The sequence below is a fragment of the Podarcis raffonei genome, chromosome 9 (genome assembly GCF_027172205.1).
Source record: "Podarcis raffonei isolate rPodRaf1 chromosome 9, rPodRaf1.pri, whole genome shotgun sequence".
NCBI classification, from domain to species: domain Eukaryota; kingdom Metazoa; phylum Chordata; class Lepidosauria; order Squamata; family Lacertidae; genus Podarcis; species Podarcis raffonei.
The window spans coordinates 19,343,512-19,487,690 of record NC_070610.1 but is presented as its reverse complement, the minus strand read 5'-3'; the positions used below and the strand labels follow the sequence as shown (position 1 = coordinate 19,487,690).

General features: G+C 43.5%; 3 protein-coding genes across 3 annotated transcripts; 2 read left to right on the top strand and 1 right to left on the bottom strand.

Moving 5' to 3' along the window:
* The first annotated feature begins 15,586 nt into the window (after nt 1-15,586).
* Nucleotides 15,587-37,148, top strand: SLC34A2 (solute carrier family 34 member 2). Its single transcript, XM_053404187.1, has 12 exons — nt 15,587-15,678; nt 16,181-16,315; nt 19,089-19,217; nt 20,866-21,009; nt 22,536-22,647; nt 26,262-26,457; nt 27,328-27,423; nt 28,307-28,427; nt 30,525-30,692; nt 31,954-32,070; nt 33,880-34,004; nt 35,388-37,148. Exons 1-12 carry the CDS (start codon nt 15,588-15,590, stop codon nt 35,943-35,945), a joined length of 1,992 nt encoding a protein of 663 aa, XP_053260162.1. The 5' UTR covers nt 15,587; the 3' UTR covers nt 35,946-37,148.
* Nucleotides 37,149-57,654: 20,506 nt separating this feature from the next.
* Nucleotides 57,655-105,645, bottom strand: SEL1L3 (SEL1L family member 3). The gene is made up of 24 exons (XM_053403282.1): nt 105,450-105,645; nt 103,373-103,940; nt 100,228-100,354; nt 97,248-97,369; nt 94,858-94,973; nt 93,992-94,047; nt 93,199-93,331; nt 90,855-90,978; nt 89,113-89,259; nt 87,642-87,853; nt 84,760-84,939; nt 82,279-82,398; nt 80,053-80,193; nt 77,464-77,526; nt 73,095-73,271; nt 72,702-72,829; nt 71,228-71,311; nt 67,626-67,716; nt 67,434-67,518; nt 66,334-66,443; nt 65,812-65,939; nt 63,252-63,354; nt 63,097-63,169; nt 57,655-57,900 (listed from the first exon to the last, which is right to left on the bottom strand). The coding sequence occupies exons 1-24, from the start codon at nt 105,522-105,524 to the stop codon at nt 57,734-57,736; spliced, it is 3,330 nt and encodes a 1,109-aa protein (XP_053259257.1). The 5' UTR covers nt 105,525-105,645; the 3' UTR covers nt 57,655-57,733.
* Nucleotides 105,646-114,666: 9,021 nt separating this feature from the next.
* SMIM20 (small integral membrane protein 20) lies at nt 114,667-120,960 on the top strand. The gene is made up of 3 exons (XM_053402872.1): nt 114,667-114,839; nt 119,613-119,669; nt 120,663-120,960. Exons 1-3 carry the CDS (start codon nt 114,731-114,733, stop codon nt 120,698-120,700), a joined length of 204 nt encoding a protein of 67 aa, XP_053258847.1. The 5' UTR covers nt 114,667-114,730; the 3' UTR covers nt 120,701-120,960.
* The last annotated feature ends 23,219 nt before the right edge of the window (nt 120,961-144,179 follow it).

The window sequence follows — 144,179 nt, the reverse complement described above, 5'->3', positions numbered from 1 at the left end:
AAAAGTGGCAACTAAGCCTATTTTGGGAGGTAGCTCTGCAGTCTGGGTGCCAATATCAAGAAGGCCTGCACTCCCTTTCCCATCAATAATACCTTCAAAGTTGAAAATAATACTGTGAAATAACACAACAACATCTCATAACAAATCATTCATTTGTTGGCCGTTACTAATAGCAGCAGCTAATCCATTTGTCTAAATGGGTATTTCCTCCAGAGACCCACGCAAAAAGATGCATCTTGGTCCTGGTCCTGAATGGGGCAACTGTGCCCCTGAAGGACCAGGTGCGCAGCCTGGGAGTCATTTTGGACTCACAGCTGTCCATGGAGACGAAGGTCAATTCTATATCCAGGGCAGCTGTCTACCAGCTCCATTTGGTACCCAGGCTGAGACCCTACCTGCCTGCAGACTGTCTCGCCAGAGTGGTGCATGCTCTGGTTATCTCCCGCTTGGACTACTGCAATGCGCTCTAAGTGGGGATACCTTAGAAGGTGACCTGGAAACTACAACTAATCCAGAATGAGGCAGCTAGACTGGTGACTGGGGACGGCCACCGAGACCATATAACACCGGTCCTGAAAGACCTACATTGGCTCCCAGTACGTTTCCGAGCACAATTCAAAGTGTTGGTGTTGACCTTTAAAGCCCTAAATGGCCTTGGTCCAGTATACCTGAAGGAGCGTCTCCACCCCCATCGTTCTGCCCAGACGCTGAGGTCCAGCTCTGAGGGCCTTCTGGTGGTTCCCTTGCTGCGAGAAGCAAAGCTACAGGGAACCAGGCAGAGGGCCTTCTCGGTAGTGGCGCCCCCCCTGTGGAATGCCCTCCCAACAGATGTCAAAGGAATAAACAACTACCTGACATTTAGAAGACATCTGAAGGCAGCCCTGTTTAGGGAAGTTTTTAATGTGTGACATTTTAATGTGTTTCTAATCTTTGTTGGAAGCCTCCCAGAGTGGCTGGGGAAATCCAGCCAAATGGGCGGGGTACAAATTAATAATAATAATAATAATAATAATAAATAATAATAATAATAATATGTTGTTGTTGTTGTTGTTGTTGTTATCATCCTGTTCAGAAGGCAGGGAGTTACACGTGCAAGGAGCCATTCCCAAAAAGGCTCTTCCCCGGACCCCTACACTACATGCTTATCCTGTGTTGTGGTCACTAGGTAAAGGTAAAGGGACCCCTGACTATTAGGTCCAGTCGTGACTGACTCTGGGACTGTGGCGCTCATCTCGCTTTATTGGCTGAGGGAGCCAGTGTATAGCTTCCGGGTCATGTGGCCAGCATGACTAAGCTGCTTCTGGCGAACCAGAGCAGCGCACGAAAACGCTGTTTACCTTCCCGCCGGAGTGGTACCTATTTATCTACTTGCACTTTGATGTGCTTTCGAACTGCTAGGTGGGCAGGAGCAGGGACCGAGCAACGGGAGCTCACCCCGTCGCGGGGATTTGAACCGCCGACCTTCTGATCGGCAAGTCCTAGGCTCTGTGGTTTAACCCACAGTGCCACCCACATCCCCGTTGTGGTCACTAGGAGGTCCTTAATTGCTAATCTTACAGCATAGGCAGATTGATATTGAAGAAGGCATTATTGTAGATATTCAGATCACATGCTAGTTAGGGCTTTAAAAATCAAGGTAAGTGCCTTGAATTGGAATGCAGAAAACATCAGTGTAGCTGCTTTAAGACAGAGACCATATGCCTGCAGCCTGCTCTCCCATCAGCAATTTGAACTAGTCGCACGGCTAGCATCCCTGACAGATGGCTGTCCAACCTGAACACCTCAAGTGAAGGAGAACACAGAACCTTTTGAGAGTTATTTCATTGTCAAATAGCTCCTACTGTCAGGAAACTTATGCTAATGTTCAGCCAAAACCTCCTCTGCTGCAATTTACAATCTACCTTTGGGAACGACAGAGAAAAGTCTGCTCCATCTTCTGCGTCGAGGTCCTTCAGATATTTGAAGACCACTATTATGTCCTCTCTTAATCTTGGATTTTGAATCCCTTGTCTCCCTGGTTCTTCTTCTGTGTACCTGATGCAACTGGTGATTATCCTTCTTAAAATGTGGTACCCAGAAGTAGAAATAGTGCTTCAGATAAAGGACGGGGGGACAATTCAGCTCAGTTTAAAGATTTAAAGATGAACGTATTCACACTTTCCAAAACAATACACGAAGCAAAATAGAGCGGTCCTTTGAAATCCAATCTTCTCAGAATTTTGAAATGCAGTTCTCCTGCCAAGTGATGGGCTCCAAAATGCATATACTAAGGTAAAGTGTGCATGGCAATGCATACATTAGTGAAAACAACATTCAAAAATGCATAATATTGGGGAGGATTGCTTGCAAAAACATGTATATTATGCAAAATTGCAATATATAAGGATATATTTGCACAAAAATACTTAGAAAATTTAATGTGGACTTTTTTTTAATCACTAAGTGACGTGGAAAAATGAGATGAAGAGAGTAATGAAAATTGACAGATTTGTCCAATTCTACTCTAGATGCAGTCTCTGACCAGTGTAGAATGGAGAGGAACTATTACTTCCTGACCCCATGCTCCAAGAGCATGCAACTCAAATCTTTTTAATTTGATATGAATGGTCAAATTATTATAATCCTGTAAATATCTACGAAGCAGTGTTCAGTCTCACACTTCTTAATTTCTGACGTTGACTAAATTGTACCCGTCTTATTGGTATACTTTTGGTGAAGTTCAGCTTCAAACATTCTTCAATTTCAGAGTTTCTAAGTTTACAACATTCCTCTTCTAACAGTGACAAGAAGTGGAATATTTAACTTAAGATTGCATTGTGGACAGGTTGAATTGTGTAGAAATGTTCAGGTAAATAAAAGTATTAGTATTTTTTTCTAGTTAGCTGCCTTTATTTGAAATAGCAGTATGTATCTTCTCTGCAGAAAATACAGTGGTACCTCGGGTTAAGTACTTAGCTAAAGTGGTGCTTCAGGTTAAGAACAGTTTCAGGTTAAGAACAGACCTCCGGAACAAATTAAGTACGGTACTTAACCTGAGGTACTACTGTATTTGCACATAACGGGGGGTCACCGTTGCAGAATTGAAGGTGAGACACCTCTTCACCCCCAGGTCATAAGACAGACTAAAGGATTCTGACCAAGGCCTAAATTGCCAAAGTTGCAGTGCAGAAAAAATTCCTTCCCACCTCTGAATATGGCAACTGCTGAGAAACCATAGCAAAGTCCGCAAATCTGAAAAGGAAAGGTTAAAAGAAAATAATGAGAGCAACAGTGATTCCTAGAGGGAGGGCTAGGTGGTTGATGCTCCTCGCCGACTGAGCGGCTGAGAGCAGCGTCAGCCATCTTTTATGCCCGGGGAGCGGACCTAAATGAAAACTGCAAACCTCAGGTCCGCTCCCTAAGTCCCAGGCTGCCGCAGAATGGCCAAATTTCAACTGAGGGCCTGGCGATGCCCACGATGCTCAACGGTGGCCGGGGGGAAGCGAAAACAGCCTCTACAACATGGCAAGGCTCTGGAGGCAACAGCCACACACACAGAATTGGACAAGTGACCATTCTCATCAGGAAAAACTCTCTGACATTAAGAGCTGTTTGACAGTGGAATGGACTCTTGTGAGAAGTAGTGAACTTTCTTGGAGGTTTTCAAGCAGAGGTTGGATGGACATTTGCCATGGATGTTTCAGACCCTTAGCATCCCTTCCAACTCTACAATTCTATGATTCTATGACAGCATCTTAAAAAGCAGAGACATCACCTTGCCAACAAAGGTCCGTATAGTAAAAGTTATGGTTTTCCCAGTAGTGATGTATGGAAGTGAGAGCTGGACCATGAAGAAGGCTGATCGCCGAAGAATTGATGCTTTTGAATTATGGTGCTGGAGGAAACTCTTGAGAGTCCCATGGACTGCAAGAAGATCAAACCCATCCACTCTGAAGGAAATCAGCCCTGAGTGCTCACTGGAAGGACAGATTGTGAAGCTGAGGTTCCAATACTTTGGCCACCTCATGAGAAGAGAAGAGTCCCTAGAAAAGACCCTGAAGTTGGGAAAGATGGAGGGCACAAGGAGAAGGGGACGACAGAGGACGAGGTGGTTGGACAGTGTTCTCGAAGCTACGAACATGAGTTTGACCAAACTGCAGGAGGCAGTGGAAGACAGGAGTGCCTGGCGTGCTCTGGTCCATGGGGTCACAAAGAGTCAGACACGACTAAACGATTAAACAACAACAATGACCATATTCACCCTCTGTCCCCAGGACACACCCTTCACCAACCCAGCTTTTGCACCTTCCTGGAGAGGTTTTGCCTGGCTGGCACGTTTCCTTGAACTCAGTGCCTCTGGGCACATCCATTGCTCTGCCAACTATTTTCTCTGGTTCTTCCCTCTCCAGCTTGTGGTCCCGGAAGGTTGCAAAGAAGAGAATGATTCGACAAAGTTTTCCTTCAGATTTTCACATACTTGGCACTTTATGAATAAAGCATTGTTTTGAGATTAACTTCTCAAAACAAGCAGATGAAGCACTTTAGGGCACTTTTGTTTGTTTGTTCACTATCCGTCTGTATTACTTAACTTTTGCGCTGTAACATTGGGGAGGTCACCTCAATATTAAAAGACAAATCCCAAAGGATTATTTTTCACAGTTATGAGTCAGAAGGGTTTGCCCCTAGAATTCTCTGGTCTTTTATGGATCTTTTACCTTGTTCCTCCTTTCTTCACATCTGACTAAAATTCTGGCATAAAATCAAGGTTGCCTTAGCAACAGATAGTGTCATCTCAACCTCCTAAACTCTAATGGGAATGGGGATTGGTTTGGGTGGTGACCAAATATAGTAAATTCCAGAATTCCCATGCAGAAGGAGGAGATTTAGCAAGTGTGTTTTGATAAAAGGGTTGCACTTGCCAGAATTTCATTTTTTTCCTATGCAGGCATCTGGTTTTTCTCGAATTTGCATCTAATTCTGTTTATTTCTATAATGTGTAAATTATCTTTCCATTCTTTCCAACACTCCAAAATCTGAATGAGGTATTTTGAATCACAAAAACCTGTTTTGCCTGTCTAGAGAACAGGATCTGACCATTTTTCACTACATTGAACTTTCAAAATTCTGATGACTTCAGTATTTGGAGAACAATTTTGCATGACAATGGAACTATATCAATTTATTTACCCCTGTGCTTGGAAGTGTACTTTCTTGGGGGAAGAGAAATGGATATTTTGAATAATTATTTTATGTCATTAGATCTATTATTTTTAGAACATTTATAAACTTTTTTCCAAAGTAGCAAATAAATTAAGAAGAAGGTGCAAAATAAAGCAAATAGAACCAGGAACCTGCCAAACATAAATAATAACCAAGTTTACCACATTTAGAAGGGTTGTGAGAATAAATGAAGTTTAAGTAAAAATCAATAGTTGCATATATCATATTTTTCGCCCCATAGGACACACTTTTTCCTCTCCAAAAATGAAGGGGAAATCTGTGTGCGTCCTATGGGGCGAATGCAGGCTTTCGCTGAAGCGTGAAGAGCGAGAGGGGTCGGTGCGCACCGACCCCTCTCGCTCTCCAGGCTTCAGGCAGATATCCGCAAGCCTGGGGAGCCTGCGGGAGTTCCCGCAGGGCTCCCTAGGCTGCGGATAGCAGCCTGCTGCCTGGAGCACAGGGCGCCCTCCGAAGGGCACCCCGTGCTTCGTGCAGGTGTCCGCAAGCCTTGCGAGCCCGGCGGCAACCCCACGGCTGGGGGGGGGGGAATATTTTTTTTTATTCATTTCCCCCCCCCCCAAAGGGAGGTGCGTCCTATGGGCCAGTGCGTCCTATAGGGCGAAAAATACGGTAGTTTGTTCACTATCACACTATCAACACAGTTTAACCTTGCAAGATGTTTTCACACAGTGGCTAAAAGTATGATCCACAACTAAAAAGTTTCAGGTTCAAATATTTTTTTCACCCAAGAACCTACTCGCTTTGGTAAGCTACTGTCTCTCAACCTTGACCTTCCTACATCAGCAAAATGATGATGTTAGCATAGTTTTCCTTTCAATATTGTAAAGGTAAAGGGACCCCTGACCGTTAGGTCCAGTCGCGGACGACTCTGGGGTTGCGGCGCTCATCTTGCTTTATTGGCCGAGGGAGCTGGTATACAGCTTCCGGGTCATGTGGCCAGCCTGACTAAGCTGCATCTGGCAAACCAGGGAAACGCTGTTTACCTTCCCGCCGGAGTGGTACCTATTTATCTACTTGTACTCTGACGTGCTTTCAAACTGCTAGGTTGGCAGGATTTCAATATTGTAGCAGGTATTAATGGGCAACTGTGCCATAGGTAATTTTAGACTCTGGACTGAACTGTCTTAGAGGGATCTATCGATGGCAATGCGTATTATTTCTGTTGAAGATGTGGTACCCAGCCACGCAGTGCACTAACCTCTCTGCATCTCTTGTTTGTTCTGCTGAGTGGGATGTTGGACTTCTGCCCCCAAGTCCCACTTTGCTGTGATAGTGACTCTGGAATCTTTTGACACCTAAAATATGCTATTGCTGCATGCTACCTCAGTCTCCAATCGGTGATACTGTACATGTAATGATGTGTGGGACTCAGCCAGATAAAGGCTGCAAAACAAGTCATAGGCCTTAATTATTTCTGCGACACCCATGGCTGCAGCATGATGGCGTCACCATTACATGTGAACCAGTCCTGGGTAAATTCTGCCAAATACTGTAGCGTAACCAGTCCACATGCATGATATCAGGAGGACAATAACTAATCTGTTGTGTGTTCCGACACACAGAAGGAAGATGAGTGTGTTTGCCAAAGGAAACTGCAGTAGATGTTGCTAAAATTTACAGGGAATTTGAAGCTTCCTTTGGTCTGTCAGTTTAAGCTTTGTGTGACTCCTATTTACAAATTAAGGTATTTACTAGCAGTACAATCGCAACATGGCACATTTAGGAATGTGTACTTACTTTGAGTAAAGGGGGGGGTAAAGGGCCCCCTGACCATTAGGTCTAGTCGCGGACGACTCTGGGGTTGCTGCGCTCATCTCGCTTTATTGGCTGAGGGAGCCAGTGTACAGCTTCTGGGTCATGTGGCCAGCATGACTAAGCTGCTTCTGGCAAAGCAGAGCAGCACATGGAAACGCCATTTACCTTTCCGCCAGAGTGCTACCTACTGATCTACTTGCACTTCGTGCTTCCGAACTGCTAGGTTGGCAGGAGCAGGACCGAGCAACAGGAGCTCACCCCATCACAGGGATTTGAACCGCCGACCTTCTGATCGGCAAGCCCTAGGCTCTGTGGTTTAACCCACAGCACCACCCATGTTCCCACTTACTTTGAGTAATACCATGCAAACACTGTTCTACTCGGACACTTATATCACCGTTAGTGCTTCCAGGTTGTGCTCCAAATCACAATAACTCAACTAGCTGCAGAATTACTTTGTCCTCATCACTTTGATATTTCATTGCCAGATATTGGGATTGGATTTGGAAGGTTTGGATATAAATGCTTGCACAGCCCTGAAGTTCAACGTAACGACCATGTCACCACCTCTCAGACTATTTGAAGCCTTGTTCAGAACTGAGCATTATTTAGCTGTTAATCCACTGTTTCCCCTTCAAATTAATCCACACTTGCACAAATCTGCATTTGCATATGAGGAACAATTTAGGTCTTTCCCCTCATATCAATAGGCATTTCCTTATGTGCTTGTCTCTGCCTTCTAATTTGTTTATCCTGTCATGCTGCTTAAGGACCTTGTTTTTTTAAAAAAACATTTCCCCACCTGGGAAGTGTTCAAATGCCTACAGTTAGGCAATTGTAAATTCTCAGCACACAGTTTTTAATGCGGTTTGCTTGCGCAGTTTTCTCAGTTTTGTGCAAGGCTGAGGGACCAAAACGCAAGGCTCTGCCGGAAATAATTACTAGCACAGCTGGAAAAGAAATGAAAACATGAGTAGTGGCCCTGGAAAGAGGAGTAGCAGGAAGTTACAGTTGATCCACCGCCAAAATAAATTTCCTGTAACCCTGAGGAGAGCAGTTCAGAGCCCAATTCTCCCCAATTTATCTGACTATCTATGTATTGGGTGAACCTAAATTTACAGGGAGAAGGCATCAATATTGGTGTTTGAGCGTAACATCATGTGGACCATGCAAATTAAGTGGGAACGAAAACAAAGTGGACGAGCTCTTATGTACTGTTGTGATGGCAAAATGAGGCAAAGGCATATTCTAGTTTGCCTGGAAGCCTTCAGCTAGGGTGGAGGAGAACGTTAATTATATTGTTGACCATGCAAATTGAACACCCTTAATCCAGAGATCCCCAGCACTCATTGGCTAGCTGAGGTGCAGCAGCAACAAAAAAAACTGTCTGTGATGCATGCAAAGGTAGACAGTTCTGTTTCCACCTACTCTAGGTGTGATCCACTCAGCAAGCTAATAGAGATAAAGGTGGGAGGTGCACTTGCTTATTTGGAGAGGCACTGGAGTTTTTGAAACACTGAAGATGGTTTTGGATGTAGGAATTTTACTGAGCAGAGATGTGTCTCAGCGGTGACTGACTAGGTACGTACACCAACTGAAATTCAGAACAATAAAATAGAGCAGTCCCAGTACTTTGCAAGTGACTTGCTTGTGAAAGACTGGTTCTTTCCCCAATATGAATCAGCATTGTGAACTTTCTAATTTGCTTACTTACCTTGCGATTCTTTGATGTCATTTGATTTCTGGCTTTGCTGGGGTACGGTTACCCGGAGCGCATATAAATTTTTAAAATCTTTTCTAAAGAAAGGCACTAGGACAGCAGCAGCGGCAGCCGAAACAAAAGCTGAAGTTTTTCTACCTCAGGAGAGCGAATTATGACATCATTTCGTTTGGAAAGGGGTTCTGAACGAGTTTGGATAGAATTAGGCTTGCTTTTTATCTGATCTTTTTTAAAAAAGAAAAAAAGATCTGCAGCGAGATAAAACTATACCACTAACAGTGCTTTACCAGCCAGGGCAAGTTTTTATCTTAAATGAAAAAGAATAACAAAGGATGCAGTGGCTGGCAATTTAGAAGGATGGATGTAATCACCTTTAAACTTTGAAGCAGGACTATTAAAGTTCCTCCTTTATTGCTGATGGGATATTTTCTGAACTGAAAGTGTAAAGGAACTTTGTGCTGCCTGAAAAACTTCAGCAGGTAGGCTTGGCAGTCCAGAGGGTGCAATTGGAATTTAACCTGGTGATGAAAGCAGTCTCTGCCGAATACCTGCTCTCTCTATATATTGTAGCTCCCCACAGAGATACCTTTGTAAATCCTTCATTGTCTGTGAAGGAAGGAGCAGGTGAGTAAAAGGAAATCTGAGCTCAAACTTTCCATTGCCTTTATGCTTTCATTGATGTTTGCCTCCCAGATGCTCCTCTTAACTACCTACCAGATATAGCAGCCTGTTGTTCCAGTGCAGGAAATCTGAAAATTATATGGAATTCTGTTTTGAAGTCTTTTCTTAATTGTACGTCAACTGAGATATTGTAACCCATAGAGGCAACCATAAAATAGCTGTTGGGTTAAGAACGTTTGACTTCTAAAGATCAAACATATATATTCAAAGTACGGGAAGTTCATATCAAATGTTGGGTTTATTTTTTATTGTTTGTACAGAAACACCCCCCCCTCATTTTTTTGAAACCATTTTAAAAACATATTTCAAAACTTAAGTTTTACTCAGAGTAGATTCTCTAAAATGAATGAACATGTAATGGCCATTGTTTTCAATAGGTCTACCGTGAGCAAAACTTTGATGAATACCTACCACAATATATGTCTCGTTGCATTTTCAGGGTATTCGCAAAAAGATGCTTTTTCTGTGGCTAATTTGCTTTGATGCACTGAGATAAAGAGGTTACACTGTGCTAACACTGTCAGGTGAATATAACATTAGGCAGACATCCACTGAGATCAGGGTAATGGTTTTTCTATTAGATCTGGGTGCTTTCTTGAAGTGGTCATTATGTTTTCTTCCTTGGGATTCTTTACTTGGGTTTGAATGTACTGTATGTTTTATTCAGAGTGCTCTTATGGCCCCAGAGGATAAAAGAGGAAAGCAGCTAACATGATACTTTTAACCGGATCTTTATCTACCGTGAGAGCAGGCAGGTTTTTGAACTTCACAGACATCTTCCTTAGTGATGCAATCAGAGACCTCAAGATCTGTATTTAAATTTTGGGCATTGCACTTCCCCTTGCCTGTACCGAGAGGAACAAATTTAAATGCCGATCGGTCACTGGAGCAAGAAGAACTTGTCCCAGCCAATTTAAACTGGTGTGCACACATGCTTATTAAAATTATGACTTGTTGTATCATGTGCAGCGCGTTCTCTCTCTCCAGTGACATCACTAGGAGCGCTGAGCTGGGTAGGAAAAATAAGTCAACACCTTTTAAGTAATGAAGAAACAAAACACTTTTTAAAAAGCTGAATCTTTTAGTCTAATATTACAAAATTGAGACAGCTGAGCTAGATTCTCGTTTGGTATAAAGTTGCCTCTTCCTGGAGCCATTTGTTGATACAGGCTGACTTGCACAAACTTTTTTTTTTTAATGCGAGTTTGGCAACACCGCATCATTTGAGCAGCATTTTTGTCTGTTGCGTCTTGGAAACATTAATGTGCTTATTGTTATTCTTATTGAATTTTTTTTTATTGCTCTCTCTCTCTCTCTCTCTCTCTCTGTGTGTGTGTGTGTGTGTGTGTGTGTGTGTGTAGGTACACCAACGTTTTATTTTCCAAGCAATGCTATTTCTGTTTTGAGTTCCTAGGGTGGAGTGGATAGCAAGTTGTCTTTCGATGATGGAGACCCAAGCTAAAATCTCTGCCCAGCCGTGAAGTTCAGTGGAGGACCATGACACAGTCCTTATCTCTCAGTCTAACCTACTTTAGGAGGTTATTGTGAGGATTAAAGGGAAATGGAGACACACAGTATATGCTATTTTAAGCATTGCGGAAGAAGGGCTGGGAGAATAACTTGTTAATCCTCCTCACAAAAACCTTGCGGCTAAAGAGAGTAATTTGTCCAAGCCCACAAAATGAGCTTCTGGAAACTGTAGGACTTTAATATAGGTCTTTAAAGCCTGAGTAGGATGAGGTTCCTGGTGGATGTCAGTAGTTCTTATTAGCTGTTTTGTGTGGCAGGAGAATTCCTGTGTGACACGACAAAAAGCACAACCTCATAGACACAGATTCGAATAAGAGGCAGAATAGTGAAGGGAACAGAGTTTTGGGATCGGTTTCAGGAAAGCTATAATCAAATGCTTGCTCAGCCATTAAACTTGCTGAGTAACCTTGGGCAAGTCACGGTCTTTCATCTTTATGTACCTCACTGGGTGAAATTGGGAGAACCCCATGTACGCCTCCCGGAACTGGTGGAGGAAACTTTGCATGAGGATAATTGACAAAAGACAGGATAATTGGCATGAGTAATGAAAACTGCAGGTGCAAATAGATTTCTGCAGCCAAGTACGTTTTCACAAGCGTCCATACCGTGCGAGCTTTTACCATGGAATGTATGCCTGGCAAACATCGCTTTTGAAATGCAAAAAAACAATAACAAAGATTTAAATATTGCTTGTGTAGGTGTAGCAGCAGGTGTAGATGACTGGGAGTTCACTGGGGCAGGGACATATCTACATATCTATCTATATTTGCTTGAATCCATAAACAAATCGTAAGCAATGACAATGAAGAAGGACCAAAGTGGCCAATTCCAGGCGAGAGTCCAGTAGGCATTTTGGAACAATTAGTTGTTTTTCAAGCGCAACTCAATTACATCAGTCCAGTCTGGCGGTTACGGAAACATTAATGTTGTTCATTAACTGGAAGGCCCTGTCTGCATAGACAGTTGGCTTGGAGGGAACACGCATTGAAAATGTTAAACGCTTCTGTTTCTTCAACCTTGAACGTGGAAAGTTAGCAACTGTTAATATGTCTCTCCAAAGGATGCTTCAGGCCAAACATACAAGGTTTTGTTTTCCTCTACTTTCGTGTATCCTTCAATATCTGAAGAGAGTATTCACATATGAAACTCTAACTGCTTGCTGAGTTAATAAGTGGTTATGATTGATACTACTTTCCCTCAGAAATCGCCACTCCTAGTTTTGCTTCAGTTTCTCTTCGTCTGCTCCCCTGTAATTTTGAGTTTCCTAAATTGGGTTTCTTTACTGTATTCACTTGAAGTACAACTTGTCCTTTCATTGGGTTGTCATGGATGGCAAGTTGCAAACAATGCTTTGTAGTCACATACAAGTCACTGGTTTTATACCTCTTTGTGTTATACCCAGGGGAGTACAAACAACCTCTTCTATGGGAGGGAAAAAAACACCGTGAGGAATCTAGCCAAAGAACGCTGACAGTGATACTCCTTGAGAGCCAATAAGTCATATTAAGGCTATTAAAGCTTGGGTATGATCCTGTCAGGTAGTTGAGTTCAACAGGACAGAGTTTCACCCCATAGTTTATTCTCCTGCTAGAAGCACTTTCATATGCTTGACATTGTTCAGTAGGAAATATTCGCTGTTATACATAAAACAGAGTGAACTTCCATGTAAAATGAAGAGCAAGGTGGCTGAACGAGGGTTTGCCAATGATGTTGTTAGTGTTACAGACCCTCTAAGTGTCCTTATTTTCCAGGGACTTTCCTGATTTAGAAAAGCAGTCCCTGTTTCTGATTTGATCCTGGAATGTCCCACTTTTCCTTAGGATGTCCCTACAGTGGTACCTCGGGTTACATACGCTTCAGGTTACATACGCTTCAGGTTACAGATTCCGCTAACACAGAAATAGTACCTCAGGTTAAGAAATCGTGCTCCAGCGGCGCGGCATCAGCAGCAGGCCCCATTAGCTAAAGTTGTTCTTCAGGTTAAGAACAGTTTCAGGTTAAGTACGGACCTCTGGAACGAATTAAGTACTTAACCCGAGGTACCACTGTATTTTCATTGGAGAAATGTTGGAGGGTATGGAGTTATCTGACCCCTGAACTGTCTGAAGGCATCCTGTATAGGGAAGTGGTTTGTTTTTTGTTTTTTTAAAATGTTTAATGTTTTATTATGTTTTTATGCATGTTGGAAGCTGCCCAGAGCCCTGGGGCAATGCAATAACATGCGTGGGTTATAAATAGTAAAATTATCATTATGGAATGGGACGTCACTCTTTCCATCAGAGAAATGTTGGAGGGCATGGTGTTATGCGGAGTAAGAATAATAATTTTTAAGTGTAGACGGTTCAAAGCGTTTGGGCTGCTTTGTGTGAGTTGGTTGGGGGGCTATCAGTCACCACTATTTTTTTAATCTGAAACTTTCCAATTCTAAAAATAACCTCTTGTTCTTTAAGTTGCATACACACCATACATTTAAAGCATACCTCTCTAAAAATGAAAAAAATCCTGGGAACTGTAGTTTGTTATGGGTGCTGGGAATTGTAGCTCTGTGTGGATAAACTACAGGTCTCGGGATTTTTATTTTTCTTCTGACGGGTGTGTGCTTTAAATGTATGGTGTACTTTAAATGGCCTTCAATCAGTCCTGTAACAAATTAAAATTAAATACAACAAATTAAAAACCCTGGGTTTTGATAATTTTTAGGTGGGGCACTTATGCTTTAGTTTTTGAAAGTACACTCTCTAGTCCATGGGTAGGCAAACTAAGGCCCGGGGGCCGGATCCGGCCCAATTGCCTTCTAAATCCGGCCCGCGGACGGTCCAGGAATCAGCTTGTTTTTATATTAGTAGAATGTGTCTTTTATTTAAAATGCATCTCTGGGTTATCTGTGGGTCCTGCCTCGTGTTTTTACATGAGTAGAATGTGTGCTTTTATTTAAAATGCATCTCTGGGTAATTTGTGGGGCATAGGAATTCATTCATTCCCGCCCCCCCCCAAATCTAGTCCAGCCCCCCAAAAGGTCTGAGGGACAGTGGACTAGCCCCCTGCTAAAAATGTTTGCTGACCCCTGTTCTAGTTGCACCCTGGCTCAGGGGTGGAACGAGAAAGGTTGGTGGAAAAGTTGTGGAGAAGGACTAGAATTCAAAATCTGCAACAAATCTGCCTGTGAAACTCTAGTCCCAGTTACATATTGTCCTCATTCGGACATAACACTAAACTACAGTTTAGAATTACAAGGCTGGGCAAACCTCAGGCTCACGTATCTGCCTTCTCTTCCTCCGACAAGGAAGAGATGTGCTTTTCTGCAGCGCATGACTAGAGAAGAATCACTGTGCTGAAAGCGATGGTGGTAAGAAGGGCTGAGATCTCACTTTGGTACTTGTGAGCTAAGTCGAAAGCACAGTAGCTTGTTAACTGAACACCTTTAGAATAAATGTACACCTTTCATTCTATTATAACACGATTACTATTACGTTAACTGTGTTTATTTGTGCTGGTTTGTGACCACTGTGGTCAGCAGCGTAGCAAGTCGGGGGACATGAAGACTGTTTTTTGGACAGGTCACGTACTAAAGAAGAGGCTTTGTACCTCTTCAAATTAATGCAGCCTCAGGGTTACAACATAAAAGGAAAAGAGATTGGGAGGGAGAAAGAAAAAAACAAACCCAGACACTAGTTCTTGATTAAAGGGTTCTTGTTACTGCCAGATGGAATTGAAAAATTTAAAGGAAAGGAGGAATAATAATAAAAAAAGGCTAACAACAATTTAATGTTCACAAAAATGAGTTAGTATCACTCCAGGAAGTCAATGGAATACTTAGGAACCAAAAGAGGAAGAAGAAGAAAAAAAAAGGGGGGGGGGAACAGCCATTAGCACTGTCATTTTCTACCAAAGATGAAATAAATGAATTAACATTGAGAGCATAATCCTGCACATATTTCCTCTGTTCAGTGCTGCCTTTGTTCAGTAAAGATGCACAGTTCAGCCTAAAACTGTCCCCGTTTAAAGGTAAAGGGACCCCTGACCATTAGGTCCAGTCGTGGCTTTATTGGCCGAGGGAGCCGGCGTACAGCTTCCAGGTCATGTGGCCAGCATGACTAAGCCGCTTCTGGCGAACCAGAGTAGTGCACGGAAATGCCGTTTACCTTTCCGCCGGAGCGGTACCTATTTATCTACTTGCACTTTGATGTGCTTTTGAACTGCTAGGTTGGCAGGAGCAGGGACTGAGCAACAGGAGCTCACCCCATTGCAGGGATTCGAACTGCCGACCTTCTGATTGGCAAGTCCTAGGCTCTGTGGTTTAACCCACAGCGCCACCCGCGTCCCCGTTTAGGTGACATTTAAAATGCTTAGAACTATGTATTTTCCTCTTTAGAGTAGTAAGAGATGAAAGAGTCGAAAGTGAGAGACAATTGTTCGTTTATGTTTGCGTATTTGCTAGATGGATAAACGGGTAGCTCTTTGGGTTTGTTCAGATATTTATTTGTAATGTGGAATGTGAGCTACCTTAGTTAAAATAAAGGGGTTAGGAAATATGCTGTTGATGGCATTCCCTTGAGGAAATGGCATTGGTTCATACAAGTTAGTATTCAGAGTTGATTGCCTCAGATTCATATAACTAACCCTTTTGCATGGAAATGCTTTGGCTCTGACGTTTCGTTGGTGGATCATCTCTTTGCAGGCGATGGCTCCAAGGCCTGAACTAGCAGGAACAGACGCAAGCAAAGCCCAAGAAAATCAAGTCATGTCTGACAGAGCGATGAACAATTCAAAAGGTACATGACCAAGGGAAAGAGACGGTGGAGGAAGACTGGAAGAAATTTAAACTTTATCTTAAAAACTCTTGTAAGATTGTGGAGTGTTAAAATGTCATGGTTTAAGTAAAGCAGATTTGCAGCGATAAATGATTGGACAAGAAGAAAGAAAAAGGGTTAAAGAAAGGAGTTAATAGGTAATTCAGACCAGGGGTTGCTGAAAAAATTTGAAATAGAGATGCAGAAAAGGGAGGCATGGGGAAGTCGCTGAAATTGGGTACATGGAAAAAACTTATGAAATTATACATGTTTATATGTTTGTTTGTTAGTGTTTGTTTTTTGTATTGTTTTATATTATATGTTGAAAAACCAATAAAAAATTTATATATATATAAAAAAAACATAAATAGTTACCATCCCTATTCCTATATATCCTATATTAACATTCTGTTTAGAAGCTTGTGAGTTCTATACTCAAGGATAGGTAGGAAACAGTTATTGACTTGCTTGCTGTTTCTCTCAGGTGAAGCGGTTCCTGTAGGAAATCAGCTGGAACTTTTGCCCGCTTACTCCACCATTGCCTTGGCAGCAGAACCAGCGCCAGAATTTGACCCATGGAGTTTGCCAGAGCTCCAGAACACAGGAGTAAAGTGGTCAGGTAAGAACCTGTCGTGGATATTTATACTTTTCCACCTTTAATTTGTGTTTCCTGCATTGCAGGGGATTATACTGGAATGGGGTAGCCAACTCCCAAGAGACTGCAATCTACTCACAGAGTTAAAGACTGACAGTGATCTACTCCCTTTTTTGGAGTTTTTGAGTCAAAGTTTTTAATTTGGGTCAAAGTTTCTGAGCTTTTTTTTAGGAAGGAAAGCCCTGTTTTCTGGGGTTCAGGCCAAAGATGCTGAGCTTTTTTTAGGGGAGACAAACTTGTTGAGCTTCTTTGGGGGGAGCCAGTGATCTGCCAGTGATCTACCCCAGATGTCCAGTGATCTACTGGTAGATCACAATCTACCTGTTGGACGTGCCTGGGATCCTCCGGTACCCTTCTAACGCTATGATTTTCAAACATTAGCTTTCTAGAAAAGGGGGCAGCAAAGCCCAGGTGGAAGTTGTTTTAATCATTGGCTCTGAATCTTTGTGCCTTTATTTACCTATCAGTACACGGGTGGCGCTGTGGGTTAAACCACAGAGCCTAGGACTTGCCGATCAGAAGGTCGGCGGTTCGAATCCCCGTGACGGGGTGAGCTCCCGTTGCTCAGTCCCTGTTCCTGCCAACCTAGCAGTTCGAAAGCACGCAGTGCAAGTAGATAAATAGGTACCGCTCCGGCGGGAAGGTAAACAGCGTTTCCATGTGCTGCTCTGGTTCTCCAGAAGCAGCTTAGTCATGCTGGCCACATGACCCAGAAGCTGTATGCCGGCTCTCTCGGCCAATAAAGCGAGATGAGTGCCGCAACCCCAGAGTCGGCCACGACTGGACCTAATGGTCAGGGGTTCTTTTACCTTTAATACCAAACTATCTGTATTCTCTGATTTGACATGCTTTGTTTTAAAAGTGGACAGCTGAGTAGGCAAAACAGCAAATCAGTGCATCTGCTAATGAAAGTTCTCCCATTGAACATGTTGCGTTTCCCATGTTATGGAAGCAGGGGAAATCTCTCAAGTTGCAACCTTCTTTTCCATTTATGTATTTAGGGTGTTCAAATGCTGTTGGGTTCTGCAACCAGGTTGTAAACAAAATTGGTATTGCTGTTGGCAAACAGATCACCTTGGACTCTAAGCTGTGTCCATTGTTGATGGTGTCAATGCTGACCTTACTTCTCAACAATTAATTCCATATCTGTTGGTTTCTGCTGGTCTAGTAATCTCTCAAAGGTGGAAGGATGCATCTTGTTATTCTAGAGAACCATGGTTTTAAAAAGGCATGTTCATTGCTTTTTCCGAAAAGCTGCCACCGCTCTCCAACTTTGCTTCTGCTTGGGTGGTCATTTGTGATTTACATGACCAAACTATCTTATGGCTGACACATTCCCACTAAATATGTGTTAATTTGGCAACATTCATGATCATTTGATATGCTTGGTACAACTGTGAACCTTGTCTTCCACTACGGAATATATTGTACACCACTCATTCTTTTTAAAAGCTTCTATGACTGTTATTTTATTATTTTGTAATTATATTCTTCCTGCTACAGGGACGCGGGTGGCGCTGTGGGTTAAACCACAGAGCCTAGGACTTGCCGATCAGAAGGTTGGCGGTTCAAATCCCCGCGACGGGGTGAGCTCCCGTTGCTCGGTCCCTGCTCCTGCCAACCTAGCAGTTCGAAAGCACGCCAGTGCAAGTAGATAAATAGGTACCACTCCAGCGGGAAGGTAAATGGCATTTCCGTGCGCTGCTCTGGTTCGCCAGAAGCGGCTTAGTCATGCTGGCCACATGACCCGGAAGCTGTACGTCGGCTCCCTCGGCCAATAAAGCGAGATGAGCGCCGCAACCCCAGAGTCGGTCACGACTGGAACTAATGGTCAGGGGTCCCTTTATCTTTATTCTTCCTGCTGAACTCAGAGGCAAGACGTAATGCCATGTTGTCCAAAGAGCTCAGAATGGCTTCCACGTGGATTACCAGGCAGACTCCATTCAGGAATCTTAACAAGCTCAGAAATCCTTTTCACAGTGGCTCGTGCCTCCAAACCTTTATTTGGCCCCAAAGTCTGTTTCATTTTCCGGATCCCTTTAGTCCTTTAGTGAGGTCAAAGGTGGTTCTGCACTTCCTGTGGTAGGAAGGTCCCCATAGGAGCTGCTTATGCTTTGGTGACAAGTGGAAGTTTAGAGTTGTGGACTGGTTCTGTAGAACCCTCTCTACCCATGGAAACACTTTACCTTCTGTATTGCCAGGGGTAGAAACAAGATGGAGAGCCAACCAGGCAATTCCAACAGGCAAAGACACCACCTATTAGGGACATACAGTGAATTATTTAAATACGTATCGACCTGTGCTGATGTGTACCACAACAGGCAAATTCAGCGCTGTCTTCCAATGCTTAAAAGTGCATGCGAACTCTGTTGTAATAATCTTCTGCCCCTTTTTGTTTCAAATTAATGATGCTATTTTCCTAATAATATTATGAAATTTGAGTAAAAACATAAAAAAATAAAATTTATCATTCTCACATTTTGCTTTAAGTAGGGCAAAAAGGGGTAATTGGTTTTGGTTTTTTAAAAAAAAAATTATTGGGTTTTTATAGCTTCATAAGAATCTTTTAGCTATAGTTAAATTTTAATAATGAGAACATTCCTTCTGGTTTATCATCCACCAAACTCACAGCATCAGCCTTGACTCCACAGACTTGCAGGAAACCGATTGACTGTTGAAAATCAAGTATTAGATTCTTTGCTGTTTTGTATATGCAAACTTGTTTTGTATTTTGCAGAGCTGGATGCGAAAGGCAAAATATTCCGTGTGACAAAAGGATTTGGAAAGTTTGTCCTCTTGCTTCTCCTGCTCTACTTTTTTGTCTGTGCCTTGGATGTGCTCAGCTCAGGCTTCCAGTTAGTAGGAGGTAGGAAAACACTTTCATCATGGTTACCTAAGTCTCTGTTTCTGTAAAAAGGATCTTGTTGAGTTAAGCCTCACCCCTCCAGAAGAGCCCACTTCAAACAGATGAACAGAAAAAGAAAGTGTCAGTAAATGAATGCTGACGCCCCTTTATTTGCAAAGGCACCTTTTGTTTTCAGCATTCCAAGGGGGTGTTGACATTGCTTTATTTTAGCTTCAGGTATTAGTCTCGGATGGTATAGATGGTGTCAGTCGTTGGGATGAATTACAAGTCAAGCTAGACTGTTCTATGGAACCTTAAACTTTTTACAACGGTATTATGTAGTGTGAGATTTTGTGGGTAAAAGAGGGGCTGGGAAAACCCAGCCAGATGGGTGGGGTATAAAAAATAAATTATTATTATTATTACTGCTACTACTACTACTGCTACTACCACCACTTTACAGATTCATGACAAAGGCAGTGAAAACACACACACACACACACACACACACACACACACACACACACTCTATGGTTCTATATAGTGATACCTTTCCCAAAACCCTGCAGCTGCTGTGAGAAAGGGGAAGAAGAATAATGTCTACTGTTCGTTGCTGTCAGTAGTATCTGGACAAGGGATCTCCCACACATCTGTTTGTCCCATGCCTAGAAAGTATGGCTCCAAGCAGTTTCCCCCTTGCCTCTCTCCTTTCTAAGGGAAAACCTGCTCTTTAGCAATAGATAGGAACAAACAGCAATCCGGGGGAAACCCAAATGGCTGTTTGCTTCGATTGAGCACCAAAGAGTGGTTTTAATTGGGGGGAAGGAATGGGACAAGAGGAAGTGTCGATATAAGCCCGAAGTCAGGAGTCCTCAAACTTGGCCCTCCAGATGTTTTTGGCCTACAACTCCCATGATCCCTAGCTAGCAGGACCAGTAGTCAGGGATGATGGGAATTGTAGTCTCAAAACATCTGGAGGGCCGAGGTTGAGGAAGCCTGCCCTAAGTCTTGGGGTGGTTTTGCCTTTGCATCAGAGCAAGCAGTTATTTACTCTTCCATACATGAATGAATGGCAGCCAAAATATTTTATACAGGAGGCATAAGAGTTGGGTTCTCTGGGGGGTGGGGGTAATCTTTATTTAATGGCAGATGAAATACCTTTGGTGAGTCAATAATCACCCCTGCCGCAAAATGCAGAGCTGCCCCCTGACTTCTTCATCCTGCTCACAAAAAGCACGACAGAAAATTGGAAACTGGGTTTTCTGCATATAGGTCTTCTTCTTTGGCGATCACTCGTAGCCAAGTAAGATTGTCTTCCATAAACACGGTTTTAACAGTGAGTCCGTAAGTGACTGTGGAGGCCAATTCTGGATCCACACATCCTTCCACAGTGGGGACATGTGTTTCTGAGTGGTGAGGGTTTGCCAAGTGTGCCTTCCTCTTAGCACGTTTCTCCCTTTTGCCCTGAGTTCGAGCGTCTTCAAAGGCCATGTCACCTTTGGTCAAGGCTGTTCTCCAATTGGAGCGACTGCAGGCCAGTGTTTCCCAGTTGTCGGTGTTTATACTACATTTTTTTAGATGTTGGAACCATTTAGAAGTTGGAAACTGGGTTGTCTGCATATAGGTAGCAATTATGTTATTCAAAGACACAATCTATATTTTTTTGTAGGCAAAGCAGCAGGGGACGTCTTCAAAGAAGGCTCCGTGTTAGCAAATCCTCTTGCAGGCGTAGTGATTGGCCTTCTGGTGACAGTCATGGTGCAGAGCTCAAGCACGTCCTCATCCATCATCGTCAGCATGGTGTCCTCTTCAAGTAGGTTAATGGTACAAAGGATTGGTAGTTAATGGATGTTTTAGTTGAAATTCTTGCATTGCAGGGGGTCATCCCTTGGGGTCTCTTCCAACTCTACAATTCTATGATTATAACAGCCATACAAGAAATATTTAAAATAACTAAGCAAGTATTAGACATCACCCCAGAATTGGCCCTACTAAACATCTTCCAAGACAACAATGTCCATTTACACCACAAAGAACTCATAATCCACCTACTCTCAGCAGCCAGAAACACCATAACCAGACACTGGAGAGACCTGTCAGGAGTAAGCATGGACCAATGGTACCAAATAGTATGGGAAACAGCCCTACTAGAAAAATTAACCAATAAACTGAAACTGACACGGGGACAAACAGAAGAAGACGCATTTACCCCGGTATGGCTTCCCTTTATCACATACACAGCCCAACGAGACAATGGCAATAATCCACCAACAGCATACAAATCAATATGGCTAACCTGATCCACAACACCCACCCACCCCACTCACACACGAAAACAGGGATCACCACAGCCAACCACAAGTGAACAGCCACACCCTAGGCCAACCCCAACCTCTCTCACCACCAAAGGAACACAAACGAACAGCAGAAAACCTACATGAGCAATGCTGACACCAAACTCTACATACATTAAGCATAATAGAAACATCGCCACCCCACCCCCATCCATCTTCCCCCCCTTTTCTCTCCCCCTAATGTCTCTACAAATGAAATGGATTTGTAAAAATGTTACATGGAAAAAATACGAGAGACATTACACATACTTCGGTAAACCAAGAAAATCTTTAATAAAAAAAATAAAATAAAAAATTCTATGATTATAGATTTGTACAGGTCATCCTGAAAGTTGTGCACGAACAAATATAGAGAGCAAAGGGGATATTGGAAAAACATTTTCATAAAAAACTACTATGGGAATATCATATTGGAAACAGGAACAGACAATGTGTTTGGTGTGCCTTTTCTGTTGTAAAGATAGGAGGAGGTACACCTGACAGAACGCTGCCTTTCTGAGTAACTCTTTTAAGTTGTGTGAGACTTGGTCTGGATTTTGTAACCCTGAGTAGGAAAGGACTCTTAGGAGCAATGTTGTGGGAAGAGCCAAGGTCAGTCTGTGGTTGCAGAGCATTTATTTCAATCATTTGATCCAGGGGGAGGGGGGAAATGACAGGGGAAAGGCAACCCTGCAAGTTTAAAATATAAGACGGAGTCTAAAATATAAGACGTAGAAAAATATTTTCCTGTTGGAAATTGGGTTGTAATGCTTTGGCAGATGACTTAGATCCGAACCCCACTGTGATCTCATTTAGCCATGTTCTAAACTCAACAGTTGGTGCTTTCTCCATATTCTGATTAGTGCAAAACAAGCTTTCTGATCCTCAAGTTAGTTCCTTTTGTGTCTCAAGAACAAAGGAAGGTCCTAAGTTGGTTCAATGTACTGTAGAGGCCAACACTGCCCATCGCTTCCATTTTTCATCTGTTGCTTCCAATATCTTGCAGTACTCAGTGTTCGGCATGCAATTCCGATCATGATGGGAGCCAATATTGGTACTTCCGTCACAAACACCGTTGTGGCGCTCATGCAAGCTGGAGACAGGAACCAGTTTAGAAGGTACCAGTGTTTTAAACATAAACTACAATCGATTATAGGAGCAGGTTGTGATATTTAACTGTAGAAATTCCCAAAATGTATGCAATGACATTTTTATTTATGCTGCATTACAGTATTGCATGATATTCTGTGAACCTCCCTGAGATCTTTTGATGAAGCATGGTATATAAATTTGATTAAACAGTTTCTTTTACTGGGCAGTTGAGAAAAACACTGATTGCTTCCTATATTATCTATAAAATTAAAATAGTAAAAAATAAAGTACGTCACTCTGTTTTCCACCTTTCTCACCCTACCCTCAGTGGCTACATGCTTAAGACAACGCCTCTTAGCACACAATAATGCATTATTCATCTGCAAAATGTGCAATAATCGGGCTAGATGAATATTGGTTGAAGCCTTGCAGCAGTACTAATATGCAGGGGTGAGGTAAAGGTAAAGGGACCCCTGACCATTAGGTCCAGTTGTGGCTAATTCTGGGGTTGCGGCGCTTATCTTGCTTTATTGGCCAAGGGATCCGGTGTACAGCTTCCTGGTTATGTGGCCAGCATGACTAAGCCACTTCTGGCGAACCAGAGCAGCACACAGAAACGCCGTTTACCTTCCTGCCGGAGCAGTACCTATTTATTTACTTGCACTTTGATGTGCTTTCGAACTGCTAGGTGGGCAGGAGCAGGGACTGAGCAACGGGAGCTCACCCTGTCGCGGGGATTCGAACCGCGACCTTCTGATCGGCAAGTCCTAGGCTCTGTGGTTTAACCTACAGCGCCACCTGCGTCCCATGCAGGGGTGAAGTATCCCCCAAAATATGGGCCTTTATAGTTTGGGGGCCCTTGAGCACAGGATAGCAGTGAGTCCCTCACCCATTCCATTTCTCCTCATACCATGTCCCCCTCCTCAACCCATTGAAACTAAAATGGTTGTTGCCCAGTAGGGCAGTTCTCTGTGGTCAAAGAAAAACACAAGCATTACTACTTCACTAGTTGCCTTTAAAAAAAAAAAGTTAATAGTATAACATCCTACAATACTTACAAGCAACTAACATGACTAGTGAATGCACCTTCTTGTATCAGGTGCATCTGAAATGAGCGGTAAAGGTAAAGGGACCCCTGACCGTTAGCTCCAGTCACGGACGACTCTGGGGTTGCGGCGCTCATCTCGCTTTATTGGCCGAGGGAGCCGGCGTACAGCTTCCAGGTCATGTGGCCAGCATGACTAAGCTGCTTCTGGCGATCCAGAGCAACGCACGGAAACGCCATTTACCTTTCTGCCGGAGTGGTACCTATTTATCTACTTGCACTTTGATGTGCTTTCAAACTGCTAGGTTGGCAGGAGCAGGGACCGAGCAACGGGAGCTCACCCTGTTGCTGGGATTTGAACCGCCGACATTCTGATCGGCAAGCCCTAGGCTCTGCGGTTTAACCCACAGCGCCACTGAGTGGTAGCACAGTAAATTGTGCGGGATAAGAGTTTGTGGTCTTATTTAGAGGAATGAACTCTGGGTTGCTCCTTTGTCCTTATGACTGCTACACCTTGTGTTGTGGAGCATGTGCTCCTTTCATTATCTGCACACCAGTGCTGCTTGTTTGTGTATTGTGCCCTGGGATTGTGAGATTGACGTCAGAAATAAATCTCCTTAAGCCAAATCATATCTACCCTACATTTGTACAGTCACCTTTTCATACAGTCCTTGTCGTAAAAGAGCGTTGTGAGATTGGTCGTTATTAATCCTTTATTACTGAATCCAAGAATTAATAATTTGCCTGATGATTGTATTATCAGTTGGTGGTTGCTTGGGAGTCCTCAGAGTTTACCTGATGGGGTTTTATCTAATGCTGCACAGCTTCTTTAACTGACTTTGAGCATTGGTGCCATTTCCTGTTGAAGTTGTCTCGGGCTATCTGCACCACATAGCAAACATCGTTGTGCTTTTCTTCCTGCATATTTGCAAACGAAGCAGATGTTTTGAGACAGGGCTGCCGACCTTGTAAGGACGAGATGCCTTTGGCCCCCACAATATCCGATGGGAGGGAGGCTGGGGCCCCTCAGTGATGAGGCCGCTGGCCACCCCCAAAATGTGACATCACACACACACCACATGCCAGCCACGTGATGCCGCAAGAGCGCATTGTGTGACAGGCCCCCTCAATCTTGGGCGCAACTTGGTGCCTCTGTTTTGAAAGCAGCATAGGTTTCCAGGGCTCTCTCCTCAGTTGTGAACCAGGACTAAGTAGCACCACTCCTGAGAAGCGAGTGCTGGCCACATGACCCGGAAGTTGTACGCCAGCTCCCTCAGCTAGTAAAGCGAGATGAGCGCCACAACCCCAGAGTCGGCCATGACTGGACCTAATGATCAGGGGTCGCTTTACCTTTGAGGGACATGGGTGGTGCTGTGGGTTAAACCACAGAGCCTAGGGCTTGCCGATCAGAAGGTCAGTGGTTCGAATCCCTGTGACGGATGAGCTCCCGTTGCTCGGTCCCAGCTCCTGTCAACCTAGCAGTTCGAAAGCATGCAGTGCAAGTAGATAAATAGGTACCGTTCCGGTGGGAAGGTAAACGCTGTTTCCATGCACTGCTCTGGTTCACCAGAAGCGGCTTAGTCATGCTGGCCACATTACCCGGAAGTTGTACACCTGCTCCCTCGGCCAATAAAGGGAGATGAGCGCCGCAATTCCAGAGTTGTCTGCGACTGGACCTAATGATCAGGGGTCCCTTTACCTTTACCTCCTCAGTTGTGAACCAGGACCAAGTATCACCACCCCTGAGACTTCCTGCCATCTGTGGAAGCCAGGAATGCTCAGCAATAGGAAGCTTGAGCACTGAGGTGGCAAATTTCCTCTCTTGTTCTTAATCCAGACCCTCCAAGTGTCCCTATGTTCCGGGGACAGTCCTAGATTTACAGAAGTCTTCCTGGTTTCTGATTTGATCGCGTAATGCCCCACTTTTCCTTAGGACTTCCCTAGATTCATCAGAGAGGTGTTGCAGGGTATGTTACCGTATTTTTTGTCCCATAGGGCGCACCGGCCCATAGGACGCACCTAGTTTTTTTGGGGGGAAATAAGGAAATTTTTTCTCCCCCCCAGGCACGGGGCTGGGGTGGGGGAAGACCAAGCTTCCCCCGACCCCAGCCCCCAGAACAGGCTGCTATCCGCAAGCCGTGGGAGAGCTGCGCGACTTTGCGCAGCCCTCCCACGGCTTGCCGAGAGCTGCACGAAGCCTGAAGCCTGGGGGGCGTTGAGCTCAGTGCCCGCCAGGCTTCTGGGTGCAGGCAGCTCTCTGCAAGCGGTGGGAGAGCTGCGTGACTTCACGCAGCTCTCCCACTGCTTGCGGAGAGCTTCTTGAAGCCTGGAGAGCGAGAGGGGTTGGTGCGCACCGACCCCTCTTGCTCTCCAGGCTTCAGCGAAAGCCTGCATTCGCCCCATAAGACGCACACACATTTCCCCTTCATTTTTGGAGGGGAAAAAGTGCGTCCTATAGGGCGAAAAATACGGTAATCTGCCGTGATAAAGAGTAGATTACTTGCTTTTTTCTCTTAAAAGAATGTTAATTTACCTTTCTTTGGTGTCTTCCAGCATGTGGGTTTACCCTTTTCTCTTCCTTTGCTTTTTCTGCAGGGCCTTCGCCGGAGCAACAATCCACGATTTCTTTAACTGGCTGTCAGTGGCTGTCCTATTGCCTATTGAAGTGGCCACACACTATCTTTATCACCTCACCAATGTCATTATGAACTCATTTCAGCTTGAAAGTGGGGAAGATGCCCCTCAGCTGCTGAAAGTGATCACTGATCCACTTACAAAACTTATAATCCAGGTAGGCTCTTTCCTCGGTTAGTTAATATTTGCCGAAGCATCTTTAGGTACTCAGATATGACTTGTCCCTCCCTAATAGTATTGTCGTTCTTATGGAGGGAAGGCTTCTGAGCAGACGTTATTGTTATTCCCATGAGTTAGAATCTTGTTTTTGAAAAATATGCTTCTTAGAATGTGCACTTTGCCTTCATAGCTTGACTTCAAAGTATAAGAGGGAAAACAGGATCAGTAGCTGAGAACTGATTATAAACCCTCTCTCTCTTTCTCTCTCTCTCTCGTATTTTTTTCGTGTATAAGACGCCCCTATTTTTAGGGACTCCAATTTAAGAAAATAGGGACTCCAACTTAATAAAATAGGGTTGAGATTGCCCCATGTATAAGACAACCCACAGTTTTACACATAATTCTAAAGAAAAAACCCCCGAGTCTTATACACACAAAAATAAAAAGTACAGTGTTTCAGTTTCCTGACATAATAAACATGAAAGCCTCACAACATTACAATAAAAATAGATTAGAATTGGTTGGAAGGAGTCGTGGAGGTGAGCTAAAGCAAGCTCTGTGAAACACAGAAAATTCAGTGCTTGAGCATCCCAAACTAATGGATGAATATTTTCAGCAAAGGGAGTCTACCCCACCAGCCCTGGTCATAGGTTCCAATGTCGAACAGCTGTTAGGGAATTTCTTGCAAGTAGTGCAGATAAGCACTTGCCCCTGGCCAGGTTTTAAATGAGACCATTCCTATCTGCCTAGCTTGCCCTGGATAGTGTTATTTGGTTCTAGTAGAGTGTGACAAAGAGATGGAACTTAGGAGGAATGTATTATTAAATGATGAAATAAACCAAACCTTATTTTCCATTTGCTTTAACAGCTTGATAAATCGGTGATAAGTGCAATTGCTACAGGTGATGAGGAAGCAAAGAACAAAAGCCTAGTGCTAACTTGGTGCGAAACCAAGACCGAAGTGGTAAGTATTATGTTCCTGTGTTCCATAATGTACATTAGATATTGTATCATCATTAAATAAGCAGTCCATCTGACTATGAACCTTCAGAAGGGGAGGCTTCATCCAGCCCAATATATATACATATATGCTGAAATTGGCTTTACAATTCTTCTTTCGAAGATTATAAATATTGCGTTGGGGTATCATATCACTGCCTTACAGCTACCGAAATCTAGATCTTTGAAACACAATTTTATTCTAATTTGATTAATACCAAACTTTTCATTAAATTTGATTATGATGAAACAATTTAAAAAATAAAAAATAGGGAAGGGAAGACCTCCCAGGGTAAGAGACGAGGATTAAGAGCTAAGAGAGGGAGAGGAAGGAAGGAAGGAAAAGGAAGGAAGGAAGGAAGGAAGGAAGGAAGGAAGGGAGATTTAGCTTTGAGATTCATTGTTTGGACTGGAACAATCATACTACTTAGCAATTGTATAATGCTTTATAGTGTTCAAATACATTACTAACTTGGCAAGGTAGATTAATAATATTATTATTAGCCTCATTAATAGAATATTTTTCATTATGATGAGTGTGGGAGAGAGGCCAATAGAGGACTCATCCATTAGAGGTATCCTACTTTCACCACTGTAATGAGTTCTTTGTTGTAGTGCTTTTGAGATGTGCAATAGATCATTACAAAAAAAAAACCCCTGAGATCTTTCCCAGTCTGCATCTGTACTGGAATTGTTTTAAATACGTTATTATTATTAATAATTATTATTTCATCACATGTTTGGCAACGCTGGGCTCCTTTGCAGGGAAAGGGTGAGATTATAAGTTTAATAAATAAATAAATGTGGAGCGTTTATTTCATTGGTCTGCTTTATTTGTTGATGTCTAGGATCCAATGAATGTTACTATCCCACCGTGGGAAAATTGCACCTCCCCAGACCTCTGTTGGAGAGATGGAAACTTGACCTGGACGATACGAAATATTTCCACCACAGAATATATTAAAAAATGTAAGTGAAATGCCGCTTTCTGTATCTCGTAACACAGAGCTTTTTTGGGCTTTCGAGTCCAGCAGCCCATCTCTGCCCCTTGCATTGTAAAACCTCTTCGCAGAGACAGCACAATATAAAATATTATGGCAATGGCTCTCTTTGTGATTCAAACGTTGCAGTAGTGCCATTCTGAGCAAAGGTATGCCTGTACAAAAATGAAGTGTTCAGTGTGAGAGAGAGTGTTGGGGGGGGGGAGGCGATATACCGTATTTCGCTCTATAGGATGCACCACAGCGGGTGATGCTGTGGGTAAAAGCCTCAGCGCCTAGGACTTGCCGATTGAAAGGTCGGCGGTTCGAATCCCAGATGGGTGGGGTATAAATAAATTATTATTATTATTATTATTATTATTATTATTATTATTATTTATTTATTTACAAAGAATGTCAAGTACAGAATGCAAAAGTAACGCAGCAAAGTTAACAAAAATAGTAACTTTAACATTTCAAAAGAAAACATTACTAAAGGACATCAGATATAAAACGCAAATTAGAAGCATAATGAGCAAGAGAATAAAGTATTATCTTTTCTAATATTAATATTTTATTGAAAGAATGTAAATTATGAAGAAATAAAGTGATATAGAGAAAAAAGGGGGAAGGTGAGGGGGAAGGATGTGTATAAGAAAAAATATATATACAAAAATGCAGTGTAATAAAGTATTACCTTAAACATAGAACATGGGTAGGCAAACTAAGGCCCGGAGGCCGGATCCGGCCCAATCGCCTTCTAAATCCGGCCCGCGGACGGTCCGGGAATCAGCGTGTTTTTACATGAGTAGAATGTGCCCTTATATTTAAAATGCATCTCTGGGTTATTTGTGGGGCCTGCCTGGTGTTTTTACATGAGTAGAATGCGTGCTTTTATTTAAAATGCATCTCTGGGATATTTGTGGGCCATTTCCCCCCAAAAATATAGTCCACCCCCCCCCCAAGGTCTGAGGGAAAGTGGACCGGCCCGCTGCTGAAAAAGTTTGCTGATCCCTGGCATAGAACGTATCTGCTGCTATTGCTGCCAGTCTGCCCATGGCAGTTCAGTGTGGGCAGCGGCTGTGGAAGTTCAGACTTGATGACCTGGGTTTGCACTCAGAGACAGCCAAGACTAGTAGTTCTTCAATGCCAGGAATGTCCAATGCGTCAATTGCGATCAATCAGTTGATCGTGGGATGAATGTTCGTAGATCGTGTGCCTGCTCCCTCAGGGGAAGCAGCCAGTACCCGCCTGCCCCCCCTGCACCCATCCCTGGGTGGTAGATCACTGCCAGTTTTTATATTGGATCGTAGATCACAGCCTACTTCAAGTTGGACATGCCTGTTCTATGCCATCGATGTTGTCAAAACTGCAAAAATTCAAATGCAACGTAAAACATGCAGTGTATCTCCTCTATCTGCCCCAATGCATGCCAGAATAGGTAGACCCCTTGGGAAATACAGTGGTACCTCGGGTTAAGTACTTAATTCATTCCGGAGGTCCGTTCGTAACCTGAAACTGTTCTTAACCTGAAGAACCACTTTAGCTAATGGGGCCTCCCGCTGCTGCTGCACCGCTGGAGCACGATTTGTGGTCTAATCCTGAAGCAAAGTTCTTAACCTGAGGTACTATTTTTTCTGGGTTAGTGGAGTCATACCTCAGGTTACATCTGCTTCAGGTTGCATTTTTTTTGGGTTGCAGACCACCGAAACCCAGAAGTACCGGAGCGGGTTACTTCCAGGTTTTGGCGGTCGCGCATGCGCAGAAGTGCTAAATCGCGCTTTGCAAATGCGCAGAAGTGCGGAATTGTAACCCGCGCATGCGCAGACGCGGGTTGCAAACGTACATCCCGCACGGATCATGTTCACAACCCGAGCGGCCACTGTATAGCATTGGTATATTTTGGATGGATAGATATAGGAAAAGGTTTTTTTTGTTATCATTGTTTCTACGTGCAGCATCGACATGGAGGTGAGGGGAGTTGCACTTGCATGGGGAATAACATGCAAACTTGACAGCTCCCAGTGCAGACTAATTGTGTGTGTGTGTAACTAAAAATTCTGTATCTCTTCCCCCCCCCCCATAGGTAATCACATTTTTGTAGACTCCGGTCTCTCAGAAACTGCAGTCGGCCTCATCCTCCTTGCCTTCTCGCTGCTCTGTTTGTGCGTTTGCCTGATACTCATCGTTAAATTACTGAATTCCGTACTGCAAGGACAAGTAGCAAATATTATCAAGAAGACATTCAACACGGGTAACAAGCTCTCTCTTTCTTTTTATTACATAGCATAACAAGTAGAAATACGTTAAGCACAATGTATAATGGCTTTTCTTGTCCATAATGCAGTGGAATCAATAAATGCTAGTGCAACATGCACCCAAGTGGGACATATATTTTTGTCTCTGGAGGGACAGAACGGTTTTTATCCAGCTCTCGTCCCTGGTCATAAGTGGCCAGGCAAGCCCATTCTGTCAAATGTCATATTTGGACTTTTTAAGGCAAAATCCAAAAACAAAAAAACACACCTGCATAATTTAAAAATGTTTTTTTAAACCTATAAAGCACTTCGAAAGCTGCTGAGGGCTTCCATGTCTCTTTCTCTTTCCCTCTTAAAAATCATTTGCTGCTGCTTGCCATGCTTGTTTTGAGCAATAAGTCCCTGGAAGCAACAGTATGCTATGAGGTACCATCTTTCTGTTGGTAACTGTATGGAGAAAAAAACCCAGTTGCTTCTATGTACCTGTGGGGATGAGTTTACAGGGACACTGTATGGAAAAAAGAAAGATGGCTGCCTGATCCATTGGATACAGACCAGGAAGGTTCATTCCAAATTGTGGAGCAAACTGAAATATTTCCCCATTCCTGCTTTTGCCTGTACCTATATATCACCAAATGAAAAGGACTGGGCTGCATAGAGGGGGAAAATGTTAGAATTTTTTGTCACCCATCATACATTCATGAAGTTGCATGGAAGCTGCTTCCTGTGGTCCTTTTCCATTTGGATATGTGAGTTTTCCCAACCAGTTGGCAATTTTTATTCTGCTGAGTGGCTGATTGGGTGGAAGAGACCCATCTGTTTGGCCTTTACAGCATTTGTACACTTACTGAAGCAGCAGATCAGAAGTATAGGACAGGATGTTTGTGAAAGAGCAGTAAATTTATGAGGCAGGGGACATTTCAGGCTGACCCAGTAAAGTATCCCTCAACCTGATTCAAATAATATATAATGGTTGCACTCCAAGCTCTGTGATTCAGAAGGTAGGGTGCCAAGCAGGAAAAGGCAACAAATTTACTTTAAACTTTCCAAACACAGAAAGTGTACTATGAGGCAAACATACCTATAGAGGACAAGTCACCACCTTTTAGCTTCTTATTTCAGGTAAAGATCAAATGACTTTCAAGTTGTCTGGCAAGTGGTTTAAGTAGGGCACCTTGGTGTTTAGCTAAACAGTTCCACACATAATTTTGAGCAGAATATTCTGACTCTGATGCCTCCTGTACTTCTGTTTTCCAGATTTTCCTTATCCATTTGCTTGGCTGACAGGATACATGGCCATGTTAGTTGGTGCTTTCATGACTTTTGTTGTTCAGAGCAGTTCCGTGTTCACATCTGCTATTACTCCACTTGTTGGTAAGTGTTGTGTGGAAGCATTTTAGGTAACGGTTTTTGGGGTGGGGGTGTTGAATTAGCCTAACTTTCAGCTGCTAAAGTTAGGAGCAAATGAGGTAATTCCAGCTTTTTATATAGTACCATGGATATTTTTTGTCAGATCTTTTAAAGAAACAAAAACAAATCTACACGATAGACCTGCCTAGATCTCTAGTGGTAGACTATAGCATAGAAATGGAAACATCCCCCCCCTGCTGCTCCCCATTTCTTATGACTTGTGGCTTTAGACTGACAGCCCATTGCCATGCTTCCAAAATGGGGGCTTGAAAGAAACGGAGTTTTACTGTAGACACAATAATACAAATATTCTATTCTATGCATGGGACTGCCTTTAATGACGATTCAGAAAATTCTGCTGGTGCAGAATTCAGCTTCAAGATGTTTTCAGCATAGAGCACTGATCCTGGCCCAACTGCACTGGCTGCAAATTAATTTTTGGGCTCAATTCAAACGGCTGGTTTTGACCTATAAAGTATTAAATGGCTGAGGACCATATGAACCAACGCGGACCCTGCAATCACAATCCGAGGTCCTTCTTTGTGTGCCTCCTCTGGAGGGCGATAACAGGAGAAGGAGCTTTTCCTGCAATTGCTCCCTGCTTGTGGGATGAGAAGCTAGCCTGGTGCTTTTCTTAAATAGCTTTAGGTGTCAGGTGAAAATGTTCCTCTATAATAAGGTTACCAGATTTTTTTCAATGACTCCGGGGACACTTTAAGTAAATAAATAAATACTACACTTCCGGGACGTTGATGCTGCAGCGGTGGCTGTGGCAGAGGGGTGGCGGCCGCCTTGACCCCAACCGCCATGTTTCCCCTTCCTCCTAGGCTTCTATTGCCTTTCTCCATGAGCCTGAGCAGCCCCATAGTTGTTGGTTCTTCGGTGGTGGTAGGGAAGCGGTGCGCAGTGGGTCAGGCATGGATGGTGGAGAAGGAGGACCGAGAACAGCGACAGTGGCAGGGCTTGGGCAGCACAATGCCTCCCTTCCCACCGGAGCAGCCCCAATCCCATTCCTACTTGCGTGCAAGCAGGAGGGGGCGGGGATCCCTCACCTGGGAACGGAGGCTTCCTGTTGCTTAACTGAGAGGTCCCTGCCCCCTCCTGCTTGCACGCAAGCTCTGATAGGCGGCGTGAAGCGTCCCTTCACAGCTTAGTTGCTGGGGTCAGGGAAGGTGGAGGCAGCCCAGAAGCTGCATCTTAGACCCCCTGCACCACCATCATATGGGGACTTCTGAGCAGCTCCTGAAGCAGGCCAGAGCCAACAGCTCCGGGCTGCTGAGACTGCCACTGTTGTGTTTCCCAGGGACATTAGATGAAATCCGGGGACATTCCGGGGATGGAATTTGTCCGGGGACTTATTCACAAATCCAGGGACTGTTCCCGGGAAATGGGGACATCTGGTAACCCTACTCTATAACCAGGCCTTTGGCTGATTAAACCATCCATGGCCTTTTAAATGTCTTTGTGGGAGAAGAGGTATTGGGTGGGTTTTTGTATTTGTTTTTTGCCTTGTGTTTCCATTCTGTCTTTTTATGTTGTAGTCTTCGGATGAGGGGTGGTACATAAATTTAAGAAATAAAAAATTGTATATAAAAATTCAGGAATGTTTTGATACAGCTGTGACTTTAAGTGGTGGTAGGTAAATTGCTATCCCTTAACCTTATAGTTTTAGGGCCATCGTAATGGACGCCGTAAGCATGAAACACTTTGGAGTCTTTAAAGTGCCATATGAATAATGATAAAATTCACGTTGTTCTTTTGCCCCTCAACTAGGAATTGGTGTTATAAGCATCGACCGAGCTTATCCCCTAACTTTGGGGTCCAACATTGGTACAACTACAACAGCGATTCTTGCTGCTATGGCCAGTCCGGGGAACAAATTAAAGGCTTCCTTACAGGTTAGTTGTGATTTTTGATTTATATTATTTCCAAAAAGAGAGTAAATGGGAGAATTTGAACAAGACTTTTACTCTAGTCAGGACTGTTTTATCTCTTCTTTAAAGAACTGTGAGTGCAATTCTAGCACTTGGGGTTTTTTGATCCAGAGAAGTCCTTTGAGCATGAACTTAACAATAAGCTTGTAGTTGTTTTCCTGGGGCTCCAAGAGAGTCTTTAACATGCTGCACTAAGGTGTAAGGGAGAAGGGACATGGTGAATGTGGCTGCGTGTATATTTTCTGCTACGTTTCATTTTAAAGTCTCCATGTCTGCAAGGGTCAGTAAGGAAATGCTAAAGGAGGTGCTTGCTACTTTGTTGTTTTTGTGCAGGAAATTATTTTCTCCTGGAAACCATGTTACACAATAACGTTTCCGAATTGGATAAAAATAAATGTCTTATGCTATTTGAACACACTGCACTCATTAGAGGGCACAAAATAGGAACAGAAGATTGCCCATATTTACTTTTTGGATGAACCTGATGATATTCAGAATGACACCTCTTAGATTCTTGAACCTGTGATGGTTTGGCATTTATATAAGCCCTGGACTTGCTTGTTTCCTTGGTTTCCCTTTCCTTTTTTCCCTTCCCTTGCACACTCCGATTCACTTCCTGTCTCAAATGGCAAATTATGGTTTGTGCTTCCCCTCCAAACCAGAGTTGGATTTCATGGTTTGAATGTCGTTCCCAGTTTTGTTTCGGAGGACAGACATAAACCATGGTTTGCGCTTTCAGATGTAATGTGTGCTACACAGGAAGTAAGTATGTAAGTGTGTAATAGGATGAAGGATGGGACGATGGGAACATGCACACCCAAGGCTCATTCATGAAATGCCAAACCCTGGTCTGATGTGACTAACCTCATGTGTTGAATATTTCCTCCCATGGTTCTTTAACTCAGTCTATTTGACAGATGACCACGATTCGTTTTATAAAATTATGAATACAGGCTTTAATATGTTGGTTTGCTTTTTAAAATGCACATACCTGGTATATCAGGTATAGCTGTATGTTTGCCATGGGACAGATAACAGTTCGGGGAGATCTCCAGTCAGGAAAATTAGTACAGGGCACCAATCCAACTTATCTTCCCCATGGTAAGAATTGTTTTATTTCCCCTTGAAACTCCAATGCCTTATCTAGTTTGGCCCTTATTTTGATTGTGTTTAAATAATTATTTATTTTTTTAAAAAAAGTTTTGAAGGTCATAATAGATGGAATAGCAGGACAGGATCCAATGAAGGGAGGAAAATAGTGCTTTCAAGGGTATTTGTACAAAAGTCACACTTGTTTTAACATTCTTCTGACTAGTTCTCTTTTTGCTTCATTTTGTGTCTTTTCAGATTGCTCTCTGCCACTTCTTTTTCAATGTTTCTGGGATTCTCTTGTGGTACCCAATCCCTTATACGCGCATCCCAATCCACCTGTCCAAGGTTTTGGGGAACATAACAGCCAAGTACAGGTGGTTTGCTATTTTTTACCTTTTCATCGCCTTCCTTGTGATTCCCGTTGGTGTCTTTGGTCTGTCGGTGGCCGGCTGGGAGTACCTCGTGGGTGTCGGTGTCCCTATCCTGGTTCTCTTTTTCGCTGTGATCATCATCAACTATCTTCAAAAGAAGCGGCCCGAGAAGCTGCCGGAGAAGCTGCAAAATTGGGACTACCTTCCCTTGTGGATGCGGTCCTTGGACCCGTGGGATGATGTTATGGTGTCTACAGGCGCCACCTGCGAAAAATACTGTTGCAAATGTTGCAAACGCCGGGGAGGCGAACAAATGGCAAGCGTGGCGCCGGGGAAAGCGATGGAAGTTCACGAAAACCCAGTTTCACTGGCCGATGAGAAAAACGCCTTTTCAAAGACACCGCAGGCGACTGAAATGAACTTGTCCACCACCCCCTTGTAGCAGAAGACAGGACTTCAAGAGCCGAGGACTCAGGGACAAAAAAAAGTGGGGGGCAAAATGTAAAGGGAGAGGAAAGAAGCAAAGGAGGGAAACATATGCCATCTTCTTGCACCCGGCGAAAAGTGTGTATTGCTTGGTTGGTAGCTGACCATTTGGGCAAGCAGGCGAGAAGTCAAGTCCAAAATATCAGACACACACACTTAAGGACACATGCAGCCCCGGGGTCTTGTGCACGAACTTGCCTCTAGTCTGCTGAGCCAGGATGCGGGCAGCAGTACAGTGCTGGAGTGAAGGTCTGACTCTGTGCCATAGCCAGGCCTTTGGGCCTTCCTGCTCCTGTCCAGTACTGCTACAGACCCAAACTGCGTCTGCCAGCTGTGGTTGCTCAGCTTCTCATCAGTGGACCCAAAATCAGGTACACAGGGCTTAAGGCAACATTGGTACAGAAGGGATCTAGTAGTCTGTGATTAGTAGCGCTGCGTCAAGAACTTTGAGATAGTACCACTTCCCTTCTGGCGGTTTTGAAAGTTAAGGCACAGGGCATCATAAGAAAATCTTAAAGGTACCAAACTTTTTTTTTAAAAAAAGAAACATTACTGAAAGAAGCTGGGCGTGTAAGAATAGGAATTTATAATTTTTAGCTTGATGCTTCCAGTAGTTTGTGTCTTCTAGCTAGAAATCAGGATAACATTCCATACCCTCAGCATTTCTCCAATGAAAATAGGGATGTCCTATTCTATAATAATAATAGTCATAAACATAATCATAATTTTATTATTTATACCCCATCCATTTGACTGAGTTGCCCCAGCCATTCTGGGCGGCTTCCAACATATATAAAAACATAATAAAACATTTATAAAACTTTCCTATACAGGGCTGCCTTCAGATGTCTTCTAAAAGTTGTACAGTTGCTTATCTCCTTGGTTCAGAGATCACAGACTCCAAACCCTCCAACATTTCTCTGATGAAAATAGGGACGTCCTCAGGAAAAGTGGGACATTCTGGGATCAAATCAGAAACTGGGACGGCTTCTGTAAATCCAGGAATGTCCCTGGAAAATAGGGACATTTGCCCTGACTTTCTAGGGCACTTGTCTTTCCTGTGCCTGAATTTTTTGAGGATCAAATTCAGAAAGAGAGAACAGCTGAAGGATCTAACAATTACAGACCTGGCTTCCTTCAGATGGAGCACTTTTTCAGAAGAGAGAGCAAAGGGACTTTTATGGTGGAGAGATTTCCATTGAGGCCCACATGTCTGCTCTTGGCAAAATTAAATTGCATAAAAATGGAATGTGATTTAAAACTATTTGCTATGATAACTTTTCTTTTATACCTCATCATAGACAGGGACATAGGAGCTCCCAAGGAATAACCTCCTGTGACCCCGAACTTAGAGCATGGATGAAACCGGCCTTTCTAAATAGCACCCCAATAACAGAGTGTACCTGGTCCTATGATTTCTGGCTGCAACAGCCAGCATTTAAGCAATACATTTTTGCAAGTACAGTCAAACCTTGGTTGTCGAATGTAATCCATTCTGGAAGACCGTTCGACTTCTGAACTGTTCGATATCCGAGACGTGGCTTCTGATTGGCTGCAAGCCTTCCGAAAAACGTTCGCAAACTTCTGGGTTTTAGGCATCCTGGAGCCGAAACGTACAATAATGGAGCTGTTCAAGAACCGAGGTTTGACTGTAGTATCATGCAATATTGCGTTCAGGTCAAGAATAAGACCCCCCATGGATGAAATTTGCAGCGTATGCAAAAAAGCTCTTTTGACACTACTGCACGTTTTTAGGTCTTGTAATTTTGTAATGAATTCCAGGCCAAAGTGTTTGACAACCTGACGTTTTCCCAAGGGGATTTTGGAGGGGCTTATGAGAATCAAACCCTGGAAAATATTATGGGGCTGGGAATAACAAGTCCTAACCATACTGCTGCGTGGATGGAAAACCAAACCATCAGTTGATTTATGTAACATATTTGCATCTGATGTGCATCATTTATTTATTTGATAAAAAATAATTTGAGGTGAATTTTAATTGTTAGCTAAGACTGAGCAGGAAATTTTAACATATACGTCTGGCATTGTCTAAGCTTTGATCTCAGGGGATGCACAAGTATGAAGGGGACATTTATATCTGCAAGATTAAGTAAAACTGAATGATTCTTCTCCATTTGTTCTCATGGGAAATATTTTACCTTTTCCTGCTGAGATCATTAGGGACTTAGAAGTGCCCACCTGCGGCCAGACCTTTAAAAAGGTTCAAAAGAAAGTCACTACCGCTTGTTAACACACCAGAGACGATAAAATGATGTTGAAATACGCTAGCTAAAACTCAAAGTCAGAACCAGCCAGATTTATACACCTTTAAACTCCATTGTTTATGCTGGAACGCCTCCCATTGAAATCAGCGCTATTTAAAAGTGCTTAAATTTGTCTACGTATTTTTCTTCATTATAATTTACAAAGTGAGAAATCCATCATGCAGCTCAATTCTATGCACATTTGCTTAGACAGTAACTCCTACCACGTTCAGGAAAGCTTAATCATAAGCAAATTTTCACTGAAGAACAGTATTACATTTTTTTTTAAAAAAAGAGGGTATTGTCCTGTGCACAGACTTTCTGACACCCTCACTAGCATTTTTGCTTGCAGTTGTTCTTAAATAAGTGGGTTTCTATCTTATAGTTCCACTGATATTTGAGGTTGTATATGGCTTTTATATAACTTAAAGCAGTCACCTGTTTTATATAAGGAAAATATTCAGATTTTATACAATGACTTGCACCTGGCACAAAGGGAGAGTCCATCCAACATGAAGCACTTTCAGTCTCATTGCAATTCTAGGCTGCTTTCATATTACCATTTACCTGGAAGTCAGCTTCACTGAGCTCAGCGGAGCTTACTTCTGAGTAGAAATATGCAGAATTGCACTGTTAAGCGTATGCCTTACCCCCCTACTGAATTTGATAGGGCATAATCCCATTGTACCTATATTCTTTTTATGTAATGTTGTTAATTGCTTGTTTTTTCATGGTAAATGTTGTCTTTATGCTTAATCATTACTGGTTTATTTAACGCATCTGTCAGAGAATGTTGACAAACTTATTTTTAAGTGAAACCGTGTTACTCTGCAATAACTCTGGGATAGAGGCAAGCAGCTTACAGTTGTACCTCGCAAGACGAATGCCTTGCAAGACGAAAAACGCGCAAGACGAAAAGGTTTTTCGTTTTTTTAGTTGCTTCGCAAGACGATTTTCCCTATGGGCTTGCTTCACAAGACGAAAACGTCTTGCGAGTTTGTTTCCTTTTTTCTTAAAGCCGCTTGAAGAGGTGCAGTTGCGACGGACCGTGCTTCGCAAGGCGAAAAACATCGCAAGACGAAAAGACTCGCGGAACGAATTAATTTCGTCTTGTGAGGCACCACTGTATCTGGTTTCTGGACAACTCAGTCACAGACCATATTATTTGAACCTCATCTACCTCCTTCTCTCTAGCATCTTCTACCTTTAGAGGAGGTGTCCATAAAAGCTTATAAAATACACATTCTCTATTCCAATATTGAGTTTTTAGGAGGGGAAATCTGATGCTCTGAGGCTAGGGTACACAGATTTGGATGAGGGTCTCAACTTAAAAATACTGAGAGGAGGCTGGCAGAGTTACACTTACAAAAAGGAGAAGAACATTACTAGCATTGCGTTTTTCTTTATGTTCCAACACAGAGCTCCTTTCTTTGAGAGTTAAATGGGAGTCCTGATTAGTCAATTTCATTCTGGGCAGTTTGTTGAACTTTAAGGCCAGTTTGTACAACTGGCAGAATAAAGTGGTGAAACTTTTCCTGAACTGTAACATTTCATTTTGGATGGATGGTACACATGGTTCATCGTGAAAGAAAACCCTCTTTGCACATTGGAAAACAGAATAAGGGGAAGAAAGGTAGTGTAAAGACCAAGCTAGATGTGGCAGCAGAATGTCTCCTATCAAGATCTCTGTAGAAACCCAGTTATTTTGAAATGACATAGAGCGGGGCGATATAGTGATAAATTGTCCGATTATGGCGTTCAGATCGCAATACTGGTTTCAGACAATTTGAGATCCATTCCAGAGCCAGACATCATGATATATCAGCATATTGCAGTATTTAGCTGCTGATATATCACAATGTTGCAAACCAGATATCGGCCAGCCCTCGACATAGACAGTGGTGTAGATGGGTCTAAGGCTAGGAGCAAAAAGAACATGCAGAGGTCATATCCCTGGAAACCAGTTTTCTTCCCACTTGGTTCACATCCAGTATTGCTGAGGGGAAGTCATGGAGGAAGGAGGGAGGCTGCCAGAAGCTAAAACCTTGGATGTACTCCTAATCAGTACATTCTCCATTTTCTCCTAAATCTACATGATTTCTACAAGTCCAGGTTTAAGCAAACAGATCTGCTACTGCTACAACTTCTTGGGTCCCAAACGGGTACTTTTTTCTATTGCAAACCTTCAACCCTCCACCTCAGTGGAATCCACACATGTATAAAAAAAAATGCTATGAACATGGGGTTTTTTTAAAAAACAATTACACAAACACGTTCTGACAAACACATTGAATTTTGCATAGCTCACTTTCGCCATCTAGTGTCACATTTGTATACTGCACTTTACAATACATCTAAAATGTTTTATTTGAAGCTGCGTAGCTGAGTAGTCCCTGCTCTCCGAAGTAATACAGTTCTGGAAAGGCTTTTGCACTCGGTTCTACTGTTTTGCACATGAGTTGCATGCTTTAGAGAAAAAAAACTTCCTCTTCCCTAGGCAGTAATAGGAAAGGCCTGTTGAGTGTTTTGCTGCTGACTCTCACCCCAACCCAGCAAAAGGTGTTCCATGTGGAAGTAGGTTGAAGTGTAGGTGGGTTCCCAAAAGGCAAGACACAGTGATAACAGCAAGAACCTTTATTGAATTAACAGAACTGGACAACAGGGGCAAAACCAACTGCTTATATACATTTCTGAAGGCCTGGGCCACTCCCACTCCCAACGTGATTGGCTGCCTAAACTTACAAGCTGCGAATCACGACTCAAAGTTTAAGGGCCAATGGCAGAGGCCCAAATCTTGAAATGTTCTTCGATTGGATATCATGTATCGAATCTGAACACAGGGGCTCAGAATCCTTAGTCCAGACTCAAGCTCAGGCAAGCCCAGACCACTGAATACATAACATAGCTTTCCATATGTATCGTACGAGCTGGATTGGGACCTGTGTGTGTTACAAATAGATGCAGCTTTTGAGTCCATTTGAAAGGTCACATTTCTGCGGAAAAGCTTCTCAGGAAAGGGAGAGTAAGGAGGCTGAAACCAGCTTTCCCCATTCCCCCATTCTGGCCAAACCAAAATATTTTAGCTCCGTGGGTGCACAGTCTAGATCTTCTGATCTTGGTGCATTTTGAGCCACCCACCCCACATGAAATTAGAAACAGCAGCTGTATTTTATCCCCTCTGTGACATCTCATGAACCCCACACTGCCATCATCAACACATTGGAGGGGGACATGTGAAGAGGGGTCCCTTTTTCTCCTAGATTTAGAACACTGGCCATGCAAGAAATTTAATTATCTTGAGTGCTGTGTACATTAAGCTGCCCCTGTCTTGCAGTGTGAGTGAAGTAGCCTCTCCTTTGTGTGGAAATCTCAGAGTCCTCTTATGGAAACGTCGACTCCTGTCATACCTTTTAGCTTTTTAGACTCTTATTTATAATTGTTTTTAGTGTATAGTTGTGGGTTTTTTTCATAAGTTGTGTAAGAAGCACCTCAACTTGAGATGTGACTTTTATATTGAACATTCCAATTTGGCGCACTGTGGTAAGAAATACTTTTAAAGAGGAGAAATGGCTTTCGAAATGGTGTTTTTTTGTGTCTGCACATTTGGTTCACATGCACATGTCATGATAAGCCACGGTTTTCTTCCTGCTTTGCTCCTCTGCAGCCGTGAGTGGGAGAAGCAAAGCAGAAAGATGTAATAAGGGATGGGGAGAAATTTGATCCAGTTTTTATAGGCAAACCATTCTCCGAAACAATACCTGGACTGAAACACAGCCAACCTTGCAATTTGCGCTACAGTTCTCCAGCCAAGAAATGTGTTACAAAAATGCATATACTAGGGTAAACTGTGTATTGCCCTGGTATATATTTGTGGAAATAGCTTATAAAATGCATTATATTGGATAAAATTGCATACTAAGCTGCGTATATTAGAAATTTTCAGTAAAATGCAGAATGTTCACAAGGATTTGCTTTTTAAAAATTCACCAGCTGATGAGGAAATGTGGAGAGCTGAACTCAGGAGGAAAATTTAGAAACTGAGGGGAAAAGCAAAAACGACAGATTCACCCACCCTTAAACACAATTATGTTTGCTTTCCCGCTCTCAACCCAGGATTGTGATTTGTTGCTCTGTCACAAGTGAGAAGATGCATTAACCAAGAACAAACCAGAATTAAGGCTGGCTACTTATCCTGGCTTCTCAGGGAGAAACAAAACATGATTCTGGATTCTGTTGCAACAGAAAGCCAAGCTTAATTGCCACTTCCTGGTTTGTTTGCTGTGGCGCAATGGGTCCATATGTCTGGCTGTTAATCACAAAGTTGGTGGTTCGAGACCACCCAGGGATGGCTGTGGGCAGGATTCCTGCACTGCGGGAGGTTGGACTAGATGACCCTCGGGTCCCTTCCAACTCTTCAATTTTATGATTCAGTTATCCTCCTGCTTGCGCAAGGGGAGTAATGAAACATGCACTATAAACCACATTGTCATAAACTCTGGCTTGGCTTATGATGTGTCTGAATGTGGCCAAAAGTGTGGGTGGCAATGTTATTTTAAGTTGTAACGAGATTTGCTGATAAAGCAAAATTAAAACCCTTAAAAGATGAAACTATATCTGCAATGTATTAAAATATTTGACTATTTTTATGGACTGTTCCCTTTTTTTTGCTGTGAATGAAACTTCTCTTTTTGTATCAAGATTTCTTCATAAATTAGGAGGATAGTATGTATGACCAGCAATGGGGAAAGATGTGATTTTGTAGTCTGATTTTGTTCTTTAAAGGAAGTACAGGCCATTCAATGAGAAATTAAAGATTTTTAAAACAGTTCCACAATCTACATTTTTATGCTGTCAACATTTTTGCAGAAAGCTTTGGCTCATATTGTTTCTGTGCGCTTTTGTGTGTGTGTGTGTTGTGTTGGCTGTTAATGCTGCTCATGGAGTGAGGAAGAAGGGAATACTTATTTTCTGTACAAACATTCAAATGTCTACCAGCTCCACCTGGTACACAGGCTAAGACCCTACCTGCCTGCGGACTGTCTTGCCAGAATGGTGCATGCTTTAGTTATCTCCCGCTTGGACTATTGCAATGCGCTCTATGTGGGGCTAGCTTTGAAGGTGACCCAGAAACTGCAATTAATCCAGAGTGCAGCAGCTAGACTGGTGACTGGGAGTGGCCACCGGGACCACATAACACCGGTCCTGAGACATCTGCATTGGCTCCCAGTACGTTTCCGAGCACAATTCAAAGTGTTGGTGCTGACCTTTAAATCCCTAAACGGTCCTGAAGGAGAGTCTCCACCCCCATCGTTCAGCCCAGACGCTGAGATCCAGTGCCAAGGGCCTTCTGGCGGTTCCCTCATTGTCTGGTTCCCTGTAACCTCACTTCTCACAGAGGGCCATCTCGGTAGTGGCGCCCACCCTGTGGAACACCCTCCCTTCAGATGTGAAGGAAATAAGCAGCTATCCTATCTTTAAAAGACATCTGAAGGCAGCCCTGTTCAGGGAAGTTTTTAATATTTAATGCTGTACTGTTTTTAACACTTGATTGGGAGCCGCCCAGAGTGGCTGGGGAAACTCAGCCAGATGGGAGGGGTATAAATAATAAATTATTATTATTATAAACGGAGCATAGTGGAGTTAGCTAGGCTCTCACAGCACCACAAATTAGGGATGTGAGAATGCATCAATTTCTATTCTGACCCATGTTTGTCACATACAGAGCTGTTTCCGTTCTACTGCAGTTCGGCTTCCAACAAAAACTACATTCTTCATCTCTCTGTCCTCAGAAAATTCTGTGGCAGAATTTTGCACGATTAATTATGTAATTGATTGTATTCTTACATACAATTCATTTCAATGCAAAGAAAACACAATGCAAATGAATGGGGGGGGTCATCAGTTAAAATATAGTTTACATATTTTGAGATTCTGACAAGGTCTAGAACTCCCAGACACCTTTTTATATAATTTGGCATTCCTTTATGGCGTATACAGTGGAACCATCATTTTCAAGACTGGCCAAATCTAGAACTATACTTGATGATCAAATAACGTTGGTAGTCTTTGCGTGGACAGGCAGAGTCCCCCAAACCCTGGGCGGCCCCCGTGTGGAATAACGACTCAAGACAACGTGCTATGGGATTAAAATTGGCCACAACTTTATTATGTTTCAGATGTGGGTAGACCTTGGCTCAGGCATTGGGCGTTTATCCCTCCCAGTCCCCCCTCCGGGGATCTGGGGAACATCAGGTTATCCAATGTGTGTGGGGGGAGGGCTGGCTCTGGAGAACATATGTTCAAGCAGAGAGAGTCCATCCCTGTTACACCGCCACCTCATGGGAGAGCAACGACGACCTCTAGGCGTATGGCCAATGCCTCCCCTCAAACAACCCCTTTAATGGGGAACCCTAGTATCGGTGTTGCGAAGAGGAGGGGGCGTGGGTCACCTCTGCATCCCCCCCCCCATTAGGGAAGATAGACTAAAGGATTCCGCCCAAGGCCCGATACCGCCAAAGTTGTGACGTTTTGCTACGGGAAAGGCAAACCTGCCAATGCAGGAGAATTCCTTTCCAGCACTTCAACAGCGTCCTTGACGTAGCAGCGCCCGTGTACCTGTGGAGAAAAGGTTAACCTGCAAAAGAAGTCTTAACTGAGGGTGGGTAGGGTGGGAGAAGCTCTGGAGCCAACTCACGATTCCCAGGTAAGATCCTCCCCCTATTGTGTGGGCAGGTAGTCCTTTCCCCTACCTGGCCTGATCACCTTGGCAACGCCTCCTCAGGCGGGATTGGGCAACTGGCTGAGGTAGGCGGAGACCTCCAGGTATCCAATCTGGGGAAGGCGAAGCCAAGCCTGTGCTAATGGTGCCGCATAGGATCCGGGGGCTGCGCATGACCACGTTAAGGGTGCCCCCCATTTAATGTGGGGAGCGGTCATTACTTGGACTTTGTTATTTAAACTCATGTTGCAACAACTTATTCTGTGTGCCTATTTTAGTTTTGTTTTGCATCTTTTAATTTTCATCTGTTCTTAGAATTGTTCTCTCTGTGTTATATACATTATAAAATGAAATAATAATAATAATAATAATAATAATAATAATAATAATAATAATAAACTTTACCAAAAAAATCAAAATAATGCAGCCAATCATCCATAAAACAACATCCATTGGCACTGACAGAATCATATGAAAACTAAAACCCCAAATGCAAGCTAAATGTATTCACCATCAGACTAAAGAGAAACTAAAATTAGAGAAATTAAAATAATATTGAGATGTTTGCACAAATGTGACAGTTCGATGAAAAATTCTAAGCCAGTAGCTGTCTCAACACAAGGGACTATGATTTCCTTTTAAATAAACTGAGACATATGTCAGGGAAGGAAAGTTGAAACTTCTTTGGCAGAGGCCATTCTTGCAATTAAACGGTTGTAAAAGAACCTGAATTGCACGATAAATTATCTGGAATCTGAAGTGCACTATAAATTATCTTATTTGCCAACAGCAAGTAAACAAAAGAAGAAGTACTTTGAATGCCACTGGGCACTTTACTTGTGAGAGCTGGGCTTCCCTCATTTAGCATCAAGAATAGAAAGAAACAGTTCCATCCTCACCGGGTTAATTTGCTCCGGGTGAACAGCCAGGTAGCTCAAGCAGCAGAGAGGACAAGAGGCAAGCTCTGGTGTATATACTTAACACATTTTACATTGTGCCAATAATAATAATAATAATAATAATAATAATAATAATAATAATAATAATTTATACCCCGCCCACCTGGCTGGGTTTCCCCAGCCACTCTGGGCGGCTTCCAACAAAACACTAAAATACAATAACCTATTAAACATTAAAGGCTTCCCTAAACAGGACTGCCTTCAGATGTCTTCTAAAAGTTTGGTAGTTATTTTTCTCTTTGACATTTGGTGGGAGGGCGTTCCACAGGGTGGGTGCCACTACCGAGAAGGCCCTCTGCCTGCTTCCCTGTAACTTGGGGCTTCTCGCAGCGAGGGAACCTCAGCGCTGGACCTCAGTGTCCAGGCAGAACGATGGAGGTGGAGACGCTCCTTCAGATATACTGGACTGAGGCCACTTAGGGCTTTAAAGGTCAGCACCAACACTTTGAATTGTGCTCAGAAACGTACTGGGAGCCAGTGTAGGTCTTTCAAGACCGGTGTTATATGGTCTCGACGGCCGCTCCCAGTCACCAGTCTAGCTGCCGCATTCTGGATTAGTTGTTGTTTCCAGGTCACCTTCAATGGTAGCCCCACGTAGAGCGCATTGCAGTAGTCCAAGCGAGAGATAACCAGAGCATGCATCACTCTGGCAAGACAGTCTGCGGGGAGATAGGGTCTCAGCCTGCATACCAGATGGAGCTGGTAAACAGCTGCCCTGGACACAGAATTGACCTGCGCCTCCATGGACAGCTGTGAGTCCAGAATGACTCCCAGGCTGTGCACCTGGTCCTTCAGGGGCACAGTCACCCCATTCTGGACCAGGAGTCCTCCACACCCGCCCGCCTCCTGTCCCCGAAAAACAGCACTTCTGTCTTGTCAGGATTCAACCTCAATCTGTTAGCCGCCATCCATCCTCCAACCGCCTCCAGATACTCACACAGTGGGTACAGATTTTTACCCAGGGCTTACTCCCAAAGCCTTTCTTACAAATGAGAGGATGAGGTTTAGGGTCAGAGTTGTCCTTCTGCTAGATGGGCTACCTTCCCAGTTTGACAAGCCCCCTCTGCCCCTCACTTCCCTCTGCAGCATGTGCAGAAACCACCTTCTTGATCATGGGATCCACTATTGGTCTCATCCACTCAATCCACCAGAGCCTGTCTTCGCATGCAGGGAAAGCCCTTCACTCACTGAGGGTTTGAGACCCGCCAGCTACCCTCACCTGGTTTAGCCAGCCAATCGAAGCCATTTTGACAGGGGTGTGGCGGCTGCTGCATGCTGACAGCTTCTTGGAGCCATAGGTGAGAGCCTAGTGCAGGGTGGGGACCAAAGGTGGACAGAAGGAGCACGACATGTCCCCCACCATACACCCAAGCAGGAAAAACAATGTGGCAGATCAAAGAAGGTATGAAAAAAAGCTGAAAAAGCGTGTTCCCATTAAAAGAGAGCATGTGTTGCGGTGGGGGCCAGACAAGACACCCCGCTGTTGCTAGGCATGTTTGGGATGGTTGGCCCTGGAAGTGATTGGTATCCTGAGTTTCTGGGGTAATTTTGATGTTGCCAATTTGGAAGTGGGAACAGAGGTTTTTTAAGCAGTGCACACAGCAATCTGCTTTCTCTTTCACTGTGGGCACCGGATCATCCGCCCACCCTTCCTTAATTTGGGTCTTGTGCATTGACCTTGCTATGCCTGTCATGGGGTCGTCTGCCATTGGGGCAGGGGCCTGGTAGGAATTTAGTCCATTTGGCTGATTAGTGTGTGCCACTTGGTTTTTGACTGCTGCTTAGCAAATCGTCACAACTTGCAAGGTTGCGGTTAGGCATTGGCTAAAAATTGGTTGGCGGAGGGGTAAGGATTGGCTGGGCCTGCCCCTCCAATGCTGCTGCTGCAAGGGAATTCCGTTAAAGGAATTCAGGGGCTTGCCATGCTTTCGTCCAAACCCCTGGAATCGGGTTTGGGCCGTGTACGCCCCTGGGAGCATGCGGGGAGAAGGTGAGGGCCTGTGTCGCAGCTCCAGTTTCTCCTCAGTATTGTTTCCCCTCACTGACTTTCGCTGGAATCCGGAAGTCAGTTCTGTCCCCAAGGCGGGGGGACAGATAGTCCTAACCAATGCCTAAGCAACCACTCACATTATGTATGTTAATAAAGTTGTGGCCAAAATTATGCCAAAAACCTTAAACAAAAATTCTGTGTGATGTGTGTGTTATTGGGGTAGGGGTGTTTTGAGGGACCTCAACACTCAACTGGCAGAGCATTCAACATGGTGTAGGCAAGGCAGAGGAGAATCTTCTGGACCACCTGACTGCAATGTACACTTTAGCCTGGGTATGTTTAGAATGCAGAAGACAGGGAAGACATGAAGAAGGTTGCCAAATATACAGAATTGTTCTCTCTTGCTTCAGAGGGCAGGACTGAATCAGTGGGTGGACAGTGTGCTTTCCCAATCATAGCTTCAATGCTGGAAAGCAAATATTTACTGGAAATAGAACTTTTTCTACATTTATAACACCCAAGAAGCATATTTACACATTTACTCAGACGTTTGTTCCATTGTGTCAGTGATTGCAGTTAGGCAATTTTAGTTACCGTATTTTTCGCTCTATAGGACACACCCGACCATAGGACGCACCTTGTTTTAGAGGGGGAGAACAAGGGAAAAAATTCTCCCCCTCTCTGCTCAGCGCCCCTTCAGCGAAGTGGCAAGAGAAACGGAGCCCCTTCCATTTCTCCTCCCGCTTTGCTGAAGGGGTGCTGTGCAGCTCTCCCTCTCTGCTGAAGCCAGGAGAGTCTTGCTCTCCCGGCTTCAGCAAAAGGAACCCAAAGCCTCCGGAGCACAGTGGGACGTCCCGCTGCACTCTGGAGGCTTCGCGTTGCTTTCGCTGAAGCCTCCAGAGCAAGAGGGGTCGGTGTGCATCAACCTCTCTTGCTCTCCAGGCTTCAGCGAAAGCAACGCAAAGCCTCCAGAGCGTGGAGGGAGCGCTCCCTCTGCACTTTGGAGGCTTCGCATTGCTATCGCTGAAGCCATGGAGCCTGCATTCGCTCCATAGGACGCACACATATTTCCCCTTAATTTTTGGAGGGGGAAAACTGCGTCCTATAGAGCGAAAAATACGGTATGTCATTTAATGCTCTTGCTCCCCCTCCGCTTTTACGATGGTAAACTGCACTACTTCACTTACTTCCAAATGTGCTAAGCCAGCCCTGGAGACCCTCCTTCTCATTCTGCTGAGTGTGACCCTGGACTTCTGCCCTCAAGCCCTGCCCTTAGTGGCACCAGTAAATTGTGTTCAACAGGATTCCCCTGCAGCCTCGCAGCGTGACCCACTGTATTCAGTGGGGTTTGCTTATTATGGACTGAAAGCACATGCACCCATTGAACTTCCCCTCACTGTGGGGATTATTCTTGAACTTCTGACTTGGACTTCAACACAGACCACTGTTTGCCCAACAGCCTTGATGTTTCTAGCTTAGCAAATAGAGCTGGGAGCAATAGTGTTGCCAGAATACACACCCTGTCTTAATCTTCCTTCCCAGAATGTCTCAAGTGAACTGAAAACTAAGCTTTGGGTCGGACGATGTATTTTTACATAACTGGATGCTGTTGACTTTAGGAGAAGCAATTGAAGAATAATCACTTTGATCGGTCTGCACTTTATTTTTTTTTTTATAATATTTTTATTGAACAATTTTTTATATAACAGAAACAAAACATACATAAACAAACATTCAACAATAATAAAACATAAAACAAGTACCATTTCATAACCCAGTTTCTAAACCTTACTTCCTCGACCTCCTCTTACTTCCCGTTTCTGTATTCCAAATTCTTACAGTTATTCAGCGAAATCTTGCCTTATTTTATTATAAATTTATGCTAATCACCCTTATTCTCTTTGTCATAACCATTACTGATAGTAACCATTTGTTTTAATCCAACATCATTCTAACTGTCTCCAATTTTATAATATTTCTTTAAGTAGTCCTTGAACTTTTTCCATTCTTCTTCCGCCGCTTCTCTTCCCTGGTCTCGGATTCTGCTCGTCATCTCTGCCAAGTTCATATAGTCCATCACCTTCATCTGCCATTCTTCCAGTGTGGGTAGATCCTGTGTCTTCCAGTACTTTGCAATAAGTATTCTAGCTGCTGTTGTAGCATACATGAAAAAAGTTGTATCTGTCTTTAACACCCCCTGGTCGACAATACCCAAGAGAAAGGCCTCTGGTTTCTTGGGGAAAGTATATTTAAATACCTTTTTCAGTTCGTTATAAATCATTTCCCAGAATGCCTTAATCTTCGGGCACGTCCACCAGAGGTGAAAGAATGTACCTTCCTTTTCTTTACATTTCCAACATTTATTATCAGGCAAATGATAGATCTTTGCAAGCTTGACTGGGGTTATGTACCACCTATAAATCATTTTCATTATATTTTCTCTTAAGGCGTTACACGCCGTAAACTTCAACCCGGTGGTCCACAACTTTTCCCAATCAGCAAACATGATGTTATGACCAATGTCCTGAGCCCATTTAATCATACTTGATTTTACCATTTCATCTTGTGTATTCCATTTCAGCAGCAGATCATACATTTTTGACAAATTCTTAGTACTGGATTCTAACAGTTCAGTCTCTAATTTTGATTTTTCCACCTGGAAGCCTATTTTTCTGTCTAGTTTAAACACTTCATTTATTTGGTAATAATGTAACCAATCTCTCACCTTCCCTTTTAATTTTTCAAAACTCTGCAATCTCAGTTTGTCCCCTTCCTTTTCCAAGATTTCCCAATATCTTGGCCATTTCGACTCCATATTTAGCTTTTTAACTGCCTTAGCTTCCATTGGTGATAACCATCTTGGAGTGATCGGTCTGCACTTTAAAATGACCTTATGCAAAGTCAAATAGAACACGTAGGACACCAAGTGCTAATCTACTAGGATTTATGTTCACCACACTGCTACGAAGACCAGAAATTCGTTGGAAATGGGGTCCCCCTTTAAAAAAAATTATTACCCACAACAGGTCTGTAAAAGGAAGAACATCAATAAGATACTTGAGAAAATGAGATTGAGCCTAATCAACATGAAACCACCTCTGGATGGCTCATTCTCAGCTTGAAATAGTACTGAATTCATGTAACAATGTGGGTAAGTGTTATTCCAGGTAATTCCTTTATTAGCAAGTTTTTGTTGAATTTACATTTTTGACACACCTTATTGGAAGCTTGAACCTTTTGACGGGAGATGGGCTGGGCAAGGCCACCTATGAGAACACGTGAGCATCAGGTGGCAGACCCAGCCTTCTCTGCATGTGACTGGGTTCAGAGAAGACAGTACTGGCAGCATACATGTGGATTAGGGGCAGGCAGAGGCTACAAACTCCAAGACCAAGGCCTAACCTCACAAAGTTGTGACGATTGCTAGGAGGTAGGCAAAAACAAAATGGCGGGTGCCCATTTGAAGAAGAAGAGTTTGGATTTGATATCCCGCTTTATCACTACCCTAAGGAGTCTCAAAGCGGCTAACGTTCTCCTTTCCCTTCCTCCCCCACAACAAACACTCTGTGAGGTGAGTGAGGCTGAGAGACTTCAGAGAAGTCTGACTAGCCTAAGGTCACCCAGCAGCTGCATGTGGAGGAGAAGGGAATCGAACCCAGTTCACCAGATTACGAGTCCACCACTCTTAACCACTACACCACACTGGCAAAAAAATCCTGCCTTGCCTCAAATATGGCAGCCGATGTGATCCATAGCAAGGTTGTAGTATGAACCGCAGCAAAATTAAAGAGAGGGACAGTGGGGAATCTGGCAAGGAAAGGGGGCAGAGGAGGGACTGCCAAGCCAGGCTGCAATTTATCTCCCAAGGAGTGGGCCCAGGTGGCGCTGGTTGACCAGCCAGGCCCACCTCCACCCACCCCCCGGGAAAGCCTGCCTGCTCAGGCCAATTGCTGGTAGGCAACCAAACCCTGGCACCCTCGCCGGATCACTGCAGGGCCCATGGCGCAGCCACAACACTACCCATCAGATATGGTGATAATGTGGCTGACCATTTGTGTATTACAGTCATACCTTGGAAGTCGAATGGAATCCGTTCGAGAAGTTCATTCGACATCCAAAACGTTTGTAAACCAAATCACGGCTTCTGATTGGCTGCAGGAAGCTCCTGCAGCCAATCAGAAGCCGTGGAAGCCCTGTCGGATGTTCGGGTTCCAAAAGAACATTTGCAAACTGGAACAATCTCTTCCGGGTTTGCGGCGTTCGGGAGCCAAAACGTCCGAGTTCCAGGGCATTCGACAACCAAGGTACGACTGTACTCAGTTTCTCATCAATGGACCCCAAACCGCAGGAGCTTAAGGTATCTACTCTATGATTAGTAGGGTTGTAAACAAGTATTTTGCAATATTACCACCTCTCTTCCAATGTCACTTTCAGTACATATTTATAGCAATCTATATTTAATAATCAAGTACAATCCACAAAGCAGAACAAGCACGACCGCTGGCACCTCATGGGACAAGAATCGTAGCTGTCCAGTCATAGGAGTCTGAATGTTGGAAAGCAAAGATTTCTTGGAAATGAGACATTTTCTGCATTTACAACACCTGGGAAATATGGCTGCGTGCTGTGATCCTAAACATGTTTACTCAGACATTTGTTCCGTTGTGTCAGTGATGAAGTTAGGTCATTTTAGACTCTGGACTCTGTCCTTAATGCTCTTGCTTCTCTGAAGGATGTATTACTTCAAAATGTGGAAAGCGAGTGCTGATATGCTAGGAGTCCCTCCTGCTCATTCTGCAGTTTCTGCGACAAACTCCAGCCATCATTGGCACGACTGCATTGCGTTCAACAGGAATTTCTCCTGTAAGTGTGCTTAAGGACTGCTCCTAGGTGTGACCTGCTTATTCAGTGGCTCTTGCCATGTACTCATTGAACTCACGGTGGGGATTATTCTTGAATTTCTGGCTCAAATTTCAACACAGACCACTGTTTACCCAACAATCTTGGTGCTTCTAGCTTAGCAAACAGAGCTAGGGCAATATTGTGGCCAGAACATACAGCAATGTCATATAATCTTCCTTCCCAGAAGGTCTCGTTGAACTGAAAACTAAGCTTGTTCTTTCACATAAAAGTGATTAAATTTCTCTTATCTTCCCCCCTCCCTCCGCTCGAAGGGACATATTGATCCCTACCCTGACCCCAGCATAAATTTAAAGGAACATCCTACTCATCTTGCTGGGACCAGGTACGTTGGCTGTTATCTTCCCAAGCTCAGACAAAAATGCAAGATTGTGATAGTATTGCTAAATTAATGCCTGCATGCAAAACACCAGTTGGATGTCAGTTTAACGACTCTGTAGAAAGGAAGCCCTCTTCTTTCTGCCCCTTATCAAATGGGGTATTCACTTCAAAAACACAGTATGGCTGACTTAGAACTTAAATCTAGACCTTAATCTCTTCTGAAATTAGCATTTGGAGGTGGTCACATGTATGCTTCAGAAATTGCAGACCCAGAACTTTGTGGAGCAGCTAACACAACTGCTTTGGCAGAACAGATTAGATATAACAAGGCAACCCAAATAAATAGTCTTTACAGAAACATTTCCCTCTGGTTGGAAACAAAATATGCCAGCTCTGGGGTAGTGTACATTTCTGCTGGATTTGAGGGCACATCAGTGATCTGGGAAGGCATTCAGGCATATGAACCCAAACTTTTCTGTGGTTGTCCCTGATACACCCCCAAACTACCCCCTTATTGGTCCCACAGTTATCAAGGGTACAAAGGTTTCTGAGGTGGTGGCAGAGAGGGACTACCTGACATCTTCAAGGCTGGAGATCTATTTCTCAGAGGAGGAGGTTCAATGTCTCCTATGGCCCCGGGGCACCTTCCAAGGAATATAGGAAGGTGGGAAACTGGTTTAAGTTCCCTTTCTCCAGTGAACATAGAAAGGTGTTCTTGGAAAAGGTGGAGGTAGGGATCTCAAAAAGACACTTCTCAAGAACCTCTGTAGACTTCAATCCTTGGGATTCCTAGGTAAAGCAGGTCAATTGGTATAAACTAGATATATATGTTGTTGTTGTTGTGACCCCATGGACCAGAGCACGCCAGGCACTTATGTCTTCCACTGCCTCCTGCAGTTTCGTCAAACTCATGTTAGTACCTTCAAGAACACCGTCCAACCATCTCATCTTCTGTCGTCCCCTTCTCCTTGTGCCTTCCATCTTTCCCAGTATCAGGGTCTTTTCCAGGGAGTCTTCTCTTCTCATGAGGTGGCCAAAGTATTAGAGCCTCAGCTTCAGGATCTGTCCTTCCAGTGAACACTCAGGGCTGATTTCCTTCAGAATGGATAGGTTTGATCTTCTTGCAGTCCATGGGACTCTCAAGAGTCTCCTCCAGCACCATAATTCAAAAGCATCAATTCTTCGGCGATCAGCCTTCTTTATGGTCCAGCTCTCACTTCCATACATCACTACTGGGAAAACCATAGCTCTGACTATACGGACCTATGTCGGGAAGGTGATGTCTCTGCTTTTTAAGATGCTGTCTAGGTTTGTCATCACTTTCCTCCCAAGAAACAGGCGTCTTTTAAATTCATGACTTCTGTCACCATCCGCAGTGATCATGGAGCCCAAGAAAGTAAATATAGTTTATACCAATTGACCTGCTTTACCTAGAAATCCATAGTAGATGGATAATAGATATGGAGGTATATCTATTAAAATTTTAAGAATATATAATCATTTCGACGTGGTAAAAGTTTGAGAGAACCAGTATGGAGTTCAAATTGTGAGAATTTCATTTGCTGCCATTAGATTCATTCAGAAATAAGTTGAGCTATTTCCCCCAAAACAGATAAAAGCATCTTATTTCCAAGTCGATTCAATTTGAAATTAAACCTGCTCCAATGAGCCCCGGTCCTCTCCCCATCCTTCTCACTTATTGAACAGGTACATCAGGAGTGGCAAGCTATGGCAAGTGGAGCAAGGAAGACTGGTATCTCTCTCCTGCCCTTTCTGGCAGAATTGAGCAGGCCATTGGGTGTGGGAGATGGGGGGGGCACACCTCAGTAGCCAGTAAAACGTTGGGGAAGATGCCCAAAGATGTTGGTGAAGGAAAGGTGGCGACGGGAATATCAGTGCATGCCTGAACCAAACTGTGAGAAGAAATAAATAATGTACTGTGTTTTTCGCTCTACAAGACGCACCAGACCATAAGACGCACCTAGTTTTTGGAGGAGGAAAACAAGAAAAAAAATATTCTGAATCTAAGAAGCCAGAACAACAAGAGGGATCGCTGCACAGTGAAAGCAGCGGTCCCTCTTGCTGTTCTGGCTTCTGGGATAGCTGCGCAGCCTGCATTCGCTCCATAAGACCCACACACATTTCCCCTTACTTTTTAGGAAGGAAAAAGTGAGTCTTATAGAGCAAAAAATACGGTACTTAATTTGTGCATTGCAGAACACCTTTCATTTACAGGGCACTTAAGTTAAAGGTTCGAAGTGTTTATCTTATTATCATCTTTTTTATTACTTTAGTCCAATTAATAAACTGCTGGCACGGCATTTTTCATCTCTAATATCTCCAATTTGATATCACCATTGTCGTCACAATGGCGTCAAAACATTTGCTAGCATTTATTATGGCAATTTCTACGACCTATCTCGTTTCCGTTTCACATGTCAGTTTGCCCTTAAAAGACTCAGCAGCCTCACACTTGCATTTTGTATATTTTCAGTGGAAACAATATTTGATAATAATATGCCAGATGCCACATGGGAGAATAATAGGCGCAATAAAATGGAAGCTTAGTTGGCTGTTTTAATGGTCAGGCCCTCATCTGTGCTCTTGCTAGAGGTTACCATGGTTCACTTGTGGTCATTCCCAACTGTATACTAGTTCATACGTTGCAGGTAAAGGCAACAAGCACAATAATAGAATTGCACCTTGCCGACAAAGGTCCGTATAGTCAGAGCTATGGTTTTCCCAGTAGTGATGTATGGAAGTGAGAGCTGGACCATAAAAAAGGCTGATCGCCGAAGAATTGATGCTTTTGAATTATGGTGCTGGAGGAGACTCTTGAGAGTCCCATGGACTGCAAGAAGGTCAAACCTATCCATTCTGAAGGAAATCAGCTCTGAGTGCTCACTGGAAGGACAGATCCTGAAGCTGAGGCTCTAATACTTTGGCCACCTCATGAGAAGAGAAGACTCCCTGGAAAAGACCCTGATGTTGGGAAAGATGGAAGGCACAAGGAGAAGGGGACGGCAGAGGACGAGATGGTTGGACAGTGTTCTTGAAGTTACCAGCATGAGTTTGACCAAACTGCGGGAGGCAGTGGAAGACATAAGTGCCTGGTGTGCTCTGGTCCATGGGGTCACGAAGAGTCGGACACGACTAAACGACTAAAGAACAACAAGGAACCCTGAGGAGTCCAACCTTCTGCAGTGCAGGAATATGAAGCCATCCCAAAGGGAGATTGAACCTGCAACCTTGACATTCACAGCACCATGCTCTAACCAAGTGAGCTATCCAGATTCGTAAACCACTTCACAGCCAGAAGCCACTTAAGCTGTATACAGCAATATTGAGTATTAATGAAACTAATGTGTATATTTAATTTGTGCTTTAGAAAAGTTTCAACGTGTTGCCCATAAATTTTCTTCATAATTGTTAAAACAACTCTATACGGTACAGCAATATCAGAAGCATCTTTTTCTAAGCTCAGATACCTCTTTAGTGCTGATATACCAGTGGGCTTGACATACATACATACATACATACATACATACGTGGTACCTCGGGTTAAGTACTTAATTCGTTCTTAACCTGAAACTGTTCTTAACCTGAAGACCACTTTAGCTAATGGGGCTTCCTGCTGCCGCTGCGCCACTGGAAAACAATTTCTGTTCTCATCCTGAAGTAATAATAATAATAATAATAATAATAATAATAATAATAATAATAATTTATATCCTGCCCTCCCCAGCCAAAGCCGGCTCAGGGCGGCTAACAACAATAAAATAATACAACATTCTAAAATCATTCCATTAAAATTAATTCAACTCAAATTGATGGCAACCATTAGGCTAAAGTTTTGTGAAGATTGCCAAAGGAGGGAGTCAGGCTGTGCCCTGACCGAAGGCCTGGTAGAACAGCTCTGTCTTGCATGCCCTGCAGAAAGATGTCAAGCAAAGTTCTTAACCCAAGGTAATATTTCTGGGTTAGTGGATTCTGTAACCTGAAGCGTATGTAACCTGAAGTGTATGTAACCTGAGGTACCACTGTATATATTTAAGGTGAACAGAATATTCCTAGATACTGTCTTTGAAATGACATTTTGGAGCCTTAGCCCACCAAGGCAAAAATGATTTTGGAGCACACTACGACTGATTAAGACAAGTCCTTCTTCCCCAAACCAGGTCTATCAATTCTTTGAACTGAAAATAAAACCCTGATTAATTTTAAAGAAACAGAAAAATCCCTTTCCCAATAATACAATAGGACCGATTATGTTCTAGTTCACACTATTTCTGAATTTGAAAATAAATTACCTCAAGTTCTACAGGCCACTAGATCTGAAGGTCCTTACTCCTTGAATCAAAGTGTCCCCTTCCTAACCAAATTTTGGGTGAAACCTTCAAGGCTGCTTCAAGCTCAAGCAAGGAAGTACCACAACAGCAGCATAGCCTACTCCCATGGTGAGAGCACTCGCCAAGTCGCAAAAAAAAGGGGGGGGGTCCAAATTGGCCTAGAAAGGGGAGGTTTCCATCTCCTGAAGACATCAGAATGTCACTTCTTGAGAAAATGCATGCCTCAGCTGCTGGAGCGGGGATGCTGAGGATTCAAGACATCCTCCTCTGAATTATTTGACACAGTAGGTTCTCTGTGCTCTGCTGATCCTGTCTCACTAGTATTTTCCTCTGTGGAAGAGATTTCAGCTGCAGCCTCTTCAGGCACTCGTGATATCCGGCGATGAACAACTGTTGGAACACACAGCAGATAAAAGTAGTGTTATAGATTAGCACGCCCACCATCACTCAGGTGATGCAACTATTGGGTTGCGGCGCTCTTCTCGCTTTCAGGCCGAGGGAGCCAGCGTTCGTCCACAAACAGCTTTCCGGGTCATGTGGCCAGCAGGATGAAACAGCTTCTGGCTCAACAGGACACCGTGATGGAAACCAGAGCGCACACAAAACCATTTACCTTCCCGCCACAAAAGTACCAGTTTATCTACTTGCATTGGTGTGCTTTTGAAGTGCTAGGTTGGCAGGAGCTGGGACAGAGCAACAAGAGCTCAACCCGTCGCGGGGATTTGAACCGCCGACCTTCTGATTGGCAAGCCCAAGGGGCTCAGTGGTTTAGATCACCTCTCCAACAAGGAGGACTACATACACAGCTCCAGATCCTGAAGACATCCTTTTAGGAATATGGAACCTGATTCAGCAGAGAGATTCGCACACAGAACCCACATTCCATATGCAGATGGCCTGGAAGAGCATCCTTTTCTTAAACAGTACCTTGCATAACAGAACTGTCAAGTGTACTTTGCCCTTTTTAACTTCTGGATTCCTATTCAAACATTTATTATGGTGACTCTTCTTTTGATTTAAATTTGACGGTCAATTCAGTTCCCCATATGATTTATCATTTACTTAAAAGCACTTCTAAACCACTTAATCTTTCAAAAGTCTCTAAGCAGTGTTCAAAAATGTCTGTGTGGCATCATCATCATCATTTATTCAATTTCATACCCACCCTTCCCCAAAACATTCAAAGGCAGTTCACAGCCAGTGGAAATGACAATATTAATAGCAGTTCAAAACAAATACCAAATTCTCCAAATTCCCTTCCTTCACTAACATATTTTGTGTTATGTACTGAAGTTCTCACCCTGGGCCAGCAGGGGGATACTTTAGATAGTTATGCAAATAAGGGATCAAAAGTGACGTTCAGTGATTGGATAGTTTTAGAAAATTGTTACAGTTACGTTGTACTGGAGCTCTGTATAAGCAGGCTGACTGAGCCCTTCAGTTCAGTTGTGTTCTGGCCTCTGAATAAACAAGAGCTGTTTGAAGAATCGCTGTGTCGTCTGATATGTTCACCCACAACCTAACACTTTGTCTCCTTTGCCCATTAGAGTAATGAAAGCTTATACGAATGGCAAAATCTAGCAAATGCTAAGCACAATCCACTGAAAGCTATGGAATGGGAGTTAAGTTGTTACTCCTGTTAAAATAAATGACTAAAGTGCACTTAACATGTAGGATTGTGGTTTAAGCGGTCTGCAAAAATGAGGTATACACTTTCATTGTATCCCAGATTTATTACTGTGGTCAAAACACCTATTGGAACATGGTTACATATTTCAGATCACTCACTTGCTGCCTAAACACTTTAACTCCAATCTTATTAATTCTTGCTTAGAGCTTTGCACACTCCCTTCTCACCTCTTTCGGGGACTGATGCTTCTTCACCTCTTATTGCAAAATAATTTTCCTTTCTGGACTAATCTGGGATTTGCCATCCCCATCCCTATTGTAAAGGTAAAGGGACCCCTGACCGTTAGGTCCAGTTGCAGACGACTCTGTGGTTGCGGTGCTCATCTCGCTTTACTGGCCGAGGGAGCCAGCGTACATCCCTATTAATAAAGGTAAAGGATCCTTGACCATTAGGTCCAGTCCTGACCGACTCTGGAGCAACGGGAGCTCACCCCGTCGCAGGGATTCGAACCGCCGACCTTCTGATCAGCAAGTCCTAGGCTCTGTGGTTTAACCCACAGCACCACCCGCGTCCCGATACATCCCTATTATAGAAGTCATTAAACTCTGCACAGCAAGGTAAACGTTAAATTGCAGGTGAGGTTCCAAGTTCTTATGCTGAGTGTGCGTGTGGACTCGATGTCAATTTATGCTCTCTGCATGGCATTTCAATACCATCCTTGAGTAAACCGCATTGATCTGAATCGTAGATAACCTTAAGATTACACTATAAAATAATCAACTCAATCACAATTCCATCAGGTGAGAAACATGAATGTTGTAAAGAAAATTGTCTCTTCCTGCTATCTTGTCTTGTTAATATTCTACCAACAATCCTTTTAAAAAAAAATCTAGATGAATGCTTTAGTTGAATACTGACTAGAAACAGGTTTAAACCAGCTTTATTTGGCTTTCTCACGCTCGGAGAGCAACTGAACCACAAGTTAAAAATAAATGAATGAATGAATGAATGAATGAATGAATGAATGTTAATAACCAGTTGCAAAAGGGACGTGGGTGGCACTGTGGGTTAAACCACAGAGCCTAGGGCTTGCCGATCAGAAGGTTGGTGGTTTGAATCCCCGGGACAGGTTGAGCTCCCGTTGCTCGGTCCCTGCTCCTGCCAACCTAGCAGTTCAAAAGCATGTCCAAGTGCAAGTAGATAAATAGGTACCGCTCCGGCAGGAAGGTAAACGGCGTTTCCGTGTGCTGCTCTAGTTCGCCAGAAGTGGCTCAGTCATGCTGGCCACATGACCCGGAAGCTGTACGTCAGCTCCCTCGGCCAATAAAGCGAGATGAGCGCCGCAACCCCAGAGTCGGTCACGACTGGACCTAATGGTCAGGGGTCCCTTTACCTTTACCGGTTGCAAATAAGACTGCACAAAATCTTTACACCCACCCATACTGGCAACACCTGACTCCCTTTCCAGGATCTGGGTGAGGGAACAGGAAGTGCTGTATAACGTAACTCCCCCCAAAAGCTAGCTGTGTCATGCTTGTATCAGTGAAAGGAGAAGAAATAATTGTGGAAGTCCTTCTCTCTCACCCCATCCCAATAGATGAAAGAGGGTTGATTTCTTTTATTCTTATAATAATTTCCTTTTATTCTTATATAAGAATAAGAATAAAAGAAAATTATTATAAATTAGTTTGGAGATGGTATTTAACACCAGTCAGATTAAATCAAATAAACAAGGAATATTTGGTGTTATGTTGGCAGGGGATGTCAGGAAACCCGGAATTATGTTCACATGTGGTGGGGGTGTAATGATGCATAATTTTTCTGGCAAAGGGTGTTTAAGGAGATAACAGAAATCACTGGGTTAAAGCTGACCAAAAGTCCAGAGGTAGCATTACTATCAATTTATGATGGGGTGGAAGGTTCGTAGGCTATGAAGGACTTGCTTACAAATTTATTGACAGCTGCACGGATTATGATAGCTAGGAATTGGAAGGGGCAAGCAGAATATAAAACGGAAGAATGGTATAAAGAGGTGTGGGATATGGCTACTAAGCATAAATTAATATGTGCTATTAAAGTAATACAGGGAATATGCAGGAGAAATGATTTTGAGGAGATACAGAGGGCGTTTGTGGAATTTGTACTGTTAAAATGGAAAGGGGTCAAACCATCGCGAGAGGTGTTGAAATTTTGGGAGACTGGATAGTTATAATGGAATGCTCTCATTGGTGGGGTGCACATCTTTATTCTTATTTACCGTATTTTTCGCTCTATAAGACGCACCAGACCACAAGATGCATCTAGTTTTTGGAGAAGGAAAACAAGAAAAAAAATATTCTGAATCTCGGAAGCCAGAACAGCAAGAGGGGTCGCTGCACAGTGAAACAGCAATCCCTCTTGCTGTTCTGGCTTCTGGGATAGCTGCGCAGCCTGCATCCGCTCCATAAGACGCACACACATTTCCCCTTACTTTTTAGGAGGGAAAAAGTGAGTCTTATAGAGCAAAAAATACAGTATGTATGGTTGTTACTTTGTCAAAGAAGAAGAAGAAGAAGAAGAAGAAAAAAGGAAAAAAGAAAGTCAGTTGAGTCCCTCACAATGTGGAAATGCAACAGAACTATCCACTCTCAGAGGCCGTTGCTCACTAATCAGCCATGTGGGCAAGTCTTTCAATCAGGAGAGACTTTTAGGTCCATGACTCCTGCAGAGACAACACTGGGCAGTCTCTTTTGAAGGGAGAAGTGGTTCTGTACTTTTGAGGAGTAAGGTCAGTTCTTATTCTTACACAGTATATAATCACAGAATCAATCATGGGAAACAAAATGAAACAACAAACCCGGTGCCTCAGCTTAGAAAACACAGGTGTAGAACCTCAGCATTGCTCATATTCCTTTCATTACTCCACGAGAAGTTCCACAATTACTTGTCTGGAATTTATATAAGCAATATATTGAAAAAGGGAGGTCTCTAGTTACTGGAAGGGACACGGGTGGCGCTGTGGGTTAAACCACAGAGCCTAGGACTTGCCGATCAGAAGGTTGGCAGTTCAAATAACCGCAACGGGGTGAGCTCCTGTTGCTCGGTCCCTGCTCCTGCTAACCTAGCAGTTCGAAAGCACGCCAAAGTGCAAGTAGATAAATAGGTACCACTCTGGCGGGAAGGTAAACGGCGTTTCCGTGCGCTGCTCTGGTTCGCCAGAAGCGGCTTAGTCATGCTGGCCACATGACCCGGAAGCTGTACGCCAGCTCCCTCAGCCAATAAAGCAAGATGGGCACCAAAACCCCAGAGTCGGTCATGACTGGACCTAGTGGTCAGGGGTCCCTTTACCTTTACCTAGTTACTGGTGGTATCGGGCTATGCTATACAGTCATACCTCGGGTTGAAGCATTACTTCCAGGTTTCGCCGCTCATGCATGCACAGATGGTCAAAATGACGTCGCGCACATGCGTGGAAATGGCGAATCGCGACCTGTGCACGCGCAGACACAGGTTGTGTTCACTTCTGGATGTGAACGGGGCTCCAGAACGGATCCCATTCGTATCCAGAGGTACCACTGTACGTGGTCCCTTTTTAAAGAGTTGCTGGTTCACAAGGGGTGAACCAAATGAAATAAATAAATGGATCAAAATGAAATAAATAAAAACAAAATATGAATAAAATCAGAACTGTGCAAGGCTACATTTTCATTCCATGTTTCTATTATTTATGCTGGCATCCAATCTCAATTCTTTCCCCTCTGTAGTGAAAAAGTAAACTAGGCTTTTCGACCTGTTTGCCTTCAGTAGTTTTAAAAATCTAGTTTGATTCCTTTTGCTATCGAGGAAAACAAATGGGACAGAGCAACAGCTTATGTAATCAAACACATGGAATATTCTATTTAAAAAAGCCTTGTACACCTGTGGTTTTGTTATTATTTTTTTGTTCTTCAGCTCTATGGCTGCTGCTAGATACTTACCCAACAGAGCCCGGAAACACTGTATGACAAATACAGCCAATGCAGAGACAAACAAGGAGCCCAGGAAGTAAATCTGCAAGGAATTCAGAAGCTTGTATTAGTCAGAGCACAAAATGCCAGGCATTTACTCGAAAGAACAGTGGAGTTGTACGCACCAGACTAGAATGCAAAGTTGTCTTCCAGAAAACACGCAGGTGGAAATAAAGCAAAGCTAAAGTGCATGGACTGATTGATTCTTGGTTGCTATAGCTCCAACACCTACGGACAACAATAAGAAAGACATCAATGTCAAATAAAAAATATGCCTAGGACCCTCGTACCTACGGGACCGCCTCTCTTGGTACGTCCCACAGAGGAACTTACGGTCTTCAAACAAAAACATCCTGAAGGTCCCAGGCCACAGAGAGGTTAGGCTGGCCTCAAATAGAGCCAGGGCTTTTTCGGCTGTGGCTCCAATCTGGTAGAACGCTCTGTCACAAGAGACTAGGGCCCTGCGGGACTTCACATCTTTCCGCAGGGCCTGCAAGACAGAGCTGTTCCACCAGGCCTTTGGCCAGGACACAGCCTGACTCCCTCCTTTGGCAATCTTCACAGAACTCTAGCCCAATGGTTGCCATCAATTTGATTTGAATTACTTTTAGAATGAAATGATTTTAGAATGTTGTATTATTTTATTGTTGTTAGCCGCCCTGAGCCCGGCTTCGGCTGGGGAGGGTGGGATATAAATAATTTTTTTTTATTATTATTATTATTATTATTATTATTATTATTATTATTATGGCTCTCAGCAGCCTGTCACAAGAGCAGACAAGGACTATGCAGATGAAGGAGTAAAGCCAGGCAGATAGAAGGCTTGAGTCTTAACTGGGGCCATCAGTGATGGCTGCAGCTCTGATGAGAGTTGAGGAACAGTCAAAAGGCAGCTGGTTTCTCAGCAGAGCTGAGAGTTCTCAACCATCTAGAACTCAAAGATTGCAATGCTAAAGCTACTTCCATTGATGTCAAATTCAGCTTCTTGGCACGAAACTTTGAGCAAGCATGCTTCCTAGGCTTGTGGGGAAGTTTTGGATCTTGTCTTGTTTTGGAGAGAGGTCTTCTCAGTCAGTGGTGGCTTCAAAGCCTCCTTCAGGCATTCTCACCTGGGTAATTACAGTCATGAGGTGGAAGAGAGTAGGACCGTGTCCACAGGCCCCAGACCTGTCATCCATATGTTAGAAGGGAAACTCTGAAGAGCGAAGCCTTTTTCTGTGCATGTAGGTACTCCTCGTGATTTAGAACATGGCGAAATCCATGAGTCAAAGGCCAGCAGGAGGAAGGAGAATGTTTTTCCTCTTCAGGCCTTCTCAGTGTGGAGGACTCCCTGGTCCTGAATGGGGTAACTGTGCCCCTGAAAGACCAGGTGCGCAGCCTGGGAGTCATTTTGGACTCACAGCTGTCCATGGAGGCGCAGGTCAATTCTGTGTCCAGGGCAGCTGCCTACCAGCTCCATCTGGTACACAGGCTGAGACCCCACCTGCCCACAGACTGTCTTGCCAGAGTGGTGCATGCTCTGGTTATCTCCTGCTTGGACTACTGCAATGCGCTCTCTGTGGGGCTACCTTTGAAGGTGACCTGGAAACTGCAACTAATCCAGAATGTGGCAGCTAGACTGGTGACTGGGAGAGGCTGCTGAGACCATATAACACCGGTCCTGAAAGACCTACATTGGCTCCCAGAACGTTTCCAAGCACAATTCAAATTGTTGGTGCTGACCTTTAAAGTCCTAAACGGCCTTGGCTGAGTATACCTGAAGGAGTGTCTCCACCCCCATCGTTGTGCCCGGACACTGAGGTCCAGCGCCGAGGGCCTTCTGGCAGTTCCCTCACTGCGAGAAGTGAGGTTACAGGGAACAAGGCAGAGGACCTTCTCGGCAGTGGCACCCGCCCTGTGGAACGCCCTCTCAGCAGATGTCAAAGAAATAAGCAACTATCTGACTTTTAGAAGACATCTGAAGGCAACCCTATTTAGGGAAGTTTTTAATGTATGAAGTTTTGTCGTGTTTTTAATATTCTGTTGGGAGCCCCCCAGATGGGTGGGATTTTAATAATAATAATAATAATAATAATAATAATAATAATAATAATATGTTGTTGTTGTTGTTATGTGTAGATGTCAAGGAGGAAGGGCCAGCAGACACAGGAGAACACTTGAAGAGGCCTAGCATTCTTTTGGAAGAGTACTGTGGCCCAACAAGCCATCCTGTTTTGCTGTTCTTGGTGGCTTGTGATAACTTTTCCATTCCTCAAGACCAGGGATTCTCAAGCTTTCTACCTTCAGGAAAATATTTTCCCCAGGATTTGCTTGCCAGAGGAACTTCATGGAGCTCAGGGAACACTATCAGTTCACAATGAGCATGGGCCCATTCTGAGGGTGCTCAGAGCTTCTCCTGCAACTTGCACGCTGCATGGAGAAAATAGTGGCAAGGCAGAGAGTTGTCTTCCAGGAAAGGATTTGCCGTTACTGATCTTCTCTTTGAGGAACTCTTCGTATGCTTCTGACAGACCCCAGGGTCCCCTAGAATACATTTCGAAGACCACCATCTTAGGCATTTTAACATTGTTGCCGATTTTATGGCACCTTGCTATAATTTCTGTTGCTTCACATTTTACACTGTGCTAAATAAAAACCTGCTCTTAATGTTTTAAGGACGGCAATGATGGACAAGAACAGTCTCACCTTTCATAAAGCTCCTGGAGCACGTTTGCATTACTGGAGTTGACGGTCCTGTCAATTCCTAAATGATCTAAAATGTGATGAGGGATGGAATAACCTTCTTCCAGGAGAACAGCCAAATTAAAGAACCCCTGCAATGTGCAAAACGAAGGCATTTCCAGTCAAACAAATAGCACTCCACGGCTCTATGGCAAAAGGAGTTGGGTGTTTTTGCTTTTAAAGGGGACAAGGAGCCAGAGAAGCTGGTGAAGAATTCACCAAGACAGATAATTCAGCCCTGGAGCAAGAAGCTCCCTTGTCAATTCATAAATTACAACCTGCAAGAAAGCTCAACAGCTTTGGCCTCCCCCCCCCAAACAAATTGGGGGCACTGGGCGTTTTTTTGCACCCCGGCACTGCATATGCTAAAGACGGCCCTGAACGTGACAGGGGTTTTTGGGACACTGCAGATCTCAAGAGTCTTCAGAAAAGGCCTCAGGTTTTCTGCTGATCAGCCCTTTCATTTCCCAACCAGCAAGAACCTACCTGTGCGTCGCCATACAAGGCAGCTTGTGCATACATCTGTACTGAGACATCCACGTTTCTGGACTGATTCCGATATCCATAGTAGTAGAAATCTCCCACCTTCAGATAAGCTGTGGAAAGAAGCAGCTGCATTAAAGACTGCGCAAGTGATTCCCTCCATCGCAGCTCAGGCTATGACAAATTCCAGTGGTCCTGATCAATGATCTTTTGCAATGATCTTTGATTGATTGCAAACAAGCCAGAAGGAGGTCATTTTGCGCCCAGAGATGGAAAGAAGATAAAGTCACTACCAGAACAGAATGGCAAATTAAGTTGGTGGATTATGCTGAATTGGCAAAAATGACCGAAGGAATCAGAAATCAGGAAGGCCAGGATTTTAATAAGGATTGGGGGAAATTTGTAATTTATCTTAAAAACCCATTGCAAACAGTTAAAATCATTAGTAGGATGGGAATAACACACGTAGTTTAATTGTGAACTTTGGACACAATGGAGATGTAAAATATCTGGATTATCATAAAAGATGCAGGAGGAAATGATTAACAATAGGACCCACAAAGGGGAAGAGAGAAGTCCAGGAATATTGTTTTTATGTTGTATATTGGATAAAAGGTAAAGGGACCCCTGACCATTAGGTCCAGTTGTGGCTGACTCTGGGGTTGCGTCGCTCATCTCGCTTTATTGGCCGAGGGAGCCGGCGTACAGCTTCTGGGTCATGTGGCCAGCATGACTAAGGCGCTTCTGGTGAACCAGAGCAGCGCACGGAAACACTGTTTACCTTTCCGCCGGAGCGATACCTATTTATCTACTTGCACTTTGACATGCTTTCGAACTACTAGGTTGGCAGGAGCAGGGACCGAGCAATGGGAGCTCACCCCGTCGCGGGGATTCAAACCACCAACCTTCAGATTCGCAAGTCCTAGGCTCTGTGGTTTAACCCACAGTGCCACCCGCGTCCCTTGTATATTGGATCTATGATTGTAAAACTTTTATCTGAAAACCAAATAAACCAACTATTTAAAAGAAAGAAAAAAGGAGGTTATTTTGCAACACTCAAAAGCATACGAACAACTTTATCAGTAACAGGTTTTAATACATACCAAATGAGGGAGCCTTTTTCTGAGAAACCGAGAAATTATAATATCTCCAAATGCAGTCAACATCCATGTATCTTTCTGTCATATTCTAGAACACAGGATGTGGGAGAGAAATAATGACTCAGTATGCTTCCAGGAAAATATTTAAGGATTTAAAACAACAAGAGGGTGTGGAATCACATATATGGTACCTACTGGCCTCTCTTCGCAGAGATGTGCCAGGTTTGTCTGTGACACCTCGATTCCAGTCTCTGCAGACAGAAGGTAATAAAGCAGGGCTTCATGCCTAAAAGCCAAGGGGTGTGAGAAAGAGAAATGCAAGGTGAATACAAGGAAACTTCAGAAATAGTTTGGTACAGTGGTTTCAAACAGAGGCAGAACACCGATGACTGGGAAACACTGGTCTGCGAGTGCTCCCATTGGAGAACAGCCTTTGCGTGTTCAGACCTTTAAACCTCCCCCTTAAATAAATCCAGACGTTTGGTTTTTGGCAGAATTTAGGCCACAACTTTATTGATTACAGCAAGTGACTGGTTGCATAGGCTCTGGTTCGACTAGCTCCCTGCACCGTAGCAGGTAGCGCTGACCCAGGGCACCAGCATAGGTCAGTCCAGGGTGAACACCCGGATAAGCAGACAGCTGGGAACAGGCTATCTCCACCACCCAAATGTCCCCCTGGGCTCAGGCACGGGCGCAACCCCCTCACAGGGTTGACCAAACCATTGAGTCCCTGGATTCCTTTAACGGAATACCCTTCACATAGGGATGGCGAGAGCCTTCTCCCATCCCTATCACCTGAACCAGAGCCTATCCGCAACCTTACAAGTTGTGACGATTTGCTACACAGCAGGCGATACCCAAAGGACACCAGCCAATCAGCCAAGTGGGGAAAATTCCTGCCGTGCCCCTGTCCCAACGACAGACGACACACGACGGCATAGCAAGGTAAAGCGCACAGCCCCAAATATAGGGAGAGGTGGGCGGGTGTTCCAAATGCACACATCGAAAGAGGAAGCTCTGAGTCACGTGCATATGTATAAATAGGTCCCTTGATCCATTTAGCTTGCATCCCATTGGCTTGATTGAACCCAGCATCAAGGGACCTACCAATTGGGTGTTGTGGATATTCAATCAAACCCACCCACAACACAGGGTTTGGTTGCCAGATCTCACCACAATACGTGCCCTCTTTAAGGGAGGACCCGATTTACCAAAGGTGCCATGGGCATTGAAGACGCTCGAACTCAGGACGAAATGGAGAAAAGTGCTAAGAGGAAGGCACGTTTGGCAAACCCTCGCCATGATCAACTCCTGCCTGGAAACCTATGTCCCCACTGTGGAAGGATGTGTGGATCCAGAATTGGCCTCCACAGTCACTTACGGACTCACTGTTAAGACTGTGTTTATGTAAGACAATCTTACTTGGCTATCAGTGATCACCGAAGAAGAAGAAGAAGAAGAAGAAGAAGAAGAAGAAGAAGAAGAAGAAGAAGAAGAAGAAGAGATAGTTTGTTCAGCAGTACTGATTCCTCTTGGAATGTGCCACAGCAAAAGAGTACGTTTTAGAGCACATTCTCAATTCACGCAGGGTAACAATAAGGCCCGAGGAGCTCAAGGCAGCCACATTTGCCCTTCATTTCCACATCACAACATCCCTGTGAGGTAGGTTAGGCAGAGAGACAGTGACGTGACAGGTTAGAGTACACACCCTAAAACATTCCACAGAATCATCTGCGGAACACAGGCCTTGCTTGGAAGAGAAGGAAGGGTTCTGACAAGACAACGGGTTTAAATTAAGGACAAAATTAGAGATGACATTGGCATAGTTCCATTCAGCTCATGCAGAACTAATACGAGGTGGGGAGCTTTTGAAGTGCAACAGTGTTGTGCAGGTGGCAGCAGTTGAACATCTGACCTACCTATGCAAAAAAAAACAAAAAACAAAAACCTTCTAAGAAAATCTCTTCTCCCCTCTGAGTGGTGCAGCAGTAAAATGGATAGCAAATTTGCAAAGCTAAGCAGGGTCCAGTATGGTTTCAAAATGGATGGAGAACGCATATTGAGATTCCTGCATTGCCGCTAGATGATACTTAGGGTCTCCTCCAGTTCTGCAGTTCTCTGATTCTATCCTAATATTTCTTTCCATTGAGAAAGAAAAGACTGGCTGAAAAAGCTGAAAGCAGGGAAGAGCTCTACCTTATTCCGCTTCATGTAAATTTGAGGATTATCCAATTCAGATACATGAGTCCACTCCTATTATGTCTAGTTAGGCCCTAAGAGTTTCGGGAAAATGACACATGATGCAAAATGCATCACTTTTAGCTGAATTAATCTTAAGAAAGCAAACTGTAAAGAGCTGCTTGTACTCTCACCCTGACCCCAGCCCATGGTCATGGTTAGGACTATGTCATGAAAACTCTCCCTGCCTGCAGAGATGCTATTAGATCTTGAAAAGAAGATTCCATTGGTGCTTCCCTCCAATCTGAAATAGGTTGTGGCTTTTACACAGAGCTGGGGAAGAAAGGTTGGCACTCCGAATCAACAGCTACATCTACTGGTCAAAACTTAAAAGTGAAGGATAAGGATTAGCAGCTGGTTTAAACTTTGGCAATCTGCCTCCTAGCTTTCACATGGATCCTTTGCATGTAGGTTTTCACCAAACTGTACCCAGAAAATGCTCTGGGAGTCCTGCATGTGGATTGAGAGACACTAAATTCAGACTATCATTAAAGGACAGAAAGTCGTCTGTGATGGTGTTTATTATTATTATATTTGTGCTGTAAGGGTGGTGCTGTGGTCTAAACCACTGGGCCTCTTGGGCTTGCTGATCAGTAGGTTGGCAGTTTGAATCCCCACAACGGGGTGAGCTCCCATTGCTCTGTCCCAGCTCCTGCCAACCTAGCAGTTCGAAAGCACGCCAGTGCAAGTAGATAAATAGGTACCGCTGGGGCGGGAAGGTAAACAGAGTTTCCGTGCACTCTGGTTTCCATCATGGTGTTCTGTTGCACCAGAAATGGTTTAGTCATGCTGGCCACATGACCCAGAAAGCTGTCTGGGGACAAACGCCGGCCTGAAAGCAAGATAAGTGCCGCAACCCCATAATCGCCTTTAACTGGACTTAACCTTCTAGGGGTCCTTTACCTTTATTTGTGCTATAATGGAGAGTTCATTAGGTTTTTCTGCTTAGAACACTGAATTGTTTTAGGTCATGCTGAGGGCAAAACTAGAGGGAATGGTGGAGATCTGATCTCTTTAAATTTTAGCAAACAGCACTGCCCCCTGCCAAGGGTAGTTGCTCCTGGATTCTAATCGGGGCTGCAGTACAGGCCACCACCACCACCAAACACGGTTTTCCAAATAAAGGTCGTTCACGCAGAGTGGCTATTTGCCACATTACAAGAAACTTACATATGCCCTCCCCACCCATGGCTGCTATTTGCCAAAACTTAAGAGACTGGAGATCTAATAATAGGTTACAAATGTCTCATCTAGTTTGTCCCTGAGTTTTTCATATCCAGCTAATGATTTGGCCTTTGCACTGAAACATCTGTTGGGAGCACAGTATTAGGAAACGGATAAATCAGTCAATTGTTCTAATTTAGCTACTATTAGGTGGCCATTTCACAGCATAGAAGTATAGAATTCCCATTCTGAATTGCATTTATCTTCTGTAGTCATTGTGTTATTTCACTTTCTCAGTTCTCTTGCATATAATAATAATAATAATAATAATAATAATAATAATAATAATAATAAATGTATTATTTATACATACAGAAAAGGAGCACCAGACCTACCAAGACAATTCCAGATAAGCGTTGAGAGCTTTTTGAATGACGTGGCCTAAATAGCCATTCTTTTCTGCCACATATTTTGCCCAGCTGAAAATAAGAACAGAAACATTAGCATTCGAAGTCTGCAGCCGACTTTGTGGCAGGCAAATGCCTGCACACACCTCAACCCAAATCAATGAACTCTAGGAGAATCTCCTGCTTCCCAACATGCTGTTTCTCCCGTTGTTCTAGCCCCTTGCTTTCTTGCCCCTCTCTGCAATGGCGGACACCTGGCAGCAGCCCTCACATTGTGAAGAAGTATGAGAATGGCCCTCAACTCCATTTTTGTACCTCCAGGTTAGCATGAGATGGGGACCTTCTTGGAGGAGAAGAGAAAGGAAGGAGGGCATTTGCTTCACTGCCAATGTAAGACTCAGGGCTCCCTCCCTCCACGAAATGTGCAATTTAAGTTTCAGAAATGCAAATCCCCTCAGCCCAAAAAGTGACACAATGAGCAGGGTATGAAAAAGAAAGAAGAAAACAAGTATAGGTTTGGAACGTCAAGGTCACTGAAAATCAGGTTCTCCTCCCAGAGAGCACGTGTTGCGGTGAAGTCACCACAACTGACTCTCTGTTGCTGGGGTGGGTACGTTTGGATTGCCAGAGCTCCCTGTTTGGTCTCTCGGAAGCATGGGACTTGTTCCGGCCAATGGTGTTGCAGAAATTGCTTCCGAAGGCAGATATATACCGCTACACGTTGCGTTGGGATTCCTGTTTTGCTTCGCCCACCGGATCACCCACCCACCCTCCCTATATTTAGGGTCCATGTTGACCTTGCTATACCATCGTGGGTCATCTGCTTTTGAGGCAGGGGCCCAGTAGGAATTTTTCCCACTTGGCTGATTGGCTGGTGCCACTTGGGTTTTGCCTACCATAACCATATAGCAAATCATCACAACTTTGTAAGGTTTGCGGTTAGGCATTGGTTAATGTGTGTGGAGGGGACAAGGCGTGGCTGTGACTTGTCCCTTAGATGGTTGCTGTGTAGGTATTCCGTTAAAGGAATCCAGGGGCTTGCCATGCATTAGTCTGACCCCTGAAAGGGGGACAGGGCCACGCAAGAGCCCTTGGGAGCACTCTGGGTGTGATCTTAGGGATCTGCACCCATCCCAATCGATCTCCCAGGGTGCTTACCTTGACGGACCTCTGCAACTGGCAGTTGCCAGTTCTGCTCCTGTCCTGGATAGTCTGGGACAGGATCAGATAGTCTGAACCAATGTCTAAGCAAACCAATCAATAGCCTGTAATCAATAAAGTTGTGGCCAAAATTATGCCAAACCTCAGTCTAAAATTTGAGTCATGGGTGAATTTATTTCTAGGCAGTTTTGGTGATCTTAACATGCAACCGTTTATTTATTTTTTGCAGTCACAGTGATTCCTGGTTTAAGAAAATTGATTTTTTGTTGTTGTTCTCGATGCATTTCTTAGCACTACTTACATTATTGCCTTTTCAGGATCCCTGGGGAAGCTTGGTAAGTTTCCTGTAATATAATACTGTGAACACCGTAATGTGCCTTCCATGTGACCACTTTCTGCCGCTTTAAAGAAATAGTCAGCAGCAACAGTCTGCAAAGTGGGGAAAAAGCAGTAGAAAAATAAAACTTTTGCTTGTTTCATCTTTCTATAATGGCAACAATGTGTGCATAAGGAAAAATGCAAGTTTTTAAAAAATAGAAACAGAAGTTATTAGCTACCATTTGTGTACTGATCGCCATTTGAAATGGCCGCCTCTCTATTAAAATTTTGAGAATCCAAAAAGAAAAATGTTGTTTAATACTTATCCGTGCTGGAATATCACCGGAAGGTAAATAAACAAACTATTCACACTCACTTTGTTTCTCCCAGTTATTCCTGGATACACTCCATCTAAATATAAGACGCCGAGGTTGAAGGATGCATCAGGATTGCCCATAGCTTCAGCTTTTAACCAGTATTGGGCTGCTTTCTCATAGTCTCTTTTGAAGTTATGATAATACCAACCCAGCCCATTCAGTGCTTGAGGCAGTCCCTGCCGGCAGAAAGGGAGCAAAAGGGGAAATCTTAAGAACTTTCCGGCTGAGAGTGTTTCAGTCCCTGATTTCTTTTGTTCGATGACCCAACACCTTATGGAAATACATGGGGCTAAGTCCAGGCTGCTCTCAGATAAAACCCCTGGGGACATCTCCTACATTTTGTTGGAAGCTGCCCAGAGTGGCTGGGGAAACCCAGCCAGAGGGGTGGGGTATAAAGAATAAATTATTATTATTATTATTATTATTATTATTATTATTATTACTCCCAGCCAATTGTCAAGCAATCAAATCAAACCTGCGGAACGATGACGTGACACAATCAGAGTGTATCGTTTTAAGGGGCGAAACGTAATTTTTGCAAATTTATTCAGTGACGGGCCTTAAAAAAATATGTTTTTGGGGTGTGAGGAATTTGAATCTGCTATCGTTTTTGTGACTGGGCAACATTTAGCTTGGCAAGTCTATGTTTGATGAAAAGGTGCATAAACTGCTTTTGGAAAAACCAAAGAATTTAATATTTTTTCCTTCTGAAAATGTCAGGTACTGCATTGTCAATATTAATACGTAACGTAACCGCAAGAACTTAGCAATCACTGTTAATGATTTGTGTGCCATTCTGTGCACAATTACTTAACAAGGAAAACTAAATTAACTAAAATATCTTTGGAATTCCCAAGTCATATTATAACTTTTTAGCACCCCTCACGCCCTGCTTCTGTTACAGGTGAGTCACATGAATACTCCCTCATATCAAAACATCCCCCCCCAACACACACAAAAATTCTAGCTTTCTGTATGTAGAGATACTCTGCTTATTTAACTTATATGCAGAATCCATCATGCGAAAGGCTGGGCTGAATGAATCCCTAGCCGGAATTAAGATTGCCGGAAGAAATATCAACAATCTCAGATATGCAGATGACACAACCTTGATGGCAGAAAGCGAGGAGGAATTAAAGAAACTTTTAATGAGGGTGAAAGAAGAGAGCGCAAAATCTGGTTTGAAGCTCAACATCAAAAAAATGAAGATCATGGCCACTGGTCCCATCACCTCCTGGCAAATAGAAGGGGAAGAAATGGAGGCAGTGAGAGATTTTACTTTCTTGGGCTCCATGATCAGTGCAGATGGTGACAGCAGTCATGAAATTAAAAGACGCCTGCTTCTTGGGAGAAAAGCAATGACAAACCTAGACAGCATCTTAAAAAGCAGAGACATCACTTTGTCAACAAAGGTCTGTATAGGTAAAGCTATGGTTTTCCCAGTAGTGATGTATGGAAGTGAGAGCTGGACCATAAAAAAGGCTGATCGCCGAAGAATTGATGCTTTTGAATTATGGTGCTGGAGGAGACTCTTGAGAGTCCCATGGACTGCAAGAAGATCAAACCTCTCCATTCTTAAGGAAATCAGCCCTGAGTGCTCACTGGAAGGACAGATCGTGAAGCTGAGGCTCCAATACTTTGGCCACCTCATGAGAAGAGAAGACTCCCTGGAAAAGACCCTGATGCTGGGAAAGATGGAGGGCACAAGGAGAAGGGGATGACAGAGGATGAGATGGTTGGGCAGTGTTCTCAAAGCTACCAGCATGAGTTTGACCAAACTGCGGGAGGCAGTGGAAGACAGGAGTGCCTGGCGTGCTCTGGTCCATGGGGTCACGAAGAGTTGGACACGACTAAATGACTAAACAACAACAGCAGGGCATGGCATGAGGAGATTTCACCCCTCCCATTGTAAGAATCTGCTGATTTTCCAGAGAGGAGGGGGCGGATTGTGCTTGCTACTTATTCCGCGCCAGCCTCACTTCAAAGGGGGAGACTGAGTGTTATCTGTGTGTAGATAAGGTCACTGCAGAAAGCAGCTGTAACACTCAGTGCAGTCCAGCATCTCCATTTGTATATAGTTTGTATAGTACAGTAGCTGTTAGTGAATAAAAGAAGATATTCTTCAGCACTGTCGTCTGAGTGATTTATGCTCTGCTATACTCTGCTGACGCGGGTGGCGCTGTGGGTAAAACCTCAGTGCCTAGGACTTGCCGATCGTATGGTCGGCGGTTTGAATCCCCGCAGCGGGGTGAGCTCCCGTCGTTCGGTCCCAGCTCCTGCCCTCCTAGCAGTTCGAAAGCACCCCTAAGTGCAAGTAGATAAATAGGTACCGCTTTATAGCAGGAAGGTAAATGGCGTTTCCATGTGCTGCACTGGTGCTGGCTCGCCAGCTGCAGCTTCGTCACGCTGGCCACGTGACCCGGAAGTGTCTTCGGACGGCACCGGCTCACGGCCTCTAGAGCGAGATGAGCACGCAACCCTAGAGTCGGACACGACTGGCCCGTATGGACCTTTATACTCTGCTGTGCACGACTGTCTTCTGGAAGTGAGTTTGGTGCTCTGAGTTGTGAGTCCACAACACTTAGACCTGTTCCTGAAGAAGAAGGTCTCTGCCAGTGCTACCCCAGCTCACCTGGCCCAGTTGGGGCTGAAGTGGTTGAGCCCAGTCGGTGGCACTGGCTCAAAGGCAAAGCTGACATGGCAAACAAGCAACTTTTTCTCTCATGTGGCTGTTACTAGCATGGAGGGAGATGCCTGATTAACATATTTTAGGAATCAGGATGATAATAAAGATATGCTTATGGTCTATCTATAAAAGCAGAAAGTTAAACAGCTTTTAAAAAACAAACAAACATAATATAGACATGGACGCATGGGAACGATTGTGGAACATGGATGTATAATTTACAGCATGCTGTAAGAGAGAATTATATGAAAATGATATATCGATGGTATCCAACACCAAGTAAATTGGCAAAAAATTATAAATCTAAATCAAATAACTGTTGGAAATGTAAAGAGAAAGAAGGTTCTTTTTATCATATGTGGTGGACTTGTAGTAAGGTCAAAGCTTACTGGGAAATGATATATAAAAGGATGTTTAAAATAACATTTGTAAAAAACCCAGAAGCTTTTCTTTTGGGAATTATAGGGATAGAACTACCTAAACTGTATAGAAACTTATTTATGTACGCTACTACAGTGGCAAGAATGTTACTGGTACTTGCCCCCAAATGGAAAGAAGCAGAAGTCCCAGAAAAGGAAGAATGGATGCAAAAGCTTATGGAATACACAGAAATGGCAAAACTTATCGGCAGAATAAGAAATCAAGATAACAAACTTTTTATAAAAGAATGGAAATGGTCTATTGAATTTTTACAGAGAAATTGTAAACAGAGAAGAACATTTGAAGGATCATTGTAATAACCTGCAGTTTCATAAGAGCGTATATTTAAAGTAGATGAATAAATGAGAAAATTGAGTTAATTTGGATATGCAGAAGATATTAAAAAATAAATTTAAGGAACTGCAGAAAGAGGGGGAAAGAGGTCAAGTTTTGAAATGTCAGAATGATTGTAAGATCAGTGAAATGTATAAACCTGAAATATATAAATTAAAAAATAAACAAATAACAAATAAATAAATAAAATAAAAAACAAACAAACCACAGGATTTGAGGGGACCTAAATGAAACTTAAGGTACATTAGACTTTCAAGGATTGCATCTGTACCTGACAGTTTCTGGAGAAGTCGCTGCCTTAAGCTGTGTACACACTTAAGCACATTCAAAGCATATTCGAAGGACATTATTTCTCTCAAAGAAGTCTAGGCACTGCAGTTTGTGTTAAGTTGTGGGTGAACATATCAGACGACACAGGGATTCTTCAAACAGCTCTTGTTTATTCAGAGGCCAGAACAGAACTGAACTGAAGGGTTCAGCCAGCCTGCTTATATAGAGCTCCAGTACAACGTAACTGTAACAACTTTCTGTAACTATCCAATCACTGAACGTCACTTTCGATCCCTTATTTGCATATGTGGACCTGAGTAAAAACTATCTACAGTATCCCCCTGCTGGCCCAGGGTGAGAACTTCAGTTTTCTCCTCACAGGGTTACTATTTTCAGCAGCGCTCAACAAGATACAGTACCTAGAATTCCCTGAGAGGAAAAAATGTGCTTTGGATGTGCTTTAACAGTATACAAAGCCTTAGACTCCTGCAGCAAAAACAACAATCTCGTGGGACCTTAAAAATCAGCAGATATATTGCGTCATGTCGCTGTGCTGCAGCAAGGGGATGCTCCATCAGGCAAGAGACAGTGCTGGACAGTGCAAATTCCCCTACAGAAACTGTTTTTGTAGAAGTTACCTTGGAGGCAGCTTTCTTCATCAGATGTAAAGCAAGTCTTCTGTTCTTTTTCACACCTTGGCCCTAAAGCAATGACAAAAATCAGGATTATACAAAGCCTTTCCTATTCCTGCTCACTGAAAAGTCACATTAGCTTAAAGGGACAAAAATGCAGGTGTAACTTTCAAATGTGCAGGATTCTCCCATGATTAATTGGTATCCTAGCAAAAAAATGGACTTTCTTCCTCCTCAAAGCACCTATATATCTTTTATGCTCGTGAAACATCAAAAACCTTGTATCCAATTGACAAATGCAACCTCCTCATCCCACATTGATATTAATGTGTAAAAGGTAAAGGTTAAAGGTAAAGGACCCTGGATATTAATTTGTTGTTGTTGTTGTTTGGTTGTTTAGTCATGTCCGACTCTTCATGACCCCATGGACCAGAGCATGCCAGGCACTCCTGTCTTCCACTGCCTCCCGCAGTTTGGTCAGACTCATGCTGGTAGCTTCGAGAACACTGTCCAACCATCTCGTCCTCTGTCGTCCCCCTCTCCTTGGGCCCTCAATCTTTCCCAACATCAGGGTCTTTTCCAGGGAGTCTTCTCTTCTCATGAGGTGGCCAGAGTATTGGAGCCTCAGCTTCATGATCTGTCCTTCCAGTGAGCACTCAGGGCTGATTTCCTTCAGAATGGATAGGTTGGATCTTCTTGCAGTCCATGGGACTCTCAAGAGTCTCCTCCAGCACCATAATTCAAAAGCATCAATTCTTCGGCAATCAGCCTTCTTTATGGTCCAGCTCTCACTTCCATACATCACTACTGGGAAAACCATGGCTTTAACTATACGGACCTTTGTTGGCAAGGTGATGTCTCTGCTTTTTAAGATGCTGTCTAGGTTTGTCATTGCTTTTCTCCCAAGAAGCAGGTGTCTTTTAATTTCGTGACTGCTGTCACCATCTGCAGTGATCATGGAGCCCAAGAAAGTAAAACCTCTTACTGCCTCCATTTCTTCTCCTTCTATTTGCCAGGAGGTGATGGGCCCAGTGGCCATGATCTTCGTACCAATGGGTAATTCCACACAGAGGCACGTTCTGTTAAATGGAAGTCTTGCCCAAAAAGGGAAAGGAAAAATGCACCCAATACAAGATGCAAAAAAAAAGGGGGGGGGGGTTAAAGCCAGTAATAAGAGGATTGTTTAAATAAATCAGGAAACTGGCTAAGGAAAAAGTCAGGACATTTGATGGCAAAGCCGTGAAAGGCTTGATAACGGAGACTGCAGAGAAGTTGCAGAATAAGAAGGGCAGAGATTGTTCCTGAAATGACCATTTCCAGCATTGCTCTTTTCGCTTCCTCCTCCAGCTCTATGCAAAAGGCAAAAGGTAAAGGACCCCTGGACGGTTGTGTCCAGTCAAAGGCAACTACAGTGGTACCTCGGGTTAAGTACTTAATTCGTTCCAGAGGTCCGTTCTTAACCTGAAACTATTCTTAACCTGAAGCACCACTTTAGCTAATGGGGACTCCTGCTGCTGCCGCACCGCCGGAGCACGATTTCTGTTCTTATCCTGAAGCAAAGTTCTTAACCTGAAGCACTATTTCTGGGTTAGCGGAGTCTGTAACCTGAAGTGTATGTAACCTGAAGCGTATGTAACCCGAGGTACCACTGTATGGGTTTGCGGCACTCATCTCGCTTTCAGGCTGAGGGAGCCGCCGTTTGTCCACAGACAGCTTTCCGGGTCATGTGGCCAGCAGGACTAAACTGCTTCTGGTGCAACGGGACACTATGATGGGTGCCAGAGCGCACGGAAATGCTGTTTACCTTTCCGCCGCAGTGGTACCTATTTATCTACTTGCACGGGTGTGCTGTCAAACTGCTAGGTTGGCAGGAGCTGGGACAGAGCAACGGGAGCTCGCCGCATCGCAGGGATTCGAACTGCCAACCTTCTGATCGGCAAGCCCAAGAGGCTCAGTGGTTTAGACCACAGCGCCACCCACATCCCAGCTCTACGCACTTTTCAAGGGGATGGGGCAGACAGCACCACCTTGTGGTGGGGAGTGGGAGGGTACTGGGGGAAGGCTACCTGCGCAAATGTGGTATTTATGAGCTGAAGAAATAAATCAAGGGGCTCGGCTGGATTGCTGGGTTGGTGGTTGTTATGTACTGAGTTGAATAGGATCCAAAATGCTGCAGTCTGATTGGTCCTAGAACAATAGGATTCAGAATGCAGCAGTCTGATTGGTCCTAGGACAACAGGACCCAGAATGCAGCAGTCTGATTGGTCCACAGGAGCCACCCAATCCAGCTCCAGGTGGAAGTGAATCCGCAACCTGATTGGCCTATAGGAGAATCCCGGAATTAGCCAATCACGTGGGGCCCATTGTGTAAATAATGTATATAAAGCAGACATTCTGGGGGAACTTCCATTCCTCCTCACCACTATGAGCCGAATAAAGAAGATGAAATCCACTCTCAACTCTGAGTATATTTCAGTGGTGGAAATCACTCATTTTACACTGGAATGTTTATTTTGATTATGTAAGGTTTGCAAAGAATGCTTCTCTGAAATGCTGTCACGTTCTGTAACAAAAGCAGCAGTTTCTCTGTTTTACCTTGAATAACACGATGGAATAATCATAGAGAGATACAAGGTCTCCTGTCTCCAAGGCTCCCTTTGCATACCACTCGACAGCTGCTTTGGTGTTTTTACCCACTCCTTGCTGGCCCCAGAAAAGCATCTGTCCTAAACGTTGCTGAAACAAAAGGAAAGATTTTCGTAAATCTCAGGTGTGTGCTTGTCAAGATCCACTTCAAAATTTCGCGAATCTATGAGAGTTTTCGTAAGTCCAAGGGTGGTGCTTAAAGTAATCTAAAAATTCCCTACCAGACAAGAGTGGCAGATCAAGTTGATGGACTATGCTGAAATGGCAAAAATGACTGGGAAAATCAGAAATCAAGATGATCAAATCTTTAATAAGGAATGGGTGCCAACAGTACCGAACTATTGAAGGCTTTTCACCAAAGCCAGACTAAACGTCTTTCCTTCTGCAGTGCTGGATGGCAGGTTGAGAGGAGTTTCCTACCAGGACAGACTTTGCTTGTGTGCTCAAGACATTGATTCCATAAAACATATTTTGTTGCACTGTGCAAAATATGAGCAAGCCAGGGCTGAACTGATATTACCCTTGCTGGTACCTTTCCCGGGAAAATCAGAGGCTCACTATGTCAGGTTCCTTTTGGAAGACCGGACAAACGCTAGAACATTAGCAGTGGTTAATGTTTTTATTAGTGGTTGCAAGAACCAATGATCCCTATATTCTGAACAAAATGCTTGTTTAACCTGGAGGTAGGCTGTATGAATTGTGTATTGCTTTGTAACGATTTGTTGGGTCTCTGGACCATAATAAAGATTGATGATGGTGAATAAGGAATGGGGGAAATTTATAACTTATCTTGGAGACCATTGTAAACATTTAAAATTGTTAGTGGGATTGCAATAACACTTGTGATGTAACGAGAACTATAGATGTAATGGAAACATAATAATTTGGATTACTATAAAAGATGCAGCAGAAAATGTTTTAAAACAGGACCTATGGAGGGGAGGAGGGAAGTCCAGGGATTTGTGGGAGTCTTGTATTTATGGAAGGTGTTGTGGTATGGGTGTAAATTTTAATATGGAAAACCAAATAAACAGATACATAAAAAAATAAAATAAAATACCGTATTTTTGCTCCATAAGACACACTTTTTTCCTCCTAAAAGGTAAGGGGAAATGTCTGTGCGTCTTATAGAGCGAATGCCTATGAATGGCGGGGGAATCCTGCTGCAGTCGCGAGCAGAGGATCCATGGTTCCCCTTCCTTCCCTCCTCCATGGCTCGCTTTGAAGCAGCAAAGCGGGAGAGGAGCTGCTTACACTGCTTACTCCTTTAAAGCACATGGATCCTCAGGATTTTTGCATCGGGTCACCCCATGTTCACCATCAGATCACATAGCATGTTCATGGCTGCAGCCTGCACCAAAAAAAATCACACACCCATTGTTGCCTGGGGCCGCAGTGGCGCAAAAACGTGGTTACAAAGGACAGATCCACATGGATTCTCAGGATTTTTGCATTGGGCTACCCCAAACTCACCATTAAATCACATCTGTGGCCACAGCATGAACCACAAAAATCATACATCCACTGTTTCGTTCAGAATATTTTCTTCCCTTGTTTTCCTCCTCTAAAAACTAGGTGCGTCTTATGGTCGGGTGTGTCTTATGGAACGAAAAATACGGTAATCTAAAAAATACAGCTAAGCAGTCAAATGAGGAGAGGAGGAGGAGGAGAAGAAGAAGAAGAGGAGGAGGAGGAGTTTGGATTTGATATCCCACTTTATCACTACCCGAAGGAGTCTCAAAGCGGCTAACATTCTCCTTTCCCTTCCTCCCCCACAACAAACACTCTGTGAGGTGAGTGGGGCTGAGAGACTTCAGAGAAGTGTGACTAGCCCAAGGTCACCCAGCAGCTGCATGTGGAGGAGCGGGGACGTGAACCCAGTTCACCAGATTACGAGTCTACCGCTCTTAACCACTACACCACACTGGCTCTGTGGTGGGCTGTTTCGACAGGCTAATCACATTATCTTGCGGTGGTGGGAACTGTGTATATCTGAATCCCCTTCAGTATGGTTTGGAATACAACGTGGGACCATGCATCCCTGACAGCTGTTGTGGGTTGAGCACCCGGCTTTGCATGCCACAAGCTTGATTTTAACCAAGTTAGAAGAAGTTGCCCTTCAGTTCAGTTTCTAGAGAAAGGACAATTGTTCAGGTCTACTAGCAAAATCTCCACCTGCGCAGCTGCGTTTCCTCTTGTCGCTTCGTGCTTCAACCACATGAAGATGTCGCCATTTTCTTTCGTTTGAGCTCTCAACAACTCTTCGTCCCGGAGCCTGATGGTTTCTACAAAGGCCTAGGAAAGAAAGAAAACATTAAACAGACAAATGGAGAGAGGGGAAGAGGAGATCTCATTCATAACACTGAAAATGTTAGGTGCTGTCTAAGCGCTCTGCTCCATTCTTGCACTCGGACCTCTTGACAGTTTGCCTTTGAGTCAGTCAGTGCTAAGGAAGGCCAAAGAAAATGGACTACTATTGGCTCTGCCATCTTGATTCAAAATGTACCCCAACACTCATGTATCCATGTAGACCGCCCCCCCCATCCCCACTCACAATTCCTCTTGTCAAGTAGGGCAATCATATATTGAGAGGTGGCCAAAGCTATGTCAAAAAAGCAGTGTCATTTCAAAGTGACATTTTGTGGTTTTTTAAATAAATTTTTATTGAAAATTTTATTTACAACATAACACAACCCCCACCCCCAACACAGTAATCCACCCCCAGCAGACACAAACATAACACACAACAAGCATAATATACAAGAATACAAGCAACCAAATAAAAGAGTTCCTTTATCCTGTTTCTGGCATCCTTATTTACTTCTTATAAGCTGTTTCCTTTATGAATAATTATTAAGATTTTTCTAATTATAACTTAAATATCCACAAAGTCTCCTGCAGACATTAATCAAAACAAGTCCAGGGATGAATTTTAGGGCACTGTTTTGTGAAGGATTCTCTGCATTTTCCCCATGCTTTTTGAAATTCTTGTCTAGTATGATCTCTAATTGCCTCTGTTAATCTAGCCAGTTCAATATACTCTAACAGTTTGTCTTGCCATTCCTTTTTTGTTGGCACAATTTCTTTTTTCCAGCAAGGATCCTAATTGCTAAAAACTGGAAAAAAGAAATTGTGCCAACAAAAATGGAATGGCAAGACAAACAAACTGTCAAAGTGACATTTTGGTCTGCCATCTTGATTCAAAATGGCACCCAGTGTCTGAATGGCCACAAAATATCCCACTCCACCTCAGGAACCCTCATGCTAAGTGTGGTGACAAAATATTCAGAGGCAGCTGAACCTATGCAAAATTTTTTTTGGGAAAGTCACACAAAAGTCACTTTTTGATCTGCCATATTGATTCAAAATGGCACCCACCAAAGAGCAATGTGTTACATGCAGAAAGCACCAAAGTTATTCCGGGATGTCTCCCACCGAAGCGGGGTTTGGAGCTAGGAAGATGGCTGCTCCTCACAAGAGGGTTTTTTTCTTTGCCTCTCCACAAGACTGATTAAAAGATCACAGGCAACAAAGCTGAGCAACAACCTTTTCCTGAAACTGATTGCAACCAGTCAGAGTTAATAACAGTACTGGGCTCCGTGGGGAGATGTATTGACTTGAGCTCAGGCAGCCCTGTATGTTCAAGCTGAACTTAGTATCAACATCGTCACTTTCTTTTGGGAATTATAGGGACAGAACTACCTAAATTGTATAGAAATGTATTTATGTATGCTACTACAGCAGTATGGGACATGGGTGGCACTGTGGTCTAGACCACTGAGCCTAGGGCTTGCTGATTGGAAGGTTAGGGGTTCGAATCCCCGCGACGGGGTGAGCTCCTGTTGCTCGGTCCCTGCTCCTGCCAACCTAGCAGTTCGAAAGCACGTCAAAGTGCAAGTAGATAAATTGGTACCACTGTGGTGGGAAGGTAAATGGCTTTTCCCTGCACTGCTTTGGTTCGCCAGAAGCAGCTTAGTCATGCTGGCCACATGACCCAGAAAAGCTGTCTGTGGGCATACATTGGCTTCCTCGGCCAGTAAAGCGAGATGAGCGCCGCAACCCCAGAGTCATCCATGACTGGACTTAACGGTCAGGGTCCTTTACCTTTTTTTTACTACAACAGCAAGAAAGCTACTTGCCCCATAATGGAAAGAAGCAGAAGTCCCAGCAATGTAAGAATGGATACAAAAACTTACAGAATATGCAGAAATGGCGAAACTTACCGGAAGAAAAAGAAATCAAGATAAACTTTTTATAAAAGAATGGAAATGGCTTATTGAATATTTACAGATAAATTGCAAACAGATAAAAACATTGGCAGGATTATTGTAATAACCTGCAGTTTCATAAGAGTTTATATTTAAAATAGATGAATTTGGATATGCAGAAGATATTAAGAAATAAATTTAAGGAACCACAGAAAGAGGGGGAAGGAAGTCAAACTTTGAAATGTTAAAATGATTGTAAAATTAATGAAATGTATAAATTTGAAAAGTATAAATAAAGGCATTGTTTTAAAGGCATTGTCACTTCAGATTTCGGTCAGGAGAGTCATTCACTACAGTGATTTGGCAGAAAATTTCCCAGTAATGTATTTGGAAACATTCCATTTTCAGAAAGACGGGGGTCAAATCTCAACTGCACGTTTCTTTTTACCTGGTCTCCTTCGGAAGCATGTTGATCACGTGGCGTCTTTAAGGCGACATCACTATAATAAGCATATGACAATTCCAGATCTCGTGGGTAACCATTAATGGCTTGGTAATGCTTATATCCGAGGCTCATCAAGGCCAGCCTATCACCGCCCTGAGCTGCAACCAAACTGTACAGTAGACCCTGGTAAAAATTAAAAGATAGGAGTGTTATGTACTGAAGTTCTCACGCTGGGCCAGCAGGGGGATACTGTAGATAGTTATGCAAATGAAGGATCAGTGACGTTCAGTGATTGGATAGTTTGTATGCAAATGAAGGATCGAAAGTGATGTTCAGTGATTGGATAGTTTTAGAAAGTTGCAACAGTTACGTTGTTCTGGAGCTCTATATAAGCAGGCTGACTGAGCTCCTCAGTTCAGTTCTGTTCTGGCCTTTGAATAAACAAGAACTGTTTGAAGAATCGCTGTGTCGTCTGATATGTTCGCCCACAACTTATCAAGGAGAGTAAATTTAATCGTGGCCAATAGAAAAACCCCAGAGAAATGAGAATATCTACATTGTGAACCATAGATTAAGGTCAGTACAGTGGTACCTCTGGATGCAAACGAGATCCCTTCCGGAGGCCCATTTTCAACATAAAAAGAACGCAACCCACAGAGGCGCGTCTGCGCACACGCAGGTTGTGACTCGCCGCTTCTGCACGTTATGTCATTTTGTGCTTCTGTGCATGCGCGAGCAGCAAAACCCGGAAGTAACCCTTTCTGGTACTTCCGGGTCGCCGCGGGATGTAACCTGAAAGAACGTAACATGAAGCGGATGTAACATGAGGTATGACTGTAAATAACAGCAAGCGTAGAACGGCAACTGTAAGCTCTGAGGGGTTTTTGCAATCCTGGCCATAGCTGTCAACTTTCAAATCTGTCCCTCACCTGTCCCGGGGACAGTCTACGGGATATCTAACAATCCGGGATAGCAGCGGGAAACGACGCTGGAATAAGGGGAAAAAAGGGAAAGTTGACAGCTATGTTCCTGGCCCTGCCATGACTTTGTGCCTCAGATGAAGATGAGGAAGAATAGGTGGGTTGTGAACACCCCCTTCCATTATCAGTATTTCTCAAAACGTTGGACTACAACTCCCATCATCCCTGACCACTGGTCCTACTAGCTAGGGATAAGGGGAGTTGTAGTCCAACAACAGCTGGGGGACCCAGGTTTGAGAAACGCTGCATTAGCGAGAGGGCCGGCTGCCCCCCTTGTGGCTGATGACTGCCACGACTGCCACTGCGCCTCCCTCTTTGCCACCCACCCGCTGCCCACCAACGAAGTGGCAGCGATGCTGGCACACCATGCCTCATCCTGAGGAAGGGGTCCTTCTAGGCGAGATCACCCAAGGAGCGCTCACGCTGCTTTCCTCTGCTGCGAGAGCAGGAGATTCTCGTTTGAAGTTAGCGTAAAACTTTCCAGCTGACTTCAAAAAGCAACACGCTGCCGTTTGCGCAGGCGGCAGTGACACAGGTCCTCTCTGGATGATCTCACCTGCGATGCTTTGTTCTGAGGAAGGCTACGTGCCTCCTCAGAATGAGGCACAGAGTGGCCATGCTGTCACACGGGTGGCGCTGTGGTCGAAACCACTGAGCCTCTTGGGCTTGCTGATCAGAAGGTTGGCGGTTCGAATCCATGAGATGGGGTGAGCTCCCGTTGCTCTGTCCCAGCTCCTGCCAACCTAGCAGTTTGAAAGCGCACCAGTGCAAGTAGATAAATAGGTACCACTGTGGTGGGAAGGTAAACAGCGTTTCCGTGTGCGCTGGTTTCTATCGCAGTGTTCTGTTGTACAGTGGTACCTCGGGTTACATATGCTTCAGGTTACATACGCTTCAGGTTACAGACTCCGCTAACCCAGAAATGGTGCTTCAAGTTAAGAACTTTGCTTCAGGATGAGAACAGAAATCGTGCTCCAGCGGCGCGGCAGCAGCAGGAGGCCCCATTAGCTAAAGTGGTGCTTCAGGTTAAGAATTGTTTCAGGTTAAGTACGGACCTCCGGAACTAATTAAGTACTTAACCTGAGGTACCACTGTACCAGAAACGGTTTAGTCATGCTGGCCACATGACCCAGAAAGCTGTCTGTGGACAAACACCGGCTCCCTCAGCCTGACAGTGAGATGAGCGCTGCAAGCCCATAGTCGCCTTTGACTGGACTCAACTGTCCAGGGGTCCTTCACCTTTTACCTTACCATGCTGTTGAAGCAGGAAAGGAGAAGGAAGTGAGGTGGCAGTGGCAGCAGGGAGCAAGCAGAGATGTGGTCTCAGGTGGCACATTGTCTTGTGCTAGCTCTGCTTACAGTTATGTAAAGTAATAAGGCCAGTAAGGGGCAAATGAAGCAATGGTTTTTCAAGAGAGCTGAAAGGGATATAGAACCTTTGCTTCCCAGTGTATAAATAAACGTTCCTTTGTCTCTCTGTCTTCTTTTGACACACACACACACACACACACACAGAGAGAGAGAGAGAGAAAGGAGTATCAGAACAAGATTATGAGAACAGTCAGTGTGTTTGTAAGAGGGAGCGGAGAGGGATAGGCTGTCCTCAGTCCTGCCCTATGCTGATTTTGAGTTGAAGAACAGAGACCAAAGTGACTCTTAGTCCTACTCTCTGGAGGAAAAGGGGACCCAGAACACACTGAGGGGTTGTGGTCTTGCGGAGAACATCACAAATAGAAAAAGATGCCAAGTGTTTCAATCAGAGGTGAAAGCTGGAAGTGTGGAAACACCACCTTTGACTCTGAAAAAACCGTCTCCAACCTAAAAGTGGGATTTGGGAGACGAGATAGCAACTATTGCCAATTCTCAAGCTGTTCTTAGGCAAATGTGAGCCATCCAAATTCTTACCTGAGCTGGGTCTGCAGGCCTGCCCAATCCTATTTCAAAGATCACGCCCAGAGCATAGGACGCTCTGTGATCACCACAGCAGCTGGAATCCATCAGGGACAAGACAGAAGAGTTTATATAACGTAGGCCATCAGCTCTGGAAAGATTTTGAGCCGCTGTCTCAAATAAGCTGCGTCCAATTTCTAAAATGGCGTCCTTTTGGCCTTCAGGTGCTAAAATCATAAGATATAAATGTTCAATTAAACTACTCGCTGTGAAAAGAAGCAGGTTCTGATTAGGTAGCTTTAATTTCCCACACGCTTACTATTAAGTAGATTCGATGCCTAATCCAAAGTTACTATAAGGGGGTGAGGGGGTTGCAAGACACACCAATAATGTTGTAACATGTACCTGTATATTGTGCAATCGCTTTCACAAATTAACAGAGGTTATACATATAGCATCCCAGTCATGTGGCAGTTATCCTTCACTTTCCAGTGTAGTTTATCATCGCTTTTCTTCATGCAAAAGGACGGCAATTTTTACAGGGGAAGGGGAGTGAATTTGTTGTCCAAAACAAATTTAGTCCTTGCTATTTATTGCAGGGCATTCACTTTCTTCATGGTTACGGAAATGAAACTGCACTCTCATTCCACAAAGGGCAAATACTGTTGTTGTTTAGTCGTTTAGTCATGTCCGACTCTTCGTGACCCCATGGACCAGAGCACGCCAGGCACTCCTGTCTTCCACTGCCTCCCGCAGTTTGGTCAAACTCATGCTGGTAGCTTCGAGAACACTGTCCAACCATCTCGTCCTCTCTCATGCCCTTCTCCTTGTGCCCTCCATCTTTCCCAACATCAGGGTCTTTTCCAGGGAGTCTTCTCTTCTCATGAGGTGGCCAAAGTATTGGAGCCTCAGCTTCAGGATCTGTCCTTCCAGTGAGCACTCAGGGTTGATTTCCTTCAGAACAGATAGGTTTGATCTTCTTGCAGTCCATGGGACTCTCAAGAGTCTCCTCCAGCACCAGTTACAGATAGGTAGCCGTGTTGGTCTGCCATAGTCAAAACAAAAATTTTTTTTCCTTCCAGTAGCACCTTAGTTGGTCTTTAAGGTGCTACTGGAAGGAAAAAAAATTTTTTGTTTTTCCTCCAGCACCATAATTCCAAAGGCACATACTAGTATCTGCCTTAATGTATCAGAAATCCCCACAAAGCGTGGAAGGAGTCAAAGATATCTCTTTGGGTCTGGCATCTGATGTGATTTTCTCCCTGTGCCACTAATATACAACCCTGGGGGCTGGATGCCACAATGGAGAGCGTAAGACCAGAACCTTATTCCTCACACAATTGTTTGTTAAAATGTGGTCCAGGGAGAACCAGCAGTCTCTAAGATCACGGCGAAAACGAAAGAGGAAAAAGCTGAAAAGCCGCATGTTTCTTGCAAAAGTTAAGTGCTTGCTAAAGGAAAGGAAAGAAGTAAAATCTCCAATTACCTCCTGATAACTGTAGACCTGTCTCTTGCAACTGTTTAAACATGCTGTAGTATTTGTCCAATAGTTCTTGCCTCCAGCTGAAGGCTGCATCCTTGGGCTGTCCTCCATATTTATTGATCATTTCCAGATAGTAGTTTTCATAAAGGCCTGGAGAAAATGAAAGCGAGTCATCTGAAGGCAGCCCTGTTTAGGGAAGCTTTTAATGTTTGATGTATTACAGTATTTTAATATTTTTTTGGAAGCCGCCCAGAGTAGCTGGGGAAGCCCAGCCAGATGGACGGGGTATAAATAAATTATTATTATTATTATTATTATTATTATTATTATTATTATTATTATCCTAGCTGTATCTGTGAAACTTCTCACATACAGGTGTCCACCTTCCCACTTCAGAATTACTTAATGGCATCACAAAATCACTTGATTTTGGTTTTAGATTGTGTCCCCCTGGGTCGATTTTAAAGTGCCTGAACCTAAGACTGTTGACACAACTACACCAAAGACATGCCGCATGATCCTAAACTGTCAGTTTGCGTTTCTTAGTGCAGAAAGGATTGATCTGATGTGTAGAGATCTTTCCTATTCTAATTAGTTAAAGAGGGTTCTGGAAGTTTTTCTGTGTGAAAGAAACAAGCAAAAGGTTCATTGTGTTTGGGTTATACCTTCAGAGAAGCTGAGTACAGCTGGATTAAACTGACTTATCTCTTTCTGTCAAGGGCATGCTGACTATAATAAGAGGCCAGAAGGAGCCTGGGTTTCACTTTTCTCTTTCTATCTCTTTTCCTCCTGGTGTGGTGTTGTGTACATACTATACTTAGTGTTAAGGTTTAGACTTATTATGAGTTATTGTAAGTTTAAGTCAAGTCTGCTGCAACTGGATTTCTTATGGACAATGCCAGTCCTGAATGTATTCGATTTGTGACCATGATGTTCATTTGCCTTCAGTAGCAGTAAAGCTCTGCTGGATGAAATACAATTGCCTCTGGTCTATTTTGGGGGGATCCTGTAATGTGTTTAAGTTTTTACTCTGCTAACTATACATTGGAATCTGCTCTGGATCAATATTGAGTAGAATTCCATGACATAAACATCTCCCAGTGTTAAGCCCTAGTGAATTAAATAGAATTTACTCCCTACTCAGTGTATTTAGGATTGCAGCCCTAAACTGGTTTACAGACTATTCCTTCTTTCCGTGCGGGAATCCAAAGACCTCTAAGAGTGAGTTCTCAGTACCATTAGTGTTATGTACTGAAGTTCTCACCCTGGGCCAGCAGGGGGATACTGTAGATAGTTATGCAAATAAGGGATCGAAAGTGACGTTCAGTGATTGGATAGTTTTAGAAAGTTGTTACAGTAACGTGGTACTGGAGCTCTATATAAGCAGGCTGACTGAACCCTTCAGTTCAGTTCTGTCCTGGCCTGTGAATAAACAAGAGCTGTTTGAAGAATCGCTGTGTCGTCTGATATGTTCACCCACAACTTAACAATTAGCAAAATACGATTCTCGAGATTCAGAAACAATGACAGCAAAAGTTGCACAGAATAGATATAGATTTGAGGCATAAAGATGCTTAATGAGTAAACACATATCTATTGCATGGAGCAGAGAAGGAATACCTTTAGTTCCACATATTTGGCCTCAATTGCCTTATCCTCACAGCTTCTTTTAAATTAAACAAACAAACAAATGATAGGAGATCCTGTAACCCTACATGATGCCAAGTTCTGTTCTCGCTACTTGCATTTTTGCTCTTTGTGTTTCTGCACAAATCCATGCCTGGGCGATGTGCTCTGGACAGCGAAACATTTTTGATAGTAAAGGTCAATTCTTTCCAAAATGTCTTCTTTGTAGAAAGGGTTAGAAATCTGTGGGTGAGGGGAAGAGTAGTAATCATATGCATTTCCTATAAGACGTATATTTTACAAAATTGCTAAAATGCAGGAACACCATTTTTCATTCCTACTGCAGAACACAGGCAAGTGACCACGGACGTTTGCAGATCGGTGTTATACAGACAAACTCCCTAATTTGAACACTTTATTATAGATGACGAGATTCTCCCTATCCACCTGAAAGGGGTATAAAGTATGCTTGACAGACATTTTTAATATAAATGCTAATGGGATGTTATTGCCACATATTCATGCAAGCTTCAAAAAAACTTCCTGATAAAGTTCTCACATAATAATAATAATAATAATAATAATAATAATAATAATAGTTTTTACTTATACCCTGCCCTCCCCAGCCAAGGCTGGGCTCATAGAGGAATAAACTATTCCATCCAAGTGGCTAAACTGGTCATTAGACTGTCTGTGTGGATTCTGTCATTTAGTTATATATTTTTCTTATTTTAATAAATTATTAGTATACTTAAGAATAATATAAAGTTCATCAACTTTTTTATTTAAAAAAAGCTTACATGGTTCCATCGTAACAGTATCATAACTTTGATATCATAAATATCTGTATATCTATATATCTTTATATATACACATATATATCTATATATCTATATTTATATCTATATATATATCTATATATATCTATATATATATATAGATAGATATATAAAACTAGTTTATTTAAATAAAACATGTGGTGGTGGGGGATGAGTGTTCAGACCCCTGGGCTCTCACTTGTGGGGTGCCTCAGGGTTCTGTCCTCTCCTCCATGTTTTTTAACATCTATATGCAGCCGCTGGGAGAGATCATCAGGAGGTTTGGGCTGGGTGTTCATCAATATGCGGATGGTACCCAGCTCTACCTCTCTTTCAAATCAGAACCAGTGAAGGCAGTGAAGGTCCTGTGTGAGTGTCTGGAGGCGGTTGGAGGATGGATGGTGGCTAACAGATTGAGGTTGAATCCTGACAGGACAAAAGTACTGTTTTTGGAGGACAGAAGGTGGGCAGGTGTGGAGGACTCCCTGGTCCTGAATGGAGTAATTGTGCCCCTGGAGGACCAGGTGTGCAGCCTGGAAGTCATTTTGGACTTGCAGCTGTCCATGGAGGTGCAGGTCAATTGTGTGTCCAGGGCAGCTGTTTACCAGCTTCATCTGGTACGTAGGCTGAGACCCTATCTGACTGCAGACTGTCTCGCCAGAGTGGTGCATGCTCTAGTTATCTCTTGCTTAGACTACTACAATGCGCTCCATGTGGGGCTACCTTTGAAGGTGACCCGGAAACTACAACTAATCCAGAATGCGGCAGCTAGACTGGTGACTGGGAGTGGCCGCCGAGATCACATAACACTGGTCTTGAAAGATCTACATTGGCTCCCAGTACATTTCTGGGCACAGTTCAAAGTGTTGGTGCTGACCTTTAAAGCCCTAAATGGCCTCGGTCCAGTATACCTGAAGGAGCATCTCCACCCCCCATTGTTCCGCCTGGACACTGAGGTCCAGCTCTGAGGGCCTTCTGGCGGTTCCCTCACTACGAGAAGCCAAGTTACAGGGAACCAGGCAGAGGGCCTTCTCGGTAGTGGCACCCGCCCTGTGGAACGCCCTCCCACCAGATGTCAAAGAGAAAAACAACTACCAGACTTTTAGAAGACATCTGAAGGCAGCCCTGTTTAGGGAAGCTTTTAACTATTTTATTTTAATATTTTGTTGGAAGCCGCCCAGAGTGGCTGGGGAAACCCAGCCAGATGGGCAGGGTATAAATAATAAATTGTTGTTGTTGTTGTTGTACTTTTGGTTGCCATATGGTTTAGGCACTAGGTGGCATTGGATTTAATTGGATTTAGATAAGTCAGGAGTTTCCTGTTCTGTGCTTGTTGGAGTGGCGAAGCTTTAGCAAAATTTCCTTCAATTGCTTGGTGTCAAGTCCAGTTTTAAACCTACAGATTTGTAACAGGACAAGGAAAATGGCACAGTCCTTTGCAGCAGTAGCCTTTGTCTTTAATAGTCCTGCATCATGGCCACAAAACGACTCAAGGATGAAGGAACAGCGAATCTGAGCTCACTCCTTAAGCATCATAACCGATAGCCCACCCGAGTTACAGTACTGCATTGGAAATGAATGTCAAAGGCAGGCACAGGTAACTCTAGATCCATATTGACATATTTGTTACCTTCTGTTCACTCACCTTTCTGGTCTCTAGGCCATTAAGACGATAGTATTTCACTGGACCAAAGTATCCTTCAATACTTGATGAATAGCCACTGCCTCCAAGAGCCAAGTAACCGGAAGTGTCATCGAAATAGAAATCCTCCCTAAAACTAGAAAAGTCAATGTTTTGAAAACATTCTGAAGCAAATAAAACCTCTGATTTCCCAGGCAGGAAGAGTACTCTGTCATAGAATAGTCTGGAATATATTTTAAACAAGATGGTTTGGAGGCTTACAGGGACACAAGTATAGTATAGTGTTCTCTCTAAAGTATAGTATAGTGTTCTCTCTAAAGACCCCTACATTGTGTTGAGAAATCCAGTTTGACTTCGGTCAACAGAAGCGCTTTTTTAAATTAAATCTGGAAAGGTGCCTTTAATAATAATAATAATAATAATAATAATAATAATAATAATAATAATAATATATTTATACCCCGCACACCTGGATGGGTTTCCCCAGCCACTCTGGGCAGCTTTCAACAGAGCATTCAAAACAGAATAAAACTTCAAACATTAAAAACTTCCCTAAACAGGGCTGCCTTCAGATGTCTTCTAAAAGTCAGATAGTTGTTCATTTCCTTGACATCTGATGGGAGGGCGCTCCACGGGGCGGGAAGAAATGATTAACAATAGGACCCACAAAGGAGAGGAGGAGATTTTGTTTTTATGTTGTATGTTGGATATGTGATTGTAAAATTTTAATCTTTTTTTAAAAAAGAAAGAAAAGAATACACACTACTTGTTAGAATGGAGGGCAAGTTAGTCTTACATAAAAGTTTGATGCTGATGAATTTTCAGATTCTTTCCAACACTGGTAATTTCTATCTAAAACAAAAATAAATTGAATTTTAGTTTTGAAAACATACATGTGAACCAATGGAAAATAGGTTTATTTCATCACGGCTTGTAAAATGCAACGAATTCTTGCCAGGATGGTCAGCTGAACCACAAGAATTCACTGTCTTTATATATGGATGAACCTAAGGGCTGGAAAAAAAGCGTAAAGCTGAAGGCAGACCTAATATAAGATCGGGGTAAGAGCCAAGTCAGTCTTCAGTCACCAAACCAGCCCAGCACAGCAGGAATTTCCCCCACTTGGCTGATTGGCTGTTGCCATTTGGATTTTGCCGGCCGCGTAGCAAATCGTCACAACTTGTAAGGTTGCGGATAGGCTCTGGTTCGGGTGATAGGGATGGGAGAGCGGTCTCGCCATCCCTATGTGAAGGGTATTCCATTAAAGGAATCCTGAGAGAGGGTTGTGCCCGTGCCTGAGTCCAGGGGGGCATCTGGGTGGTGAACATAGTCTGTTCCCGGCTTTTCGTCTTCCCAGGTCCCCTGGGTCAGCGCTGCCTGCAAGGGTGCAGGGAGCTAGTCGAACCAGAGCCTATGCAACCACTCACTCTCTGTAATCAATAAAGCTGTGGCCTAAATTCTGCCAAAAACCAAAACTAAAATTTGAGTCATTTGTGAATTTATTTAGCGGGGAGGTCTCTGGGTCTGGACATGCAAATATGTTGATTGTCCTTACAATTCTGACAAGGCTATTTGCGCATCTCCATTCACAGCCGCTTGCAACCCCTAAACACATTCTCCTCATGCTCAGCTACGAGAGAGCAGCTGAGGCGACATAGATACCTGCCCGCCGCTAACGGAGAGATCAAGTCGAAGCCACTGCTTCAGAGGAAGGCTAAAGGTAGTCTTCACCGCCACATCTCCCCCTTTGAGAAGATGCATCTGGATATGAACGTCACCTGAAAAACAAATCCCAGGGCAAGAACCTTGTCAGTTATGCGAAGGCCGCAAATATATTGACTTGATCGATCAAGTTTACACCTGCTTTGCTTCCACAATGTCAAAGTCACTGAGTGTTTCCAGAATATTCATTGGGTCTAAAACTGCCTAGGGTCAGTTCACACAAGGTGGTCCCTACATAACTGCCTCAGGAAAGAACAGGGTTCATACAAAAGATAATTTCAGTGACATGGTACTTTTGCATCGGTTGTACACACACGCAACTGGCTGCCATTTTTGAGCAGCTACAGTTGTGTGCTTTGGGGTGGCCACACAGAGGCCGCTTACAAGAGTGAGCTTCTTCTTTCTATAGCTTTTATTAATTTTTTTCTAATTTACATTTCAAGATATTCATTTAGACAACCTTACATCAATGACTTCCGTTCTTCCCTTTCCATGGTTCATTTTGCAAACCATACATCCCTGCGTATTTTACATGAACTAAACCATTCGGTAATCCATTATTACACCATCAAATCTTATTTATGCTGTTAAAGTTATCTTAATGCTACCAGCGTTTTTAAATGTACACAATTTCCACCCAACTAATCAGTAAACATTTTTCAGTCTTGTGTGCTTTGGGGTGCCCGCACAAAGGCTACCGACAAGAGTGAGTTTCTTCACACAAAGGATGCCTTGGCATGAGCTCAGTGGCAACAACACACACTTCTGTGAAGACTGCCTGGAGAGCACCTCACAGGCAAAATGTCCCAAAGACACTGATTAAGCACCTGATAAAAGTTGCCTAGCTGAGTGTTTCTGCATATCTATATTGCAGTCCTGTATCAGTTTTATACCTCTTTAATGTCATGATTCCCCACCCAGCAAAGAATTTTAGCTTGGTAAAAATTCTATTAAAGATCTGTTGCTATCCTTCACAAAATTAGGCTTCCCAGAGAATAGGATCCTAACTTAAGTGTAGAGCAGTGGTTCTCAACATTTTTTTTGGCCATGCCCCACCTAAACATCTCTAAAATCCTGGCGCCTCCCCCCTCCCCCATGACATATAATTCTTATTATTCAAAAAGTGAACTCCAATTCATGTGGAGGAAGCCTAGGTAAAGGTAAATGGACCCCTGACCATTAGGTCCAGTCGTGGCCGACTCTGGGGTTGTGGCACTCATCTCGCATTATTGGTCGAGGGAGCCAGTGTACAGCTTCCGGGTCATGTGGCCAGCATGACTGAGCCGCTTCTGGCGAACCAGAGCAGTGCACAGAAACACTGTTTACCTTCCCACCGGAGCGGTACCTATTTATCTACTTGCACTTTGACGTGCTTTCAAACTGCTAGGTTGGCAGGAGCAGGGACCGAGCAACGGGAGCTCACCCTGTGGCGGGGATTCGAACCACTGACCTTCTGATCGGCAAGCCCTAGGTTTAACCCACAGCGCCACCCGCGTGCCTGGAGGAAGCCTAAAAGGCCATTAACTGTTAATAACTTATTCTCAAATTGCCCCCCTTAAGAATCAAATTGCCCCCCTGTGGGGTGTGTGCCCTACGTTGGGAACCATGGGTCTAGAGGCTAGTTGTAGCAAAAGTAGGACGCGGGCTCTCCTTTGACAGTGCAGGCTTCCTCCTTTGTGTGTTTTGACTAAAGCAGTACAGTGGTACCTCGGGTTAAGTACTTAATTCGTTCCAGAGGTCCGTTCTTAACCTGAAGCATCACTTTAGCTAATGTGGCCTCCCGCTGCCGCCACGCCGCCGGAGCACGATTTCTGTTCTCATCCTGAAGCAAAGTTCTTAACCCGAGGTACTATTTCTGGGTTAGCGGAGTCTGTAACCTGAAGCGTATGTAACCTGAAGCGTATGTAAGCCGAGGTACCATTGTACTTGAATATTCACCCAGCCATTGCCAGTTCAATCTCCCTAGTCTGTATAATACAAGAGCCTTGAGTTTTCCATTCTCTGCGTTAGTGTAAGCGCTCGGAGGGGCAGGGAGACCATAGAATCAAATGCCTCTTTTGCACATACTTCTTCCCCGCCCACATACAATCCTATAGCCCTCTTTGCTCCCTTTTCCATCCATTTGACTGCCTTTCTTTGAAGGCTACGGAGGATTTTGAATAATGATGTGAATTAAATTTACTTGAGAGAAGGCATTACAAATTAAACTTGGTTGCTGCTTTGGGTTGCCTTGAACAAGAGAAAGTGACATCTCATTATTATTATTATTATTATTATTATTATTATTATTATTATTATTATTTCTGTCTGGAGCCCCCCCCCCAACTTACCTTCATTTGTTAGAAACACAGCAGGAGTACTGTACATTTCCTCAGAATCAATGAAATACAGTATTCCACACAGTGGTTTTTTGCAGTAACGGAGTAAATAAAGCCAGACTGAAAAAGTAAAGCTGTACAAACAAAAAAATCTGATGAGAAACAGAATATTGGCAACAAAGACAACTTTAACATTATTCAGGTCATTGGTCTTCGGTGTGGAAATAGCACAATTTTATGCTGGCAAGTAAGGGGGGGGGCGGAAGTGGAGCCACTTTAGACAACCCCTATTAAAGTAGTATATGTATGTTGTTTTTTAGTTGTTTAGTCGTGTCCGGCTCTTCGTGCCCCCATGGACCAGAGCACGCCAGGCACTCCTGTCTTCCACTGCCTCCTGCAGTTTGGTCAAAAACTCATGAGCTTTGAGAACACTGTCCAACCATCTCGTCCTCTGCCGTCCCCTTCTCCTTGTGCCCTCCATCTTTCCCAACATCAGGGTCTTTTCCAGGGAGTCTTCTCTTCTCATGAGGTGGCCAAAGTATTGGAGCCTCAGCTTCAGGATTTGTCCTTCCACTCACACCTGTTCCGTTTTACCGTATGTCTGTTTCAGCAGCGATACCGTCAAAGTTAATTTTTGTAAGGTCGCGAATTTAAGCCGCGCTTTAACTTTTCATAGTCGGAATTTGGAAAAAAAGAGTGTGGCTTATATCTGGGCCAATACAGTATTTTAAAGCAGATTTCAACTGCAACTATTTCCCACTTATTCATGTATACATACTCACATGTATATATACATAGACACACTTTGGCTTTGTTCATTTTCAATTTGTAACAGCATTAAAGTAAAAACAAAACAAATAAACAGATTAACACACAGGCTATAGGTTATGCCAAAACACAAAATCTTGACTCATGAAGATTAGAACACTCTTACAGAACACTTGCTCAATTATGTCTGGGTGGGTCAAAATTTTCCCGCTGAATTTTTAAGGACTTTTAAAAAAAATATATTCCTGCCCCTTAATGCCAAACTGACTGTTTCTCTCTCCTTTTGTCAGGAGGTGATTGGGGATGGAGGAAATCTCAAACTGGGCAGATTTATCACTGTGGTCCAATGAGGAAGAAGTGTGTTTCAACATCCTTCACCACTCAGCGATGCCTTCCTGAGGGGCAATTCCTTTTCAGAGTCCAGCATCGTCATCGGTCCATGAGACTGAGCAAGTCCTGCAAATGTGTCGCAGGGCAAATAAAGGTGCAGCTTGTAGAGATTGCAGGAAGGAAAGAATGTACACAAAAAGCTACAGGGCACAGTAGTGTAAATATCCGGTACCTTTCAGAATACAGAATTTGATAGCTATGGTAGTTGGTTGTGTTTTTTTTAAGCGTTTGCTTAATGTGTTGGACTACCCTCAAAATTCCATACCTGCCTCAATAGCAACTCCCAGGGGTGCATTTAACACTGACGATTGGCTCTGCAATTCACTGGCTATCTTTGCATCCTGCTTGTGAGCTTGCCAGAGTCAGACCACTCTTGGAAGCAAAATGCTGGGCTGGAAGAATCTTTGGTCTGGGCGTCCAGCAAGGCCATTTATTCTTATGAATTACACTTTCGGGCCAATATTTAGCCGCACACTAAAACTTTCACATGCGGGCGAAAGGTTTTGGGTACAATATACAGCTTTCATCATGGGAGAAGTTATGGAAAGAGGATTTGAAATGTACAGCATGTTGCACATTGAAAGAAGATTATATGAAAATGATGTACCGTTGGCACTTAACTCCCAGTAAGTTAGCAAAAATGTATATCTGTTGGAAATGTAAGGAAAAAGAAGGCACCTTTTATCATATGTGGTGGACATGTAAGGTAACAAAAACATTCTGGGAAATGATATATAATGAATTGAAAAAAATGTTTAAAATAACCTTTACAAAAAAGCCAGAAGCTTTTCTTTTAGGAATTTTAAGTGCTGAAATCTGAAGGGAACAGAAAAGATTGTTTATGTATGTGATCAGGGCTGTGCGGATGATATTAGCCCAGAGATGGAAAGAAGACAAAGTCCCTATGAGAGAAGAATGGCAAATCAAGTTTATGGGCTATGCTGAAATGGCAAAAATGACCGGAAGAATCAGAAATCAGGAAGACCAGAACTTTAATAAGGAATGGGGGAAATTCATAACTTATCTTAAAAACCATTGTAAACAGTTAAATTCATTAGTGGGATTGGAATAACCCTCATAGTGCAATGAGAACTATGGATGTAATGGAGATATAAAAATTTTGGATTATTACAAAAGATGCAGTAGGAAAGGTTTAACACAGGCTTCCTCAACTTCGGCCCTCCAGATGTTTTGAGACTACAATTCCCATCACCCCAACCACTCGTCCTGATACCTAGGGATCATGGGAGTTGTAGGTCAAAAACATCTGGAGGGCGGAGGCTGAGGAAGCCTGGTTTAACACTAAGGGGAGAGGTCCGTGGGATTTGTGTTTTTATATAATATCTTGTGGTGTGAGTGTAAATTTTTATATGGAAAATCAAATAAATAAATTTGAAAAGAAGAAGAAACTTTCACATGCTACACACTCAAGTACAGTATTAAGATAGTACTACTGTTGATATGTTTGGCAGTCCGGGGTCCTTTGGAGGAAGATCTGAGGTAAAAATCTAATAAATGATTAAAAGAAATTAAAAGCTTTCTATCAGTTGAATATCTATAACTACACGCCCATGTGTCTCACAAGCTCCACCAGGAGGTAGTATCAGGAACGTAACGTACAAAACCTGGAGGGAACTGACTGAAGTTTCCTCAGGGGAGGCGAACTGCATAAACGAACCCACAGCACCCATATAATTTATGACATTTTCCGTGACAAAATAGGATTCCGACAAACAGAAAGGCAGCCAGAAGAGGGAGACAGCTGGAAGGAAAAGAATGCAAGCTTTAAAAGAGCAAAGGCAGTTATTTTTTAGGACATTTTTAATTTTCTTACTTTGGGTAACCGTTCTGGCGCTTTCTGATTATTTCAAGCTCTCTGTTCTCAAATTTCTGAAACTTCTTCACAATTCCCGTCATCTCTCCACCAGAGGCGTATGGAAAGCTGAGGATCTCAACGACATCTGCAAAATGCAATCATTCTTAATGTGCCAGGAACTGCAAATAGCTGGGAGTTGTAGTCGAAAAGATCGGGAGGGCACCAGGTTGAGGAAGCCTATATGTCCTATTGTCATAGGTAAAGGGTAAAGGGGACCCCTGACCATTAGGTCCAGTCGTGGCTGACTCTGGGGTTGAGGCGCTCATCTCGCTTTATTGGCCGAGGGAGCCGGTGTACAGCTTGCGGGTCATGTGGCCAGCATGACTAAGCCGCTTCTGGCGAACCAGAGCAGTGCACAGAAACACCGTTTACCTTCCCGCCAGAGTGGTACCTATTTATCTACTTGCACTTTGACGTGCTTTCGAACTGCTAGGTTGGCAGGAGCAGGGACCAACTCCTATTCTATGCCAGTGCATAGCTGAACACTTAACTTTGCAACACGGGACAGAGGTTATAATTGAACTGCTTTGTAAATAATGGAGGTTAGGGTGAGACTATCTTAACATCTCCCTAGTTTATAATAAGTTACAATATTGGAAAAGATTATTTAGCAGGTGGTGCGTGAGATTTCTGGCTGCTATTTAAGACTGTGGCAATTGCGTGTGCTGCGTACTTTGAGATTACAAACTGGGACAAAAATGAACAGCAGCTTGCCTTCGTCCTATGCATGTTTGCTCAGAATTAAGTTCCACCGAGTTCAGTGTCTCAGATGATTTCCCAAATAATACACCAGTAAAAAAGGTAAAGGACCCCTGACAGTTAAGTCCAGTCGCAAACAACTCTGGTGTTGCGGTGCTCATCTCGCTTTACAGGCCAAGTGAGCCAACGTTTGTCCGCAGACAGTTTATCTGGGTCACGTGGCCAGCATGACTAAGCCGCTTCTGGTGAAACAAGAGCAGCGCACGGAAACACCGTTTACCTTCCTGCCAGAGCGGTACCTACTTATCTACTTCCACTTTGATGTGCTTTCAAACTGCTAGGTTGGCAGGAGCTGGGACCGAACAATGGGAGCTCACTCCGTCGCAGGGATTCGAACTGCCGACCTTCCGATTGGCAATCCCAAGGCTCAGTGATTTACACCACAGTGCCACCCGCATCCCAATACACCAGTAAGGTAAAAGGTAAAGGGACCCCTGACCATTAGGTCCAGTTGTGGCCGACTCTGGGGTTGCGGCGCTCATCTCACTTTATTGGCCAAGGGAGCCGGCATACAGCTTCCAGGTCATGTGGCCAGCAGGACTAAGCCGCTTCTGGCGAACCAGAGCAGCGCACGGAAATGCCGTTTACCTTCCTGCCAGAGCGGTACCTATTTATCTACTTGCATTGGCATGCTTTCGAACTGCTAGATTGGCAGGAGCAGGGACCGAGCAACGGGAGCTTACCCCGTCGCGGGGATTCGAACCGCCGACCTTCTGATCAGCAAGTCCTAGGCTCTGTGGTTTAGACCACAGCGCCACCCGCGCCGCAGTATCTGGACCTTATTAAAATAACTGTTCTGGCAATGAAGTACTGAGGGTGAGGGCAACAATGGCTGGACCATCGCAAAGCAGCAATGCCAACTGATTCAGAACATTGCACTGGTGGAATGATGTGGATGGGCCTTTGTAAGCCTTCTTTGCTACCTACAAAACAGTATAATTGCACTAAATTGTTGCATGGCACAGCGCTGGGCAGGGGAGAGCCACATCAGATAATCCCACATTGCATTACAATTATATAATTCAACATTGTTCATAAATCTTTGCTAATGAGATCACGCATGGCAGGCAGTTTAATAGGTTTGGCACCATGAGTTCAGCTTGGAACTTCACTGCAGGTGAGTTTTATGCACCATTGCAGTCACATTATCTACAAGATCTAGGTTCCAATGTGAATTTTTGTTCTTGGTAGTGTTTACAAGTAGAGATGCACGAGATATCATTCTGCTGTTTGCACACCAGGGTTTGTTCATGGTTCTTCTTGTCCTGCCACTTTCTCCCAGGAAAGCCCCCCTGTTTACAGCTGAATCAGAACAAATGTCAATTGGTTTTTCCCAACATTTGTTCTGATTCAGCGGGAAACTGTGGGTTTTCCTGGGAAAGCGGCAAGACAAGCAAAAAACCTCTTGGAAGCAGGAAAACTCTTGAACCTGTGCTTTCGAGTGTGGAGAAATGACACAGCTGCTTTCATATCCCTCTTACAGAGCCAGCCAGGGTGAAGTTCCTTTTAATTCTGGCTGCAGTTTCAAAACAAGTCAGGTTTTGAAACCAAGGTCTGATCCTAGCTTGCTCAAACAAACAATCATCTAAATAACCCACAGTTCCTTGAGTCCGGATGTTAACAGAGAACAGTGGTTTGTTTAAAAATGGAAATGAATGGCCCGTTGACTAATATACAATTTCTATGATATTGCAAGTGGGAGTTTAGTCACGTACATGCCCTCGGCTTTAACCATTTCATGTGGGCAGGAGCGATGCCTTCAGAAAACTGAGAAGGAGGAAGATCAGATACAGACATACCTTGGGAGTCAAACAGAATCAATTCCGGAAGTCTGTTCGACTTCCAAAATGTTCAACTTCCAAGGCGCATCTTCTGATTGGCTGAAGGAAGCTCCTGCAGCCAATCAGAAGCCACAGAAGCCCGGCCGGATGTTCAGCTTCCAAAAGAACGTTTGAAAACCGGAACAATCACTTTGGTTTTCAATCATTCGGAAGCCAAAATGCTTGGCAACTAAGCCGTTCAAAAACCAAGGTACGACTGTACTCAGTTAGGGCAATCTGTCGTCTTTCAACTCAGAGGCTTTCAAATGTCCCATCCCTCTAAGAAAAGCAGTAAAAAAAGGCTCTCAAAATGCTCAGTTAAGGACCTTTGCAACAACATCAGCCAGTAGACAATTCTTCTCCATAAGTTCTCTCCTCGTACGCTTGAAAAATCCACACGCAAAATGTCAATTGAGTCCAGGCTGCAGATTTCAAAGATGCACCACCAGGTGAGCTGAGCACCTTGCTAGTTGCAAATTCATTCACACAATGTGAAAAATTCACACAATAAGAAAAATACTTACCATTCTCATGGGGACACCAACGCATTATGTTTGCCTGCAGCCTCCAGGTATATTCCAAGCTCCATTTCATACACACTTGGTGTTCTTTGTAGGGACGTTCGAAAGGCGGAACAGATTCCAGCAAAGTGTAGTCCTTTGCAATTGCCTGCAAGTAGCCTTCCTTTCGTTTGCCACGGGGGATCTCTCTTTGTTTGTGAATAATCCATGCATATAGTATCACTGTGTGTACGATGACGGAGCGCCTGATGAAATAGTCATCTCTGAAAATCATGCTGTTTGGAAATTTCAAGTTCACGGTTCTGTTTCTAGTGGTGTGGAGATATTTGTCATTCTCCCACCTCTCCTTATAGACAGACACACCAGTTCTGAATTCCAGCGACGCTATGGCTTCTATAGTAACAGTGCAAGGTTCTGAGCATAAATAGTCGACAGAGATTTCAGTATCGTTGAGAACTCTTTTGTTCAAAACATTCAAATGAATGAAATCTTCGTAAAATACATCAGGTTTGGGCTGAGGAGTGACAGGTGTTGTCAGCAATGTGTCCTTTCCAAAAGATGGCACACTTTTCTAAGGGGGGAAAAAGATGCCATATGTTAACTTATTTAATATTTAAGGGCAACTGATGCAAAAGTGAGCTCTAATTATCTTCATTAAGATGTTCCTCACTTAGAATTTTTGCAGAGGTGTAAACCAAATGGTTACAATGGTACCTCTGGTTACGAACAGGATCCGTTCCGGAGCCCCATTCGCACCATGAGCAGAATGCACCCTGCGTCTGCGTGTCTGCGCGGGTCGTGATTTGCCGCTTCTGCGCATGCGCGTGACGTCATTTTGAGAGTAACCCTTTCCGGTACGGGACGCAACCTGAAAAGATTTATCCTGAAGCAAACGTAACAAGAGGCATGATTGTATTTGATGTTGGGGAAGATGGAGGGCACAAGGAGAAGGGGACAACAGAGGACAAGATGGTTGGACAGTGTTCTCGAAGCTACGAACATGAGTTTAACCAAATTGCGGGAGGCAGTGGAAGACAGGAGTGCCTGGCGTGCTCTGGTCCATGGGGGCACGAAGAGTCGGACACAACTAAACAACAACAACAACTATATTGCTGTCCTATGGCTTTTGGGAGGAAATGTACAACAAAATGTTGGTTTCAAAAAGGAGGAGGAGGAGAGGAGGAAGAAGAAGAAGAAGAAGAAATATGCACAACTTGCAGACTTAACATATAGAATAAGAGAACAAGAAGAACATACGTTCAGAGAAGATTGAAAAACGTTTATTGAATATATAGGAAATAATTGTGTGCAGCTGAAACCGCTGGCAGCATTAAGATAAATTCAACAGTGTAAATAAGTTTTGATGGGTGCAATAATGGAATACTAAATGGTATAGTTTTTCTAAAACATGTAGGGATTTCTGATATGCAGTGCTTTTCTTTCTTTAAAAAATGTTTAGGGGTACTCTCATTTCCCTACTCATATTGAAATACAGTGGTACCTCGGGTTAAGTACTTAATTCATTCTGGAGGTCCGTTCTTAACCTGAAACTGTTCTTAACCTGAAGCACCACTTTAGCTAATCGGGCCTCCCGCTGCCGCCGCACCGCTAAAGCACAATTTCTGTTCTCATCCTGAAGCAAAGTTCTTAACCTGAAGCACTATTTCTGGGTTAGCGGAGTCTGTAACCTGAAGCATCTGTAACCTGAAGCGTATGTAACCTGAGGTACCACTGTACTGCCCCTCAATGAAGCCAAACTTAGATCCACAAAATATTTAGGGGTATGCGTCGCCCCCCCCCCAGAAAAAAGGCACTGATATGTAAAATGAACCATGGAAAGAGAAGAAAGGAAGTCATGGACATTTTAAGGATGTAAAATGAGTATTTTAGAATGTAAAACAGAACATGTAATAAAAATTAATATAGTAGAAGAAGAAGGAGGAGGAGGAGGAGGAGAAGAAGAAGTGAAGTGGGCGCCAGGCACCCCAAACCGATGGCACAACAACTTTGCCCCCCTCTCCCCCAGGCGAGCACCCACCTGCCCACCCCACGCGGCAGCAGACCCGTGGAACCAACTCACCAGCAGCAGCCAGAGGAGGCAGAGGCAGCCGGCAGCTGCCCGGAGGCGCACGGTGCGCCCCACGGCGCTCTCCATGGCTGCGCCCGCTTCTCCTCCCTCTCTTCCTCGGGGGTGACTTGGCCGAGCCGGGACACCCTGTCCCGGAGCGAGATGGGTGTGTGGCTGTGTTTGCGACACGGATCCGGCTTCCTGGCCGGCGATGCCTCCGGCTTGGAGGAGGAAGCAGGAGGAGCCAGCCGGGCGCGGCAGGTGCGCGCCACGACGGCGAAAGGAAAACCCCGATGGTGCCTCTGAGCGCGTGCAGAGGATTTTTTTTCCCGGGCGGCTGCAACCAGCTGTCAAGGGGCGACCGAGAATCGCTGCTAACTGGGCAGGGGACCCGAGGGTCATCTAGTCCAACCCCGCGCAACGCAGGACTCTCAACTAGATCAGACATGGCAGGTGGCTTGGAGCAAACTCTTTCGGGCTGAGGTCCCTTCGCGCACCCCCCATAAAATATTACAGGGGGCTGCCCCCCCTCCGAGTGCCATTCAAATAGTGTGTCTTGTGATCGATTATGGGGGGCGGGACTTACCTGCTTCCCCCCCCCCCATATTTTAATTCAAATTGGCACCCCTGGTAGGTGGCCACCACCTCTCCTTCCATTGTACTAATGGGTTAGGTCCCTCCTCCCAAACAAAGAACTCCCTGAGACATTAAAGCACCCCTGTGACAAACCGATAAAGGTTTTTCTGTGCCTCCTGTATTACTGTCGCGAAATAAAATCTGTCCAGTCCTGGAATTGCAGAGGGTTGGACTAGATGACCCCTGAAGTCCCTTCTAAAGCAAAGGGTGTTGGTACGCCGATGGCAGCCCTTTTCTTTATTCATCTAAGCAAAGACGCACGGAGACATTTAACAGAAAGCTGAGCATCCTTAAGACCCACTGGGCTGCCTCTCCCCCAGTGAGTGTGCAAAGGATGGTGTGCGGAAGGTTAAAGATGCCTCTGCCAGCCATTCGGAGTTTAAGTTTTGAGAGGTCCAGATGAAGATGCTGAACCCCGAAGAGCTACAAAGGAGGGTTGTGGCTTTTCAGTGCTCAAACACCATGCTTTGGGGTGCAGAAAAGTCCCAGATCTGGCACCTTCACCGGCAAGAATGTTAAAGGTAAAGGTAAAGGGACCCCTGACCATTAGGTCCAGTCGTGACCGACTCTGGGGTTGCGGCGCTCATCTCGCTTTATTGGCCGAGGGAGCCGGCACACAGCTTCCGGGTCATGTGGCCAGCATGACTAAGCCGCTTCTGGCAAACCAGAGCAGCGCACGGAAACGGCATTTACCTTCCCGCTGGAGTGGTACCTATTTATCTACTTGCACTTTGACGTGCTTTCAAACTGCTAGGTTGGCAGGAGCAGGGACCGAGCAACGGGAGCTCACCCCTTCACAGGGATTTGAACCGTCGACCTTCTGATCGGCAAGTCCTAGGCTCTGTGGTTTAACCCACAGCGCCACCCGCGTCCCTAACAAGAATGTTACTCACCCCAAAATGGAAAGAAGCAGAAGTCCCAGCAAAGAATGGACACAAAAACTTATGGAATATGCAGAAATGGCAAAACTTACCAGTACCCGAAGAATAAGAAATCAAGATAACAAACTTTTTATAAAAGAATGGAAATGGTTTATTGAATATTTACAGATTGTAAACAGATAAAAACATTGGCAGGGTTATTGTAATAACCTGCAGCTTCATAAGATGAAAGAAGATGAATAAATGAGAAAAATAAGTTAATTTGGATATGCAGAAGATATTAAAAATAAATTTAAGGAACCTCAGAAAGAGGGGGAAGGAAGTCAAATTTGAAATGTAAAAATGATTGGAAAATCAGTGAAATGTATAAACCTGAAAAGTATAAATAAATATTTAAATAATTAAAAAATGGGATCTGGCACCTTCACTTGAGGGGTCTCATGTAGCGGGGCTGGGAAAGGCAGCTGTTGCCAGTCAGAATAGACAGTGCTGGTATAGATGGAGCAACAGGGTGACTCAGTGATGGCCAAACCAGAGAGGTGCTTGAAAATAGTAAAGGTAAAGGGACCCCTCACCATTAGGTCCAGTCGTGACCGACTCTGGGGTTGCGGCGCTCATCTCGCTTTATTGGCCGAGGGAGTCGGCGTACAGCTTCCGGGTCATGTGGCCAGCATGACTGAGCCGCTTCTGGCGAACCAAAGCAGCACACGGAAATGCTGTTTACCTTCCTGCCAGAGCGGTACCTATTTATCTACTTGCACTTTGACGTGCTTTCGAACTGCTAGGTTGGCAGGAGCAGGGACCGAGCAACGGGAGCTCACCCCTTCACAGGGATTCGAATTGCCGACCTTCTGATCGGCAAGTCCTAGGCTCTGTGGTTTAACCCACAGCGCCACCCGCGTCCGTGCTTGAAAATAAGGCACCTTATAAAGAGAGAGTTGGGATATATGTGCACATCGTGAAGTTGCAGCAGGACCCCAGCCAGAGCACCTTAAGGATGTTGTATAAGAGCCCTTAGGCTTCACAATCCATTTGTTTCCAGGGTTAACCTGCATGGATATGTTTCCTAGCCAAAGGAGAGGTTTTGTTTGCTAAGGACCTCCAGTCACAACCTGCAACTCTTTATTGAGGTGCAAGCTTGTCTGTGAGAAAATCCGGAATGGGAACACAATTTAAAACAGGGAGATAGTTATGCAGTGTGTTGTGAACTATTTCCTTGTGTGATGCTCTTCTCCCCCCCCCCCAGGTGCAAACCACATTTTAAACATCACTCACATCTACAGATGTCTTCAAGATCCAGATCAAAGCCCCTCCCAACTCTACAATTCTGTGATTCTATGACTATTGTTCCATAAGAAAACAACAGAACGTCAGTCCTTCTATTAAGGGCCAGGTTAGACACAATGGGACGTGGGTAGTGCTGTGGGTTAAACCACAGAGCCTAGGACTTGCTGATCAGAAGGTCGGTGGTTCGAATCCCTGCGACGGGGTGAGCTCCTGTTGCTCAGTCCCAGATCCTGCCAACCTAGCAGTTCAAAAGCACATCAAAGTGCAAGTAGATAAATAGGTACTGCTTCGGCGGGAAGGTAAACGGCATTTCTGTTTCTGCTCTGGTTTGCCAGAAGTAGCTTAGTCATGCCAGCCACATGACCCGGAAGCTGCACGCCGGCTCCCTCGGCCAATAAAGCGAGATGAGCTCCGCAACCCCAGAGTCGGCCACGACTGGACCTAATGGTCACTTTACCTTTACCTAGACACAATGCAAGAGATTTGGAGTTTGGATTTGGTATCCCGCTCTATCAATACCCGAAGGAGTTTCAAAGCGGCTAACATTCTCCTTTCCCTTCCTCCCCCACAACAAACACTCTGTGAGGTGAGTGGGGCTGAGAGACTTCAGAGAAGTGTGACTGGCCCAAGGTCACCCAGCAGCTGCATGTGGAGGAGCGGAGACGCGAACCTGGTTCCCCAGATTATGAAACTACCGCTCTTAACCACTACACCACACTGGCTTGTAAAGAGGAGGAAAGATAATTAGCAGCAGGACTACAGGGAGGTGTTTGTAACCTTTCCCTGCAATGTTTTTCCTGTTTAAATCATCACACAGAGAGATAGAAACCATATGAGCAACTACTGTATATGTTTTCCCCTGCAAGGCAAATAGCAGCATTTAATTAAGGGAAACAGTGCAGAGGGGTTAAAGCCCGCCATGGGCTCCTTAGTGAACCCTCTGTTGTGGTTTTTTCTTTTTAATTAAAAGCAGGAGATCTTGTTCAAGCACTACAAGTCTGATTTAGCTGTAAGTGTAAAGAATAATGTGCCATATTTGGTAGTATTTTCTGGATTTTCCTCTGTTTAGATTTGTCATCAAACTGAAGACAAGTGTCAAGCTAAAGTAGAAAATGCTTTTTTAAAAAAAGAATCGCTCCCTTTCATGTGATGGGAAGTAGTAAAAGAGAAAAGATTTTCCCCTTGAAAAGATTTTATCCAGCCTCAGCTGACTTTATTAGAGGCTTGAACCGGTTGAGCAGGAAACAAAACCCTATTCCACCGCAGGAGCGGTCTTCTCATATTCTTGGCTCTATGCCCTTCAAGCAGCGCCCCCCACCATGCTGCAAAAACAACCAATGTTGCAATTGTGCACCCTAAAATGTGCATTGCCATTATCCCCCCTTCCCCACATTTAATATAGTAAAATTGAAAATGGGGGAGATAGCATAGAACAGTGACTTGTCAAAGTGTGTTCTGGCATACGCTGGGGTTCTGAAATATACTCGGAGTCGAGAGTGGATTTCATGCTCTTTATTCAGCTCAAGTAGTGAGGAATGGAAGTTCCCCCAGAATGTCTGCTTTATATACATTATTTACACGATGGGCCCCACGTGATTGGCTAATTCCGGGATTCTCCTGTAAGCCAATCAGGTCGCGGATTCACTTCCACCTGAAGCTGGATTGGGTGGCTCCTGTGGACCAATCAGACTGCTGCATTCTGAATCCTATTGTTCTAGGACCAATCAGACTGCTGCATTTTGGATCTTATTCACCTCAGTACATAACACCTAGAACAATTTCAGTTAGATATGCCGTAGAATGTCCCTGGGACAGGTGAAGCTGCTGATCCCTTATTTTCAAATCTGAAAGTTGACAGCTATGCCCCAGAGGAAACCTACTGGTCTTTCCTTTCCCCCTTTTCTTGGCTCAGAGGGTGCTCCCACCCCAAAAAGCAAACAAACACGTGCTTGCTGTTTCAGAAATGGTTTTCCGTTGAGGACAGTGCCATTAGTTTTAGCAAGTTTTAGCAAGCTTCTCCTGCAAGGATTTATTTATCAAGGTGCTGGGAAAACTGTGTGATCATTCTGGTTTGTTTGGACAGAAGAGACTGCAGGATCAGGCCAGAGGCCATTCAACGCAAAACAGCAGCTTCCCCTCCCAGGGGAGCAGCAAGCATTTATTTGCTCAGGGCGGAGAGCTGCTCCAACCTGTTGCCGTAGCTTTCTACGAAAGGCTGAAAGAGTGAGGAGAGTCAGCACAAGGGACACTTATGCACCGATTGTGGGGAGCCTGGCTGGATGTGCCCTTCAGAAATGTGCGCCCAGGGCAAATTTTGTTGTTGTTTAGTCGTTTAGTTGTGTCCGACTCTTCGTGACCCCATGGACCAGAGCACGCCAGGCACTCCTGTCTTCCACTGCCTCCCACAGTTTGGTCAAACTCATGCTGGTAGCTTCGAGAACACTGTCCAACCATCTTGTCCTCTGTCGTCGCCTTCTCAATTCAATTCAAAATCCTTTATTAGGCATAGCACACCACACACTATCAAACAAACATCATATACAGACTGTACAAAACACGGGCTCAACGAACACAATTTATCCCAGTCCTATTCTTAACTCCAAGAAATAAATCGATGTGCATAAATAATATAATACAACACAGCAACATCACCTACCATTAAAAACCACTAAGTCTCTTTATCATGGCCCATTCTTTCTTCATGGACAGCACTCAAAAATTCAGCCACTATCAAAGTAACTTGATCATCGCTGTCCGCCAGCAGGTCCTGAACAGTTGGTTGTGTAAAAATCTGTCTATTAAATTTTAGGGCCTCAAATAATTGTCCTCTGGCATAACTGCCAAAATCACAGGAGAAGAATATATGCTCCAGAGTATCAGGTTCCTGTTTTCCGCACCTGCAGAGACGCTCTGATTCTGGGATAGCTAAGTATCTTCCTCTCACTACCACCGAGGGAAACATGTTAAATCTGGCCAACATAAACAGCCTACACGATTCATGTTTCTTCAGATTTGTCATGTATCCCTTTTGGAAACCTCTACACAAAGGGAGATTTAAGTGGATAGGAGAGCAGGTGCTGTGCTTTGCAACCTCAAGCATGGCGAGAACACTTTTTTCTGTGAGGGTCTTCCTGATAATTTCCCATATATCTTTGGGATCAGAGATTTCAAAATCAGTTAGAGTGAGCCCTATCGAATCCAGTTTTCTCCTACAAATCAATGATAGATTGTAGATTGCACTATCACTTAAAAGATCGTAAAGTAGAGAATTAGGGGATAGGGCTCTATAATGGAGGAAGATCCAATATTTCAAGGTCCTCAGCCATGCTCTTACTGATAAAGGCAATATTCCCAGCTCACAACATATTGTTTCATATTTTACAGAGTTTGCAAGTCCTAATAATGACCTCAGAAGGGATGCGTGAAATTTATCCAACCTCTTGAGGTCACCTGAAATCCACACTGGTGTGCCGTATAAAAGTTGGGCACAAAGTTTCATGTCAATCACTTGCAATACAGCTGGAATAAATCTCCTACTGGAGAAAAAAAATAGGATTTAATATGGTGGGCTGTCACTTTGGCCTTAACTATTGCAGCACATATATGTGTATTCCAATTCATATTATTTTTGAATGTGATTCCCAGATAACTGAAGTGCTTAACTTCCTGTATTAGATGTCCATTAATTATACAGCCTTTTGGGTTCCCTCTCTTTCTGAATTGCATAATCTTTGTCTTATCATAATTAATTTTGAGATTATTGAGAGAGCAGTAGTTTGAGAAACTCTTAAATAATTTTTTTAAACCCAAAACAGATAGTGAAATAATTACAGCATCATCTGCATATAGTAATAAAAGGAGTGGGCTATTGTTTAAATAGCCTGCTTCTTGGGAGAAGGGCAATGACAGGCCTAGACAGCATCTTGAGAAGTAGAGACGTCACCTTACCAACAAAGGTCCGTATAGTTAAAGCCATGGTTTTCCCAGTAGTGATGTATGGAAGTGAGAGCTGGACCATAAAGAAGGCTGATCGCCGAAGAATTGATGCTTTTGAATTATGGTGCTGGAGAAGACTCTTGAGAGTCCCATGGACTGCAAGAAGATCAAACGCATCCATTCTTAATGAAATCAGCCCTGAGTGCTCACTGGAAGGACAGATCGTGAAGCTGAGGCTCCAGTACTTTGGCCACCTCATGAGAAGAGAAGACTCCCTGGAGAAGACACTGATGCTGGGAAAGATGGAGGGCACAAGGAGAAGGGGGCGACAGAGGATGAGATGGTTGGATAGTGTTTTCGAGGTTACCAGCATGAGTTTGACCAAACTGCGGGAGGTAGTGGAGGACAGGGGTGCCTGGCGTTCTCTGGTCCATGGTGTCACGAAGAGTCGGACACGACTAAACGACTAAACAACAACAACAATTGTTTAAATAAGGAGTATGAGTGGTTGCGTTTTGAAGAAATAATGGTAGGTCAGATAAAAATAGATTAAATAGGGTAGGGGCCAAGATACAGCCTTGCCTAACTCCTCGATTATTCAGAATAGGACCTGCAAGTCTACCCTCTTTTCATACTTTAACATATATTTGGTTATTAGAATGTAAACTTTGAATCAGTGTAAGTAGATATGGGTCGATACCAAGGTGTTCTAGTTTAGTCCATAGTTTGTTGCGGTCGACCGAATCAAAGGCACTTTTTAAATCCACAAATGCCACAAAGAGTTTTCGTTTATTTCTCATGACATATTTATCCACAAGATGACTTAACACTAGACACTGGTCAAGAGTTGACGAGCCTGCCTTAAAACCAGCCTGCTCTTTACCAGGTAGACCTTTTGTCAGCATCCATTCTTCCAATTTAATAAGCAGAGATTTGGCATAGATTTTACTTATGCATGGTAACAAACTTATAGGCCTGTAATTCTCTTGGCAATTCCTATCACCTTTTTTAAAGATCGGTACCACTATTGAGTTGTTCCACGACTTAGGTACAAGGGCTGAGTGATAGATAGAATTAAAAAGCGGCACAAGTTTAATGGCCCACCATTCTACATCTAATCTCAACAGGTCTATTGGAATGCCATCCATACCAGGTGATTTCCCTTGCTTAAACGAAAAAATTATCCTTTTCATCTCCTCAACAGTAACTTGAAATTGTGTGGTTTTTGCCAGAGAAAATTTAAAATTTCGAGAACACTGTCCAACCATCTCGTCCTCTGTCGTCCCCTTCTCCTTGTGCCCTCCAGCTTTCCCAACATCAGGGTCTTTTCCAGGGAGTCTTCTCTTCTCATGAGGTGGCCAAAGTATTGGAGCCTCAGCTTCACGATCTGTCCTTCCAGTGAGCACTCAGGGCTGATTTCCTTCAGAATGGAGAGGTTGGATCTTCTTGCCATCCATGGGACTCTCAAGAGTCTCCTCCAGCACCATAATTCAAAAGCATCAATTCTTCGGTGATCAGCCTTCTTTACGGTCCAGCTCTCACTTCCATACATCACTACTGGGAAAACCATAGCTTTAACTATACAGTGGTACCTCGGGTTAAGTACTTAATTCGTTCCTGAGGTCTGTTCTTAACCTGAAACTGTTCTTAACCTGAAGACCACTTTAGCTAATGGGGCCTCCTGGTGCTGCCGCTGCGCATGAGCACGATTTCTGTTCCCATCCTGAAGCAAAGTTCTTAACCTGAAGCACTATTTCTGGGTTAGCAGAGTCTGTAACCTGAAGCGTATGTAACCTGAAGCGTATGTAACCCCAGGTACCACTGTACGGACCTTTGTTGGTAAGGTGATATCTCTGCTTATTAAGATGCTGTCTAGGTTTGCCATCGCCTTTCTCCCAAGGAGCAGTCGTCTTTTAATTTCGTGACTGCTGTCACCATCTGCAGTGATCATGGAGCCCAAGAAAGTAAAATCTCTCACTGCCTCCATTTCTTCCCCTTCTATTTGCCAGGAGGTGATGGGACCAGTGGCCATGATCTTCGTTTTTTTGATGTTGAGCTTCAAACCATATTTTGCGCTCTCCTCTTTCACCCTCCTTAAAAGGTTCTTTAATTCCTCCTCACTTTTTGCCATCAAGGTTGTGTCATCTGCATATCTGAGGTTGTTGATATTTCTTCCGGCAATCTTGGGATTCATCCAGGGCAAATTTACTAATATGCATTTGGGAAGATGCCACCAATTTTTTTTAGCTCCTCCTCTGGAAATCTCCCAAGTTGCATCCCCCCAAAAAAGAAGAATTTCCAAGCTCCCCTGTGATTAGAATCGTTGCAGGAGAGACCTGCAAGCTAAGGCAACTTCAGGCGGCAAGTCTGCACGTCGTTTCGCGGACTTGGGTTGTTTCCGTCCTCCGCCGCCAGGGGGCAGTCAAGGGAACTCGTTGCTCCTCTGTTCCGAGTGAGTCCGCTCTTCGCTCTTCGTCACCCGGAAGCGGAAGTAGTTTCCACCGAGGGCGGAAGGGGAGACAGAAGTGGTGCTGGGCTCCGCTTCCTCTCCTCATGGCTCGCGTGCCGCGCACGCTGCTGATCTTCGGCGGCTTCGTGGCCGTGCTGGGGGCGGCCTTCTACCCCATCTACTTTCGGCCCCTGATGCACCTCGAGGAGTACAGTAAGTCGAGCGGGGAGCGCGTTCTGCGCATGCGCGGCCTCTTGCCGCTTGGCCGGAGCCCCGCCCCTGTTCGAATATCGAAGGAATGGCAAGCGGCCGTTGGCTGCGCGCGCAGCTTTCCCTCAGAGCGGCCTTTTCATGCCTACCTCTCCCGCTCTCCGCTTTACCTGACGCGGGAGCGAAGCCGCACGTGTGAACCCGAGATCGAGGGTCTTGTCACGGACCCGGGTGCAAGGAAGAGTTAGATGACGAGCCGCTTTGAGCGATAGGAAGGGAACTTCGGAACTCCCTGCCTCTTGAGAAATCAGGCAGGCGCCTTCGCTGTCTTTTTTTTTTTTAAGGCGCCTGCTGACAAGAATTCTTATTATAGAAAAGCCTATCCAGGTGCTCAGAAAGCTGAGGGGATGTTTGATCCTTAAAAAAAAAAAAGTATTTCTGCTTTTGTAGGTTTTTAAAGTAGGGTTGTAGATTTTCCCCTTCAGTAAGAAATAATAATAATAATAAAGTAGGGTTGAGATTTCCCCCCTCAGTGAATAATAATAATAATAAAAGTAGGATTGTAGATTCCCCCCCTCAATATAGTAATAATAATGATATTAAAAAGTAGGGTTGTAGATTTCCTCTCTCGATATATAATAATAATAATAATAATAATAATAATAATAATAATGTAGGGTTGTAATAATAACAACATAATATAATAATAATAATTGCTATTATTATTATTTCAGTGAATCTACTCCGTCTACGATTTAGTCAAACACAGCTCTGTGACTTTGCTACCTTTTTGTTTCAATCAGTGGAAAGCATTATTATTTCCATTATTTCAGTGGAAACACACACACACACACCGGGTGTTGTAGAGGATAGAACACCACACATGGATTTGTGTTTTTTGGGGTTGGGTATTTGGCTGCCCTGAGTTACAGTGGAAATCAGCTTCTTGGGGGGAGGCAAGTGAGATGGTCCCCAAAACAGCCTATAAGGCTTTTTTCTTCCTTAAAAAAAAAATCCTTATGCTTCTGAACACAGTGAATGGGCGTCTCTAGTACGTACTATAATTGCTTGATCGTAAAAAAACCAAACCCCAGTATCCTAGATGAATTATGTCATAAACCTACTTCTGAGTAAATTCTATAATGAAAAGAGCATCACCCTGTATAGGATGTTGATGGTTCAAGTGTCATGTTCGCTATCACCTAAGATACAACTTCAAATCTCAATTTAGTGGACCAAAGGTGCTAATACCCTAAGGTTCATTCACATATGAAACTCGTCACTTTAACTGCAGTCGTTAAAAAATGAGGGAGAATCGTCACCCCCTTTCCAATACATGCAAATGTAGTGCAATGCTTGTGCATTCCTTGTACATGAAAGTGGGCATGTTCCTCCCAATAATTGATGGGGATGTGGGAGCAATCCAAATTAATGTTGAAACAATTTTTTTTAAAAAATCCTTCCAGTAGCACCTTAGAGACCAACTAAGTTTGTTATTGGTATGAGCTTTCGTGTGCGCATGCCAATAACAAACTTAGTTGCTCTCTAAGGTGCTACTGGAAGGAATTTCTTTATTTTATTTTGTTTTGACTATGGCAGACCAACACGGCTACCTACCTGTAACTCAAATTACCGTATTTTCGCTCTATGAGACGCACACGACCATAAGACACACCTAGTTTTTAGGGGAGGAAAACAAGAAATAAGAAAGCAACGCAAAGCCTCCTGAGCGAAGAGGGAGCGCTCCTCCCTCTTCGCTCAGGAGCCTTTGCGGGGCTATCCCTGAAGCCAAGAGAGCAAGTGGGATCAGTGCGCACTGATCCCTCTTGCCATCCTGGCTTCAGCGAAAGCAAGCCTCCTGGCTTTCCCCCCACCTTCCGCAAGAGCTGCACACTCTTTAAAGGGAGCGCGGCTCTTGGGGGCTTTTCTTGGAGGTGGGGGAAGGGACAGAGCCACACGCTCTGTCCCTTCCCCCACCTCCCGCAAAAGCCAGGGATAGCTGCGCAAAGCCTCTGCAGGGCAGCGGGATGAAGGTGCAGCGGCTCCCTCTTGCTGTTCTGGCTGTTCTATAGCCGCACAACTTACATTCTTTTTAGGAGGGAAAAGGTGTGTCTTATAGAGCGAAAAATACGGTAATGCTATTCCTTTTGAAGGAGGGGACACTCGTCTCCGTGGCTGGCATGCAGGCACATTGCACACAGTATTTCCATGGGGTGTTCTGCTAGGACCGTTTTGGTTTGTGCAGCTGGGACTGTTGTGTTCAGGAGCTGATTCTCATATATGAAATACACAAACAGGAGCAGAAGCATACTCATCATACCATGCTCTCTATATATGAGTGGGGAGAAGGTATTTCAATCCTTCGGCATCACAAACCGAATCATAGCTGTCAACTTTTCCCTTTTCTTGCGAGAAATCCTATTCGGAATAAGGGAATTTCCAAAAAGGGAAATGTTGACAGCTATGAACCGAATATGATTTGTGAGTTTTTGTTCTCTAATTCTAATCCATGATGATTAAAATGTGTAGTTCAGCTCTGGAAGTAATTTTATTAAAAATAAAATGGGCAAATTGCACAGGCAGTGCTTTCTATTATAAAGCCAGCAGAGGGAGCATTGACTAATGCAGCCTGATGCCAGAGCCTCAGTATACTTGTACTGTAGAAATGAATGGTACATATAATACCGTCCTGACTCTCTTCCTTGCTCCCTAAAGAAAGAAGGCATGCATTGGAAAGATGGTGAGAAGGAATAATAAGTACAGTAATACGAGGATGTATTTCCGACAGTGGTTCAGAACCTTTAGCATTGTATCTGACGGAAGAATGTTACACTTCCTACTGTGAATATTCCTTTCTGTTACAAACAGAGTCAGATGATTAATTGTTAAAGATAAGCAAAGCAGTAATAGTACACAGTTCAGGCTCTTTGGCCCATTTTTTCCTTTTACTTTGTTATCTGATTTAAAAATATTTTCCCAGCATTTTCTTTTACTATGGTGCTAATGTTTCTTGCCCACAAATCCAGTATTTGTAGGTGCTTAAACCAGTAATTCTCAAGCTTCGTGCTGCAATAAATACCTTAAGTCAGGGGTCAGCAACCTTTTTCAGCCGTGGGCCGTTCCACCATCCCTCAGACCCTGTGGTAGGCTGGACTATATTTGGGGGGGGGGGAATGAACAAATTCCTCTGCCCCACAAATAACTCAGAGATGCATTTTACATAAAAGCACACATTCTACTCATGTAAAAACACCAGGCGGGCCCCACAAATAACACAGAGATGCATTTTAAATAAAAGGACACATTCTACTCATGTAAAAACACACTGATTCCCGGACCGTTCGCATGCCGGATTGAGAAGGTGATTGGGCCGCATCCTGCCCCCGGGCCTTAGGTTGCCTACCCCTGCCTTAAGTAATGAAAGATACATGTGGGACCAAAATACTTACTTATAATAGGAGGCTGCATCCTTTAACAACTTACTGCTCTGCCCTTATCTTATAACAGATTGAGGTTGAATCCTGACAAGACAGAAGTACTGTTTTGGGGGGACAGGGAGCGGGCTGGTGTGGAGGATTCCCTGGTCCTGAATGGGGTAACTGTGCCCCTGAAGGACCAGGTGCGCAGCCTGGGAGTCATTTTGGACTCACAGCTGTCCATGGAGGCGCAGGTTAACTCTGTGTCCAGGGCAGCTGTCTACCAACTCCACTTGGTACGCAGGCTGAGACCCTACCTGCCTGCGGATTGTCTCGCCAGAGTGGTGCATGCTCTAGTTATCTCACGCTTGGACTACTGCAACGCGCTCTACGTGGGGCTACCTTTGAAGGTGACCCGGAAACTGCAATTAATCCAGAATGCGGCAGCTAGATTGGTGACTGGGAGCGGCCGCCGGGACCACATAACACCGGTTCTGAGAGATCTGCATTGGCTCCCAGTACGTTTCCAAGCACGATTCAAAGTGTTGGTGCTGACCTTTAAAGCCCTAAACGGCCTCGGTCCTGTATACCTGAAGAAGCGTCTCCACCCCCATCATTCAGCCCGGACACTGAGATCCAGCGCCGAGGGCCTTCTGGCGGTTCCCTCATTGCGAGAAGTGAGGCTACAGGGAACCAGACAGAGGGCCTTCTCCGTAGTGGCGCCCGCCCTGTGGAACGCCCTCCCATCAGATGTCAAAGAGATAAATAATTACCTGACATTCAGAAGACATCTTAAGGCAGCCCTGTTCAGGGAAGTTTTTAATATGTAACGCTGTACTGTTTTTAATACTGATTGGGAGCCGCCCAGAGTGGCTGGGGAAACTCAGCCAGATGGGCGGGGTATAAATAGTAAATAATAATAATAATAATTATTATTATTATTATTATTATTATTATTATTATTATTATTATTATTATATTATCTCTCTCTCACCAGCTTCATTGGTTTAAAGTTATTCTACTGTGTCTGCCTGTGCGATAGGATTATTCCGTTACCCTGAACATGAAGCAGAATTACATGCCTTCAGAGGAGGCACATCTAAAACTTGTGGGGACTCTATACAGTAGACCAGGCTCTCCGCTGCAGATGGTTGCCCTTCATCTTGTGCGGGATGAGGAGGAAGGGAATGGAAGAGCTGGGCGAGGGGCAGTTGTGGGTCAGAAAAGTGCCTCATATATTCTTTTAGAGATAGAGATTAGGGCAGATGGGTATTTTGAGCAGGCTGGTGTCCATCATTTTCTTCCCACACTAAGGGATAAATGTACTTTCTTATCTACTGTAATGTTTTGTGTTTACCAGAAAAGGAGCAAGCAATAAATCGAGCTGGTGTTATACAAGAAGATGTTCAGCCTACAGGTATATCTCTAAACGCTTAGTTGAGCTGTGCTTATGTAAATTATGTATATCTTAATACTGTATTCCAATTCCAAAGAAGTTGACATGCAAAGGAGTTAATTTAGGAATTCATCCAAATGACCTTTAGTACGTTTCTAAAACGATTACTTAGACAAGTACAAGGTGAGCCTGTTTCATACAAAAAAAGATGCAACTGGATATGAATGCTTCAGTACAAAGTATGAATGCTGTGATTCAAATAAAAGGGCATCTGTATGTGTTTTTCACTCTGTTTCACCTTTCGGCTACAAGCAGAGGTTATTGTACAAAGATTGGACCATAGCTTTTAAGTATTTTGGTGAGAAGCAGAGTTATTGATATACACAGATCCCCTTCATACAAGGTCCAGAACATTGTATTCTGTACTAATATAGTCATATGCCTGTGCAAGAAATTCTGTAAGAAATTACCTTTGATCTCAGAAGAACTGTTGAAAATACTGTTCTATCTTTCTTTCATATAATTCTGGTAATAGTCACTTTATCTATTTGAATGAGTAATATTCCAACTGGTGTTCTCAATTGCAATAACTCAGTCAAAAATATCCCTTTCTCGAGCAAGATGATCAAAATGTTCAAATTATTCAGATGAGCCAATTATTGTGACTCATTTCAGTCTGCATTCATGCCTGATTTTGGCACAGAAAAAGTTTTGTTTGCCCTGATGGATGACTTGCATTAGGAGAAACATGGGGTGTTTCTCCTGTTGATTCTCCTTGAGCTCTCAGTGATGTGATAACATCTGTATGCTGTCCTATGCATGTGGGACCAAGAAGATCACATTCCATATTTCAGAATCTCTTCAGACATGGTCCTTGTCCAGTTGTTCAAGATATGTAATGTACTCACATGTATAACTTCATTTAGAGAAGCTAGGTTGTAGAAAATACATACATTTATTGACATTACAGCAGCCTTCTAAAATGCTTTTTTATCTCTCCTGTTTTATCCAAAGGATTAAAAGTATGGTCTGATCCATTTGGAAGAAAGTAAGGACTTCTTTGGGTAGGATCTCACCAACGAATGTATTTTCCCTTTTTCCATCAGTGATGCTTCTGGTTCTTTGAGTCAACCAAGATCAGGCAAAAAAAGAACTCCACACGTGGAATTGTTTTATAATATCACTTTAAATAAAGAGCAGTAGCAGCTGTTGGCTCTCAAGAGATAAAGCCCACTTTTTCCCCAGTGATGTAGTAGGAAACGCTGCACTGAATGTTTTCTATTAAGCAAATGGAATTACTGCCTTTTTCTTCATTGCTTTGGTGAATGTAGTGTAGACATTACCAGAGTAGATTATGGAACTAATGAGGTGTGAGAGAGTTTTAAATTATGTACATTGATTGTAACATTTGGATTGAACTAAACTGTAGTACTGTAGTTCAGTTTTCATGGATTTTGTTGTTGTTAAGAGAAAAACTCAATTTCAGATAACTTATTAATGTGTAATCTCGCTGTTCAAAAGTAAAGATTTGGATTCATTTACTTATTTCTGTATATAAATCTCTTGAATGACTTTACATAGCTTTTTGTCTTTTCCTGGAACTTCTGTAAGTAGTTCTTTTCATAGAAAACCTGGCAATGCTTTAATTTTTTTCTACTAACCTGGTTTCAGTTTGAAACTGCGAGAATGGCCAACTACTGTCTTCTCAAAGGTCACTCTAGTGTCCAGACAGTGGTCCATATGTCATAAATATATGTGCTGCACAAGCTGACATCCAAATGGGTCAGTTGGCACCTTGTAATAATATGGCCTTGTCCCTATAAACTGACAAATGAGTAACCAGTTACATACAAAATTCAAATGGGATGCAGTATTGTTGGCAACTGAGTCTAGAGAGAATGGAGTGCCCCTCCAACAGTGAAGTCAAACTGCTCTGTTAGCAGCATTGAAGTGGGTCGCAAGCCTGAGTAGTGTGCATGGAGGTCCTGGGCTGCCTGAACAACAAGACGTCCCTCTCAGCCTCACTGGTGTGGTCCAAAGGAAAGCAGAGCAATACACTTGGCACAGCTTGGCTACAGGAGTTGCCAGAAGGAGGCTTACAAGGTGCCATACAACCATCTTGGAGACTCCACTCTGGATTTGTATAGGGTTTACTCCTGAACCTTCTCTTGAAGATAACCCACAAGCAGCAAATGTTTAAGATCAGAATTTTCCTTCTCCTAGATGAGCGACTTTCCCGGTTTGACAAGCTCCATCTGCCCCTTACTTCCCTCTACAGCACGTGCAGAAACCACCTTATTGACCATTGGACCCACTATTGGTCTTGTCCGCTCAATCTGCCGGAGCCTGTCTTCGCATGCAGGGGGAGTCCCTAACACACTGAGGGTGCTGCCCTCTCCTGCTTTAGCCAGCCAGTCAAAGCTATTTTCAAGGGTGTGGCCACTGTCTCATGCTGACAGCATCTAGGAGCAACAGGTTGAGAGTCAAGTTCAGGATGGGGACCAAAAGTGGACAAACTACCCTGGAAGGAGCATGATGTGTCCCCCACCCAGAGGTACTACACCCTGGTGCAGTATTAAAAGTGTGAGAGCTATATTTGTTATTGCTTGACAACATTTCCCAAACCTTTACTAAATATTTAGTTGGGCTATTATGGACAAATTGCTTTGGAGGCTAGGTACATTTTACTAGTAGACCATTCCTAGATGATAATAAGAGGCTGCCTTATACAGTCTTTTCTCCCCTACCTAGGGATGCTGGCAATTGAACCTTGGACCTGTGCCTGTGTTCTAGGAATTTTGAGGTCTAAATATAGAATAAATGTTGATAATTGCACAAGGTAAACACACATACATAAGTATACAAACCACATGTCTAAAATAGTACAGGAGAGCAATCCAAAAGCCATCTTTGCTCTCCTAAAAACTCTCAATATTTCCTCTGCCTCCTTAATCTCCCTTACCTGAGAACAGGTAGGCAGATAGCAGTCAGGAACTTCCTGAAGGGATTCCTCTCCTAAATCTATGAACCTCCATTGTCATTGTTTGCCCAGATGCTCTGCATTGAGGGATGTCTGACGGGCATCCTGATTGTCTTATCAAATGCTAATGTTCTGTGTAAACTGTCTGGAACTATGTAAAACTTGCTAAATCCTCAGGAATATCACACCTCGGCCTGTCTGAGCCACAGCAACCCCACCTTACGTGTGATGTAATTTCTGACTGTAGCGGGGATGTCCTTCACGCCAAAATGCAAACCCTTAAAACAGATGTTTCTTGGTTCTGGATGTCTCTTTCCTCCTTGATAGGAGTGGAGGGAACTCTGTTGCAACAGAAAAATAAAGATCTGCCTTGCTTTCACTGCATCCTGCCTCCATTCATGGACTTAGGGGACACAGTCCCTTGGGGAGCTGGGCAGCAAAAGCCAACCACCCCTCTTTTTTTCTATATCACATGGAAAGCAGATTCTCTGTTACTGACCTAGGACACCTCCAGATTCCTGCCATTAAGGATGTAAATCCTTCCAAGTAAAATTAAAATCCAGTAATAAAAACACAAAGGCAGTACTGGAACATAACTTGTCTGGACACGCCAGGTGGAACAGCTCCTAGTGCCATCTTTCTCGCTTCCAAATGTACATTGTCTAATTAACTGTCTTTCAACCATTGCGCTGCTGGGAAAGACTGCTTTCCATTTATACGTCTGTGCTTATAGATGTGAAGCTTTCTGCAGCTGATTACCAGTGCCTGTCAATGACTTCGATACGGGATCTCTAGAAAACAACCACCGATAAAGTACATATGTTGCCAGCTAATACCAACTCTTCATAAAGGTTTTATGAAAAAGCAAGTAATACTTGGAACGAAAGTGAAAGCAAATGTCATTCTAAATTCCTTTTGTCACCCCCTTTGATCCTAACAGAAGAAAATTCAGAGGTGTCAGACACAAAAGGTGATGGAAAAGGTTCTCTTTTTCATAATGCTTCTAACTGGTGCTATAGATATTTGAAGGTGTATTTGGCCCATTCTCCGCATGTTCATTATTCAACTGCAGCAACAACAACAGGTTTATGTTATGCGAGTGAGTCATCCGCAGAAGAGTGCTTCTATGGTATGCAGCAAGGATGCAGTGGTGTGCTTTTGTAACCTTCCACAAGTAAATTTCCAGAAAAAGACATTTCTTTAGCCATGAGCACAAAACTTTGCATAAGAATACATGTAACAACTGCTGGTGTTCAGGCTCTGAGTCTGATACACAGCAGTGCATCAGAGGGGTAAGATAAGCATGTTTGGCCCAAGATGTGTTCAGGTTAACAGGCTGAAAGCTGAAAATATATCACTTGCTTAGCTTGTATTTGTTTTTGTCCCAGAACCACTTGTGGGAGCTTTCTTGCATTGTACTTTAGCAATGATTAACTGCCATTTCCCCCAGAACTGTGTACAGTCAGTCTGACATCAATTATACGGCTTCATCGGCAAACGTAAACCAAAAGCAGCTGTGTTTGGCCTCTGCTGTGCTATAGCTGAGTTCAATAACATGTTTTGCTAAAGCAAGGTCACACTTTATTTGAGAAATTGGTGTTTCTAAGCTTTTTAGGAACTACTGTGGACTTCGGTGCCGTTGATGCAATGGGTTGAGCTAGCAGGAAGAAATGAAGCTGTATCATCAAATCAAATCTTTATGGTTGAAGTTAATGATCAGCATTAAAGAAGCATGATAAGAGGCACATAAAACACATCCAAGTGTGAAGAACAATAAAAAAGGATAAAGTAAAGAGAAGTAGCATAGAGTTAAATAAATAGGGCATCAACATTTTAAAAGATCTAATCATTTTAAAAGATCTAATCATACAGAAGGTCTAAGGTCAGTTCCTGGAGAATTTGGCTTGGTGTAGCACAAAAATTAAGGGACGCGGGTGGCGCTGTGGGTTAAACCACAGAGCCTAGGACTTGCCGATCAGAAGGTCAGCGGTTCGAATCCCCGCGACAGGGTGAGCTCCTGTTTCTTGGTCCCTGCTCCTGCCAACCTAGCAGTTCAAAAAAAACGTCAAAGTGCAAGTAGATAAATAGGTACCGCTCCGGCGGGAAGGTAAACTGTGTTTCCGTGCGCTGCTCTGGTTCGCCAGAAGCGGCTTAGTCATGCTGGCCACATGACCCGGAAGCTCCCTTGTCCAATAAAGCAAGATGATGGCCGCAACCCCAGAGTCGGTCACGACTGGACCTAATGGTCAGGGGTCCCTTTACCTTAGCACACTGAGAGTGATAGATGCATCTTGTTTGGAAGGGAGTAGAAGGCCATAGAATGCTGCTGATCATCCTGGCAGATTTAATAAGAGCTGCTTGATAATGATTTCAGGCAAATCTTGATATAAAGAGCAGTGCAGGAGGATATGGATCACTGAACTCTCCAGAATTGCAGGGGCACCTGTGTTCACAATAGGGCTTTTAAAAACTTATCTTCCCTCTGGAATAGGACAGAAGTTGTACCCTGACGGTCATTGGTAGAAGATCTGAGCTCCAAATAAATTCAGATGTTTGACTAGCTGGCTTGGTCTGCCAAGCCTTCCTTTGCCTTGCTACAGCTGTATAGAGTTCAAAATCCATTGGCTTGGTTGTGGGTGAGAGTAGTCTATGATACGGTATAGCCAAATGATTCTTCATGTATTCAAGATTGAATTCAAATAGCGCCTGACAAACTGAATTTGAGCCCAAGAGCCACTCACCACATTACATCAAAGATTTCCCCTACAGCCAATCACAAATTTTCTAACACACCTTTGCACGCCAAAAGCGTGCAGCAAACATGCCCCAAGACACTGCCCACATTCGTGTTCTGTGAGCATTTTCAGAAAGCTGGATTCCTGTTGAATATTGTGAAAAGTCAATATTTCTGGCCATCTGAAATGGAAATGTAGGACTCTGTTTTTGCTGTAAAGTTGCCCAAAGATATTTGAATTAAAAAGTTCTTATTGAATGTTGTTCATTCTTTGTCCACTAGATAGAGCCCTCAAACCCCTTCTCATTATTTAGGACTCTAGCAGAGTGAGTTTCTTAGATCATACTGTATTCTCTTATGTACAAATCTGTGGATTTGGGGCAGCCAAATGACAAACTGCAAGGACAGCTGATGGGGCTGCTCTGAAAAGCTTGACAAGGAAGGAAGAAGGTATGTGTAGAGAGATACCCAAAGTACAAACATTTCACAAAAGTAAGAGTAGCACCATGCGTTCCTACGAAGCTTCCAAGTGAATGCATCCAGGCACAACCCTTCAGTACAAAAACCACAGATTAAGATCAGGAAAGAATAATAAAAAAGATTACATCATAACTGAGTAATAAAACCTTTGTCAAATACCTCTCTTGTAATGTGGCATCGTGAATAACTGAGAAGCTAGTCAAGATTTCTTCTCCTGTGATAAAAAGCCTACTGTTTCGATCGCCAAACCTTTCAGGGGAGCATTTGCAACCGATTGGCACCATTTTTGAGTGAATTGTAGAACATCATACTTTTTCTGAAATTGTGACCCCGGGGCTTAGGGATTTTTTCAAAAAATCTTTTTCCGCAGGTCAAGTTGTGGAGGGCTGATTTCTTCTCCTGTGATTAAAAGCCTTCTGTTTCGACTGTCAAACCTTTCAGGGGAGCATTTGCAACCGACTGGCACCATTTTTGAGTGAATTGTAGAAGGTCAGATTTTTGCGGCAATTGTGACCCCGGGGCTTAGGGATTTTTTCAAAAAATCTTTTTCCGCAGGTCAAGTTGTGGAGGGCTGATTTCTTGTCCTGTGATAAAAAGCCTTCTGTTTCAACCCCCAAACCGTTCAGGGGTGCATTTGCAACCAACTGGCACCATTTTTGAGTGAATTGCAGAACGTCATACTTTTTCTGAAATTGTGACCCCGGGGCTTAGGGATTTTTTCAAAAAATCTTTTTCCGCAGGTCAAGTCGTGGAGGGCTGATTTCTTGTCCTGTGATAAAAAGCCTACTGTTTCGATCGCCAAACCTTTCAGGGGAGCATTTGCAACCGACTGGCACCATTTTTGAGTGAATTGTAGAAGGTCAGATTTTTGCGGAAATTGTGACCCTGGGGCTTAGGGATTTTTTCAAAAAATCTTTTTCCGCAGGTCAAGTTCTGGAGGGCTGATTTCTTGTCCTGGGATAAAAAACCTTCTGTTTCCACCCCCAAACCGTTCAGGGGAGCATTTGCAACTGATTGGCCCCATTTTTGAGTGAATTGTAGAACGTCATACTTTTTCTGAAATTCTGACCCCGGGGCTTAGGGATTTTTTCAAAAAAATCTTTTTCCGCAGGTCAAGTTGTGGAGGGCTGATTTCTTCTCCTGTGATAAAAAGCCTTCTGTTTCGACTGCCAAACCTTTCAGGGGAGCATTTGCAACCGATTGGCACCATTTTTGAGTGAATTGGAGAAATTGAGATGTTTGCGGAAAGTGTGACCCCGGGGCTTAGGGATTTTTTCAAAAAATCTTTTTCCGCAGGTCTAGTTGTGGAGGGCTGATTTCTTCTCCTGTGATAAAAAGCCTTCTGTTTCAACTGCCAAACCTTTCAGGGGAGCAGTTGCAACCGATTGGCACCATTTTTGAGTGAATTGGAGAAATTGAGATTTTTGCGGAAAGTGTGACCCCGGGGCTTAGGGATTTTTTCAAAAAATCTTTTTCCGCAGGTCAAGTTGTGGAGGGCTGATTTCTTGTCCTGTGATAAAAAGCCTTCTTTTTCAACCCCCAAACCGTTCAGGGGAGCATTTGAAACCGACTGGCACCACTTTTGAGTAAATTGTAGAACGTCATACTTTTTCTGAAATTGTGACCCCGGGGCTTAGGGATTTTTCCAAAAATTCTTTTTCCGCAGGTCAAGTTGTGGAGGGCTGATTTCTTCTCCTGTGATAAAAACCCTTCTGTTTCGACCCCCAAACCTTTCAGGGGAGCATTTGCAACCGATTGGCACCATTTTTGAGTGCATTGGAGAAATTGAGATTTTTGCGGAAAGTGTGACCCCGGGGCTTAGGGAATTTTTCAAAAAATCTTTTTCCGCAGGTCAAGTTCTGGAGGGTTGATTTCTTCTCCTGTGATAAAAAGCCTACTGTTTCGATCGCCAAACCTTTCAGGGGAGCATTTGCAACCGATTGGCACCATTTTTGAGTGAATTGTAGAACGTCATACTTTTTCTGAAATTGTGAACCCGGGGCTTAGGGATTTTTTCAAAAAATCTTTTTCCGCAGGTCAAGTTGTGGAGGGCTGATTTCTTGTCCTGTAATAAAAAGCCTTCTGTTTCAACCCCCAAACCTTTCAGGGGAGCATTTGCAAACGATTGGCACCATTTTTGAGTGCATTGGAGAAATTGAGATTTTTGCGGAAATTGTGACCCCGGGGCTTAGGGATTTTTTCAAAAAATCTTTTTCCGCAGGTCAAGTTGTGGAGGGCTGATTTCTTGTCCTGTGATAAAAAGCCTTCTGTTTCAAGCCCCAAACCGTTCAGGGGAGCATTTGCAACCAACTGGCACAATTTTTGAGTGAATTGTAGAACGTCATACTTTTTCTGAAATTGTGACCCCGGGGCTTAGGGATTTTTTCAAACAAATCTTTTTCCGCAGGTCAAGTTGTGGAGGGCTGATTTCTTCTCCTGTGATTAAAAGCCTTCTGTTTCGACTGCCAAACCTTTCAGGGGAGCATTTGCAACCGATTGGCACCATTTTTGAGTGAATTGGAGAAATTGAGATGTTTGCGGAAAGTGTGACCCCGGGGCTTAGGGATTTTTTCAAAAAATCTTTTTCCGCAGGTCAAGTTGTGGAGGGCTGATTTCTTGTCCTGTGATAAAAAGCCTTCTGTTTCCACCCCCAAACCATTCAGGGGAGCATTTGCAACCGACTGGCACCATTTTTGAGTGAATTGTAGAACGTCATACTTTTTCTGAAATTGTGACCCCGGGGCTTAGGGATTTTTTCAAAAAATCTTTTTCCGCAGGTCAAGTTGTGGAGGGCTGATTTCTTCTCCTGTGATAAAAAGCCTTCTGTTTCGACTGCCAAAACTTTCAGGGGAGCATTTGCAACCGATTGGCACCATTTTTGAGTGCATTGGAGAAATTGAGATTTTTGCGGAAAGTGTGACCCCGGGGCTTAGGGATTTTTTCAAAAAATCTTTTTCCGCAGGTCAAGTTTTGGAGGGTTGATTTCTTCTCCTGTGATAAAAAGCCTACTGTTTCGATCGCCAAACCTTTCAGGGGAGCATTTGCAACCGATTGGCACCATTTTTGAGTGAATTGTAGAACATCATACTTTTTCTGAAATTGTGACCCCGGGGCTTAGGGATTTTTTCAAAAAATCTTTTTCCGCAGGTCAAGTTGTGGAGGGCTGATTTCTTCTCCTGTGATTAAAAGCCTTCTGTTTCGACTGTCAAACCTTTCAGGGGAGCATTTGCAACCGACTGGCACCATTTTTGAGTGAATTGTAGAAGGTCAGATTTTTGCGGCAATTGTGACCCCGGGGCTTAGGGATTTTTTCAAAAAATCTTTTTCCGCAGGTCAAGTTGTGGAGGGCTGATTTCTTGTCCTGTGATAAAAAGCCTTCTGTTTCAACCCCCAAACCGTTCAGGGGTGCATTTGCAACCAACTGGCACCATTTTTGAGTGAATTGCAGAACGTCATACTTTTTCTGAAATTGTGACCCCGGGGCTTAGGGATTTTTTCAAAAAATCTTTTTCCGCAGGTCAAGTTGTGGAGGGCTGATTTCTTGTCCTGTAATAAAAAGCCTTCTGTTTCAACGCCCAAACCGTTCAGGGGAGCATTTGCAACCGACTGGCACCATTTTTGAGTGAATTGGAGAAATTGAGATGTTTGCGGAAATTGTGACCCCGGGGCTTAGGGATTTTTTCAAAAAATCTTTTTCCGCAGGTCAAGTTCTGGAGGGCTGATTTCTTCTCCTGTGATTAAAAGCCTTCTGTTTCGACTGTCAAACCTTTCAGGGGAGCATTTGCAACTGATTGGCACCATTTTTAAGTGAATTGTGGAACGTCATACTTTTTCTGAAATTGTGACCCCGGGGTTTAGGGAATTTTTCAAAAAATCTTTTTCCGCAGGTCAAGTTGTGGAGGGTTGATTTCTTGTCCTGTGATAAAAAGCCTACTGTTTCGATCGCCACACCTTTCAGGGGAGCATTTGCAACCGATTGGCACCATTTTTGAGTGAATTGGGGAACGTCATACTTTTTCTGAAATTCTGACCCCGGGGCTTAGGGATTTTTTCAAAAAATCTTTTTCCGCAGGTCAAGTTGTGGAGGGCTGATTTCTTGTCCTGTGATAAAAAGCCTTCTTTTTCAACCTCCAAACCTTTCAGGGGAGCATTTGAAAACGACTGGCACGATTTGTAAGTGAATTGTAGAAGGTCAGATTTTTGCGGAAATTGTGACCCCGGGGCTTAGGGATTTTTTCAAAAAATCTTTGTCCGCAGGTCAAGTTCTGGAGGGCTGATTTCTTCTCCTGTGATAAAAACCCTTCTGTTTCGACCCCCAAACCATTCAGGGGAGCATTTGCAACCGACTGGCACCATTTTTGAGTGAATTGGAGAAATTGAGATTTTTGCGGAAATTGTGACCCCGGGGCTTAGGGATTTTTTCAAAAAATCTTTTTCCGCAGGTCAAGTTGTGGAGGGCTGATTTCTTGTCCTGTGATAAAAAGCCTTCTGTTTCAACCCCCAAACCGTTCAGGGGAGCATTTGAAACCGACTGGCACCATTTTTGAGTGAATTGTAGCACGTCATAATTTTTCTGAAATTGTGACCCCGGGGCTTAGGGATTTTTCCAAAAATTCTTTTTCCGCAGGTCAAGTTGTGGAGGGCTGATTTCTTGTCCTGTAATAAAAAGCCTTCTGTTTCAACCCCTAAACCTTTCAGGGGAGCATTTGCAAACGATTGGCACCATTTTTGAGTGCATTGGAGAAATTGAGATTTTTGCGGAAATTGTGACCCCGGGGCTTAGGGATTTTTTCAAAAAATCTTTTTCCGCAGGTCAAGTTGTGGAGGGCTGATTTCTTGTCCTGTGATAAAAAGCCTTCTGTTTCAAGCCCCAAACCGTTCAGGGGAGCATTTGCAACCAACTGGCACCATTTTTGAGTGAATTGTAGAACGTCATACTTTTTCTGAAATTGTGACCCCGGGGCTTAGGGATTTTTTCAAAAAAATCTTTTTCCGCAGGTCAAGTTGTGGAGGGCTGATTTCTTCTCCTGTGATTAAAAGCCTTCTGTTTCGACCCCCAAACCTTTCAGGGGAGCATTTGCAACCGACTGGCACCATTTTTGAGTGAATTGGAGAAATTGAGATGTTTGCGGAAAGTGTGACCCCGGGGCTTAGGGATTTTTTCAAAAAATCTTTTTCCGCAGGTCAAGTTGTGGAGGGCTGGTTTCTTGTCCTGTGATAAAAAGCCTTCTGTTTCCACCCCCAAACCATTCAGGGGAGCATTTGCAACCGACTGGCACCATTTTTGAGTGAATTGTAGAACGTCATACTTTTTCTGAAATTGTGACCCCGGGGCTTAGGGATTTTTTCAAAAAATCTTTTTCCGCAGGTCAAGTTGTGGAGGGCTGATTTCTTCTCCTGTGATAAAAAGCCTTCTGTTTCGACTGCCAAAACTTTCAGGGGAGCATTTGCAACCGATTGGCACCATTTTTGAGTGAATTGGAGAAATTGAGATTTTTGCGGAAAGTGTGACCCCGGGGCTTAGGGATTTTTTCAAAAAATCTTTTTCCGCAGGTCAAGTTGTGGAGGGCTGATTTCTTGTCCTGTGATAAAAAGCCTACTGTTTTGATCGCCAAACCTTTCAGGGGAGCATTTGAAACCGACTGGCACCATTTTTGAGTGAATTGTAGAACGTCATAATTTTTCTGAAATTGTGACCCCGGGGCTTAGGGATTTTTCCAAAAATTCTTTTTCCGCAGGTCAAGTTGTGGAGGGCTGATTTCTTCTCCTGTGATAAAAACCCTTCTGTTTCGACCCCCAAACCTTTCAGGGGAGCATTTGCAACCGATTGGCACCATTTTTGAGTGCATTGGAGAAATTGAGATTTTTGCGGAAAGTGTGACCCCCGGGGCTTAGGGATTTTTTCAAAAAATCTTTTTCCGCAGGTCAAGTTCTGGAGGGTTGATTTCTTCTCCTGTGATAAAAAGCCTACTGTTTCGATCGCCAAACCTTTCAGGGGAGCATTTGCAACCGATTGGCACCATTTTTGAGTGAATTGTAGAACGTCATACTTTTTCTGAAATTGTGAACCCGGGGCTTAGGGATTTTTTCAAAAAATCTTTTTCCGCAGGTCAAGTTGTGGAGGGCTGATTTCTTGTCCTGTAATAAAAAGCCTTCTGTTTCAACCCCCAAACCTTTCAGGGGAGCATTTGCAAACGATTGGCACCATTTTTGAGTGCATTGGAGAAATTGAGATTTTTGCGGAAATTGTGACCCCGGGGCTTAGGGATTTTTTCAAAAAATCTTTTTCCGCAGGTCAAGTTGTGGAGGGCTGATTTCTTGTCCTGTGATAAAAAGCCTTCTGTTTCGACTGCCAAACCTTTCAGGGGAGCATTTGCAACCGATTGGCACCATTTTTGAGTGAATTGGAGAAATTGAGATTTTTGCGGAAATTGTAACCCCGGGGCTTAGGGATTTTTTCAAAAAATCTTTTTCCGCAGGTCAAGTTGTGGAGGGCTGATTTCTTGTCCTGTAATAAAAAGCCTTCTGTTTCAACGCCCAAACCGTTCAGGGGAGCATTTGCAACCGACTGGCACCATTTTTGAGTGAATTGGAGAAATTGAGATGTTTGCGGAAAGTGTGACCCCGGGGCTTAGGGATTTTTTCAAAAAATCTTTTTCCGCAGGTCAAGTTGTGGAGGGCTGATTTCTTGTCCTGTGATAAAAAGCCTTCTGTTTCGACCCCCAAACCATTCAGGGGAGCATTTGCAACCGATTGGCACCATTTTTGAGTGAATTGTAGAACGTCATACTTTTTCTGAAATTGTGACCCCGGGGCTTAGGGATTTTTTCAAAAAATCTTTTTCCGCAGGTCAAGTTCTGGAGGGCTGATTTCTTGTCCTGTGATAAAAAACCTTCTGTTTCCACCCCCGAACCGTTCAGGGGAGCATTTGCAACCGATTGGCACCATTTTTGAGTGAATTGTAGAACGTCATACTTTTTCTGAAATTCTGACCCCGGGGCTTAAGGAGTTTTTCAAAAAAATCTTTTTCCGCAGGTCAAGTTGTGGAGGGTTGATTTCTTGTCCTGTGATAAAAAGCCTACTGTTTCGATCGCCAAACCTTTCAGGGGAGCATTTGCAACTGATTGGCACCATTTTTAAGTGAATTGTGGAACGTCATACTTTTTCTGAAATTGTGACCCCGGGGTTTAGGGAATTTTTCAAAAAATCTTTTTCCGCAGGTCAAGTTGTGGAGGGTTGATTTCTTGTCCTGTGATAAAAAGCCTACTGTTTCGATCGCCACACCTTTCAGGGGAGCATTTGCAACCGATTGGCACCATTTTTGAGTGAATTGGAGAACGTCATACTTTTTCTGAAATTCTGACCCCGGGGCTTAGGGATTTTTTCAAAAAATCTTTTTCCGCAGGTCAAGTTGTGGAGGGCTGATTTCTTGTCCTGTGATAAAAAGCCTTCTTTTTCAACCTCCAAACCTTTCAGGGGAGCATTTGAAAACGACTGGCACGATTTTTAAGTGAATTGTAGAAGGTCAGATTTTTGCGGAAATTGTGACCCCGGGGCTTAGGGATTTTTTCAAAAAATCTTTTTCCGCAGGTCAAGTTGTGGAGGGCTGATTTCTTCTCCTGTGATTAAAAGCCTTCTGTTTCGACCCCCAAACCGTTCAGGGGAGCATTTGCAACCGACTGGCACCATTTTTGAGTGAATTGTAGAAGGTCAGATTTTTGCGGCAATTGTGACCCCGGGGCTTAGGGATTTTTTCAAAAAATCTTTTTCCGCAGGTCAAGTTGTGGAGGGCTGATTTCTTGTCCTGTGATAAAAAGCCTTCTGTTTCAACCACCAAACCTCTCAGGGGACCATTTGCAACCGTTGGGCACCATTTTTGAGTGAATTGCTAAAAGTGAGATTTTTTATGAAATTGTGACCCTGGGTTTAGGGATTTCTTAAAAAAAATCTTCTTCCGCCGATCAAGTTGTCGAGGACTGATTTCTTGTCCTGTGATAAAAAGCCTACTGTTTCGACTGCCAAACCTTTCATGGGAGCATTTGCAACCGTTGGGCACCATTTTTGAGTGAATTGCCAAAAGTCAGATTTTTTCTGAAATTGTGACCCTGGGTTTAGGGATTTCTTGAAAAAAATCTTCTTCCGCCGATCAAGTTGTCGAGGACTGATTTCTTGTCCTGTGATAAAAAGCCTACTGTTTCGACAGCCAAACCTTTCAGGGGAGAGAATTTGCAACCGTTGGGTACCATTTTTGAGTGAATTGCCGAAAGTCAGATTTTTTCTGAAATTGTGACCCTGGGGTTTAGGGATTTCTTGAAAAAAATCTTCTTCCGCCGATCAAGTTGTCGAGGTCTGATTTCTAGTCCTGTGATAAAAAGCCTTCTGTTTCGACCGCCAATCCGTTCAGGGGAGCATTTGCAACTGTTGGGCACCATTTTTGAGTGAATTGCCAAAAGTCACATTTTTTCTGAAATTGTGACCCCGGGGCTTAGCGATTTTTTCAAAAAATCTTTTTCCGCAGGTCAAGTTGTGGAGGGCTGATTTCTTGTCCTGTGATAAAAAGCCTTCTGTTTCAACCCCCAAACCGTTCAGGGGAGCATTTGCAACCGACTGGCACCATTTTTGAGTGAATTGTAGAACGTCATACTTTTTCTGAAATTGTGACCCCGGGGCTTAGGGATTTTTTCAAAAAAAACTTTTTCCGCAGGTCAAGTTGTGGAGGGCTGATTTCTTCTCTTTTGATAAAAAGCCTTCTGTTTCAACTGCCAAACCTTTCAGGGGAGCATTTGCAACCGATTGGCACCATTTTTGAGTGAATTGGAGAAATTGAGATTTTTGCGGAAATTGTGACCCCGGGGCTTAGGGATTTTTTCAAAAAATCTTTTTCCGCAGGTCAAGTTGTGGAGGGCTGATTTCTTGTCCTGTGATAAAAAGCCTTATTTTTCAACCCCCAAACCGTTCAGGGGAGCATTTGAAACCGACTGGCACCATTTTTGAGTGAATTGTAGCACGTTATGATTTTTCTGAAATTGTGACCCCGGGGCTTAGGGATTTTTCCAAAAATTCTTTTTCTGCAGGTCAAGTTGTGGAGGGCTGATTTCTTCTCCTGTGATAAAAAGCCTTCTGTTGCGACCGCCAAACCTTTCAGGGGAGCATTTGCAACCGATTGGCACCATTTTTGAGTGAATTGCAGAACGTCATACTTTTTCTGAAATTCTGACCCCGGGGCTTAGGGATTTTTTCAAAAAATCTTTTTCCGCAGGTCAAGTTCTGGAGGGCTGATTTCTTGTCCTGTAATAAAAAGCCTTCTGTTTCAACCCCCAAACCGTTCAAGGGAGCATTTGCAACCGATTGGCACCATTTTTGAGTGAATTGTAAAACGTCATACTTTTTCTGAAATTGTGACCCCGGGGCTTAGGGATTTTTGCAAAAAATCTATTTCCGCAGGTCAAGTTGTGGAGGGCTGATTTCTTCTCCTGTGATAAAAAGCCTTCTGTTTCGACTGCCAAACCTTTCAGGGGAGCATTTGCAACCGATTGGCACCATTTTTGAGTGAATTGGAGAAATTGAGATTTTTGCGGAAAGTGTGACCCCGGGGCTTAGGGATTTTTTCAAAAAAATCTTTTTTCGCAGGTCAAGTTGTGGAGGGCTGATTTATTGTCCTGTGATAGAAAGGCTTCTGTTTCGACCGCCAAACATTTCAGGGAAGCATTTGCAACCGATTGGCACCATTTTTGAGTGAATTGGAGAAATTGAGATTTTTGCGGCTTAGGGATTTTTTCAAAAAATCTTTTTCCGCAGGTCAAGTTTTGGAGGGCTGATTTCTTGTCCTGTGATAAAAAGCCTTCTGTTTCCATCCCCAAACCGTTCAGGGGAGCATTTGCAACCGATTGGCACCATTTTTGAGTGAATTGTAGAACGTCATACTTTTTCTGAAATTCTGACCTTAGGGATTTTTTCAAAAAAATCTATTTCCGCGGGTCAAGTTGTGGAGGGCTGATTTCTTGTCCTGTGATAAAAAGCCTTCTGTTTCGACCGCCAAACATTTCAGGGAAGCATTTGCAACCTATTGGCACCATTTTTGAGTGAATCGTAGAACGTCATACTTTTTCTGAAATTGTGACCCCGGGGCTTAGGGATTTTTTCAAAAAATCTATTTCCGCAGGTCAAGTTGTGGAGGGCTGATTTCTTCTCCTGTGATAAAAAGCCTTCTGTTTCGACTGCCAAACATTTCAGGGGAGCATTTGCAACCGACTGGCACCATTTTTGAGTGAATTGTAGAAGGTCAGATTTTTGCGGAAATTGTGACCCCGGGGCTTAGGGATTTTTTCAAAAAAATCTTTTTCCGCAGGTCAAGTTGTGGAGGGCAGATTTCTTCTCCTGTGATAAAAAGCCTTCTGTTTCGACCGCCAAACCGTTCAGGGGAGCATTTGAAACCGACTGGCACCATTTTTGAGTGAATTGTAGCACGTCATACTTTTTCTGAAATTGTGACCCCGGGGCTTAGGGATTTTTTCAAAAAAATCTATTTCCGCAGGTCAAGTTGTAGAGGGCTGATTTCTTCTCCTGTGATAAAAAGCCTTCTTTTTCCACCCCCAAACCGTTCAGGGGAGCATTTGCAACCGATTGGCACCATTTTTGAGTGAATTGTAGAACGTCATACTTTTTCTGAAATTGTGACCCCGGGGCTTAGGGATTTTTTCAAAAAAATCTTTTTCCGCAGGTCAAGTTGTGGAGGTTTCTTGTCCTGTCATAGAAAGGCTTCTGTTTTGACTGCCAAACATATCAGGGGAGCATTTGCAACTGATTGGCACCATTTTTGAGTGAATTGGAGAAATTGAGATTTTTGAGGCTTAGGGATATTTTCAAAAAATCTTTTTCCGCAGGTCAAGTTGTGGAGGGCTGATTTCTTGTCCTGTGATAAAAAGCCTTCTGTTTCGACCCCCAAACCGTTCAGGGCTGCATTTGCAACCAATTGGCACCATTTTTGAGTGAATTGTAGAACGTCATACTTTTTCTGAAATTGTGACCCCAGCGCTTAGGGATTTTTTCAAAAAATCTATTTCCTCAGGTCAAGTTGTGGAGGGCTGATTTCTTCTCCTGTGATAAAAAGCCTTCTGTTTTGACTGGCAAACATTTCAGGGGAGCATTTGCAACCGATTGGCACCATTTTTGAGTGAATTGGAGAAATTGAGATTTTTGCGGCTTAGGGATTTTTTCAAAAAATCTTTTTCCGCAGGTCAAGTTTTGGAGGGCTGATTTCTTGTCCTGTGATAAAAAGCCTTCTGTTTCCACCCCCAAACCGTTCAGGGGAGCATTTGCAACCGATTGGCACCATTTTTGAGTGAATTGTAGAACGTCATACTTTTTCTGAAATTCTGACCTTAGGGATTTTTTCAAAAAAATCTATTTCCGCGGGTCAAGTTGTGGAGGGCTGATTTCTTGTCCTGTGATAAAAAGCCTTCTGTTTCGACCGCCAAACCGTTCAGGGGAGCATTTGCAACCGATTGGCACCATTTTTGAGTGAATTGTAGAACGTCATCCTTTTTCTGAAATTGTGACCCCGGGGCTTAGCGATTTTTTCAAAAAACAATTTTTCTGCCGCTTAAGTTGTCGAGGTCTGATTTCTTTTCCTCTGATAAAAAGCCTTCTGTTTCGACCGCCAAACCTTTCAGGGGAGCATTTGCAACCGTTGGGCACCATTTTTGAGTGAATTGCCAAAAGTCACATTTTTTCTGAAATTGTGACCCCGGGGCTTAGCGATTTTTTCAAAAAACTATTTTTCTGCCAGTTAAGTTGTCGAGGTCTGATTTCTTTTCCTCTGATAAAAAGCCTTCTGTTTCGATCGCCAAACCTTTGAGTGGAGCCTTTGCAACCGTTAGGCACCATTTTTGAGTGAATTGCCGAAAGTCACATTTTTTCTGAAATTGTGACCCCGGGGCTTAGGGATTTTTTCAAAAAACTATTTTTCTGCCGGTTAAGTTGTCGAGGTCTGATTTCTTGTCTTGTGATAAAAAGCCGTCTGTTTCGACCGCCAAACCTTGAGGAGGGCACTTGCAACCGCTGCGTAGCATTTTTGAGTGAATTGCCCAAAGTCACATTTTTTCTGAAATTGTGACCCCGGGGCTTAGGGATTTTTCAAAAAACAATTTTTCTGCTGGTTAAGTTGTCAAGGTCTGATTTCTTGTCTTGTGATAAAAAGCCTACTGTTTCACCCGCCAAACTTTACAGGGGAGCATTTGCAACCGTTGGGCACCATTTTTGAGTGAATTGCCAAAAGTCACATTTTTTCTGAAATTGTGACCCCGGGGCTTAGGAATTTTTTCAAAAAATCTTCTTCCACCGGGTAAGTTGTTGAGGTCTGATTTCTTGTCCTGTGATAAAAAGCCTTCTGTTTCGACCGCCAAACCGTTCAGGGGAGCATTTGCAACCGTTGGGCACCATTTTTGAGTGAATTGCCGAAAGTCACATTTTTTCTGAAATTGTGACCCCGGGGCTTAGGGATTTTTTCAAAAAAATCTTCTTCCGCCGATCAAGTTGTCGAGGTCTGATTTCGAGTCCTGTGATAAAAAGCCTTCTGTTTCGACCGCCAATCCGTTCAGGGGAGCATTTGCAACTGTTGGGCAACATTTTCGAGTGAATTGCCAAAAGTCACATTTTTTCTGAAATTGTGACCCCGGAGCTTAGGGATTTTTTCAAAAAACTACTTTTCTGCCGGTTAAGTTGTCAAGGTCTGATTTCTTTTCCTGTGATAAAACGCCTTCTGTTTCGACCGCCAAACTTTTCAGGGGAGCATTTGCAACCGTTGGGCACCATTTTTGAGTGAATTGCCAAAAGTCACATTTTTTCTGAAATTGTGACCCCGGGGCTTAGCGATTTTTTCAAAAAACAATTTTTCTGCCAGTTAAGTTGTCGAGGTCTGATTTCTTTTCCTCTGATAAAAAGCCTTCTGTTTCGACCGCCAAACCTTTCAGGGGAGCATTTGCAACCGTTGGGCACCATTTTTGAGTTAATTGCCAAAAGTCACATTTTTTCTGAAATTGTGACCCCGGGGCTTAGCGATTTTTTCAAAAAACTATTTTTCTGCCAGTTAAGTTGTCGAGGTCTGATTTCTTTTCCTCTGATAAAAAGCCTTCTGTTTCGATCGCCAAACCTTTGAGTGGAGCCTTTGCAAACGTTAGGCACCAATTTTTGAGTGAACTGCCGAAAGTCACATTTTTTCTGAAATTGTGACCCCGGGGCTTAGGGATTTTTTCAAAAAACTATTTTTCTGCCGGTTAAGTTGTCGAGGTCTGATTTCTTGTCTTGTGATAAAAAGCCTTCTGTTTCGACCGCCAAACCTTTGAGTCGAGCATTTGCAACCGCTGGGTAGCATTTTTGAGTGAATTGCCAAAAGTCACATTTTTTCTGAAATTCTGACCCCGGGGCTTAGCGATTTTTTCAAAAAATAATTTTTCTGCCGGTTAAGTTGTCAAGGTCTGATTTCTTTTCCTGTGATAAAAGGCCTTCTGTTTCGATCGCCAAACTTTTCAGGGGAGCATTTGCAACCGTTGGGCACCATTTTTGAGTGAATTGCCGAAAGTCACAATTTTTCTGAAATTGTGACCCCGGGCCTTAGCGATTTTTTCAAAAAAATCTTCTTCTGCCGGTTAAGTTGTCGAGGTCTTATTTCTTGTCTTGTGATAAAAAGTCTTCTGTTACGACCGCCAAAGCTTTGAGGGGAGCATTTGCAACCGCTGGGTACCATTTTTGAGTGAATTGCCAAAAGTCACATTTTTTCTGAAATTGTGACCCCGGGGCTTAGGGATTTTTTCAAAAAACTATTTTTCTGCTGGTTATGTTGTCAAAGTCTGATTTATTTTCCTGTGATAAAAAGCCTTCTGTTTCGACCGCCAAACTTTTCAGGGGAGCATTTGCAACCCTTGGGCAACATTTTCGAGTGAATTGCCAAAAGTCACATTTTTTCTGAAATTGTGACCCCGGGGCTTAGGAATTTTTTCAAAAAAACTTCTTCCACCGTTTAAGTTGTCGAGGTCTGATTTCTTTTCCTGTGATAAAAAGCTTTCTGTTTCCATCGCCAAACCTTTCAGGGGACCGTTTGCAACCGTTGGGCACCATTTTTGAGTGAATTACCGAAAGTCACAATTTTTCTGAAATTGTGACCCCGGGGCTTAGGGATTTTTTCAAAAAACAATTTTTCTGCCGCTTAAGTTGTCAAGGTCTGTTTTGTTTTCCTGTGATAAAAAGACTTCTGTTTCAACCGCCAAACCTTTCAGGGGAGCGTTTGCAACCATTGGGCACCATTTTTGAGTGAATTGCCGAAAGTCACATTTTTTCTGAAATTGTGACCCCGGGGCTTAGCGATTTTTTCAAAAAAATCTTCTTCTGCCGGTTAAGTTGTCGAGGTCTTATTTCTTGTCTTGTGATAAAAAGTCTTCTGTTACGACCGCCAAAGCTTTGAGGGGAGCATTTGCAACCGCTGGGTACCATTTTTGAGTGAATTGCCAAAAGTCACATTTTTTCTGAAATTGTGACCCCGGGGCTTAGGGATTTTTTCAAAAAACTATTTTTCTGCTGGTTATGTTGTCAAAGTCTGATTTATTTTCCTGTGATAAAAAGCCTTCTGTTTCGACCGCCAAACTTTTCAGGGGAGCATTTGCAACCCTTGGGCAACATTTTCGAGTGAATTGCCAAAAGTCACATTTTTTCTGAAATTGTGACCCCGGGGCTTAGGAATTTTTTCAAAAAAACTTCTTCCACCGTTTAAGTTGTCGAGGTCTGATTTCTTTTCCTGTGATAAAAAGCTTTCTGTTTCCATCGCCAAACCTTTCAGGGGACCGTTTGCAACCGTTGGGCACCATTTTTGAGTGAATTACCGAAAGTCACAATTTTTCTGAAATTGTGACCCCGGGGCTTAGGGATTTTTTCAAAAAACAATTTTTCTGCCGCTTAAGTTGTCAAGGTCTGTTTTGTTTTCCTGTGATAAAAAGACTTCTGTTTCAACCGCCAAACCTTTCAGGGGAGCGTTTGCAACCATTGGGCACCATTTTTGAGTGAATTGCCGAAAGTCACATTTTTTCTGAAATTGTGACCCCGGGGCTTAGCGATTTTTTCAAAAACATCTTCTTCTGCCGGTTAAGTTGTCGAGGTCTGATTTCTTATCTTGTGATAAAAAGTCTTCTGTTACGACCGCCAAACCTTTGAGGGGAGCATTTGCAACCGCTGGGTACCATTTTTGAGTGAATTGCCAAAAGTCACATTTTTTCTGAAATTGTGACCCCTGAGCTTAGGGATTTTTTCAAAAAACTACTTTTCTGCCGGTTAAGTTGTCAAGGTCTGATTTCTTTACCTGTGATAAAAAGCCTTCTGTTTCGACCGCCAAACTTTTCAGGGGAGCATTTGCAACCGTTGGGCACCATTTTTGAGTGAATTGCCAAAAGTCACATTTTTTCTGAAATTGTGACCCCGGGGCTTAGCGATTTTTTCAAAAAACAATTTTTCTGCCAGTTAAGTTGTCGAGGTCTGATTTCTTTTCCTCTGATAAAAAGCCTTCTGTTTCGACCGCCAAACCTTTCAGGGGAGCATTTGCAACCGTTGGGCACCATTTTTGAGTGAATTGCCAAAAGTCACATTTTTTCTGAAATTGTGACCCCGGGGCTTAGCGATTTTTTCAAAAAACTATTTTTCTGCCAGTTAAGTTGTCGAGGTCTGATTTCTTTTCCTCTGATAAAAAGCCTTCTGTTTCGATCGCCAAACCTTTGAGTGGAGCCTTTGCAAACGTTAGGCACTATTTTTGAGTGAACTGCCGAAAGTCACATTTTTTCTGAAATTGTGACCCCGGGGCTTAGGGATTTTTTCAAAAAACTATTTTTCTGCCGGTTAAGTTGTCGAGGTCTGATTTCTTGTCTTGTGATAAAAAGCCTTCTGTTTCGACCGCCAAACCTTTGAGTCGAGCACTTGCAACCGCTGGGTAGCATTTTTGAGTGAATTGCCAAAAGTCACATTTTTTCTGAAATTCTGACCCCGGGGCTTAGCGATTTTTTCAAAAAATAATTTTTCTGCCGGTTAAGTTGTCAAGGTCTGATTTCTTTTCCTGTGATAAAAAGCCTTCTGTTTCGATCGCCAAACCTTTCAGGGGAGCGTTTGCAACCATTGGGCACCATTTTTGAGTGAATTGCCGAAAGTCACAATTTTTCTGAAATTGTGACCCCGGGCCTTAGCAATTTTTTCAAAAAAATCTTCTTCTGCCGGTTAAGTTGTCGAGGTCTGATTTCTTTTCCTGTGATAAAAAGCCTTCTGTTTCGACCGCCAAACCTTTCAGGGGAGCATTTGCAACCGTTGGGCACCATTTTTGAGTGAATTACCGAAAGTCACAATTTTTCTGAAATTGTGACCCCGGGGCTTAGGGATTTTTTCGAAAAACAATTTTTCTGCCGCTTAAGTTGTCAAGGTCTGTTTTGTTTTCCTGTGATAAAAAGACTTCTGTTTCAACCGCCAAACCTTTCAGGGGAGCGTTTGCAACCATTGGGCACCATTTTTGAGTGAATTGCCGAAAGTCACATTTTTTTCTGAAATTGTGACCCGGGGCTTAGCGATTTTTTCAAAAAACAATTTTTCTGCCAGTTAAGTTGTCGAGGTCTGATTTCTTTTCCTCTGATAAAAAGCCTTCTGTTTCGACCGCCAAACTTTTCAGGCGAGCATTTGCAACCGTTGGGCACCATTTTTGAGTGAATTGCCAAAAGTCACATTTTTTCTGAAATTGTGACCCCGGGGCTTAGCGATTTTTTCAAAAACATCTTCTTCTGCCGGTTAAGTTGTCGAGGTCTGATTTCTTATCTTGTGATAAAAAGCCTTCTGTTACGACCGCCAAACCTTTGAGGGGAGCATTTGCAACCGCTGGGTACCATTTTTGAGTGAATTGCCAAAAGTCACATTTTTTCTGAAATTGTGACCCCGGGGCTTAGCGATTTTTTCAAAAAACTATTTTTCTGCTGGTTATGTTGTCAAAGTCTGATTTATTTTCCTGTGATAAAAAGCCTTCTGTTTCGACCGCCAAACTTTTCAGGGGAGCATTTGCAACCCTTGGGCAACATTTTCGAGTGAATTGCCAAAAGTCACATTTTTTCTGAAATTGTGACCCCGGGGCTTAGGAATTTTTTTTAAAAAAACTTCTTCCGCCGTTTAAGTTGTCGAGGTCTGATTTCTTTTCCTGTGATAAAAAGCCTTCTGTTTCGACCGCCAAACCTTTCAGGGGAGCATTTGCAACCGTTGGGCACCATTTTTGAGTGAATTACCGAAAGTCACAATTTTTCTGAAATTGTGACACCGGGGCTTAGGGATTTTTTCAAAAAACAATTTTTCTGCCGCTTAAGTTGTCAAGGTCTGTTTTGTTTTCCTGTGATAAAAAGACTTCTGTTTCAACCGCCAAACCTTTCAGGGGAGCGTTTGCAACCATTGGCACCATTTTTGAGTGAATTGCCGAAAGTCACATTTTTTCTGAAATTGTGACCCCGGGGCTTAGCGATTTTTTCAAAAACATCTTCTTCTGCAGGTTAAGTTGTCGAGGTCTGATTTCTTATCTTGTGATAAAAAGTCTTCTGTTACGATCGCCAAACCTTTGAGGGGAGCATTTGCAACTGCTGGGTACCATTTTTGAGTGAATTGCCAAAAGTCACATTTTTTCTGAAATTGTGACCCCTGAGCTTAGGGATTTTTTCAAAAAACTACTTTTCTGCCGGTTAAGTTGTCAAGGTCTGATTTCTTTACCTGTGATAAAAAGCCTTCTGTTTCGACCGCCAAACTTTTCAGGGGAGCATTTGCAACCGTTGGGCACCATTTTCGAGTGAATTGCCAAAAGTCACATTTTTTCTGAAATTGTGACCCCGGGGCTTAGCGATTTTTTCAAAAAACAATTTTTCTGCCAGTTAAGTTGTCGAGGTCTGATTTCTTTTCCTCTGATAAAAAGCCTTCTGTTTCGACCGCCAAACCTTTCAGGGGAGCATTTGCAACCGTTGGGCACCATTTTTGAGTGAATTGCCAAAAGTCACATTTTTTCTGAAATTGTGACCCCGGGGCTTAGCGATTTTTTCAAAAAACTATTTTTCTGCCAGTTAAGTTGTCGAGGTCTGATTTCTTTTCCTCTGATAAAAAGCCTTCTGTTTCGATCGCCAAACCTTTGAGTGGAGCCTTTGCAAACGTTAGGCACCATTTTTGAGTCAACTGCCGAAAGTCACATTTTTTCTGAAATTGTGACCCCGGGGCTTAGGGATTTTTTCAAAAAACTATTTTTCTGCCGGTTAAGTTGTCGAGGTCTGATTTCTTGTCTTGTGATAAAAAGCCT

Excerpts from the sequence above, each read along its gene's own strand:
- SLC34A2 (XM_053404187.1), top strand. The coding sequence starts at position 15,588 with ATGGCTCCAAGGCCTGAACTAGCAGGAACAGACGCAAGCAAAGCCCAA. Across the intron at positions 30,693-31,953 it reads CAAGAAGACATTCAACACGG|ATTTTCCTTATCCATTTGCT; the intron begins GTAACAAGCTCT and ends TCTGTTTTCCAG. Across the intron at positions 34,005-35,387 it reads AATTAAAGGCTTCCTTACAG|ATTGCTCTCTGCCACTTCTT; the intron begins GTTAGTTGTGAT and ends GTGTCTTTTCAG.
- SEL1L3 (XM_053403282.1), bottom strand. The coding sequence starts at position 105,524 with ATGGAGAGCGCCGTGGGGCGCACCGTGCGCCTCCGGGCAGCTGCCGGC. Across the intron at positions 66,444-67,433 it reads GAAAAAGGCTCCCTCATTTG|CTTATCTGAAGGTGGGAGAT; the intron begins GTATGTATTAAA and ends TTCTTTCCACAG. Across the intron at positions 63,170-63,251 it reads CAACTTTGCATTCTAGTCTG|ATTTACTTCCTGGGCTCCTT; the intron begins GTGCGTACAACT and ends AATTCCTTGCAG.
- SMIM20 (XM_053402872.1), top strand. The coding sequence starts at position 114,731 with ATGGCTCGCGTGCCGCGCACGCTGCTGATCTTCGGCGGCTTCGTGGCC. Across the intron at positions 114,840-119,612 it reads GATGCACCTCGAGGAGTACA|AAAAGGAGCAAGCAATAAAT; the intron begins GTAAGTCGAGCG and ends TGTGTTTACCAG. Across the intron at positions 119,670-120,662 it reads AGAAGATGTTCAGCCTACAG|GATTAAAAGTATGGTCTGAT; the intron begins GTATATCTCTAA and ends TTTTATCCAAAG.